We start from the raw sequence: 144179 nt of genomic DNA on the forward strand, positions 1-144179 counted from the left end.
AAAAGAAAAAAAAACTGTACAAAGCCAGTGTTTATGAATACAGGAGTAAAGCTTTAAAAATCACACAAAGTAAAGCCACAAATAAGCCGGGGTTACCACCCGCAGGCATCCTTACGGCAGCAGATCCAAGAGCCTGTTGTTAGTTAACGTCTCTGAGCTACACTGGGCTGTCGGTTCATCGGGGGGGAAGTGGATGCAAATATTCACGTCGTAACCCCCACTGTGAACTGTAAAATACTGCTCTAGTAATCAGTTCAACACAGCTGCCAGAACTATTTAACAAAAGAAGTCTATCATGCCTGTTGCTACTGTGTGAAAATGGGCTGAGAAGCTGGAAAGCTGAGTGGCAGAGTCGCAGAGAGCCACTTAGCGGCCGCGTTAAGCTAACCAGAGGTGAGAGGTCAGCGCCGATCTGTGTGTGCTTAACCCTCGCGCTTCCTGGAAAACTGTGCTCTCTGGAGGAGGACGACGAGACAACATGCGCACATTTTCCACAGCGAGGGAATCCCCAAACCTCCCAGGACTGGACAAAGTGGACTCTCTTGCCCTTCCATTTTTTTTAATTATCCTCTCCAAGTCTCCCTTTCTCCTCATCTCACCACTTTCAACGCGCTGCATCATTACCAGCAGATAAAGAGATGTGGAGCAGCATGGGTAGAAGTGAGGGACGCAGGCAGGGTTAAGGCAGGCATGTATGTGTCTGTTACGTGGTGGTGTCAGTAGGGAGAATGATTGGAGAAGAATTTCCTTGCCTGTCAAGGGAAAGGCCCTCTCAAAGGAGGGCTCAGACATCATAAATCCTCTGTGATTCTTTCCATGCTTCTCTCTCTCTGCGTCTTTCTCCCTCTGAGCCCAACTTCTAGGCGTAGTGTTGAAAATGATCTGATTCATAATTTCCCCTGAGTGGCTCTGTGAATTAGCCTCTCACACAGCTTTGCAGGCCTCTCTTTCACACGCTCTCTATTCATCAGTGTCTCTGTCCGCTCAGTCTAAACCTACATTAACCTTCTTCCAAGGTTCTCCAGCATATATTGCAACCACACTGGACTAACTCCACCGATACCTCATTAGACTCTAACAGTTCCATCTATCTCAGTGAGTATGTCATATATTATCATGTTAAGTATTATGCACAAGTACTATTTAATGGGGACTTTATTGTGAAATACCATGGACACCACTTAGACTCTTTCACACGCTCTCACTTGGCTCTCTATATATATTCTTCTGTCTGTAATCATTAACATTCTTACCCCGACTGGCAGTTTTATCACTTCGGCCACACAAAGCGGTTGCTCCCTTTGAAGCTGAGTTATAGTCAGCATAGGATTAACAAAAATAGTTGAATCTGCCAGTCTGATGGACAGAAAGCCACCATGTATCTACAGAGTATGTGACAGATGGATTTACACCATCACCTCTGGACCGGTTCACTTATCACGCCATTCACATTCCACAGATTCTTCGCAGTACATGCAAAACACGCTGCACCGAGCCCTTGCACGATAGATGTACAAATACCGTTCTTACATAGGGACAAAATGAGACACTAAACATAAAACTTTATCTGAAGGGATGCATGAGCTACCCAGTGCTCACTTGTTTTGCACATGACTGCCCTCTTCTGGTGAAGTCTAAAGTATATGACTTAACGAGTCACCAAAAGCTTTAATTTTAACATTTATCTATTGTAATGATTGTGAGAACTTCAGTCCTGATAACTAAATATTAGAGGACAGCGAATGGTAAATGTAGCTGTAAACTTTGTGTTATCAAGATCTACAGCAGATGGTCTACATTTCTGCTGATGAGGTGTCAGTCTCAAAAATGATGCCAGCTGTGCTCATCTTGGCCTGAAACTGCAGGCCAGAGGCTCCAAAAGACTGATCTTTCAGCTCTAACAAGGAATAACCAACTCAGTGTCATGAGAAGCTACTCTTGTGACTCCAAGGGTCAGACCAGACAAAACACAAAACACGGCAGCATATTTAAACTCTCTGTCCTTTGGTCTCCTTCTTAACCCCATCACTTGCCTTCCTCTCCTTTCAGGTGCTCACAGAAGCAGAAATGATCCCATGTGTTCACTCATCTATCCCCTGATACACATTCCTTAAACAAGCACTCTCCAATACAGCCCTGGTTGCCCTGGCCTGAGCAAATAACTGTGTCCTTAGATGAGGGAGAGTTAAGTTTGTGGGAAAAGTGTAATAGTGTGTGTGTGTGTGTGTGTGTGTGTGTGTGTGTGTGTGTGTGTGTGTGTGTGTGTGTGTGTGTGTGTGTGTGTGTGTGTGTGTGTGTGTGTGTGTGTGTGTGTGTGTGCGTGTGTGACATTACTGCACCCAAAGTAGTTCTACCTTGCAGAGTCATTGCATACTTTTCAAAGCCTCTGGCATCTGATATGTAATCAGGCTTGTCACACAGAAACATACATGCACACATGCATAAACATAAACACATGTACACAGTACATCTGCACGCATTTCATGTGAATCCACCGTAAATGGCCAGTTTGGGGGCGGGGTGTCGGTGTCCTGCACATGTTCACGAAGCTGAAACACATGTGCTGATTATTCTAATTGCATATTTCCTTATGTTTGTTTACAGAATTGCTACTTGTAGACATGACGTAAACCACATCTACTGTCTTTGACTGTAAACTCTGTTTAGTCTGAGACACACGTACAAACACACAGGTAAGGCCTGTTTAGTCTGGTTTATTATTTTCCCTTAAATTTCCTCTAAATGCCACATCACTTAAAATAAGTTTAGAGTATCCAGTTGCTGTAAACATGCAATGGGTCAGCATCAGGTAATGATTTATTACAAACAGTCCTGCAAAATCCTAGGACTTGGGGGAACCCTGGCACAACATGAATGGCATGAGGTTCCACAGCAACTGTTAGTTATCCTCTAAATGTATTCACATTTTTTAGGGTTAACTTTAGAGTGAGTTAATGGCTAAATAACAAGTAAAACCAGATCAAATTAAATGTAACTACTCATAGAAGAAAGCAAAAGACAAAAGACTTTCCTGACTTCTAAAGAAGTAAAATCTGCAACAAAATGGCAAAGAATAGAGAATAAAACTGCCCAGGCGTGGGCTAGCACTTGAAAGAGCAAGCTATTTACAAGACTGAATAAACACCAACATTTAACTGACAGCCGGATGGATGGAGATTGACAGAGGAAAGCCCACGGGTGCTAGGTGCCAGACTTTTAAACCACACGCTGCCAGACTTGAACCAATCAGCTTCCTATAACGCAATCATTCACTCAGCCTCCGAGCTGAGCTCAGCCGTGACACATTAAACAGCACATTCACTGCAGAAGCAGGGAGGGAAAACTAATAAGCTGCACAAGAAGTTGAAGCAAGACGTCATCGGGCCACCTCAGGGTCACGACACTGAATAAAGAAACACACAAGCATGCATGTCGATTGTCAGTGATGGACAGTCTCACTCTGATTTAATGATGTTTTAAAAGCAAATTAGAAGAACATTTTCAGGGACTCACATGGTGCACCGCCGTGTAAACACAGACACATTCATGTGTTTCCATTCAATAATATAAATCCGTAATACGTGTTGCATTCCGCATTAGGAATACTGTACCGTTACAGTTAGAACTGCCAAGAAACCTCATACTGAAGGTCCTGACAAAGATCAGCTTTAACAACCAGCCACCCTGGTCTCTTTCACATGCTTTATATGCAAACAAACAAACACAGCACCACTGATATAAGTAAATGTGAATAAGATTCTGATGAAAGCCAGCATCTAATGGAGGACTGCCCAACCAAACGTTAATGTCCTTAGTGATTTGTTACCCGCAGACCCCCCTGCAGCCGCTCATACCCCTTACTGTTGCACATGCCAACAGAAGGTCTGTTTATATATCCCTGTTTTAGTTGGCCCTGTTCTTTATGTATATATGCACATTAGGCTGCACTTGCACTCAAAAGTGTACTCTGTCCATCTGCGAGGAAAGGTGTTTGACTTGTGCGTTTAAGAGTAGGTATGAGCTCATGTGGCTATAACTATCTTTTTGAATTGCATGTGCAATGTAAACCATTGGTTAATGGAACTAAGTTTGACATATGAATATGTACTTAATAACTAAATAAAAAAATCTGGGACTTCATATAAAAAAAAATGGTAAGACTTTGAATTATTTCACCTTTCTTCTAAATAGGCCCACTTTTTAAACATTTTATTTTGGTTCTCCTTAATATAACAGTTATCCAAACCCAGCTGAGCTAAAACATACAAGAATATCATAAAAACTAACAATGCAAACTTCATCAAAGAACAGGAAAAGCCTAAAAGATTTAGAGATTTATAGCTTTTACTCTTCACATCAGCCTCCAGTGAAATTTTTTTTCCCATGTTAAATATTTTCAATGATTCAGATGCAATTATGACAAAGGAAAGTCTCCTAATGAAATTAACCAGTTCAATGGTAACCTCTAGATACTGTGAAAACACTGCATAAAACACACTTCAGTGCACTTTACAGAGACATAAAGCATGGCTGGAACACCCATCGGACTATTTCACTTGCATGGCAGAACTACCCATTGCATCATCAAAAAGCAATGACACCCTGTTCAGTCCAAGTCACACATATATGTTTGATGAATGACCCTGCACAGCCTTCACTTTTGGCCCACTGGGGACCCCTGGGCACGCACCGGCCAAGTTCAATTGGCCCTCCGTTATGTGCCTAAATATTAAGAGTTTCAAGACCGCATCTGGAACTAACCAAGCCTTTCGTGCCTTGAGCGAGCCAGGGTGCAGTTCATCATGGTCAACACATGCTGCAGAAGAGGGACCTGGCTTCTGGATACTGGAGCCTGAAGAATGCTCAAAGTGATGCTTCAATCAGAATCATAAAAACTCGAGCCAGGCTGCTAAAATTAATTTGCCTTCTGATGCTGCTATGGTATTTATGTGTAAAAAAAATAATATATATATATATATATATATATATATATATATATATATATATATATATATATATATATATATATATATATATATACATTTATTTTCACTGTCCTCGCTCTGTATGTTTATTTAGGCTGTGTTAGTGTTTAGTAGACAATGGCAAGGTCGTCATCTCTAAGCATACAGGAAAAATGTGCTTGTTTGGTCATTCTATATGATTGTGTGACAGCAATAAATTGACATTTGCTTGCATGTGTCCTGGGATGTACTTGGCTTTAAGTGTTTATGATTATCCTATTCTCTAAGCCTACATGGACAATTGCACCATGAGTAAGGCCTGTTTCAGTCAAGCACATCATAAATCTCATCTCCACCCGGTCCCTGGCTGACGACACATGTCTCTGTCGCACAAGACATCTCGATCCAAAACATCTTCTTGCTCCAAATGCCACGTCAGTGAGGATGATATTTTCATTAGCAGAACAGAAAGCACACAAACCAGCATAATGAACAGAAGAACACGTCCCCCCCAGCCAGTACAAGGAAGCAATGCATAATAGAAAACACACAAACAAAATAATAATAATAATAATTTTTCTTAAATCTCTCTTTCAGTAGCAACAGAGTTCGATGAACCTTAAGAGCGGACAGACAAACGAGATGTTCTGCCAAGTCATATAAAACACTGAAAGCAGGGGCAGATGTGAAACAACAGACCGCCTCACATCAGCCGAAGAAAGAGTGCTCATGCTGGTGTGGTCACCAGTCTGCTGCGTGATGGATCTCCATGTGCGACCGAGCAAACAGTTTTTTATCAGCGGCTGTGATGGATGTAGCGTCTGCTGCAACACGAAGACAAGCCTTTCCCCTAGACACCTTAAATCCATACAAATTTGAGACGTATCACTTAACGATAACACATACACAGAACTGGCATTACTGGTTTCTGTATCATCTGACCTTTTTCCCAGGAGGCTGCATGTACATACGGCTGAGAGAAATAAACCACTGACTTCGAGCCCATTGAATCAGGGCCAAATAGACAAACCCACATCCAAGTGAACCGTTTTGACATAGTTGTCAATCATGTTTTAGCAAAACACACGGGAAGTAGATCAGAAAAATGTAGGGAATGATGGAAACTGGACTGGGGAAATAGCACTTTTACTCTCTTGCAGAAGGGCGCAGTGAGGTTAGTGAAGCTCTCACTGGTAATTCTGTATGATGACTTTTAAAAGAACCACTTCCATTTCTCTGGGGTTGTCTGTTTAAACACTGAATTCTATGCGTGATCAGGCCAAACTGCCCATTTGGATATGTTTTAGGAACAAAGTAAGAAGTATACACTGGAGACTTCAAAATGAGATGATTGCTCCTCAGGAGCGAAAGTGTCATATTATTTTTGAGGAGAAATTTAAGTGTTTCTACTCACAATACCTTTCAAAATTTATCTATGTGAAACAGATTTGGGTCTGAGTAGAGAAAAAGCCTTTTTTACCAAAAATGAATGTGAGTGTAAAAGACATTCTGCATATTAAATTATAATATTCTGTTGCTTGAGGTAATGTCAAACATTACATGATCATGCAGGTTCAGGTTTAAAGAAAAACATGTCCCCGAAAATTAAAAGAAACTGCAATAAAATTGGTGTTTATGTCTGATAGATGTCAGAGGATTTAGATGAATATACTCTTTATTTTGTTTTCTTCATGCAGGAAAAATGCACAAACTTCTATTCACTTTTTTTAATGTTGAATAATTTCAGAAAACAGCACATTTGTTCCTTTAGTTCATTGGACCAAATGTGCCCAGCAATTTGAGTTTAGTCAAAAGTAAAACAAACAGACAGATTCAAAAATCATAAATGCGCTAAGTGCAGCTCAGCTTTCTGTGGTGTAAATTACTTGCTGGCCATTTTGGGGAGTATTCATCATCTCTTGGTTCAAGAAGAAGTATTGAGTATCGTTCATAACATAACAAAATACTTGAATGCAACCTGTCCCACGTGTGAACTTACCCTTACACACGCTCACCTGTAGTACAGAGATGTGGTTCCTGTGAATGTTTTCATTCTGTTTGAGCTATAAGAGCATAAGTTCAGACTTAGTAGCTCGAAAGTTAAGTCTCTTGTTTAGAAGAAAGAGAAAAGCGACTTGTTGGGCAGGGTTATCCTGCCTCACTTCCATGCAGCCGGATTTCTGGGGATTTAAAATAAAGCCATTTCAGGATCATGTCATTGTTTCACACAGCCTTGATACACGAGGATTGGAAATTCTCAGAGCTCAGTTGTGGTTCAAAATATTGGGAAATGATGGTGGAGAGATTACTGCATAAAGTCAAATCAGCTGTTTGCACAGGAGGGCATTCTCAAGAGGGTTTGAAGAAAAGTATGCCGTCAATGCAAAGCTTCTGGTCAAATACACCAAAAAGCTCAGACAAGATCTGCTTGAGCGAGTGGGGATGCAATGAAAGGAGTAATTTTGGGTGTAATTAGATTAGTTGGGATTTAGTGGATAGGGTGCCCCCATCTTTCAGGTAAACTCACTGTTAAGATTCACACATGGCTGAGAACATTTGTGACACTTGCAGAAGTATAATAAACTACTGTCATTCAGAAGAAAACATACCACAGTGAGCACAGAGGCTAAATACTTAAATGTTGAATAATGCAGATTTGCAAAAGGTATATCCTCTCTCAATTAAAATGTTTTTGTACCATGATAATAATAATGTACAAAGGACTCCATGGTAAACAACCATCACCCCTACGACTGTACTTAACGAATGTACAGCCACAAAACCTTTAGTTTTTCCTTCTGTCACCAGAGACTTGGGGGGGTTACAATTGTTTGTTTATAAAAATTGATTTTATTGAACAATAATTGCTAAACGGACTATATTCAATTTGTCTTTGTCTAATTTTCTTTCTGTAAAGCACCATGACATTGCTTTTGTTGCTAAATGATGCTATGTGAATAAGCTGAAATGAAAGTCTTCTAGTTGGTCCAGATATCGTACCCTCATGCTGCAGAGAGGATGTTTTCTTTTGTCTTGGCCTGGATGCCAAAAAACAGAGGAACTTGTTTCATGTTTTTCAAACTGTACTGTCATAAACTTTAACATTTGACACGCTAACTAAGGCTTGTCGAATCTCTTGGGTTTTTTCTTTTTTTTTCCAAGATTCTCAACTGTTCTTGAATGTTTTGTTTCCAACTTGTGAATAAACTTTTGCACTGAAAAACGATTAACTCTAAATTCCATTGAAAATATCCTGCAAACTTTCCCAAATTAATAGGAGATATCATTGCTGATGTATTTACATATTGGTGGTGTTATATTAACACTCATACTGAAGAGCAATTAGTCCATGCAGTTGTTTTTCAGAACCTGGTAATCCCTTCTAATTGTCATGAAAACAATAAGACTGGATTTCTTTTTTCACACACTACTTTTGCATTATGGTTTGGTTCTTGTTCAAACAGATAAGATCATTCTTTAATATGTCCAAAATTGTTGTTTATCTGAATTTGTATTTACCCAAATTTATGGTAAGGACCGGATGATTCTTTTAATAAACCTGATATGTGAAACGTTAGAATTTAAAGTAGGTGCATCTTCTTTTCCACATGACTGTAATTAAAACCTTTTGAGAAAACACACACGCACACTTCTAAGCACAGGCTTACATGTATATGCAATGCGATTTAAATTTAAATTCAAGGGGGACATCTGTAATGAGGACTGAATCATTTGGATCCAATTATAAGCAACCAAGTGGAAAAGGTGGAGTAAATTACCTCAAAGTGACTTCAGTAAAGGAAACTGTCCCGGTGCGCAAACTCAATTTGCCATAAATTTAATCAATGTTAATTTAAATGAAGTCACTCAGTCATAAAATGTTGCTGCAGTTTTGATGTGATACCTGCCATCATCCCTCCTCTATTTTTACCTCTGGTTGTCTTTCAACTGATGGAACTGAGAAAGCAACAGTCTTCTAGTGCCATCTTGTGTCTCCTAAATTATCATACAAGTGAGAGTCATCTCCTAGCAGAGGTTTAATCTGCAGTGAAAACTCTAAGAAAGTAAGTAAAGACTAAGCAGTACTCTCGTTTTACATTGTGTGTACATGTTTTCTTTTCTTTCTTTCTTTTTGTTTATAATAATTAGATTCCATCAACATTTTATTTAAAGCAGCACAACGTAACTTTCAGCTTTTCTGAGTTTGGCGGCATCTTTTGGACAAAAGCGGTAGTGTTTTACCAGAAAGAACACTACGTTTCCCATGAGCACCAGCGCGTACTGACGGAAAACTCCTGTCCCGTTGCTGCATTTGTTTTGATGAGAGGAGACTGGACACTTTTCTGTTTCACCAAGTGAACAGACAGAACGCAAAAAAAAAGATGTTAAACTGCTGGAAAGGAACTGGAATTTACCGGGATACCTTAAACAAGGAAGCCAGGGAGCGGTATATGGAGAAAATAATGATTATTAATTATTATTAATTATAATAATAATTAATCCCTACTGAAGAGCCATGTGTTTCAATAAATGTGTATAATAGTACAACATACAGTACATGTTTTGTATTACTCTTACTTCTCTTTTCTTTTTTTTGACTATATTATGGGCTCCGAGGCGTGAGCAATATTTTTGTTTTCCTCGTGAGATTATTTTTTTCCTCTGCAGCTACAAATAAGAGTTAATATTTTTTCCTCAACAAACTAGTTTTATCTGAAGATTGGGGTTAATTGCACCGCAGAGAGCTGGCCAGCAACTGCGTTTAGCTGGCGAAGTGGGGAATAAAACCTGTGTTTTGATCCGACCCCGGTCTGTGTGAGTGTTTGTGGTTTAAGGCTGTTTATGGTTCTGCGTTAAATCGACGCAGAGCCTACGGCGTAGGGTACGCGGCGACACGCACCGTACGTTGCGTGTCGCCACGTACCCTACGCCGTAGGTCTGCGTCGATCTAACGCAGAACCATAATTCAGGCTTTACTGTGTGGAAGCCGGTGTTTGGTCGTTACAGCCGCGATCCAAAGCGAGCCGACGACTCTTTCACTCTTTTACTTTGTTATATCAGATACTTGGCCTGCGTGGTTCTGCCTCCGAGCAGGAAACCGTTGAAAAGTTAAACCATTAGGATCTTTTCCCCACGTCTGTTATGTGGAGCTGCTGCAGCAGCAACGCAGCAACAGGTTCTGCGGAGCTGCGCCAGCCCCCGGGTCTGGCACTCAGAAGGCGCGCCGATTTTTTCCAGTGGCCAACCGCGGTACTGCAACCAAAAATCCCATGCGGCCCAGAAAGCTTTTTTCCCATAGACCGCAATAGTAAAAGAGAAGCCTCTAAAACTGTTCACAGGACACCTCCAGCTGTAATCCCCGGCAATTACTAATCTTTGTATTCTATATTTTTAAGTCATGGACTTTATATCCGTCAAAAATGTTTTATAACGGCCAGAAAAGTAAAAGAAAAGTCTCTTTCTGGGCATGACGTCACGGCTGACGTCACAGCTGTGTCCGTGCATTCCACGGATGTTTTATATTAATATATATTATGTAATTATATTATATTAATACATTAATAATATATGTAATGCTATACATGTAATAATATACATTAATTAAGATATTATATTAATACATATTATATTAATACTCGCGTCATTGCCCCGGGGCATGATGGGAGGCCCCAGAGCATCATGGGAGGTGACTCAACTGCGCATGCTCTATGGGCCGCTGTATGCGGAAGTAAACCCGGAAGTCAGAGATTTTTTCGGCTTATGCGCTGGCTGAGCAGAAGGCATTGAAATGAATGGGCGGCCATTTTTAGTCTCCGATCCAGTTTCTATAATACATCCATGAATACATCCATGAGCTGCGCTCCACGCCCCGCCCATTTTCGTCTCGACTGCGAATCGGGAAGCAGGGGGAAGTGACGTATGCCGTAAAGCAGTCAAAGTCGTAACGATTTGTAGTTTTTTAGTGTGGCAGGGTTCCTACCATGCTCCCCAAAGTTACATAGTGCCAGTGAAGGTGATACAGACCCCTCAGACCATGACAGAGGTTTCATTAAACCTGTTGGAAGTTGATGTACCATCACAATGACTCTGGAAATATGATATTAAGGTGGAAAAGTTACGTAGTGTCGCTTTAATGAATGACCAAATGCGATAACAGGATGATTCCATTCAAAAAGATGAAGTGATGCACATGCAGAAAGCCACACCAGTGAGAGCGACATGTAACGACATGTAACATCAGATTACTCCAGTGATCTCGTCTGCAGACTTTGCAACAGTCACACTAACAGAGGAAGAGCTCTGTGAGCCACAGTTTTCCACAGTTCATTTTTTCTATGGCGTATGAGAGGGCTGCACATAAATAGAATACCTGATCAGCAGAGGAGCTCTGCCAGGTAGGACCTTGTAGATGCTCAGAGTATCTCCTACTGCAAGAACGTTTTCTGCCCCACAAAGTTTCCTAGGGTCCACTTTGCAGGGCTGTTCCTGGTAATGGAGATGCACGTTAAAAATCCGGCCCCTAAAAACTACCCAGAACCCCTGCTAATGGGAACAAATGTTGACACAAATAGGGGAAACTGTTTTTATATTAATTCTCTTAAGAGCCATGAATATTATTTCTTTCCTGTATTTGTTTTCTTTCATTAAGTGGTGTTGGACACATGTGGGTCACTTGTAGACATGGGGAGCTGGTCCAATTTGTTTGAATCAATAATAGTTGCCAAGAAGTTTAGCTGACACTAGTATCTGGGTCGGCTGCAGGGAGGTTGAAGGCACATTTGGGTTTCAGCAGACGGCTTTGTGGAATTTGTTTGTTTACAGCTGCGTGTTTGATCTTTTGTCTCATGCCACAAGAACAGAAAAAGTTCCTTTTAAACATCATCCAGGCAGCCAGCCAGCCAGCTAGCCTGCTGGCCGGCCACCCATTATCTATACCTGCTTATTCCTGTCCAGGGTCACAGGGGTCGTCTGGAGTCTATCCCAGCTCTCTCTGGGTGAGAGCCAGGGTACACCCTGAACAGGCCAGAACACGGCCATACACAGACATGCAACCGCTCACACTCACTCCTATGGGAAATTTAGAATCACCAGTTAACCTAATCTTAGGGAGGTGGAGTACCTGCAGGAAACCCATACAAGTTAAGGGAGATCGTGCAAGCTCCACACAGAAAGGCCCGTGCATGGACTTGAACCAGTAACTTTCTTGCTGTGAGGCAACAGGGCTAACCACCATGCCACTGACCCTACTCGTTTTAATTTATTTACTTATTCACCTTTTCTATCTTAATGGGAAGAGTACAGTATATTACACTATATAGGTGTATAACCTGTAACAAAAGCTTTACAAGTGGATACAATACAAAATCATGAAAACTGCATTGTGTTTATTTCTCCTCTAGATGGCGAGAGCCACCAACTGCACACAAGAAGACAAATGTGTCGTGGCTGGTTTCATGAAAAATGCATAGAGGTCAAAAGCAGTCATCTCATTTCACAAGAAGAATCCTACTTATTGCAGTCTTGTGTATACTCAGACTTGAGTCTGACAAATGACAGTAGTATTTCATTTGAACTGTAACTGTAGAGTTTTGCAGACCTGTGCATGCAATGCATAAAAAATATTTTGCAGAACACAGTTGAATTTCGGTTGAAAAGATGTGTATTTGCCCTGCACTTGGAACTGGATATAAAACACATATGGCACAAATTTACAGTACATTCACAAGAGCCATATTGAGTTGTCTGAAACACAGCAAGCACATGACAGACTCTGAACCTTGCAGACGCCGCCTGTGCAAAGATACAACCCCAGACATCTGATGACAAGTATCATGTTTGAACAGTGGTGATGGCCCAGATCCATCTGTCAACTCAGTGTAAACCATTTTCACAGTTGGGCTCTCATAAGTTCTGTCTACACTTTCTTGATTTGTCAAAATGAAAAAAACAAAAACGTTAGCTGGAAGTAAAAACAAAACTTCAAAATGTGTATATTGTACCTACTTTGTAATTAAAGTAAGAGTAAAGCACATTTTTAGTTTTGATGCATTTAATAAGTGTTAGATTATAAAGAATAAGACGGTGAGTTATATTACCTAAATTAGATGACACTAGTTTTAGGCTGTGCCGCTGCTCTGACTATTTCTAGTCGACTGGCGTTCAGGGTGGTGACAAGTTCATGGTGAATTTGATTTAGCTCCGTCTCAGTGTCAGCTGTCCTCTATATATGGCTGTTTGTAACTGATCTAGCTGTAATAGTAAGAGCTGCTGATGCTCCAGACATTAAATCTCTCACTGGATTTCCACTCACCTGTTACCAATAAACACTTTATTGGTGAGAACATTAGATCCGTATTTGACAGTATCACAGTGGTTTAGACATTCACTTAGCTCCTTATATACAAATACCACTAACATGTTTGTGTCCTCACAGACAATGTGTTCCAGGCATATCAATTTTGTAAATACTTTGGGGACAATGATTCTTGGATCTGGCTTCTCTTCTTTTTTTCAACTATAATGGGTAATCCATCCTGCTTGGGCTTGTCACCAACTGGCAGCGCCAGCGGGCTGCCCCTGAACGTTGGATAAGCATCAAGCAGACCGGTCCAGTATCCCAGCAGCCAAAAACCAACAGATGCACCGTACTGAAGACAACATCACAAAATCAGGGGACTTACTTTAAAATTCTCTCTCCATACGCATAAACACACTCATATTCACATCTAAATTTAAACACCGCCTCGGCTGGGGAAATAGCAGATGAATGGAAATAGCATCTGGTGTATCAGTTTAATCTTTGCTGATTTCTTTTTGTCCTTGTGGTATCTATTTGTACGTGGCTTTATAAAACAAAGTTTTACTTGTGTGGATGAGGGCTGCCCCATTACTGTCAGTGTTGATATGAATCACTTACACTGAATTTTTTTTTAATGCTTATACTTTATGCTTGTTTTGAGCTTTGAGTTGTCTTAATAATTAAATATACCCTCAAGAAAATGAGTTTAAATTGTTACTCTAAGTTGTTTCTGCTGTCCCTCACTTAAGCTATTCATTAAAAACACATGAAATGTTTTTTTTCTTTTCTTTTCTTTTCATTTCTTTTCTTTTTTGTGTACTATGGTACTATGGTGTGCTTGTTCATTAAAAATAGATTTATTTATTTTTTATTTTTTAGTGGAGTAGACAAGTTTCTCATCAAGTAATTATAATCCAGATTTATCACCCACGGGATGGAAACACACGACAAGCTGGAAAATCGTAAAAAATTCCACAAAAATGACAATCCTCATTTAATAATGACAGATAAATAAATAAGTCAAGCAGAGGGAAAATGGATATAATGTCACAGGGAATAAGACACGTCCATCCTGTTACAACTGAATATTTCAGTGCTGGATAATATCAGCCTGCCAAACACAGCTGTTAAAATTCAGCTTCTTTAATGAATCATTTATCACTGTGCTTGTCTATTTCTCGGTATCCACTTGCCGTAACACAGGACAAAAAGTTTCAAATTAGAACAGCATCCCACAAACCATCAATTTGGTGTGGACATTTTCAGGTAGGAAGTCACAGTTTCTGGGTTAAAGTGTGCAGACTATTATGACTTTGCAGATGGGTATTCCGCTTCAATTACACCTCAAATAAGCCACATGTTGGTTGGTAATGTTGCCACATTCAAGACATGAGCATTGGTAGACACAACAGCAACTTCATGCCAATAGGAGGAGGAGCATCTGTGTATGCAAAAAAAATACAAAAACAAAAACATTAAAATGCCAAACTAAAAGAGAAACAGAAAAGTAAAAACACATATGTGCCCTTGATTAGTGAAAAATATATGATATGATAAAAATTTGGGCTAGGCAAGTCTAGTTATCCAACCTCTTTTAAAAAATGTATCAGGTAGTAAGTGGAAATACTAGTTCATCTTTACTAACATCTGCACAATATTCAACATCAATTAATAACCACTGGAATACCAAACTGCCACTGTATCCTGCAACTTTTTAACAGTTTAATTGCCAGCATTGCACTTGTACCAGAAGCTTGTCCCATATATGTGTGTGTGCTTATGATAATGATTTATATTTTTTTCAACCCTATTGAGGATATATCTATATGCACAAATGGGTTTGTAGTAATGTGTATGTATGTTTTAATATATGTCCTACTTAAGTGTTTGTTCATATATGTATCAATATTTATTCACTAAGTCATTGTCACGCATTGTACGTCACTCATAAGATATACACATACACATGCAAACATACATACAGACACTTACAGACACTTATTGAGGAACTAAGAAATAAAGTGGTCCTGTCCTTCTCTTTCTCTTCCTTCAATTTACTTTGTTTATATATATATATATATATATATATATATATATATATATATATATATATATATATATATATATATATATATATATATATATATATATATATATATATATATATATATATATATATATCTGTCTTATGTTGCATGTCTTTTTTGTATTAACCCACCACACATTCATTGACACACACCTAATAATCACCATACTGCACACACTGCACCCATCACTGTCTTGTTTCCTTATCTTTCCTGTCCTTTCATCTTTCACATAGGAGATTTCAGTCCTGACAGGATCAGGGTTTCATCTGTTAATAGGTTATGTTAGATCAGACTGTCAAAGAGGACTGATGGAGGATATATTCACTTTCAAACACACCTATGCAGAAAACTAACTTCTGCTGCAAGATTAAAATGCATATGACATGGTTTTGACAATCATGGTACTAATCATTAATACTGTATATATGCAGAGAGTTTCTAGAAGGAGTGCAGATATAAGATACAGCTGTTGAATTTTTTGCTTGAACACAACCTCTTTCTAACCTCCCCTCTGTCTTCTCTGCTGTGTAGCTCTCTGCTAGTGGATTACTTTGGACTTGTAAAGGCGAAAGCTCAGGGAATGACATCGATCCTGCAGCATAATGACAGACCCAAGTATCTCCCTGTTCATCTGTTGTGCTTTCCATCTCTTTTTAACACACTCATGTAAACACTTTCCTTCCTTTACAACACAGCATCTGATGGTGAACAGAGCAGTAAATCCTTCTCATGCACTCACCTTCAGTGGGTGATGCATTCAAAAATTTGCAAAAGGCACACATGCATCTTAAGTGAACCAACTTACGATTAGTCAAAAGAAAAAATAGAAAGTCAACCTAAGTTACACACACACACACACACACACACACACACACACACACACACACACACACACACACACACACACTGATATTCATACACAAGCACATCCGGCCCTCTTTCTCCAGACCCATGCTGGCACTGAACGTCCTCGGGTCTGCCTTGGCTGGTGGTTAGATAATAAACTGGCCTTTTCGTCAAGTCGATGTGCATTGTGTCAGTGTTTTTTTGTGCATTTAAATCTGTGAATGTGTGCTTGTGTGTATGTGTGAGTGCGTCTGGTTGGGTACATTGTCTGAGCTGTGAAGTGTCTGGCTTCCTCACTGAGGGCTGCTGTCACATCCTCTGAAAGCGTGTAATAGGCGCCCATTTTCTCAGAGCGAATACACATCCATATACTGTACAAGGGAAAGAATGTTGCTTTTCAGAAAGACTGGAAAATTGAAAAGAAAATGTATATATATATAAGGGCATGGCAATGTCAGTCTTTTCAGCTAAGCTCTAAATATAGTGCAGGACAGGTGATGTCTTTGGAAAGTGTTTGCAAGCCATAGTAAATGCATTTTTTAACAAATACAGGGTTATTGTTGGTTGTACAAAACATTCTGGCAGCAAACATGAGCTTTGAGTGAGATGGATTGGGATGTGTGGCTGTGTCTTAATTTGATTGGAATTACAAAGAAAAAGGTTATGTATTCTTCTACAAATATGGGTTCATTTGTAGCAATTAGGAGATAATCATGTAGAGTCTGTCAGTCTTAACAAAAGTGTTTCCATTCCACAACATCTTTAGAATTGGATGTAAAGCTAGAAAACCATGAATCATCACCATATTGTCTACTGTCTTTTGACAAACTGTCAGCATGCTTTCACAATGAGTACAAATGAGTAATAATGGCCTCTGAGCCCAGACGAGCAGGCTTATCACATTTTGTACAGAACTAACTGCAATCCTTTAACATAATGGCCAGAAGTGGTTTATTTCTCGTTAAAGCTGGAACACAAAGTAAAATGTAATTTCCACATCACAATATTTACTACATTTTCCATTGTCTGCAACCTTTTCATGTGCTGTGGTTTACTGCATAATTTATTCTCATGATGTTGATGTACTGGATATATTTGAAAAGCAAAATACAACAATATTGTGTTGCAGACACATTTTGGTTTGAAACCGCTTGAAAGAGAAGAGCCCAAAATATTGGATTACCCTATTTGTTGGATTCGCATCCACAAATGATAAAACTGTCACTAAAACGAAAGTTACGCCTGTAACTACGGTTCTATGAGTCCCGGATGACCGCCAGGCGGTGCTGTAAGCACTGGATATCTCCCCCTCGCGCATGCGCATGTCGAGTACAATACCAACAATGTCACGTCACCCGTGACCCCTGCATGACCCCCGGAAGGGTATATCTTCCGGCGTCAGCATGGGATCGGCTCCTAGAATCTTCTCGCGAGAGCACGAGGATTCGGAGTGACCGGCAGGCCTGGCGGTCATCCGGGACTCATAGAACCGTAGTTACAGGCGTAACTTTCGTTCTATTTCGTCCCTACTGACCGCCAGGCGGTGCTGTAAGCACTGGATGACGAATACCAACAATGTCACATAGAATCCCGGTCACATACCACACTGATCAGGGGCAGAAGGACCCGGGAGTAGAACCACGCCCAATGGTTGGGGAGTGGCGACATTGATCCGGTAAAACCTGGAGAACGTGTCTGGCGACGTCCACGAAGTCGCGGTGCAGATGTCCTCCAGAGGCACCCCCTGCAGGGCAGCCAAGAAGCTGCGACGCTTCTGGCCGAGTGGCACCTCACCCCCACTGGTAAGGGGCGGCCACTGGCCCTGTGGGCGCGCTCGACGGTGTCCACCACCCAGTGGGACGGCGCTGTCCAGAAACAGCACGCCCCCTGTTGGGGCCACCATGGCAGAGAACAAGCTGCTCCGACCGTCGCACAGGCGCGGTAGCATAAGCAGCAAGGGCCCGTACGGGGCACAAAGGGCCCGGCCCACTCTCTGCAGGACCTAGGGCAGGAACGCCACGTTCGGCCACAACATAGCCCCTGAGCTGACTGACAGGGCATGTAACTCATCGACTCGCCGATGTCATGGCGAGGAGAAAAGCTATCTCCGTAGAGAGCCACTTCAGGCCCACCCGGGCCAAGGGCCCAAAAGGGTGGAGAAGAGAGGGCACCTAGCACCATGGGCAGGTCCCACACTGCTCGGGGGTTTATATACATGTTTATGTTCAGGTTCTCTGGAAAGCGTCTAGAGACAACATCTGTTGTATTAGACGCTATATAAAAATCGAATGGAATCGAAAACTGGGGCCTTTGGGCTCCTCGGGGGGGGCAGCCTCAGAGCCCCCCTGAGAAAGAGAAACCAGCCCGTGGCACCCCACGGTGGCATTCTCAACCAGGGCATGTTGCGATGAAATGACCGCCACATACACCCTTAAAGTGGACTGAGCACGGCCACCATCCAGGAGGGACCGAAGGGACCCCAGGATCGTGGCCACGGGGCAAAGAACAGGGTCCTCTGCCCCGTCTGCACACCAGGCAGAGAATCTCCCCCACTCGCACTCATACCAGAGGCGGGTGGGAGGCAGTTGGGCATTCGAGATGCCAGCCCTGACGGGTTCAGGACAGCTTGACAACAATGGGTCGGGCGCCGCAGCGGCCAGACTCAGAGCCAAAAGCGACGGGGTCGGGGTGCAAAACCTGAATCCCCGGCTGGAAAAGACGGTCCCTCTGGGGGGCGTCATGTTGTGTCGCAGCAGAGCCCCCGCAGCAGTGGAAACTATGTTTCCCCGGTCGGAAGGGGGCCACCAAGAGGAGCCCGTGAGCCCTCTGGAGGACCCTCTGCAAAGGCGGCTTGCGCCGGGAGAGGAAGTCCGTCACCCGGTTCCCGTCTCCAGGCAGGAACATCGCCCGAAGGCCGGGCAGGCGAGAAGCTGTCCACGCTAGGAGGCCCCGGGACACCTGCAGCAGCTGTGCAGAGTCGGGGCCCCCTCTGGTGGCCGATCAAGGAACAGTGGACACACTGTCCGACCGACCCGGCACGTGCCTCCCCCACAGGAGTTGCAAAAAATGTTAGTGTGAAGTGCAGAGCCCAGAGCTCCAGCACGTTGATGTGGCCCGTGCGGACCCGGGAGGACTACTGATGACAGCCTCCCGGCAGGGAGGGGACAGCGCCTAAGGGCACACCCCTCAGCCGGAATGTCCCGCCTTTCCAGGGTGCAAGGGTATAGACACACACCCGCGAACCCTGACCAGCCTGCGCCCGTGCCTCTTGGCATCCAGGCGAGGCTGTCCAGCCACATTGCAGGGGGCGTAGCGACAGCAGGCCCAAAGGTATAAGAGGGGCAAGGGTTGCCATCACGCACCTGGTGAAAAAAATCCTCGGTGACAGGGAGAGCCCGCACAGGAGCACCCTGAACCGACAACGGTGGCCCCGGTAGGCTAGCCCCCGGAACCACCGGTGACGTGCCGCGACCGGCACGTGAAACAAGCGCCCTGTAGGTCCACAGTTGCAAACCACTTCCTCCTGACCTACGCAGAGCATCTGCTGTGGTCAAGCCTCCGGAAGGGCAGGACCTTCATGTATTCGTCGAGGTCCCTCAAGTCCAAGATGGGACGACGTCCGTCGCCTCTCTTGCTGATGAGAAAGTAGCTCAAGTAGAACCCCCAGGCCACGGCGGGGGGTCCACCGGCATGATGGCGCTCTTGGCCAGTAGGGCGGGCAACACCTGAGCCCAAGCCGGAATGTTTGCCGGGTCTCTGACGATGGTCATCTCAACCCGGCCGGAGATAGGAGGCCGGTGTCGGAACTGCAATACGTACCCCTGGGCTAGGGTGGAACCCACCCGGGCCCCAATGAGCAGGCAGCCCAGTAACCGAGCTGCTGCCGGAAAAGTAGCTGACGACCGGCTCCGTGGCCTTAGCGCCGTCTCCCCCGGGCTCCGGACGTCCCGGGGGGGCGACGGTCGGGATCAACGCCCCGACGCTGGTGGGACGGTCCGCGCACAGGGGGGGCGAAAGTCACCAGCAGGCTGACTCACAGACCGCTGAAAGCCGCGCCGGCCGCCGTGGGCAGGCGGCCGGGGGCGAGGCCCGGGGGCCGTTGAAGGGCCTCCCGGTGTACAGGAGGCGGCCGCACCCCTGTGAAGGTACACCAGCCGCTGCCTGGTCTCATCAGCCAGGGCGGTGCGGTTCAGAGCTTCCAGGGCAGTTGCCCCAAACAGCTCCCCCGGTTCTGCCGGTGCCTGACGAAGAACCCTACGAGCAGTCTCCGTCAGGGGTGACTGCGCCAGTCAGACATGACGGCGCGTGTGCACCAGGGTGGACATCAGCCGCCCCAGTTCCCTCGTTCGGGAGGCAAAAAGCCTGTAGGGATATGTCACACATGTCCTGTGTGGAATCACCCACCTGTGCATCCTGCAGGGAGGTGGAGAGAGCCAGTAGCAGATGAAAAAAGGGTGTTCCCCAGCCGGCCGATGCGTGCCGCTGTTTCATAAGCCTTACAAATATGCCCATCAGTAACCCTACTCTGGGTAGAGGGGCACTTGGGATCTGGCTTCAGAGCCTCATCAGGAGCCACTATCAGTGCTGCAATGGAGGGCTCGATGGGGGGGGGGGGGGGGCATGTGGTGGAGACCAGCCACAGCAGCGTCCTCCATCGCCGTCAGAGCACGGTCATCAGCCGGCTGTGACATCTCTCCAGCATGAGTGCAGCTCCCTCAAAAAAATCCGACGAAGACGGAATGTGAATTCCACCGGAGAAGGATTGCGCCTGTGGAAGGCGCTAGAGGCCACCTCCGCACGCGGTGCATTCGGCTGCAAGTGTGCCAGGGCTGCTCAGGGCCGAGGCACGACATGCAGAGGTCCTGGTCATCCGCAGGGTCCAGGGCGGCCATGCATCCTGGGCATGAACGCTCCATCACAGCGACCGGTGGGAGAGGGAGCGGGCACGCCGCCGTCGCCACGGATGTGCTGGCAGGAGAGAGGAGCGGACACGCTGCCGTTCACACTAATGTGTCGGTGGGAGCGGTCACGCTGCCGTCACCACGGATGTGCCGGTGGGAGAGGGGAGCGGACGCGCTGTAGTCACCACGTAGGTGTCGGTGGGAGAGGGGAGCGGAAACGCTGCCGTCACCACAGCGAGCACGCTGCCGTCACCACCAATATGAAGGCGGGAGAGGGGAGGGCCACGCTACCGTCAGCACGGATGTGTCAGTGGGAGAGGGGAGCGGAAACGCTGCCGTCACCACAGCGAGCACGCTGCCGTCACCACCAATATGCAGGTGGGAGAGGGGAGCAGCCACGCTCCCGTCAATACGGGTGTGTCAGTGGAAGAGGGGAGCGGAAACGCTGCCGTCACCACAGCGAGCACGCTGCCGTCACCACCGATATGCAGGTGGGAGAGGGGAGCAGCCACGCTACCGTCAATACGGGTGTGTCAGTGGGAGAGGGGAGCGGAAACGCTGCCGTCACCACAGCGAGCACGCTGCCGTCACCACCGATATGCAGGTGGGAGAGGGGAGCAGCCACGCTACCGTCAATACGGGTGTGTCAGTGGGAGAGGGGAGCGGAAATGCTGCCGTCACCACAGCGAGCACGCTGCCGTCACCGCCAATATGCAGGCGGGAGAGGGGAGGGCCACGCTGCCGTCACCACGGCTATGAGAAAAGGCAAAAATAGGCGTCTTTACTCAAAAAGAAGAGAACAATCCTCTTTCGTTTCTTTCCTTTTTTTTTTTTTTTTTTTCAAAAAAAGAAAAAAATAATCAGCAAGGAAAAAACAATGTCACATCAATAAAGTGGGAGAGGGAGCGAAACGCTGCCGTCACCACAAATGAGCCGGTGGGAGAGGGGCGTGGCCTTCACCACGGCTGTAAGAAAGACCAAAAAAGGTGTTTGTATTGTTTTTTCAAAAGAAGAAACTAATCAGCAAAGAAAAAACAATGTCACATTAATAAAGTGGGAGAGGGAGCGAAACGCTGCCGTCACCACAAATGAGCCGGTGGGAGAGGGGCGTGGCCTTCACCACGGCTGTAAGAAAGACCAAAAAAGGTGTTTGTATTGTTTTTTCAAAAGAAAAAAATAATCCTTTTCTGTCTTCTTTTTTTCCTTTTTTTTTTCTCAAAAGAAAAAAATAATCTGCAAGGAAAAAATAATGTTGTCACATTAATAAGTGGGGAGAGAAAGCGAAACGCTGTCTCCCTGCGCAGATTGTGATCAGGTGTCAGGCGCAGCTTGACAGCTTACCTTCTGTCAGCTGGGCAGGGGGGCGGGGCGGGGAGACGCCGCCGCAACCCGACACCATCAATACCGCGCCGGCCACAGCTCCTTGGAGGACGAAAAAAATCGTTACTCCTACCTGAATGGCACGAAGCTGCACAGGGCCGGCGGGTTTCTTAGGGAGGAAAGAAGAAGCTTCAAAAAGCTCCTATTTCCGTCCTGTACTTCAGACGCGCGATGCGAGAAGAAATAAGGAGCCGATCCCATGCTGACGCCGGAAGATATACCCTTCCGGGGGTCATGCAGGGGTCACGGGTGACGTGACATTGTTGGTATTGTACTCGACATGCGCATGCGCGAGGGGGAGATATCCAGTGCTTACAGCACCGCCTGGCGGTCAGTAGGGACGAAATAGAACTAAAATTATCTTTTAAAAGGACAACATTTTTTAAAGGCTAGAAAATTGTCATCAGAGGGTTATTGCATCAAAAGACATATTGAATTTTTTATTTTCTATTTCTTCTTAACAAATCCTCTCAACCTAGCCTGGTTGGCCCATTCATTCACTTCTCAAAAATGATCTCTTGTAAAAGGATTCTGGTACACTTCCCATTCACAGGCATTTCCACCAGTACAGAGCAATCAAAACCAATCATAACAGGGCAGGGACATTGGTGGGGCTTATTCAATGGCTTACGCAGGATGCTCCTGAAAGCCACTATTGAAAACACCTGGGATAGCTGCAGAATTGCTAATAATACCTTGGATCAACAGGTGCTGCAAAACTGACAGGATTGCTCGCTATTTATAATGCATTTAGTTGATATAAGTCTGAAATTCACTCTGCCTATCTCACAAACTTTGTTTCTCTGACTGGTTGTGTGTCTGTTGGTGTGTCTGTTGGTATTGTACACCAAAAAGGAACGTTCACCCCAGAGGAACCACATTAGTTCATTGTATCAAAGATGAAGATAATTTGGACGGCTGGCCATGCTATTTCCAATCTAACAATCAAGGCATAATTAACTAAGTAGTGCTCTAACAAAGTACTTAGATGTATACCATATGTATATCCTTATTCAAAAGCTTAATGAAAATACTAGAGCACAAATAATCAAGAACAGGAATTTCTGGTAACGTATATCCAGGACCCCCCTCTCTCTTCACTCAAAATCACGTGCTGAAAATGGTGCAAACCCCCATTGACATATCATCGCTTTCATATGCAAAGATGAAACTCCAATAATAGGCATTTACATTGGGATCCACACCAACCATCAGCTTGGGAAGCAATCAGACAGTTCTCACGAGTCATTTTACTTAGAAAAATGCCTTACAATCCCTAAGTAAACATATAATTATGGTTTTACATGTGGATGTGATACTTCTTCCCTCATAAAGCTTTGTCATACTTAAAAGGATCGGTGAATTATATGACTTTAAAATGAGCCCAGAAGGAATGCTGAGTAGAGGTGAACTTATGTGACTCGGAGAAGGAAGAACAGCAGGAACAGTTAGGAGGATTCATCCCGATTGTTTGACTGGCAGCACCATTGAGACCATTTTGCAGACCTACATGGAGCCGACTTCTGAGTTGTTATGCTGGGACGACATCCCCTCTGTTAAAAAGGAGTGCCCTCTGTGGGGTTTAAGCAGTATGACCAAAGAAGAGTTATAAGCACCTCCTGCTCTGTTCTCAGTTTTCAGAGTAGTCGTAAACCCCATGTTGGACTCCACGCTCCAAGTTGGCCAGTGTTTTAACATGCTGATGATCTGGAAATCAGATAGCCACATCCCAACTAAAATAACAGGTGAGTTTAATGCAGCTCAATTCAAAAAACACGATTGTGGCAAATTACAACAGAATAAATACTTAACTACGACAATTTTTTTTTCCATTATGCACTTTGAGAAAAAGTCGAAATGTCGAGAAAAAAGTCGAAATGTCGAGATTAATGTTGAAGTAAAATTTCGAGAAAAAAGTCAAAATATCATGAATAAAGTCAAAATTTCGTGAATAAAGTCGAAATTTCGAGAATAAAGTCGAAATTTCGAGAATAAAGTTGAAATACATTTAGACTTTTTTCTCAAAATTGTACTTCAACATTAATCTCGACATTTCAACTTTTTTCTCGTCATTTCGACTTTTTTCTCGTCATTTCAACTTTATTCTTGAAATTGTATTGTTCTGCCAATTTCTGCTGCTTTGCCAAAAAATGCTACCTAATGGTTTTCTACCTTTGTAGAGCTACAATTTTACTGTGTTTTACTCCCTAAACCACTGCTTTTTCCCCCCAAGTGGTCCTTGTCGCTTGCCAGGCCGTCATTGTAAATAAGAATGTGTTCTTAATGACCTGCCTGGTTAAATAAAGGTGAATGACTGAAGGAATATCAAATAGAGCGATAGAATTGTTTTTTCTCTTTATCGTATAATGTTCACAAAGTGTAATGCAATTCATGTCATGGGTAGTGTATTTTGAAGGATCAAATACTCAACATCCCATATTATCAATTTTACATCGTGCAAGAAATCATGGACGTGCCAATCAAACTCTGAAAATCCACTGTGCGCATGCGCAGAACCACAAAGTATCATTTTCTGGCAGGTAGCAAAGATTGGCAGAACAGTATTTCAACATTAATCTCGACATTTCGACTTTTTTCTCGACATTTCGACTTTTTTTTCGACATTTCGACTTTTTTCTCGAAGTGCATAATGAAAAAAAAAAAATCTTCCTCCTCTAAAATATTATTTTTCTAATACTCTTCCGTACTTAACAGAGATTTTAAGTATATGAAGAATAATCAGGACGCCTTATCTGCCCCTGCCCTTTTTTATGTAAAGTGTTATTCATGTGGGTACATCGTGCGGACACCCACTCACTCGACTACAGCTCCCACTCAAGGCTGATTTATGGTTCCGCGTTACACCGACGCAGACTCTACGGCGTAGGGTACGCGGCGACGCACACCGTACGGCATACCCTACGGCGTCGATTTAACGCGAAACCATAATTCAGGCTTCACTCGACTAGAGCTCCCACTCTCTCGCTGAACAAATTGAGCATTCACTGTTCGCTCCACGCGTCCTCCTCCTCTCTCCCTCCGACACATCCTCCGTCACGCTGGAACAGTTCACTTTGTGCGTGATTTTTGCTCCCCCCTCCCCACTCCGCCGTGCCTTTCGCGGAGAGTTGAGTGGATGGTATTACCAGAGCCCCGCGTCCTCTCACCTCTGCGCTGCTCCGGAGCGGAGCGCTGGCCGGAGGACACGCGCATCACGACAGAGAGCGGCGCGAGGAGCAGCAGGAGGAGGAGGAGGAGGAGGAAAGGGCTCTTACTTCTCGGAGGGGACGTCGCAGTTTAAAAACAAGAAAGGGGGATAAATATGTAGACGAAGCAACAGCGGCTCTTGTTGACTTTTGAAGGATTTTTTACAAAACTGCTGCGTTCAGGCGGATGGTTGTGGGGTTTGTGGAGAGGAGCCGCTGCGTCTGCTGCAAGGTGAGGGAATTTACCAAAGTGGAGTTTGACTAAGTGATACATTATTGACTGATGGCATCTTTGTTATTTATTGACTTCTAAACAGCCAATATTACATGGAATAAATTACTGAGGGTAGGAGATGTATTAGTCAGTGAGCTGCTTGCTCTCTTGAAAAGTGAGTGCAGCATATTCTTAGCGCAAACCAAAACTTTGTACATTTCTCCCCACTGAGGGCAGATCAGAGGTGAGGGATCTGTGCAGGCTACAGCAACTAGTAACTGTTCCAGGATATTAGCCTATATATACATATATATATATATATATATATATATATATATATATATATATATATATATATATATATATATACATATATATATATATATATATATATATATATATATATACATATATATATATATATATATATATATATATATATATATATATATATATATATATATATATATATATATATATATATATAAATCATTTGACTTTCTATGGTCACTGTAATAAAAAGAAAGAAAGAAAGAAAGAAAGAAAGAAAGAAAGAAAGAAAGAAAGAAAGAAAGAAAGAAAGAAAGAAAGAAAGAAAGAAAGAAAGAAAAGGCAGTGTTTTAATGTATACCAAAAACTGCAATATACAACCTCTTTTTATCATGTGTCAATTAATATGATTTCTCATTTGTTCGGGCCATTTGTGATGTTCTTCATTGGTTTCTGGTGTAAGCAGTTGCAAAAAACATATTCAGTGCACAAGGTCACAAAGACATGAGACTAGTTAAAATATCCACTGGAATGTATAACACAAGAAAATGTAAGGTATTTTAGATGGATAAATGATTGATTGATCTGGATATTTTATTAACCCGTTGGTATTCACATAATCTATGGCACACTTCACCTTTCTTTCACCTTTTCATGCACTTAGAAAGAGTTAGGGTCCTTCTTTGTCTCCAGCAGATGCTCGTGACTGAATAAGACTGAAGCAGTAAAAGATGATGGATGGATGGAGTCCTGCCTTTGTCTAAATTAGATGCAGGGGTTTCCCTTATACTGTAATTACCCAGAGCACTGCCCCAGCTAAACTACAACTATCTGTAGAATATGCAAATAAGAGCTTCCATTCATCCATCCATCAACCCAGCCATCCATTCTCTACACCTGCTTCCTCCTGTTCAGTGTTGCAAGGTGCTGAAGCGGTCATTAACGGCAGAGGCAGCATCCAACTGGATGGGTTGCCAGTCCATCACAAGGCTGGAATGACACATATGTCATATATATCATCTGGATTATTTCTGGTTCTGCACCAGCTCTAATAGTCCATATCCAAGCCATTCAGAGCCTTCTTATTGCTGGTGTCTGTCACTTTGGGAGGATTGTCCAGTCAGCCTCATGTTGGGTATCTGTTGCAGGATGATACCAGCTTATGTTCTTTTCAAAGCACTCGCCTGCCTGTCAGCAGGACTGACCCACAGATACAGCACTGTACTCTCAATATCACTCATTGACACACGCAGTAATGAAGTGTCATGAATTCAGACCATTGAATTTAATAATGCCATCACATGCAGTCATCATTTTATTTCCCAGGCTGGGACTTTTTCTTTTCTCCCTATGCTGCACTCACTGCATTTTTTTCCCACTTAATTTCCCCGACTCTCTTTTTCCACAAGTGTGAGCAGCAACAAACCTTAATGCTCCACATACATGGCGCTATCGATCGCAAGTCAGCACAAGTGTTGTCATCATGTGTTGCGGTCAAATCTGCCTTTGCTGACTTTCACTGTATTTCAGGTCACTGCAGCAGACAGGCCAGCAGGTTAGAAGAGAACAGAAACACACCCCGTATCTGTAAACAGCCTGCAGCATTTGACTTTTTCTTGTTATTCTGAAATTTGGGAGAAGAAGTGTCCAAAGCATAAGAAAGAAAATATAAAAAAAAAACAAGTTATTCATTTTCTGACACTGAAAAAAATCTTCAGAATTCTATTACATAACATTCTTTTCCCTGATATATAACTAGAGATTGCTAAATTTTTACAGCCCTACTACAAATTCACCACTGTGTTTCTGAAGGTTGTTAATGTCTGCTTCGTGGTATACACCAGCTTGGTATTAAGTGTCAAGCTGATTGCTGTCAGTAAAGAGTTGAGTTAACTGGCATATTCATAAAGTAAACAGGTGTAGCTCGTCCCATGTCTCTGACATCTCTAAGTACCGGAGCTCATTTTACGCTACGCTCTGTCACTCTGTCTCCGAGGCAGAATCTGAATACGGCTGCCATCATTTACTCAGTCCTGAAGGAACAATCGGAGACACGGTATTGTTCTTCTGAAGTACCTGCTTTACCTTTACACATGAACAATAAAGTTCCGACAGATCAAAAGAGAAAACAACCAACAATGACTTAGCAAGTAAACACAAAGCTGTAAATCTGTTATAAAGTTGCCACGGCTTCCTCTCTTTCTTTTGTAGGACAAGGTTTGATTGAGTATGCGCTCATGTTTCACAGACGTGATTGTTTCTTAAAGATTGATTGAGCATCGTGAGTAGGTGTGTGTCTTTGTGTGTGTGTGTGTGTGTGTGTGTGTGTGTGTTTTCTCATCAAGGAGGTGCCTCATAGCAACAGGCAGCATATCATCCTCAAATATCTTTTTTCTAACACGCAGTGTGCTCTGACCTTTCTGCTGACGGTGAGCTGTGTTTGCATAGGTGCATCAGCGTCTGTGTTAATGTGTGTGTGTCTGTGTGTATGTGTGTGTATACATCATGTACATCAGTAAATGGGCCATTTGACCTTTTACTGTGTACACTTATTAATAGCTGCATAATAACTAATTTGGAATTATTGAATGTCTTCATCATGAAGATAGATCTTTCTCGGTTCTGCATCGCTGTATTGTCAAACAGCTTTGTCATTTCTTCTCAAACAAAGTTGGTCTGACAATTGTGCCATTATTGATAATGATTAGATATGCTCTGAGCAAGTGACCATTCATCATTTTCAGCCTATTTCAGGTATCGGTATATTGCAGTGGGAACAAGAGGCCCATCTTTAAGATTTGTCTTGATACGGTTGACTTATTATGTTCGTATCATTGTTAGACTAATAACCGGTTGCATATTTCATATCCGGGCATAGCAGACAGAGCTCTTTAGAAATCAATTTTCTTTTGCTCTATCACCATGTTTGGAACTGGCCTGTTGCCAGATGGGAGGGAATAAGGGACGGAGGGTGGGATGTTGTGGATGCATTAGTAAATTGGGGAGCAGTGCGGTCCTTAACAGATGTATAACACGTTCTTTGTCTTGTGAATTTTCCTGTAAGTGATGTGTTTTGTCAAAAAATCACTGACAGTCAAAAACTGACATTAAAAGAAAAGATTAAAATTGAAGAGGCATATACAGACATTTTACACAGGCTACTTATATATACTACATCCTGATTAGGTCATGCCTCCGTGTATGTGAATGTGTGTGTGATGCAGGCTCATAGCTTTGATCTGTCTATCAAACTGCTTTTCGCCTTTTTTAAACCTTTTTTTATACAGAGCCCGTAAATGTGTGCAAATTTATGTAGCTACAAGTTATGTTTTGGAGGTAATAGTGTGAGCAGGTGGAAACATTGCATTAAAGATTTTCGGCTTAATGTGTAAAAACACAGCCTTTTGTTTATGTGAGTTTATGTGACTGAAACAGGCAGTAACTGTGGCTTCTATATGGGGAAGTCAGTAATGTAGAATGCTATTGTCTTAAATGTGTCAGATTTATTTATTTTGTTTAATCGCTATGAGCTGGTGTCGTTTTCATAAAATTTTTGTTTTCTCTTTTCATTGTATTTAATTTTCTAGGGTAGAAAATTCCCATATTTCACTTTTTCAAGTCTCTACCTTTCCTGGAAGTAACAACAGGAAAGGGTTTTGTATCCAATCTTTCACAGAGGTACTAGTGTATTGAGCTGTTGTCTCACAGCAACAACTGTTCAAATCCTGCCTGGGACCTTTCTGTGGGGTTTTCATGTTTGACAGATTTGTGATAAAATTGACTATATTAGTAAATGTGTGAGTCGTTGTTTATATGTGACCCTGTGATGGACTGGTGACCCGTCCAGCGTGACAGCTGTGACAGGCTGCTGCAGGTCCCCTTTTAATGATACAGATAATACCACATTCTAGATGTTGGATGGAGCTTTCACATAGAATTCAACTGTATACTGAACTTTGCTATATATAAATCTGCTGAGTGTAAGAGGGTGGGCATGGGACATCACACTGGTAAGGAAAGTTTTAACTGCAGAATAAGAACTGAACTTTGGGTACAGTCAATGCAGCACCAGTCACACAAAAAAATACAGACATTAGGACACTTATTAATAATGTATTTAAGTAGTCTACCGAGCAATGTTATAAAAGCAAAATAGTCTTATTACAATGACAAAGTTTTTGTTTCTTTTTTTTTGTCAAGGTGTGGTCATTTGGTTTTATAGTGTTAATTAAAGCCACCATCTGCTTCCTCGTTCTCTGAGCTCCAGCTCACAAAATGACCCGTCCTAACAGTGGGAGCCAAAAAAGTTTCAGAAGTTGATCCCAAAACCATAATATACATAGATTTTGTTTCTGTTTTATGATTTTTTGTCAGTTAAATTAAATTGCTTTTGAAAAGAGTATGCAATTATCTAGGGTCATAATTTATTATTAATATATGTACTTTAGGCACAGTAATACTAATTATCCTGCTACAGCTGGAGCTGACTATGCATCCAACAATCCACACATTTACTCAGCCACTCAACAGAAACGTAAACACACATACATAGAAACAGAACTACTGTACTGTAAATGGCAATTGATCCAACCATAACAATGTGCACATCTCCAGTGAGAGGCAAAATCCATAATTGTCACTCAGCTGCACTGCAATCAATTTACACACTTATTATGGTCAAACTGCAGATTTAAACATGTGGGCTTTTTCAGTTGAATTATGTGATTTGTGTTGGCTGTGTGGTTTGTGACACAGAGCAACCAGTTTATTTTAATGATTAGTAAGAAATAAAATGCAGTCATCTCAGAGAGACTAAGGAAGACCTGCAGACATAAATGAGGATATCTATTAGAACGCATTCTTTTTGGCAATTCAGTTGTTGATCCATAGCAATTATATGCCTGACTTAATTTACAAATCCCATTTACATTTACAATATCTTTTTGAATTTATCCTTTTATCTCTCAAGATTGGTCTCTAACAGCTGTGGTAGGTGTGCTTTGCTTCAGTGGGTGCAATGCGTCTGCATCGGCTCTGTTGTAAGCTGAATTTACAAGACTAACCTAGAATTTTTGCCTCACTGTAGCTGCGCTAATCCAAGTTTCTCACAGTGCTTACCCCAAGATGGTCTATTTCCATAAAGCTGTGTTTAACCCTGTATACCAAGACAGCCATTTACTCCATAAGCTAAAATCCTCAAACTTAAAGTTTCATCTTCAAGCTTTACTGCACTCCGGGGCTTATATTCTTGATTTTACGAGTCCTTTTTTAAAATACATTTGGTTCTCAATGTAAAAGTAAATAAATCCAGTGAACAATATTTTAAACCTTTCAGTTAGTTTAAGAAAGTACAAAAGTATGTACAGATTATTAAATGTAATGTAATGTAATACTAAAAACTCTACTTGGTGAAACCTCTCACAACTAATTAGAGTAATTGGCAACAGATCAGTAACTTTTGGGATATAAAAAGAGAATCTAATCGAGGCGGAGGCTTCCAGAAGTAATGAGGGGTTCACCACTCTGAGAGAGCATCACAAATGCAAGTTAAAACTCTAGCATGGAAAAACATGCAGCAGCCTTTACTGAAGCAGAAAACTGCCCTTTTGTGTAACGTTCATCCATCCATCCATTTTCTACCCGTTTTATCCTTTGCATGGGTCACAAGGGTCTGCTTGAGCCAATCCCAGCTCATTACAGGCGAGAGGCAGGGGTTCACCCTGGACAGGTCGCCAGTCTATCGCAGGGCCGCGTAACGTTCAATATTTCAAATGATCTCACAGCGTCATGCTGATTCTTCCAAACTAAAGAGGAGAGCAACTAACTTTTTTTTTTGTCAGTCTAGACTTCAAAATGTACCGTCCGTGATGGGCCGTGTATAGAGTAGCGCACACGTGTGAATTCTACAACTGCAGCGGAGGGCCGAGGGGCATGTAGAGCTTTTTCAGGAAAGGCATTTAACAAGACAGTGCCAAGAAATGATATGCACATTTTACAACGGCATGACTTCATATTAAAAGACATGCATGGCTGCAGTTTCAGTCTCTAGTTGTTGCTATTCAGACATCAAAGACAACTTGGTACTCAGGTTCTGCAGCATACGGAATAAATAACATTGGTGTCATAGCTAGAAAAAAAAAACCTGAACTTGGAATGTCAAGAAATGAAAATGCCCTGTGACTGACCTGGTGACCTGACCAGACTGTAACCCCCCTGCAGCAGATGGACCCCTGTACTCTGAAGAAGTGGGTGTAAAAAATGGATGGAGGGATGGATGGATGGATGGATAAAATGAAGACTTAATGGTAACAGTAATGGTAGCTCTTTATTTTCTGTCCATATTTTAGACAGGGAAATTGTATTGTAATTGGATGGTCAGAGTAAACTATCATCACTGCAGCATCTGGGTAAATCTGGGCATTGAGAGCACAAATTAACAGTCATTGTTCTAACCTTTTAATGGAGAAATATTAATAAAGATGCATGGCCTGAAAAGTCCCACAAAAGACTAGAATAACAATTGACCAAACTTTTCCTTGTACATAACAGCGCAATTAGTTGCTAATGAAACAGACCGTCCAAAATAGTTCTGTTGCCACCCCGCATAGCATTTCCCATATGTTACAGTAACATAAGAGCCATTAAAACTTTGGGGCTGCCTTTTGTCTCCCACCATTAACTCCGTTTGCCTAGAAGTCTGCTACTGATAGACACACTGAGGCGGAGATGTGCTCAGTTAAACTGGGAGACCCTAACTTTGCCCAAGATAATAGTCTTCTTTCACCCTCTAATAACTCCATATTGTGGCCTAAAGCGGTAGATCTTTTATTAATACCATTAACAACTAATGGTCCACAGAGACAGATTTTCCGAGATAAAACTACCAGTGTACCCTCATGAATATAAAGGTCTAAGAAAGGCAGAGAGGCTATAAAATATATATAAATGAGATGAATAGAGGTGATAGGTGATGCTTTGTTTTACAAACTGCTTTGGCCTTAATGCCTATTCACTTTAGAAGTGAGACATGAGCAGCACTTAAGCGCAACTGAAGCATTCAATCCAGATTGATCCGGTGGGTGTCTCTGCCTTCAAAACCATGTTTCTGCTTTCAGTAGCATCAAGAAGCCCCAAAGAAAGCAGCCAGACAAATTGTCTTTACTAGGCATGAACTACTATAGCATGAAGTCCAGGGATAAACATTGTTTTTTAAATTAGTTGCTGAAACGATTCCTCGAATAATTTGAGTAATTCGATTACAAAAAATGATCGAGGAATTTTCTCTGCCTCGAGGAATCGTTTAATTTATTTATTTATAATTTTTTTTCGTTTAATTTCACCAGCTCAAAGCCTCGTATTACGCCCGGACTACATTTAATGCGACACAACACGCTGACGCTGCGCCGTATCCATGCGCTGCGCACGTTAAAGGGGGGAGAAAGAGGCGGCCGCGGCGGGTATGTTTGGTTTTAGTAACATGCCGTGCTCAGGCGGTCTGCAATGGCCCAGACGGGAGACTAATGTAGTTCAGTGCTTAACTTTTATTTTTAATCCACGCTATATTCTTCTGATCCGTTCTCCTATGTTCCCCCTCTAAAGCCAAAATTATTGTTCCGCGGTAAATCGACGCAGAGCCTACGGTGCTCTCCGGCGAGGGCGGAGAGCGGCGGTCCGGCTGGCGGTGCCGCGCTGCCGTGCAGGCTCCGTTGCCACGGCTACGCCGTAGGGTACGCAGCGACGCGCAACATTCTGCGTTGTTGTAACACGGAACCATAAATCAGCATTCACCCGGTATATAAACCTCTGTTCCCGCTACAGTTTTAACTAAAAGAAAAGGCAGAAAATGTCAGAAAAATCAAAATGTAATAAAGCTAACTGGGTAGTTTTCATTTCATTTTATCTCTGTAGTCATTCATGGATAAAACAAGCAGCACTGGTGCCTAATGTGCTCCAATACAGCAGGTCTCATAATTTTATTTTGAACACTGCCAAAACTCTAACTTAAAACTTAAAGTTATTCTATGCAACTTCCTAGAGCTAGCAAGAATTTTGAAAGAGGCACCTCTAAGCCCCGCCCATTCGGTCCGAATGATACGGATTGGTCCAGGTCCAGGAAGGGAAAGAACTAATCAGATGCCTTCATTTTAAACCACGCCCCCCGCCCTGTTCCATGCGCGCACTCGCTTCCAGCCCCCCGTGTCCACTTCCCACGGGTCCTCCTGGGCTCACAGTGTCCCAGTGTAACCCCCCTCCCTCGGAGGGGCCACGGAGCCCAGTAGTTATTTCCAGAGCGGCTCGGTCCCGCTGTGTGAGAGCAGAGCGTCGGTCCGGGCGTCGGTCCTGCTGCTGCAGCAGCAGCAGCAGCAGCCCGCGGGGACACAAAGCCCGCTGGGACACGAAGCCCGACACGCGGAGACACGAAGCGGACACGAAGCCCGCGGGGACACGAAGCCGCAGCTCCGGCTCGGAAGCTGTATGGGGTCCGTGGGGATGTAGGCGTCTCCATCACGGCGAGAGCGGAGAGCGCCGGTGCACAGCACCGCAGCGGCTGGCGGAGCGCTGCGCCAGCCGGGGACACGGCGGGAGCACACACACACACACGTAGCCACGGCTACGCCGTAGGCTACGGCGTAGCCGTGGCTTTAGAGCCTGCAGCGCACTGCAACGCTGCCGTGCCGTGCACCGGCGCTCTCCGGGATGGAGACGCCGGTGGGCAGGATGCACGTTTGGGTGGGCACAGCCCCCCCCTTCCCCCCCTAAAACCGGCCTCGCTTAGGTGAATGAGACATGGGGTAGTTTTGCTGTAAATGAGCTGTCCAAAATGTTTAATAATCGTATGCGCGTTCGTGTTTGTGGGGGTGTGGCTTTGGACGGAGCGCTTGTGGGTGGGGACGGGGGGGGGCGGGGCTTAGAGGAAGCGCCACTTTCAAATCTTGCTAGCTCTAGGAAGTTGCATAGAATAACTTTAACTACAACTTAAAATTTGCTTGACACAAATGAAAGTTCAATTGAAACACGTGGGAAAACACCTAACATTTTAAGTTATGTCTGATATCAGGTGTAATGGCATTTTTAGGTCAGAAATAAGAACATTTCTTGGTAAGATCCTTAGTTTTTTGAGTGAAGGCAGTGAATTTGGTCAACTGGTGTAAGTTCAGGGTTTTTAAATTCACAGCCATGAACCTACTGTATTATATAATTTAGTCTTGATGTCAATTAACATCTAACATCTTATGTATATTTATAATTGCTCTTTAACTAAACAAATATATGTTTTATCCGATTATTCGATTAATCAATGGAATTTTCAGTAGAATACTCGATTACTAAAATATTCGATAGCTGCAGCCCTAGATTTTTCTTTCTTTCAAGTCAAAAGTCAAGGCTAACTATGTGATCGGGGCTGTTTTGTTTTGTGTCTGGCAGCAAGCAAAATTGGCCACAGTGAATTTTATTAAGCTTTCTGGCAGAGTTGAGCATCAGCGGCAGAATGCCCCATTAAATCCTGGAGGATTTGAGGAAGATAAATCTCTTAAAAACTGTGAAATCCTGTGAGTTTATGTAGAACTTATTCACCTTTTTGGGTTCGAAATTAAACAATAAATTAAATCTTTGAGTCATTACAGATACCATTAAAGGAGTTAATGACGTCTTCACAGTCTGTCATGTCAAAATGAGTGTGCATTAGAGTTACAGTTTGTCTAAAAATTGGTCCACTGGCCCATATTTAGTCTGACGCTCATAAAGTGTATGTAGTGTCTTTGTAGAAAATATTGAACCATACACTTGTCCTGGCGTTTTTCTTGTTTTGCAGGTAGTTTTCCAACCAACTTCCGAAGAATAGTAAAGTGACTCTGCCACAAATACTAATCATGTTCTTTGCATCAGAACCGCATGGATATTGCCACATACGTCACACTTACAGTTTCACCTCCTTGTTGGTTAATGGGGGGAAATAATCGACAGCTGAAAAAAAGAAAACCTTATTTACTAATTGTTTCAAAGCAGTTTGGTTCAAAAGCCCAAATATACATATTTTAACCACCACCCAACTCTGCATAGAGGAGCTACATCATTGGATTTCTTATGTAATTTCCGATCTCATAAGTGAGCCTCAATATACAGTATGTGTGCCCCGGGCAGCCAGACAGCAGAGTGCAGTGAGGGGGCAGCAATTTTAACTGATCTCTATAATCTTCCAGTTGCACACATGTAATGTGTGCAACTTGTATGGACTATTCACAGATCCAACCCAAAGGTTCCATACCAAAAGTATCCAATATAATATAGCAAAATAAGAAAATTCCTAGTAAGTTATGTTGTTGTGTCTTTATGGAAAAAACATGGTTGTGGTATATTTCTAGTGGTATGAAAACATACTTGAAAAATGTATGTCTATAAGTTTTCCTTTTGTTTGCCTTTAATGGGATTGTCCTTCTCACCTGAGCAGGTTTACATGTCCAGAATCCATGGGTTCTGACCCTAATTGAGTCTGAGTTTTAGACCAGATGTCACCCTGCTACTGATGATAATTTCCTGTACCATCTGTCTATCCTTATTTAGCAGTTCAGTTTTATTTAAGACCTACATCTCACAAATATGATTATCTCTTTGACAAGGGAAGGCAAATAATTCATGCAGGTTATTGTAAAGTATAAGCATCTAACCCTCAGAAAAATAAATGTGTCTAACCCATGGTCTAACCTGAAGTTGCATTTCAAATTTATTCCAGTAGTATAGTGTATGATACAGTAGTGATTCTGCTTTTTTCTTTCCCAAGAGTAGATAATCTATCCTTTACTACTGCTCATGAATAATACTTGCCCTAAAGGGCATATTTTAACCACTGAGAGAAAAAGGAGGTAAAGGAATGAAGAGAGGCAGAGAGATGACAAGCATAGTGTGACTGTGTGTCACTGGTTTTTGGCTGTCGGTGCCAAGATGCTCCAACTCTGAGAGACTAAGGTCAACAATAGAATTTGGGGCACAACAGTAATGAAAAAGTGAGTTATGGAAAAAACTCCTGGGGAGCGGTGCTTGACCATGGATTTTGTTGAAATGAGCAAAAGGGAACAGACAAGAATAACTACGCATTTATATCACAATTCTACAAACAAAGTGTTTTGCTTTTAGTTTTATATTCTGATGCAAGACTTGTGTACTGATACCCTGCTGTGTTTGAGGTTGCACATTCGGTCTGCAGTATTTAGCAAGAATAGCGCAAAGCAGAATGAATGAGGATTTGGATTCAGACTCTAGCTCTGGGTCCTTTGAAGACTTTGCTCCCACAGTCTCATACCTCTGATTGCAACTGGGATTGGGAGGGCTATGAATCTTGGAGCGAGAGTAGTGGAGAGGACATGGGGGTTCAGATAAAAAAAAAAAAAGACAGTGTTCGGAAAGACTTCATTACCAGGAGCAAAACAAGAAAAAAAAATGCAATGTAGTGCATCAAAGTGACACGGCAGAATGTATTTGCCATATAGAGTTCCATATTATTAACCCTGCTACCCTATCTGTTGTTATTCTCACCACTGACTCATTAGACAGGTCATTGGCTCACAGACTGATGTCAATATTTCATCGTCTGTATGCATAATTTGACAGCCAGATCAGAACTGCAATTTATTTCAAAAGAGAGAGAAGCCGTATAAAATGAGAGCAGAAAATGTGGAAGAGGGGAGCAGACAGTCCAGTTCACAGGAGCCCCCCTGCTGATTGAGCAGAAACGAATGCAGGGAAGGAAGGATGGAACTTAAAAGAGGTCCTGCTACCCCAACTGCTTGATGTTCTCTCTGTCTTCATCCGACAGTCTCTTCCTCTATAAAGTGGGGCATATTTTTCTGTACTGCTTTTTCTCATTCTCACAAGCTCATCGTCAGTCCTTTTTACCAGTGAAGTTGTGTTTTCAGTCCACAAGGGAACACTATATATTATATTATATTAGCAATTGGAGTAGTGTCTCTGAAGTTCCCCTCTGGATTAAAACATCACACTAGGAGTCTATCAATACAATGGGGCACTCATTTAGTTCAGCACTATATAGCTGCATTTAATACTACAACAAAATTAAAATTCTACGTTCAGGCAACAGAAACATATTCAGTAGTTGAGTTTAATGGAAGAGAACAAAAAGCTTCATTCAATTCACTACCAGTTCAGTAATGAATGGTGGGCCTGAGGCTCAGAGTTCACATCTGTGTTAAAAACTTGATGTGGTCTTAAAAGAGAATCCCCTTAAGGTTCATTCTGTGTTCAGATGCTTTGGACTTTCATGTGCGCAGTAAGACTCAACTGGTTTTTACAGGCCTGCGTTGAACAGCTTGTCTCTCAGCCTTGTTCTGTATTCTGATCCTCATTTGTATCACTGTCCACCCACCAGATGTCCTCAGTTTCTCTTGCTGCTCCCACTCACCTGATGGCCACACCCACCTCACCTTCTCCCACCCCTCTTCCTGACTTTTAGCATCATTTCTTCGCTTCTCCAGTCATTACTTATGCCAATCTGCAAGATTACCTCGTCATATCTTTTTAACTTTGTTCTTACTTTTTTCTGATTTATTCTGTTCCTCCTGTTTTTAACTAAACAGGTGAACTAGGGGAAGGTAATTGTGTAAAACAAAATGTTTAGGTTCCCACTAAAGAATAAGATCCAGTTTATTTCAGAGACTTTATTTGTATAGCTTACCCTTCAGCGGAAAAACAGTGGTTACATCAAGACTCAATAAGTTTATTTTCATGTACCCAGCAGCTTACACTGTTCAAACAACTCAAAGGAATAACTCAATCAAATCAAATATTTTCCATAGCATAGAAAAGCTGACTGTACAATAGAAAACCAAATCAATTAAAACGAGTATACTGTACAAAAAGATGGGGATATTCAGGGTAAAAGGTGAATAGAACAAAAATGTGCAATGTTCAGTTTCAAAAAATGGATGCGCACAACATTCAATTTTGTGCAAATTGAATGTTTCAAAATTGTAAACAGTCAGAGATGTAAGAGCGTGTTTGCCTGTGGAGAAGCTGTTTTTCAGTCTGCTTGTCCTCGCTTTTACACTCCTGTATCATCTTCCAGACAGCAGGTGAGTGTACGGTGTGTTTTGTGGGTGGGAATAGCCCTTGATGATTTTGTGTGCTCTCTTTGTGATCTGGGTGTTGTAGATATCTAATGTTTTCAGCCTGTGAATATCACTACCTATAGATCAATAAACATTATCTCTTATCCAAGTATACTACATTCATTTCACAGAATGTAGTCTGTAGGTCACAACTAAGTGCTGCAATTATTCATTTATTAATAAGTCCATCAACCAGATTAATAACCAAAATAAATACAATCAAACTGATTTATAAGTAAAAGCTTTTGACTAAATGTCTAAATATCAACTTGGCATTTTGGAGGTGGTGATGGATTTATTTGTACAGTATATATGTTATTGTTACTGAAGTAGTTCAAGACCAACTGTTAATCTAGTATCTGTGCCTGAAAAGCAAGTCTAAAGCAGGTGCTATTCACAGAGATACCCATATAAAATGAAAAGAAGTATATTTTAATAGGAGAAAGCAGGCTGCCAAAATATCCTTTACTTTGACTTTGAGGACTTCTACAGAAAAAGCTACCTGGAAGCTAACCATTAGCTTTTTAGACAGCCTGCAGGTAGACTAGAGCAAAACAGGTTTAGGATAAAGTAGGTACAGTAACTGTGTCTCAGATAGATTTCACCATTGACATTTGAATTGGTTTTAGTATGTCTTCACTGCAAAATAATGATAATTTGATAACCTCTCATATTAAAATTAAAATCTTTAGTTGAGCTGCACAACCAAGATAAATGAAAATAAAAAAAGGTAAACACAAGATTTTACAGCATCTTGTACAAAGCTTATATGAAGAGAGAGTTGTCTGATGATATCAGAAAGAACATTCTCAACAAGCGTGTTAAAGCTAAAGGTGATAACACCATATCCCAACAGCTTAATGTTCCTAGCCAACGTCCCTGGATGTGGACACAAGAGGAAAACTGATGACAATATGAAGAGACGGATAATGTGAATTATGCCTTTATTATAAAGACATTCAAGGTGACCTCCACAGTCAAGGAACATCAGTGTCAGATCACACCATCAATTCCCTGGACAACTGAAGAGGACTCCATTGTTGAAAGAACCATACTGATGAACTACAAAGCTTCCGGGAGAATGTCCTTTGGACAGATAAGACAAAAGTGTAGCACAAGTCACATCAGCTTTATGTTCACAGACGCAAAAATGAAGCCTTCAAAGAAAAGAAGACTGTAGTTAAAGGTGAAAGATGGAGGAGGCTCTATGTTCTGGAGCTGCTTTGTTGCATCGGGCTCGGAGTGTCTTGAATCTGTAGCCTAGAAATCTAGATGCACCGCTGGCAAATTTAAATTTACTTTCAGGTATATTTATTTATTTAGTCCTTTTGCAGACACTTTTATCCAAAGCAACTCACAGTAAAAGCAAAAAACAAGCAATGGAACTTAGAGGAAAGTTGCTCTTAGAACAGCTGTGTCTTCAGGAGCTTCTTAAAGGAAAACAGTGACATACTCGCTCTAATGTTATTTGGAAGGTTGTACCACCATTGGGGGACAAGGTAGGAGAAAAGTCTAGATTGGCGTGGCTGTACACTCATTTTTTGCCAGACGGATGTGTAGTGACATGGGTATAACTAACCACTATCCGTTGGAGCTCATTAGATACGTATGTCCGAAAGTCATGGGTATCCAATCAAATCAGTCTATCCTTGTAGAGAGAGTCTCTGGGGAAGCTTAACACAATAGCAGCAGAGTAGTGACGTAATATGGATATAACCAGTGTAGACGGCTGCTGTTGAGGAATAAAGGCCATTTGAATCAGCTTTGGCATCAACAGTTAAAGATTCCGACAATTTCTTTGAAAACAGACAAAAGCACTTAAATCATTCCTGAGGAAGGTACTGTAGATGTATTTGCTGTTTTGTTGACAGGCTACAGCAAAAGTTTAATTTACTACTAATGTAATTTACTCTTCTACACAACTCAGTCTCCCGTTGACTCTAACCAGCTACGTGCAAAGGCAGTTTCATAGGCAACCGTTGGTGTCACCACTTGGATTAGGAGGTTCTAGTGATCATTTTAGACCCTACATCTTTCCAGATTTGGGTCTGATCCATCAGACCCAGATCCATCAGGCTATTGAAACTCTGCAGGTACAATGAAATCAAGACGCAAGAATATCAAGACAAATATGCTGCCCAGTGTCAGATAGTTTGGTCTCAGTATCAGTTCACATGTCCTCCAAAATACATAATAACCCAAAACACACAATTAAAAACAGCCAAGAATAACTAAGAACAAATCATTGGACTATTCTGAAGTGTCCTTCTTTGAGTCCAGATCTAAAGCGATCAATCTACCGTAGCAACAGAGTGTCTCAAGCAGGGGCTAGAATGTTGGCAGATAATGACTACGTTTACATACAGTCAAAATTCGGGTTATTGCTAATATTCGGGTTTTAAAAGGGTTATTGACTGCACGTAAACGCAGTCAGTGTACCTCAAGAAAAAGTGAGGAAAAAAAACCTCCTTTGAGGCCATTTTGTTATCATATAGTATTTCTTCACACTTGAACATGCGCAGCACAGCTAATATAACCTGAAACACAAATGCCTACTTTGGATAAAAGCATCTTATTAAATGACAGTAGTAAGTAGTACTTTGTTTGCTTCTTTTTAAGAGCAAATACCTTCACCGAAGTATTGTGATTTTCATGATTAAATTCAGAAAACCCACCAACAATGATAAAGTTTACAGGAGCAAACATGGGAAAGAATACATTATAGCATACTAACATTCAAACTTTGAATTGAAACAATTATAAAACATGTTAACTGATTGAAGTCAAAGAGTGTGTCTACAAAAGAATATCATTAATGTTTACATATGTTTTTCTGTATCATCAGTTCAGTAATAAACCAGGGACCCCACAATCAGACAGCTTCTGTACATGGAGGTACCATCCAAGTATTTTATTTTCATATATAAATATTCTTAAACCTTTCTGACTTTTATAGAGAAGGATGTGTTCAGATAGGCACTATTACTCATTGTAAGAAATTCTATGAAGTGTTTTTTTCCAGGGTCTACTTTGTGATTGATGACACATCAACCTCAACCTGCACATAAACTTTGATTACAGAGCTGCATCATGAATGATTGTCATGTTTACAATGACCTCGGGATGCATCAAAGTGAAAAATAAGATGCAAATTAATACTTTCAAGACAGAATCAAAGGTTAACTAAGTTAAACTGTCTGCTGACACTAAACTGAGCTCATGCTTTAATATGCATGCCTAATTATCATTCATGTTTCAAAACTGATGCCACACTAGCAATAAATTAAATCTCAGAAAACATAAAAAGCCCACATAAAATCAACACATTATATTTAGTGAGTTTGTTTCAGATCCCCTCTTCCTCTTCATTAGGTCTTTTTTTCACTTTCCCTCCCTCTTTCATTAGTTTCTCCACTGTCTATTCGCTTTGTCAAGCATGCTATCTGCTAATCTCACCAACAGATTGCTTCTATTAATTAGTCTTCATCTCCCATCTTGCATGTAATAATCAGGGGTAATTGAAATATTAGGAAGATATGGATATTTCTGCAGTCATATTCACTTTTAATTAGCCTTAAGATTAAGAGATAGATTCCTTTCTGCTTGGCTGACGTCCATAGGCACTGTAAGGTATTTTCCTACCACAAAAATTCTGGCAGGCTGCGATTTCTCAGGCAAATTTACTGTGTCGGTTCTCAAACTATCAATTCAATCATGCCTCATAGGAAGCCTTATATAGTGGAGGTAATAATGCATTTAAGCGTCTAAAACACTTAGTCATCTAGGTTCTTTCAGCTTTAAAATCATACCTCACAGTCTTGAATGTAGTGTGCTGACAGAAAAATCTGTCTAAATCAAATACATTTTCTTTGTTTTTATTTCATGGTGTAAATATATTTCATTGTTGGTTAAATTAAATAACGGAGGAGGTGTCGATATATAACATGTTTGTAGGTCGATGTTGAAAGGTCGATGGTGAACCACATAGACAATAAGAGCAGACGGGAGTAATTCCAACTGCTGCATCAAAGCGTGTTCATGAAAGTGCGGGCAAATTCATTGGCTAAATGTAATTACATAGAAGACCTGAGTTGTTTTTTTGGAGGGGTCATTATTTTTTCCTGCTGACACATGAAATAGATTTCTGTCTGCTCTAATCACAAACTTTCAGATTCTGGAGATACCACACTGTAAGCGTCGGAGGCTGACCTCTGCAGGCTTCGTGCACCTTGTGCTATGAACGCTTTGCCCTTGCAAACCTACTATACTGCCACTTCCTCGTCAAATGGAACTCATCCAGTTTAACAGTCCGTGTTCCTGAACCAATCCCTGAAGACCAGTTTCTCACCCTGACCAAGCAAGAGTAATGCCTACGGGGTATAAATAATGACTGGAATAGGAAATTGAACACAAGACCCCAGAGCACATCATTAAACCATTCTCTATTACAGTACCCACTATAAACGCTCAAGAAAACACTGCCAGGCTGTTTAAAACTCCAAGCTGCAGGTCCAAGTGGATTGTTCAGGTCTCAGGGCTGGTTTATTGGTTGAGTATTCATGGTACTGATAAGGTTTAAGGACACTACACGCTTTTCACCAGGGAAGCTTTCTGGAATTATTAATTTATTATTTATTAATTCAGAGACAGTTACCTTTAACAACTTAAACAACAGAAATGTGTTATTTTAAAACTGAAAGCAGTCAACTGGTTCTACAAGCTATTGAATTATTGAGTAGACTTCATTTTTAACAGACTGCCACACAAGACAAGCTGTAATATGGCATGTCTTTTTTTTAATCTGAGGTATCATTTACCTCATTATAGGGACCTGGATTTTTTTTTTTTAAACCTTAATACATAAAACTTAGGGTGGACTTTCTTTATCACATGACTGTAAATCTAAAAAAACATGTCTGCTTTGCCTCTGTCTGATGAATGCCCAGGGGTCTAATGTGGTGATTCATTAATCTGTACATTTTTTTGCAAGCACTGGAGTGAGAAAGCAAACGTGGCTTCATTTATCTGAAATTACCACGGTTTAATTGGTTAATGTGTAATGCTCATAACTTTTGAATTAATGAAGCAAAGATGCTTGCTTTTTTGTAGAAACAGCCACAAACAATACAAACAGGCCACCCCACTGGGGTCAGTTGAACATTAAATGGATGCCGAGGCCTTGGTTAAAAAAAGACACATTTTTGTTTTGTCCAATTATCTTGTCAAGCAATATCAAAATTTTTAGATTACGAACTTAAAAAAGAATACTGGTGACGACTGATGAGCTGAGCTCAGTAAGGCTAAATTAGAGGTTAAATGTTATAACACAGTTCTGTCACTGTAACAACTGTTACATGTTAAACTTTGTCATATTTAGTCTCGTTTTATACTCACTAAAAAGGATATATAAATTAAAGATCCTTTTAAGGGTCAAACGCTCCTAGTTGATTAAAGCACATAATCTCTGATGACACTTTGAAGACTAATTCAATTTTATGATTTATATTTATGCTCTCAAACTGCTTCATAGCTTGGAAAATTGTATGTCAGAACTCATATATACTGTAGTTTGTGGCCGCCTCTGGCTAGGGTCTGAAACAATCACAAAAAAGTCCATGATTTTTGTTTTTATATAAATATGGAAAAAATAAAAAACTAAACCCATGACATACAAAAAGTAAACAGAGGACATTCTCTAGACAAGGATGACTGGCATGTTTTAGAGGCTAAAAGTTGAATTTATTGCTTTTTCAATCATTTTCAGTAGAGAATGTGATGGACAGACGGGACAGTTTGCAGGATATCACTCCATCACAATGTTATTCAGAGGGATTTTCCCAATAACATCATGTTTAAAAGTATTATAATTACACTTTATATTGCATTTTTGATGTACATACTACTGTAAATACTGTATAAACATATGAAACATCCATCCATCTATTATCTGTTTTATTTATTTTTATTCATATTTTTTCTACCTAAGTAGTTGTTGGCACTTGTAATGCCTTCAAATAACAACAAAGTAACACTGTAAAAGCACAGATCTTTACAGTGAGCACTTACTGCATAGGAGAGATACTGTGGGTAAATAATACTCTCAGGATTGGTGTAGGAGAACTCTAAATCTCTATCTCTAGAGGCTGGAGTTGACGAAAAAGTTAATTTTAAATGACTGAAAGCACTTCCAGAGCAGGATAATACAAGAAAAGAATGGAAACATCTGAGAACAATGGTGAGGCGAAGACTAATACAGGGCAGGACAGCAGATTATAGCAACATATGGACTAGCAGGGGAGGAACAAGCGACAGGCCATTATAAAAACAACATACTGTATAAACACAGAACAGGGGCTTCAAAGACAGGGACACAAGAACTACGACTAACAGAAATCACAAAAACATTTCACTTTTGAAACTGTTGATCTCCCTAGCCCTTACTTTATCAAAAGATTCTAAGCTGATTCTATAATTTTCCAGGCTTCATGTTCAGTGGTCCTACATGGTAACAAAATAAACAGTTTATTTCCAACTAAACTGTAGAAACTCTTGTCAGAGCTTCAGGCCACTGTTTCTAGGATCCCAGCCAAAAACATCCACGAGATAATGTTCTGACAAAGAGGATCAACATGTTTGCTCGTGAGCTGTCATTGTGAATTCTTCATTCAGAAGGAAAAAGTCCTTCTAAGTTGAGACGTTTGCATGCTCATATGCCCCTCACCAACAATGTAAGGTTCACCAACATCTAATCTGATGTGCATGTTAATCATATTCATGTTTGCATCTGTTGGTGGTGTGTGTTTGTGTAGCCTCAGATGAAGATGAAGTCTGCGAGCGTCGTGGATGGAGGCTTGTTCACAGAGAGCTATTGTAACATCTGCAATGCCCAGCTCATCTCCGAGTCCCAGCGCACCGCTCACTATGAGGTGAGTCTGTCTGTGTTCGGTTTTGGAGTTTATTTTTCAAGCTGGGACCAAACATTCATGGTGTAAAATGTCGCCACGATTGCTGCTTTCACTGGCAGATTCCCGCACAGCACTGTACACTTTGCATAAGCCTTATTTCTACCAATTTGTGCTTGTGCCGTTCAAAACAGAGCTCATCCATTATACATAGACATAATGCTGCATGGTAATGCAAGTTGCCCGCACACAAACAAACAAATCTGCACACACACACACACACACATACTTTGTTTTAATGTAGTCTACCTTTCAGCAGACTCTCTAAGTGTATGATAATGGATGGCCATTAAATAATCAGCCCTTGAATTATTTGACGAGAATCTATATACGTGTGTGTGTGTGTGTGTGTGTGTGTGTGTGTGTGTGTGTGTGTGTGTGTGTGTGTGTGTGTGTGTGTGTGTGTGTGTGTGTGTGTGTGTGTGTGTGTGCACGCACATGTGCATGTCCTTGATTACAAGACAAAATTGGGATTACCAAGCAGACTAATCAGGACATGGCTCTTATCGTGAAAAACATAAGACAGCAACAGTGTGTATGTGTCGCTGAACGTGTATCTTTGTGTTTCAAATGACATTAATTTATTTCTGTCCCTCATCCTTAAAGCCTGAGTAGAGAAGTAGAGAAGGCAAATAGGCAAGTAGAGTCACCGCATGTCATCAATATCACTCGTTATGAGAAATCCTTTGAAGGCCAAAGTTTTTTTTTTAAGTTAGATTCTTTTAAAATAAGTGACAGATCAGCTCCTTCTTGGAAAATTGTGTTTTTATCAGCTTAGAGATGTACATCTGTTATCAAACACCACCAAATATCATGATGGTAAGATCTGTGGAACATTAGCTTCATTACAAAACTGTATAACTAAAAGTTTAAACTTTCAAATATACTGCATTTCAACTGAATTAAAATATCTAATCTACATATCTGTTTTATAAGGTTTGTTGAGCACTGGTTGGTATAATCATGTTAATAGTCAGTGAAACCATGAATGGATTTTTGGGCACATTTGCAGGAGAGCGTCTGGCCTCGGACTGGTAATTGCTGTTTCGCCTGTGTAGGCAACGCTTTTGTGAAAGACAATCAGTACGTAACCTTGAGTTCAAGAGGCCTGTACTATATCTGGAAAAGAGGACCGTATTTAAAATGCAGCTCTCTCTCATTTGAGAGGTGTTTCACAGTGAGGGTGACTCATGAGCCTTCAGCGGTAGCCTTGCCTAAGAGGCACAACCCATCACTAGTCGTTGTTTCAGCTTTGGCACAACACATTTTGGATTTTGTTTCAATGGCAACACCTGAAATTAGGATGATTGGACAGATTTAATCATAATAAATTTAGAATAATATTAACTAGCAGCAGAGGTTAGAAAATGATAAGCCAGCAAAGATGTGACTGATATAAGGTGGGCAAAAAAGAAAAAAAGTCTTAGCAAAAGTAGCAAAAGCAACTTCCTTCATACTGATTCCAGATTAGTGCATTGCTTTTAAGGAATATTTTAAAGAATTGCCTCAATTTTGCTTTTCATTCATATGGAAACAGTTATTTTGAATGCTTCAGTCCAAAGAATCCAAGCTGATCCTGTTATAGTGAAAAATGAGACAGATTGGATGCAGCTCTACGGGAGGCTTTTATTCAGAATAAATGTCTGATTCAATCCAACCAACAAGCAATTCACAGACAACAATTCAGGTTTTGAGCTTGAATCCTACCCTCAAGTGAAAGAACATTTTTATGGTAGGGTTTCCATCACCATGGGAGCGGGAGCTGGGTAGCAACTGTTTCCCAGCTGCATAAAGATGTTAAATGAAGTAGGGACTTCATTTAACATCTTTATTATAAGAAACCATCATTACTTATTGTATTAAATTTCACTGGGTATTTTATTTCACACTCAGTTTTAACTCTTAAACAATGTGTTCTGGTAAGTCAATTACAGTAACATGTTCGTTTTCTTTGTTTATAATATGCAGGATTTCCTTCAATTTATCATGTCAAATCAAACATTCTTAAGAAAGAGCCTAAAAATATACTAAGATCAGTCTGTGGTGCCTGAACATTGTGAATATAAAGTGTTTTAGATTTAAAACAAAGGTTAACAAAATTAAAAAAACACCATTACTGTATAACAGAGAATACAGATTTTAAAATGGGGTTGGCTAAAATGAAAATGTGCATATTTACCTACACGTACACTTTGTCTATGTTGGCAAGCTGACATCTATGAATTCAGTCGTCACTTGTCCTCTGCTCGGCAGAATGAGGTGGCAGACATATTTATATAGCTGTCCTCTGCCCCGTCTATTTCCTTCAACTTGATTTGACACTCACAAAAACAGAGATAGAAGAGTAAGAGAAACACGCACAGTCCATTAGAGCAGGGCGGGGACTGCAGGTCAGTGATGGGTAACCATGGTGACACAAGGACCTGCTTTTAGTCCATATTCCAGCGCCATCAAATACATGACCATTTATACACCTATAAACACAATCATACGCGGAGACACTCAAGAACACACAAACCCACTGACAAAATACATTAACAGGAGTCTGACAAGTGAGGAGCCTTGGGGGGAGCAGGACCCAATATAGGCAGTGGAGCAGCAAATGCAGTGTTTGTCAAAGTTTCTCATTCATTTCCTTTCTGTGCTCTTCAGCCATGATTACCATTTATTATTATTGCATATTTTCATCTCAACAACAAACAACTTTTAATTAACTATATCCTTTTCTCATCAACACGTATTTCTTCATTTTTTTCTTCCCAGATTCTTTTCATTATCAAAAGCTTGACTTGTATCCTTGGACTCTGCTGTACATCAATCTGCATATAACAGCATTAAAGGTACAATTTACCTGAGGGTGTCAACACATGCATAGAGTTTATACAATAATAGACAGTAAAAAGGAGTCAAGGCAAAAGCATGGCAATGAAATTATGTTTTGAGCAACTTTCTAAGAACAAACACACAGAGCTGTCTGATCACATACACACTCAGTAAAATCTCCCCTGCAGTGGAACCAGTTGTTTCTGTTGTTCTGTATTAAAGTGACAGTTAGCAGCTTCAAGGACAGCTCACTGTCCTTTCATATAAACATGTCTGCCTATTACTGCTTAATATACTTTATTAATAGTCTATAGCCATGTAACACAGGCAAAAGCCCACTCAGGTGGGATTCAAAAAAACAACACACACAAAAAAGGATTATTGCTTTTATTCTTTTTTTAAATTTTTGAATTCAAAAAACCATTATAAGATTTTTTTTATTTATTTTTTATTTATAGTTTGCACAGCTTAAATAATTTCCTCACTTCCTTGAACACTTTTTTGTGTCACTGTCTGTACTACAAGCAAACCTAAACCCCCACCACCACCACTTGGTCTACTCAATATTTCAATCAGATCCGGGCTCCAAAAAGCTGAGGCAGGCTCAAACCAAACAGTCATCTAACCAGGGGCAAAACGTCTGCTAACATCGACAGCTCACAAACATAAAAGCATGGAGAGAGTTGCCAAGGAGGAGTGGTAGTCATTGATTATTTTATTTTTCCTCATTTGGCTCACTTCATAAAACAAAACTCATTTTTCTTGCTGACTTTCTCTCCGTCTGTTTCTGTCTCCCTCTTAGAGTAAGAAGCATGCCAACAAGGTGCGTCTGTTCTACATGCTTCACCCTGAAGATGGAGGACCTCCTTCCAAAAGACTAAGGCCAGACAACCCAGTATGCTCACACTCAAGGCGTGTGTGTCTCCATGTGTCTGTGTTACTGACATCACTTTCATTATCCCCACCAAAGCAGCATTTTCTGACAATTTAGCTTGTTCCGAACAGGAGCTCAAATTCAAACCGTGACACAAAATATGCACCATACCAGATGAACAGGAAAGCTTTACGGCTATAAAGAGAATTGTCTAAAAAAACAAAAACAGACAAAAGAAAAACAACAGAATTCCAATAAGAAGCAGCTGAATAAACACATCACTAAAAGAGATAATGCCACAGAAAATCTTCACTAGTGACTAGATGCTACATGACAAACTCCTCCACAACTGATTAAGGATCCGCAACAGCAGCTAACAGCCAACAAAGAGCAAAAAAACAACTTCACTTTCGAAAGAAAAACTCTGTATTCAGTCTTAGTTTTGATATCTTACCATCATAAATCATATTGCAGTGGAAAACTCTATGGATTCATAGAATTTCAAGTCTCTATAATAAGTAACAACATTTTTTCCTCTTTACGATAATTTTTTTCGTGGTAGAAGTGTATAAAAGCAGAACTACCAAGTACCACCACGAGGAAACATTCAGTCTTTTCTTTTTCTGACATAATGATACGGTTCTGTGAACTGCCCATCGATTTTATTCGGTATGAAGAGTCAATCATCCAAATCAGCCTCCTGGACAAACATCCACAGTGGCTGCTTCACATGGGAGAACATAGCACATACAGTGTACTATTACAAACAAATATAAAACCCTTAAATAAAACCAGTTTTATATTTTCAAATCTCAATAGCACAGTTATGGCCAGTTGGGAAGTGTGTCAAATTCATCTTTAAAAGCCTCTAAAAGCTCTGTCACACAATAAAGGAAATAAATGGTAAAAAAAAAAAAAAGAAAAAAAGAAATCACATATGTATCACCTTAATTTTGATACCAGTTTTTTTTGTAAATAAACTTGTTGCTGAAATAAACTCATTTTGATATGGTCTCGTTAGACCTCTGCAGGACGGGGTTAAAGATGTATTTGTTTTGCAGTCGGACCAACTGCCATGTTTATGATCATCTTTGAGCTAATTTGTCCTTTATCAAACAGTATGTAGATGGAAAAGAAAAAAAAAGATGACAAGCTATGTATGAATCTTTTTCAAAGTATGCCCACTTTCACCCTCGACCATTGTTGGAAAGCGCTCATGGGATTATTAGTTTGGTCTAGTTGTAAGCGAGAACTCCCCGAGGGGAGGTTATGCCTTTGCCTGGTACGATATAGTGGGATCAGATGCCATCCACTGCATCTGACTGTAAGTGTGGCTCTGTTTATTTCCTGCAAAAGCCCACTAAGGCTGTGGAGCCCGAGCATGTAGCTGACACGTGTTTTGAAAGTACATTTCCACAGTCCACACTCTTCGTTGGAAACGTTTTCTGAGAAACTTGCAGACTATTGCATTCTAAGGCAGTCACTGCTTGATAAATACATGGTTTCGGTCTGCATACATGTGCTGTTGTAGTGTCTGTGGCCATTTCTAGACTCTGCAACTGTAGCAAATGCTGACATTGCCGTTGCATCTGTAAAGAATTGTTGGACTTCAAACATTGGGCTCAACGGGTATTGCAGGTGCTGCTGATGTGTGTTTTTGTGTTGTGCCCTATTTATCTCCCTTCCTTATCTTCCTGTATCATCTATCATAAAGCACAAACACACACAGAATCCATACACACATAACACTGTACCATAGGGACACAGATGTTGGAAATAACAAAGCTCATCAAATTAACTGAGGGGAGAAAAGTGGTGGAATTTCTCCAAAAACTGTGTGCAGTGCCGGAGCCAAGAGCTCTCAGTGTCAGGCTGGTCACCTTGGAGCGGGCGATGGACCTGTCCTTCACGATCAGGAAATGCTCAGGAGGGGGAATATTTCCAAAATGTGTCCAATGCAATGTTTTGATTTGAAAATAAAAGTAGTTTTCAGAATATTTAATTTCCATAAATGATTATAAACTGCAAAGTAAAGCATAATGACGGATCTTGCTTTGTATCCAACTAATATAGTCTAAGAGTTTTTATACCAGAAAAAAACTAAATCAATCCTGAGTACAGAATACGAACATTATGATGGCTGGAGGTATGAGTGAAAGCAGATTTAATTTCTTTTGAGAGAAAAAAAAAGAAAGACCTTTAAGGACAGATATGGACTTCTAATAATTCTGGGAACAAGGTTGCTATGTGTGGAAAAAAATAAAGCTTCATCACAAATATTTTAATCAAACCACTCATAACAATGTAAAACTCCATTTTCTACCCCTCATAGGACATAGAGTGCACTAGTGGCGTTCCCGCTCATGAAAAAGTTCAATCTTTGATAACTTACTTCTAGGTTAAATTCATGTTCTGTAACAATAGGGTAAAATTGGTTCATGCGTCTACATGCGTGTTTCTAGAATTGATATCGTCACCAACATTTTGGCCAACAAGATGAAAACGTACATGAAATATCACAGCTTAATGTAACTGGCTGCCCTATTCAGAGGGCAGAATTGTTTATTTCCAAAACACTTAGGGGTGAAACAAAAGGACAGTGACAGCTATATTTTTAGACTAGCTTCTCCTGGCAGGAAGTTCACAGTTTTCCATTTTACACAAAATTGAAAGTGGCAAATCCTGCTTACTTTCTCACCTGCACATACCTGGAGAGTCGCTGTGTGAAGCCAGCGTGAAGGTCGTTTCCACGGAGCCACTGAAATTTACCAAGGAAGAAGCTTTCCAAAGCTGTTCAGTCATCTGAAGGGCAACTTCAGTCAAGCCGAAATGGCAGTTTGTGTGTCGCAAAAAGAAGCACAATAACCACATGTCTTGAGGAGTTAAGCTGAATAATTTTCCACAGGATCTAGACTATGACAAAATAAAAGGGGGAAACGCACAGATAAATCAAGAAATTGGAATCATTTTTTCCTATAAGACTCATTCTGATCTTCTATTAACACAAGCACAATACTGTAGTTTACTCTCATAAACTACTATGTCAGCTGGGCTAATCGGTTTACAGATACGCTTGGACATATTGTAGAAACACACGCACACCTGCGTCTCCATCTGTCTAGCTAAGTGACAAAGACATGACTCAGGCCATCCTGGCCTTCGACTCATACGGGACACTGAATTCACATAAACAGGTCATGTGCAAGCACTCAGACAAACACAATATCCTCCTCTTTCATACCACGGCACAGTGTGAGTGCTGCAGCTTGCACTTTGTTCATAACCTTTCTCACAGATAGGTGACATTGATAATAGGACAGTGCTGGAAAACTGATGTCACATGAGCAGAGATGGAATTAACATTCAGTTTAATACAGACCCTTTTTCTTTCATCATTGTCAGCTTTGTTCCTCCCACAGGAAGTTCTGCTTCATCTTCATGTTTTTTTGCCCATCTGTTTTCATACTGATTGAAATGGTGCAGTCCAGTGGGAACTATAGAAAAGGGTTTTTTTCCACAAAGTGAATGAAATACCAGAGTAAAATGCCATGCCTTCAGGTATTTGTGTTTGTGTGTAGGTGAAAGTGTTTGTCACAGAACAAACAGTGAAAAAGTAGGTCGTGAAGGTGCTTCCAGATGAAAGGGGAGGAGACGCTTGATCTATTTTTCCTCTCTATTGTTATCATCTGTGCAACTTTCTACCACACGAAGAGCGTGCGATAAAGTGCATTTTTTCCCTCTTTTACCTTTTATTCATCTTTTGATCTTATGTTTGCACTGTCACCTTTTTCTAACTGCACTTTTGGAGCTTCCTCAAATGGCAAATGAGTGCATCTGTTTTCTCTGTGCTGCTGCATATGTATATTTAGCAATGTTTCCCACAGTGTCTCAACACAGTGCAGTGGGAGAAGTGAGAAGGAAGTGAGAAAAAAAAACAAAATAGAGGGAAAAAAGATAAACACCACTAATTAGGAGTTTGTTGTTAGGTGCATGAGCAGAATGAAGTCACCCTAAACACGAAATATTAAGCAAAACAAACGTCACTGTCAGGCAGTGGATAAGCAGGAATACATGCAGAATCTGCTCGCACAAAGAAACAACACACAGAACAATGAGGTTGCATGCAAATCAGCCTCGACAGATGTGCAAGGTGCGACAGGTAGTGACAGCACGATATAATATTCAGAAAGAGGCTGAAGGGGGAAATTTAAAAATCAAAAATGGGGAGACAAATGCTGAAGACTTTTGGTAGAGACATGCAATAGAGAAAAACAATGAGTCAGGGATGATGTTTATTGTTTAAAGTGGTTCACTAATGGTAGCTGTAACAAGCTTGCAATTATTTACATGTCAGTAACCCAGCTTGAGACATCAAAGTTAGGTTTTTTCAAAACTTTCTCCACTCTGCCATTAAATCACAAGTGTGACATGTGGCATTGTTTTAAGTAGATACTTCTCTGTAAGCGCAATCAAATAGCCCCAAAAATGAATCTCTCATAGTCTTTTTTGAAACACTTTTTCTTGACTTCGTCGGAAAACATTCTGACGCTAAACAAGGATGGCAGGATACATTTTCAAGGTCTTGAAAAAAGACAAGATACATACATTCGGGCTGTGTTGTAGGATTTTTTTCGTCATTGAAGATTATGCTTCAACATGATCTCAACAGTTTGCAGAAAGATGGAGTAGACAATGGCAACGAGGGAAGATGAATTAAACGGGAAAATAAACAGTGAAGAAGATGAGAGGAGGTGCAGGGAGTGCAAATCAGAGAAGAGGTGGAGGAGAGACCGGGGAACAGGAGATGTGCGAGAGAAAAAACATGTTTCTAGTGACAAGGGAGGAGAGGAGTAATGTGACATCTCTTCATAGGTATTACATGATGTCTCCGATGCAACACTTATAAATAAAGATCATGACATCTACAATGGATAAGCTGTTTTTACTTTACATACAAATAAGCGCACACTTTTCTTTGCGCTCCATGAAAAAGTACAGAAAAAGAAATTCCTGAGCGTCTGAGAAAGAGACCCGGTGATAGAGGGGGGAGGTGTGGGAGAGTTTATAACAAACCTTTAACATGATCGCAGCGGGGACAGACACAGGGGAGGAGAGGAGGCAAGGAGGGGAGCGGGGGGCGGGGGTGGGGGCGGTGAGGGCCTGCCAATACAGATAAATATTTCATCCCACAACACACAGAGTCAGTGAGACTGGTGCCCAGAGGGGGAGGGACGAGGCAGGGAGGGAAGGAGAAAGAGTAAAAGGCCAATATCGGAAGCAAAGCTGAAAGACAAAAAGCAAGAGGAAGAAGGAGGCACTGAGAAGGAGAGAGCAGAGAGCTGAGAGACAAAGCTAAGCCTGGGAGGTAAAGGTGTCCTTAAGTCGTACATACCCTGTCCATGACGCTAACCAGGCCTGACAAAAGACACACACATACAAATGCATACACAGAGACACACACACATCCTCTGAGACGGGCAACATGCACCCACTCCTCCTGGAGTTTCAGACACTTTTCAACAAACACATTCAGGTTGAGGTGCCTCTTCTGAAAATTTGTCACCAGACAGAAAGAATGAAATAAAGAGACAGAAAGAAAGGAAGAAAAGCAAAAAGAACCCTCTCAGGGACACGGACAGCAGAAGTTGAAATAACACAAAGTGCACAAATTTGTTGTTGGTGTGTTGGTTTTTTCTTGCAGCTTGAAGGTTGCTGCACCTTTTTCAACATTCACAAATACACTAAAAAGCACAAACAGCAATGCAGTAAAGGTAAAATATGTTGCTCCAAATAATTTTAAACCAAACAAGAAAAGTTATTCTCTGTGCATTTGACCTAAAAGTGAATGCCTACGGACTCGGGGTGTAACGGTACACACAAGTCACGGTTCGATACAAAAAAAGCAACAAAAAGTGAGTCATGTGTGAGACTAGCACACACATATATAGTATTTTTCATAATGGCAATTGCTTCTCTGCTTTAAACAAATAAGTTGTTGCACACACATGTTTTTCCTCGTCGTTTTCAATTTATTCACGTAATTTAAACGAAGCCGGCGGCTTTCCTACACCCTCCATTCCTCTTCTTCTCCTGCTGCGGCTTCTTCTGTAATGTCGATTGTTGGCAGCTTCAGGCTCATTACCGCCACCTGGATTGACTTTTAAATACTCACTCAGACGTATTTGTCGTGTGACTGCGTGCACCGAACCATAACACCCGTACCGTGACGATACAGGACGAATACAAATACCGTTACACCTCTACAGACCATCTACGAATTGTGACACTGCTGACACCTTTCATGTTAAACGAAGTAGCAATTACTGCAATCAATGTGCAATCAGTATGCTATTGCTAAGTGGATGAGGCACATTTAACCTGGTGCAGTTATTTAATTAGTCTTAGGTTTTATGTTGAATATACAGTTAAATAGCAGAAGTAAGGCTCCACGCAGGCCAAGTGAACTCTTCCAATGAGATCATCTGAGATATCAGTTTCTCTGGCCTCATTTTGTTGCACTGAAACATAGAGAGACTTTCTCCACGTATGGATGAAGAACACAACCACGTTAAATCTGACTGTCCACATAAGATCTACATGTTCAGAAACAGCTCTTTCATGGAGAGTTGTCTGTGGTATTTGTGCTGTTTCCGTGAGCACATTTCACTTCTTGTATGTATTTTTTTGAAGGTCGTGTGAGGTTACACACCACTTACATGTGACTAATCGTCACAGCCTATCTCAGTTTTGTCAGGAATTATATTGTCTCTATCATAAGAAAGGTTTACAAGCAGTCGTCACCTTTGGCTCAATCACATGTGCCGTTTTTATGTCCCTTGTAGAAATGACTGGATTGCTGTATATTCCCTAACATGTAGCCTGCATAATATTTTTTTTATAAGTTTTATTTTCTCTTTAAATATAGCGAAAGAAGAGGTGGCATTTGGTTGTATTGTGTAGTGTACTGTACTGTATTTGAGCGCGTGTGTGTGTATGTGTGTGAGACCATGTGTTTGCACATCTGTGTCAATCATGTGGTTGGTCTTTTTGTTTGTATTCCCTCTCTCCCAAGGGAGCGACTCCCCCTCATCATTAGTAATGTACCAGTAGCGGTGAAAGGGCCAAGCCACAATCTCAGCCCAGAGAGACAGATGAATATTTGATCATCTCTGTGTGTGTGTATCTGTGTGTGTGTTTGCGTGAGTTCACTGCAAAGTTTGCATCTTGCCATTTGCCATTCCAGCTGGCTATTCTCTCACTTTCACCAACTTTTTTTTGCACTTGACTCCTTTTTTCACCTCCACCATTCACTTTCCCATTTCCCCTCCTTTACCCCCTTCTTACATGACATTTATCTTTGTTTCCCTATCTCTTCTCTTTCTTCTTCTTCTTCTTCTTCTTCTTCTTCCTTTTCCACTCTTGCTGCAGGACTGTGCAGAGACAGAAGTAGACAGGAACAAGTGTTGTACCTTGTGTAACATGTTCTTCACCTCCGCAATTGTGGCCCAGTCTCACTACCAGGGAAAAACCCATGCCAAGAGAGTCCGTCTGGTACTGGGGGAGCCACCCAACCTTCCCACAGCCATGGCCAGCCCCACAAACACAGGTATCCTGCATATTTTATCTGCTATCACTTATAATTAATCCATGCAAACATTGCCATCCCCAGGTTGAAATTCTTTGCCAAAAGAAAGTATTTAGACCGAATCAAGTTTTTCTACATACTGCAGCTTAATCTTAAGATAAAAGTAAATGAATTCCACTTACAAAAGTATTTGGACCGTTTACTTACAGAGACATTATTTAAAGTACCTTTGGCAACGATGGCACCCTTTTGGGAATACAAGCTTGGTACATCTTTCCTGTAAAAGTTTTTCCACTTGTACGTTCCACAATCACTCCAGCTCTGCTGGGTTATGTTGGGACAGTCCTTTCCGACTCTTCAGAGATGTTCTGTAATGGGTTTAGGTTCCGACACTAGAACTTTGTCTTTTTTTTGTCTTTATTTTGGTATTAACGGCATGACGTTCAGTCTTTTATCCCCCACACAAACTGAAATGTGGCCTATTAGTTCAATCTGCATTTGGAATCAGAGGGGTTTTCCTTTGCATTGTCATTCAGGCACATTTTGGAAACTTGAACATTTTTAGTTCAGAGGGTCCCTCTATAGGTCTGGAGGTCAAGTCACTTTTAAAATTGTGACCATGATTTCCTCTTATTCAGTAATGCTCTTTCTTGTTTTCATGCTTTTCCTTGTTTGTTCGTTCATCACCTGTGTTGGTGTGCACAGGTGATGCAGCTTACGTGCACCAAACGCTGCACCACAAGAAAGGTGACAGAGAGGTCAAAATCTTTAGTTAATATCACCAGCCCGAAGTGAACAGCTGAAAAGCATACCAACATAACAACTACATGCTTGGACCCAGAGTGGGCAATTTCTACGTTTATAACTCTAACAAATTAAACAGCTGGTAAATAAACTGCAGTTGGAATTCATTTATCTGCAACTGCTAGCTTTATTTCTTTTTGCCACGTTTGTTTATGTGCTCCTTCACAAACCACATTGCATTTCCCAGCCAACTAAGGACTTTTTAGCTCAAACCGTGGAGTGCTCCCGTTGCTTGGTTGAATCGAGGTCGTGGAGCTTTCGCATCACAAATGGGCACATCAGAGTTCACTGAGAGCCGTACCGAGACCACCTCGTCAGAGAAATCTCAGTATGCAGTTCGATGTGCACCATAGTGTGGCCGCTGTTTTAACACTGACCCAAGTGAATTGCGCGCATGCCCAGAGTTCCTTTGGGTCGACCTAAGTAGTGCCAGTGTGAAAATATCCTTAATCTGCTCTGCATAAAATCCACTGTAGCTCTGGGAGCTGAATCCATGCTGTCATACTGGCATAAAGCGATACACAGTTGTCATGAGACCAGGATGGCAGTTTAAAGTAATTTTGGGTTTAGCCTAAAGGAAGGTGGAAAACAAGAGTAAGATCACACAAAAAATAATCCTTCAAAGGAAATTACAACTGACATTTTAACATGAAAAAAAACATCCTTTTTGGCGTTGTTTTAAGCAGTTATTGGAGCCAACTATGTCTCAACTTAATTTTATTTGCCAGCCAGATCTAAGAAGTCCATACTTCTGCTGCAGCTTTACTGTTTAAGAATGATAGAGTCCAGTTGTCTCTTCTGTGCTTGAAATGCTACAGGAATATTCTTCTATCCTATTCCCAGACCTAAGTCTGTCTCCCAGATCTACTAAAGGTTTTCTCCAATGAGTGGGTTAGATTTTTTTCAACCGTCAACTGGGAGTTTATATAAAGAAGTTTGTGACTTCCTGATTACATTCTGTTAATCCATTTAGGTATTTTAGAGACACATGCTTAAATTTACAAGGAACCAAATGAGAAAATCATAGAGATACAGTAATTAAATATTGAAATACTGAAAGGGTCAGAAAATTGCAGATCTCTCTGTTTAGGTTAAACTTGAAAATAATCTATCTGACTATAAACTGGTACTTTGGTGATCAATTATTTCAACATATGTCAAAACTGAACCTGTCACTAAAGACAAACCTAACAGTTTAGTCAATATACATACTCTCACCTCTCTCTACACACATGTTAGTAACACATTTAATAAAGACGTCTGAGATCTATTTAAAGTTCAAAGTGTAGGGATTTATAAAGAAAAGCTTTAGGCATGGCTGAGTCAAAACTTCCAGCCTTTTAAAAAGAAAAGGGAGGGGAGAGGAAGGTTCTGCAGGGGGTCAAATGGGGTCGAACACTGTTTGTTTTATATATAAAGATGATAATTTAAACAGAATACATTAATTTAATACAAGCATCCACCAACACATTTTCAGTCATGCTCATGATTGTTTAAGAGTAGCTTTTTAAAGGGTCTTTGAAAGTGTCTGTTTCGTCTCCTAGGGGGCGTTACATAATGTGATTCAAACTGGATTGAAATGGAAAAATTCAAAGAACTATAAACACCCATTTGCTACAAAATGGAGTGTTATCATCAAGCCCCTGAGTGACTTTTCCTAAACTTCGGCCTACTTTGAAAAGCTGTCGCTTCTGTTCCTCCAGTGCCGTGAAGTTTCTGTGATTTTATGACAGTGGGACCTGGAGGAAAAGAACCGAGAACAAGTCGCAAGAGGAGATGCAGAGTGACCTGGGAGAGGAAAAAGAGGATTTCAGGAGAGATTAAAGTCAAAACTAGCCTTTGTGAGCACTCTGAGATGAGCGCTCCCACAGAAGATGCGCAGCAAAGCTGACAGGCTTGGTCGCACATGGACATGGAAACACACACATGCAGGGGGACTGATGCAGTCGCATGCATCCCAGACACATGGATATCAATGTATTTGCACGAGAAAGAAGAGAAGCACAGCCAAGGATGCTAAAGAAACACAGGAGGGGTAAAGAGCAGAGTCGGTACCTGTGCTTCCTCCCCACACACACTTCAAACCAGCAATTCCTCCTCCTCCAAAAACACACACACACATACACACACACTGTTATGCACACTCCCTGTGCCCCACTCCATGAAAAGCACTTACTTCTGCTCCAGTGTACAGATATCACAGTGAGGAGAAGGGAAATGGTGGGAAAACAAGGGATAGAGAAGAGAAATCCATTAGAGGATCTCTCCCTGTTGCCGCAAAGCACTTGCTGTTCCACAGAACTGTCAGAGCTGAGGAACCTCACTCATGCACAACCACACGCAAACACAAACAAAGCCAGCCAGAGATTTGGTGAACACCTTGTCTTTGATGTTAACAGTAAAGCACAAAAATGAAATAAAAAATGTTGTATTGTGTTTTTAAATGAAGTAAGATTGACATGGCAAAGATAAGCAAGGAGATTTTGAGTGGGTGTGGTGGGTAGATGAGCAGAGACACAGCCATAGCTACAGTAACTATGTGAACAGAGCTTGAAGACACAGCAAGGTGTAGCAGCCAATCAGCTCACAGGGCTTGAGTTAAGTCAATGCGGGCCAATACACAAAAGACCCACACAGCCGGCACACCTAATCATTCTTGGTTATTGGTCAACAACTCATACAAGCTGCTAATCTGTGAGCAGTGAGTTAATGGTGGCTGCAGAATGCGTGATATGATTGCCTGGGCCTCGAAAGCACGTGTGAGTGGGCTTTTGTTTGTGATTTAAAATGTGTAGCACTGTGGTTGTGTAGTCACAGTCACTATGACTCCAGAGTCATTGACACATAGTGGACGGTGAATCGGCACATTTGGACACACCATCTGGCATCATAAGCTTTCTCACACAATCTGGCTGTGGACCTACCTACCCTCCCAGGATAGTTCCTTTGGTGCACGTACTGTACCGTACACATGCAAGCAGCCTGTTCTGAGACTTTATTCACACGCACCCAAACACACACACTCAAAGGTGGATTGCATGTTCAGTCCGCCAACAACCCCATGACAACACAGACACGCACGTACTCGAGCGCACCTACTCAATCCTCGCTGCGAGAGCCACAACTATGTCCAGTGCACATGTCAGTGCCTGTAGGCTATTAATGGGCAATCACCATGGTAACCAGTGTCATGTCATGAGTAGCAGGTCACCTGGAAGTCTGCCATTTCTCTGTTTTTTTTTCATCCCATCAAAAGAGCCAGAAAACAAAGTAGGCTGGGGAAAAAAAGAACAAGAAGGTTCAGCATTATACTAGATGTGGGCAAAAAGCCAGCACTTGCAGACTGGACCCTGGAGTGCATGTGGCCTCTTTCCAACCCTCATCTAATTTCCACGGATATGGCCTACAGCGATCTATTTACTCGCAATTCATGAGCACAAACTAAAACTAGAGCTCTCAAATGTAAATGTGTATATGCACAGAATGAATTTGCATCTTGCTGTGAGCGTGAGTGTGAAGACCTGTGTGAATGTGGATACATTACGTTTATAAAATGCATTAAATTTTCATCTCAATGCATTTTTGTGAAGATATTTTCATTTTGGCATTACACTTCTATTTGAATTTGAATTAATGCTAATGTCCTCCCTCACTCTCCTTTAACTTTTCCTGACTTTACTTTCACTTTCTGCAATCCATCACACCTCATTCCTCTTCTCTCACTACTACGTTTTCTTTTTCAGATTCATCTCCTTCCACGCCACTGTCCACAGACCCCACTGCGTGCCCCCCTCCTCCCCCTGCCCTTCCCTGGCCCACGGGAGTGGTCGGTGGAAATGGCGGTAGAGAGGCGGGGAAGTATTGCTGCCTGTGCGGAGCCTGGTTCAACAACCCGCTGATGGCCCAGCAGCACTACGAGGGAAAGAAGCACCGCAGGAACGCAGCTAGGGCACGCCTCCTGGAGCAGCTAGCGGACAGTCTGGATGCCACGGAGAGCACAGGTCAGCCTCTTGAGCCGGAGCCAAACAGAGTGACAAGTGAAGGGCAGTGAGGGTGTTCTGACTCTGTAAGAGGAGAGGTAATAAGTGAACATGTATATAGTTATATGTGGCAGCATGGACAGTGAAACGTACATACTGTTTGCGTTTCAACTGACCTAAGCCACACCACTTATTCACAGATCAAATTAGACTATCAGCAGCAGATATTGTAAAAGTAACCATAGTGACCATACATTTGGATAAAAAATGTGTTTTACATGGAGACCACATTTTCTGGTGTATCTTTTAGCCATATGTGTCTCCATTAAGAGGTTAGATCAACCCCCTTTACAGTTCCATTTTTGAATGTTATGTAAAGGTTATTTATCCTACATGTGGCTTCAACACGTTCCGTGTAATGGTCTTTAAATCATCTAGGTGTAGAGTTATAAAGATTTATTGCCCTTCAGCGGGGTCACATGTTTTTTTAGTTACAGTGTGAATGGGGTCTTACGAGACAAGAGAGAGAGTGAGAGACTTCACTGGTCAAACTGCAAACAAATTATTATTTCTTGAATCGTGAGGTGCAGACAGCCAGTACAATCAATAAAATAGGAATACAGGTACATGGCATCATTGAACAAGTAAAAGCCATTGAAAAAGTAAAGCCTTCTTATTACAGAAGCAGATAAATATAAATGGTTTGTTTTAGTTGTTTTTAATTTATAGAAAATATTTTATTTTTTTCTGATTCAGTTTAGATCATCAAACTTTTTGGAACTATTTTTTTTTCTTTCAACCTATTTATCTTTTTTTATGTGTAATCACTACAACATCATCAAAAATATTCAAATTTTTTAAAGATGCTGATGTTTTGGCAATCTCCACAGAATCAGATTGAATGGGAGCGTAGACCTCCCCTTACTTCTGCATACCTCATATATAGATTATAATAATCAATCATGTATTAAATAATTATCAATACAGGTTATTTTTAATTAAAACATCACCTTATCCCTTTCTGGTGTCAAATGTTATATGGAGTCACTGAGCTCTATCCTGTGATTTGTTGCTTTGAGTGGGCTTAGTTAAGTCTGAGAAATACATTCTTCAAAATATTTTTCAAATACAAATGAGTTTTAGAAAACTTGAACTGGTGCGATGCTGTGCAGGTGAATGGAATTTGGATTTCGGTTCACTGCAGAGAAACAACTGAAACCTCTTTGAGCATTAAACTTTGTAGAAACGTATCATTATCTGTAGTGGTTACTGGGAGAGAATATTAAGTCATCATCGATTAACCCAAGTTAATATTTCTCTCTCGTTAATTAGCCACGATATTTTGGCACATCTAATTCATTCTAGTAGCTACAGTCTAACCTTCCATGCCAGCTTGTTCGGCTTCGCAGTCTGCTCATATTACAGCACAGCTTTCACACTTGTTCCTGATATATTTTCAGTGTGTAAAAGAATCAGACCTTTATCGGCATAGCACATCATGCAGTTAACGTTCAGTGCAATGCATAGTGGAGAGATGTAAGACAGCTACATAGCAGCACACTGATATATGCACAAGGAGTTAAAGCATGAATCCCCACACAAAATAACTCAAGAAAGGGTCAAATAGGAATAATTGATTTGTTATGGTTTCCTGGTAAGTCTGAGATCAAATACAGTTATTACAGCAATGTTGATTCCTTCATCTGTTTCACTCCTTTTATCTGTCTCCCATGCAAACACTTTTATACAGAAATCTAGGAGTAAAACAACAGGGATTTGCATCCTTGCACTTATCTTCGCCAGAGGGGTCATCTAGTGAAATAATGGATACTATTTGGCACAAAAACTCCTTCTTTTTCTCGATCCTATGGGTTGAGTAATTTAATCTAACGTCATTTTACTGCAGCACAGATCTACAAGTTTGACACACTCACAGCACACATCACACAGACCCTGTCAAGCACATGCAAATCCTCTGAGAGCTGAAGCCGTGTCGTTTGCTCCGTGCTCCAGGTGCCATGACACAAACCATCATCTCAAGAAGCCAATCATATTAAAAGCATGAGTCATGTTGCCGCCTACAGCGGCTCATAGGCTTTAAGTGGTGTCATGTTAGATATCGTCCTCCATCCACACACTGTGACCCAGATCCTTTTTTAAGTCTCTTTTTCCCCTTGTTTGCTGAATTTTGAGTAAAAATATTCCGGTGTGCAAATATAACATATATCGAAGGCATTTCTAAAGAAGTTTCCTTTTTTAATCTTCATGCAAAATGGTAAAGAGCCATGTTCCACTGCCAAATCTATTGCATGTCTTGGACGATGAACTGATCTAAGACTTCTGAGAGAGCGGACATGATCTGTTATATGTACCACTGATCAAGTGTTTTTCTCAGATGCTGTCAGTCTGATACACATCATAGAACTGCCGTACTGACAGCATGCATTTGTTTATCAGTTCAGACACATTTCCAATGGTGTAAGTTTCTCACATCTGATTGGCTTTTATCACCACTTCAGGTGTGAAGTTGCAGGTATGCGGAGTGAAATCTCAGAGGGAGGGTTGAATGCAAGGCATTCTGCTGAGCTGACACAAAGAGGAGGGGGTAGCATTGAGGAATTCAATCTCAGCCAAGTCCACATCCACATCTGTGCCTTTGTCCTCCTTTCTCTGCGGGGCTATATACTCGTCACAATCTGTGTTTCCACTCCCTTCTTACTGTTGTAGTCTATCTTTTCACTTTTTTGCTTGTTGCTGTTTGTTTTGTGTGAAAATGTGCTTGCCACAAGGGGATCTGACCTGTCATCATGTGTCATCCAACACCCTCATTAGCACCACACAATGTACAGGTGGATTACTTGTGCACAATTTTCCCCGTCTCTTTAAACTGCGGTAACGAAATCTGCATACTGGGTTTTTTGCTTGTCTTATTGACAATCTTGACCTTTACTTGTACTTGCATTATTGTATTCCCCACCCGCACGCTTCCACCCACACATGCATATACACACACCCCAAACGTATCACAAAACCCCCATGACATTTATATAGACACCATTTCTTACTCTTGGATTTCCCTGGTTTAATTGCACACCCAAGGCACAGGGCAGTAGGCCATGATTTTTCATAGCTGGTTACCAAATAAAACCCCTGTAGATGGATTACAGAGGAGGGCGAAGAAGTTACACTGGGGGTGGCTATTGGCAAGAAATGGAACCCGGCTGACTCGGCTGTGTCTTTACATAAATCACAACAGGGGTAGAAACCCCATAAGACAGGCCTGGCGCTTTGTCTCTGCTCTCCGGAGACCGAGAGAATTAGAAGCAGTGAGATAAGCGTCTAGGATCGGAGTGTGCTCCTGCGTGTGTGTGTGTGTGTGTGTGTGTGTGTGTGTGTGTGTGTGTGTGTGTGTGTGTGTGTGTGTGTGTGTGTGTGTGTGTGTGTGTGTGTGTGTGTACTAAAGCAAAGACATAACTGTGTAACTCATGAGTCTTGAGATGTTGGACAAAGATGACCTCCTACTCCATTCCCTCACCGTGACACAGCCGCACATAAAATGTACTTACTGTACATGCAACTTCAAGCAAGGTAAATAGTAAGGATAGGTATCACAGTTTTTGTGAAGAAGACGTAAGCCTTGCATCAAAATAAAAAATAAAAATGGGTTATATAATTTTTTCTCCAAGCTATGGACAAATATCTTAAATAATGCCTTTTATAGTTGATGTGCAAAGCTTTCTTCTCATTGAGCCCAGCTAGCAAACCATGTTTTTTATTTAGTTACACTTATCATTTAGCGGGCACATGCGACTTACTGTAGAAGTGAGGAACAAAAATCAAACAACAGTACAGTTAGACAACAAAAAAAAGTACAAACTGCAAGGTAGACGTGTATAGAAAGGAAGTGTAGAAAAGTGCAGTTAGATGTGAGGTAGCTGAGTTAGGATTTTAGAAAGGTTAAGAGAAGAGGAGGTGCTCTCGAAAGACAAGTGTCTTCAAGAGTTTCTGAAAAAGTAGAGAGGGATGCCCCTGCTCTGATGGAAACTGGCAGCTTATCCCACCACAAACGGGAATAGGATTGGCTTTTGTGTAGGGCGAGCAGTGCCGGACAGCGTTCCGTAGAGGAATTGTAATGATCGAGCAAGAGTATTATCCTTAATCATAATGTTTAAATAATTGGAGTCAGAGCCAGAAGACACTTTGTAGGCAGACAGTAGGTAATTGAACTTTATTCAAGCACCCAAAGGTAGCCAGTGGAGTTCAGCAAATAACGGTTTAACGTTTGTATGGTTGATCGAACATCAGGTGAACTACTGCATTTGCATGGCCTGAGCCAAGAGTTACATGACATATTGAGATAGATACAGCTTGATACAATGCAAGGCATAGAGTTCATGTTTGGAGGAGGACAACTGGTCATGGATTGTGACACCCAAGTTTCTTACAACTTTGACCGGACAGAGGGATGACGAAGCGATCCATATTTTTTAGATAGACTGGTTGGCACTAACACTTCAGTCTCAGAGAGGTTTAGCTAAGGGTGGTGTTCCTTCATCTGTGGATATCCTGTATATCCAAGAGACAAGTTGATATTAATACCGAGACCATGGGATCATTAAGCGTAAACAAAAGATATAGCTGAGTTTCATCTTTGCAGCAGTGAAATAAGAAAAACCATGTGAGGTCATAACCAGGTTCAAGGATGAGAAACATACACCTTAAATCATCCTTAAAAATGTTTAGGACCAGCTTGGTGGGGTCTTTTATATAGACAAAATTAACAGGCTTTTCGTACTGAAATGAAATTGCCATTTCATGGATATTTTTGTTTGGGTGTTTATTGTATTTTTCTTTGTTTCTTTTACCTTTTCTTTTCCTTTCTATTCTTTTTCTATTGATTGATTTGTTTTGGTGATTTTGTATTGAGGGGGAGGATTTTTTATAAGCCCCTCTGGCTTCTTTTCCTCTCCTGCACAAATTATTTGTCCTTGTATGATAAAAAAAAAATACTGTTGTCATTGTGCAAATAAATAAATACATTTAAAAAAATAAATAACACCTAAGAGAAGGAGCCCCAGCACCGAGCCTTGGGGGACTACTGTAAAGAGGCAATGAGGTATCAAAGTTCGCCCTTGCCATTGCATGCTGAGAGTGTCTTATGACATAAAATTCAAACTATAATTATGCTTTGCCCTAAATTCCCATTTTCAAGAGTACATAAAGCAGGATACTGTGGTCAAACGCATTGGATATGTCGAGTTGGATAAGAACCAAGGACCGAAAGGCAGCATTTGTCTTGAGGGCCTCTGTCACAGGCAAATGGGACATTTACGTATAATGATCACTTTCAAAGGTCAAAGCAAGTCATTTTGAGAGAAGAAGTTCGTCACCCTTTCAGTAGCTTTTGCCAGTAATGGAGGTAGTAAAAGACTGGCCTATAATTTTTAACTTGCTCATGGTTGAGAGAAGGATTTTAAACTGTCACCAGAGCTTTTTAAAAATCTAATGATAATGTTCTAGAGGTTAGGATTGCGATGTAAATCATAATTAGAAATACTTTATTGATCCCTGAGGGAAATTGCCTTTAGTCACAGTGGCTCCCATTCAAAAGTCTTAAAGAAGTAAAGTATAAAATATATCAATACATTTAAACCTAAGTACTAATATAAGATTTAAATCTAAAAAAATATATAAATACTAAAATATAAATGTACATGTTGGTTATGTGTGAGATAACATAACAGTTTATCAACAGTTGAGTATGGAATGTAGCGCGTATATGTAGTATTTGCACTGGATTATTGCACATCAAAGCAGTTAGTGCACATTAGAATTTCATTAGAATTTCAGTCCACAGTGAATCCATTGACTCAAAGTGTCTCACACACGAGGAGTTGTACAGTTTGATGGTTACAGGCTGGAATGATTTCCTGTGACGCTCTGTGGTGGATTTTGGTGTGATCAGCCTTGTACTGCATGTACCCCTGTAGCTGACCAGCACGTCATGGAGTGGGTGGGACAACTTGTCCAACATGATACGCAGCTTTGACAGCATCCTCCTCTCAGACATCTCCGTCAGACAGTCCAGCTTCACTCCCACAACATCACTGGCTTTACGGATCAGTCTGTTCAGTCTGTTGGCGTCATCTACCCTCAACCTGCTGCCCCGGCCAGCACAGCATAGAGGATAGCACTGATACCACCGTCTAGAACATCCTGAGCATAGTCTGACATTGAAGGAACTCAGCCAACCTCAGAAAATATTGTCACAATTGATCGAGCTATGGCTATGGCTTAGAAAAGGTGAGTAGGTATCTAGTCTAGCTGACAAGTAGTAGGACAGCTACAGGTCAGAGGTTTGATACCCTGTTCTCAGTGAGAGGGGGGATTTATTATTTTATCTGTACAAGAACATCTAGTTTAATAAACTGAAATATTGCACACTGATTTAGAATGAAATCAAACCTCAAATCAAACTAATCTCAGGCCCTGACAACTGCACATCAATAGATTAGTGAAACAACTGGTCTTTCCAGGTTCCATGTATGGCACTTATATCTTTTGCCTTAAAACAGATGGTCATCTAATTGCTATGAAATTGCCTGCAAAATTAATGAGGTTCTCAATAAGTTCTTCCACTCGGATCCAGTGTGACTTTGACTCAGTGCTCTACCCATCTCCTGGGAGACACACTGGCAAGCCTTGAAGACTGCTGGTTTTGATCACATCTCAGTGGTCTTCTTTTTGAATTCAGTTCAGTGTTACTCTTGCAGAGGATGTGACATACTTATGGTATACCCCAACGTAACAACTCAGGAGTAGTAAGAGCTCTGTTAATTATTATCTCACCAGAAACACTGACTAAAAAGTAAACTGAAATACATATGAGTTCTTTATGTTGTGATTTTGAAACGCAGTCCTTTGTTCTGTCCATAAAAAGGATAAGAGAGGAAACCACCATATAATTATCTATGTGTAACCTAATATTTATTGTCTCTACTGTGCTTATTACTGCTTTCCTCCCTCCATGAATTAAAAATTTAACCATTTAACCGATTTAACCGATAATACTCGTAAAACACAAGATTTTACCATTTTTACTGGTACCTGAAATCCCTAAGAGACTCGTACATAAATAGCACTGCAGTATGAGACAGGCAGTGTTTTCTAATAAATTTCACGGCCCAAATGGGTGCATTAATGCTTCGGTAGTTGAGTCAAAATATTGAACTCAAAATATATCTGCTACCCAAACTGTACAGGCTTGTTAAATTTTTCAGCTATAATGCTCTTGAAATGAGCTTATTTTTCTCAGTTTTGCGAGCACAAAATGTAGCTCATTACTTTTTTGACAAGCATTAAGGCGTCTACAAACAAGGGAGTGCCAGCAACGCTAGAAGGCTCTGTACATTAAACGACAGCCGCAAACAGTTCCACACCCACTGCCTTAGCTCATCTCTCCCTCTCTTTTCTCTCTCCCTGGCACATCTTCTTGTGTAATTAACAAGGCTTAAAACACCCTCACAAATACCACTCATGCTCACAAAGAACCCACAAGCCTGAGCTACGTTCTGCTACCGTTGCGTTGCACGGACAGTTTGCACACATGTAATTAAAATGAATTAGGGTATGAGGTGGTCTTATGCCAAAAAATATGCCAGGACCAACAAGACACAGTATCCACTCACATGTGGGTTCTTTTTCTTCTTTTTAGTGTGTGCGTGTGGCATGGACACAAACCTGCAACATATTGTGCATCAGTGCAGGCAGTGGGGAGTTGACATCAATCACTCCAAAAAATAGGGAAGCTTGCCTCATCTGAGCACAAGTAAACACACACACATACTATATAACACCCTTAATCATGTCTACAAAAAAGACCTCTTTGTGTAATACTTACAGCAGTATAGAGTTACAGGGAAAATAATAATAGGAAGAAATATATGATTCCTTTCTTTTTCAAATGAGCTCTTCTTTAATTAACAGAATTTTCATTTAGAAGGAACAGAAGTAATGACATTTTGGCAGATGATGTTTCATCTCTTTTTTTTTCTCTATCACACACAGACAGACTCGGTTATTAGCTTCTAATAGATGCAAAATATCAACATTTAAGCCAAGACAGTATTTAGTCCAGGCTGATAATTAAGTCATGCTTCTTTGTAAATAAATGACTGCTTGTCCTTAATCACCCCTGAAACAGACAGAGTGACTCTTGAGGCAACATGGAGTAGATATGGGGCATTATCATCTCTAGTCCAGTGTGAATGACCTCCCACCAGTCCTGACTGTGTTGCACCTTCATCTCCAAACTCGGTACTTTACCAATTATGGCCAACGTAGGTAAGAAGGTGTAGGAATATACAGAGCACTCATAAATCTCAAGCACAGTGACAGAAGAGAAAAGGGCACTCACATACAAGCACTTAGTCCACCCATTCTCACTTGCAACACACTCTGAAGATGACTTGCATCATCGGAAAATTACCCAAACCCAAACAAAGGAGCATGGACAGGCCCCGTCAAACATTCAAGAAATGTTTTTGGTTTTTTATCTTCATATTACCATGATGTGTTGAGGCAGTCATCTCTAATTTGAGCAAAGCCTTGCACTCATGGCTCTGCAACATGCAAAATGTTAGAAGACAGAAATAGCTTTTCATTGTATCACTGACCAATATTACATAGCCAATTATGTCACATTGCTGATCAAGCTGTCGACGCACAGAGCTTTCCCTCCATTCCCGCTGGCCTCATAAAAAAATATACTTTTTTTTTTTACTGCTACTCAAACAACTCATTATCCTTCTCCTTTTCTTTATCTCTTTATACAGATCTTGATTTCTCTGGTAATTTCCTTTTTCACTTGTTCTATTTAATCCCCACTTCCCACCTCCAACGCTCTCTGTCAGTATCGCAGCTCTCTTCTATCTATTTTTGGGTGTTCATTGCGACCACCTGCAAACCCTCTAATTAGTTAACATCTGTGTGTCTGAGCCACACTATCTAAGGCATGCATTCACAACCACAATACGAATGTGAAAGCACGCAGGCATTACCAACATGCACAACCAACTGCACTCTTCTTTTCCTATTCTTAGTGCCCCAATTCTTCTGTTGAACCCTGCTTGAGTTGGAGTTGCAAAAACACAGGGACAGAAACACAAGCGTACTCGTTTTAGGATCTAAAGCTGCAACTGGTTTTCTGCTAATGATAAGTCTAATCAAATCTCTTTCCAGCTCCTCTTTCCTCTAATTAGGAAAATTACCCTGCACCATTGAGTGTAAAAATAACTTACTTAGTGTCAGTTCAGATTATTGTTTGTGCTCCTGTTTTGTTTTTTTGTTGCCAATCCACTTGATAATGATGATGTTGACAGCTTTAAAGTATTTTTATTAATCTGAGATGTCAAAAGTGTCCTCACAGTAACCTCTCCACACGTGTGGCCATGTGTTTTTTGCTTTTCAGGGCTGCGCAGTAGTTACTCATGCAGTGTCTGCAGTGTAGTCCTTAACTCCATCGAGCAGTACCATGCACACCTCCAGGGCTCCAAGCACCAGAACAAGTAAGTGCAACAACTAATGCATGGACAAAAAGATGGTCAAGTCAAATACTGATTTGGTGCCTAAATCTAAGATAACAAATCTTTTTCTACAGGTTACAGCTGTTTTTGTTTCTAGAAGAGTAGCATTAACAGTATTTGTGACATCAGTTCACTATAGGGTGGCATTTTTTCTTGATGTTTCCCTATATTTTTGCTGTTTTGTCATAAATGATCACGTTGATTCTCACTAGTCCCTGGCTTCCCTCCACAAAGTGTAAAGTCTTAGAGTGTTGGACTTTGAGTAAAACATCAAGTGCATTGTGAGAACCTTTCTTGTCTTGATCTCCGGGGGCCTCCATCCGTGTGTGGTCAGGTTATCTTACCAGTGGGGATCTGATAGTTGACATAGTATATTTGATGAAGATTTCAGACTTCAGGTTTTCCCATCCAGCTGGCTCTTAAGGATCTGCTTTAGTCTTTGTAAGTACTTGACTGTAGCTGACTCCTTGACAGGCCCTTCGTAGTGGTTTCTGTTTGCTTGGGGTCATCTTAAAGTTATTCTATGCAACTTCCTAGAGCTAGCAAGATTTGAAAGTGGCGCTTCCTCTAAGCCCCGCCCCCCCCGCCACCCACGAGCGCTCCGTCCAAAGCCTCGCCCCCACAAACACGAACGCGCATACAATTATTAAACATTTTGGACAGCACATTTACAGCAAAACTACCCCATGTCTCATTCACCTGTAAGCGAGGCCGGTTTTAGGGTGGGCAGGGGGGGCTGTGCCCACCCAAACGTGCATCCTGCCCACCGGCGTCTCCATCCCAGAGAGCGCCGGTGCACGGCACGGCAGCGCTGCGGTGCGCTGCAGGCTCTAAAGCCACGGCTACGCCGTAGCCTACGGCGTACCCTACGGCGTACGCTACGGCGTCTACGCCGTAGGGTACGCCGTAGTGTGTGTGTGTGTGTGTGTGTGTGTGCTCCCGCCGCGTCCCCGGCTGGCGCAGCGCTCCGCCAGCCGCTGCGGTGCTGTGCCGTGCACCGGCGCTCTCTGCTCTCGCCGTGATGGAGACGCCTACATCCCCACGGACCCCCATACAGCTTCCGAGCCAGAGCTGCTGCGGCTCTTCGTGTCCCGGCGGGCTGCTGCTGCAGCAGCAGCCCGGACCGACGCTCTGCTCCCCGCTCTCACACAGCGGGACCGAGCCGCTCTGGAAATAACTACTGGGCTCCGTGGCCCCTCCGAGGGAGGGGGGTTACACTGGGACACTGTGAGCCCAGGAGGACCCGTGGGAAGTGGACACGGGGGGCTGGAAGCGAGTGCGCGCATGGGACAGGGCGGGGGGGCGTGGTTTAAAATGAAGGCATCTGATTGGTTCTTTCCCTTCCTGGACCTGGACCAATCCGTATCATTCGGACCGAATGGGCGGGGCTTAGAGGTGCCTCTTTCAAAATTCTTGCTAGCTCTAGGAAGTTGCATAGAATAACTTTAATGTATTTGTACCTCTTCTAAACTTCTGTTACGTTGACTTCCGGTAGTTCAATCCCTTCACTTGCAATCATCTGTGTGCTTTTAAAAGAAATTGAGACATGTTTTATTATGTTTTGCTGAGATCAATTTCTGGGTCACAGGCAGGAGGAGGAGAGAGGAGGCAGGGAAACACAAATAAACACAGCTCTCAAATGCATCAGCAATATGCAATGTGTCCAGTAATTTAGATTCACCGGTAGCGGGAGTGTGAGACATGGCACAGTTACATGCCATGCATTAACCATGAGAGAGCTGTGAATGTGGTTACAGGTGATGTTGTTTCACGTCTGTGTGCTTGTCTGCGTCTGTCTCAAATGGCAACTGAGAGTGTTGGTCCCCCTTTCACGAATCAAAGTTTGTCTAAGATATTATTGTGTAAGATTGATCTCATTTTATTTTCTGTCATTTTTTAAATTGTAACATCAAAACGTTCTGTATATACAGACATATATATATAACACCTTAGAGCATAACTAACAACCTAATTCATCAAAAGGGGTGGGTGTAGCGATAAAAATAAGAGCGATAAAAATAAGGACGTGAAGAGAAGCGTGAAGTAGGAGGTAATTCAAACAGAAAACAGTCACATCAATAAAACAATCTTTACGATTAAGGCAAAATCAGACTGCTAAAAATATATTAAAAAAATATTTACTTTTTGTCGTAGAAAATCTCATGCATTAGTGTCCCTTATCTGAACATGAGTTGAAATTGTCATGTTATAAGACGCAATCAGCAATCAAAGAGTTACTCTAAAGGAAATTAAGCCAAAATTGAAAATTGTTAACAAATCCAAAATGGGATATACCGGTATAGGCGTTAAATCTTTGACACAGACAGGAAAGAACTAATTTGAGATAAAGTTTACACCAATGCAAGCAGGGTTGTTTTTTTCTCTTTTTTGGAGTTATACCGTTCCATTTAGAGAGCTTCAGTGTGATTTGAGTTCAAAAACAAAACCGCATCACCTCACATCAGTAACACAGATTGAACAGAAAGACTCCTTGATGTACTAAGAAGAAGCTGGTCCGAAGCCATAAGCTTTTTTTTTGTTGTTGTCCTTTCCTTAACAGAGAGACAGAGTTTGACAACTTAGTTTGGTGGAAAGTTGTGAACCAAACTACAAAAGTTCATGAGGGCTTTGTGAATTACCAAGAGTTTTCAAGAGGAAATTACTTCCTGGACTGATACTCACACACACACATATATGTGTCACATATGTGTGTGTTATGCCAACAATGTCCAGTGTCCTCAGCTTTAGTGGAAATGCTGCTTATATATATTCTGAAATAGGTGGCTTTAAGAAGGAGCAAAATCTGTGTTTTATTTTGTTGTTGCATGAGACAAAAGGTCAGACACGTAGCTGCAAAAGTTAGTGCTCACAAACTGTCAAATTCCATCAAGGAGCCTTCTCAAACCCGAATAGGCCACCAACCTCCCTGCAACCTCCCCAGCCAACCCAGATAAAAGTGTCAGCTGAAACTCCTAGACAATAATTATTGAGTTGTTTTATACATTGGCACAGAAACAGTAAATCATGGGAAATTATAGCTCATAGCTCTCTTGTTCTGTCAGTTTGACTGTTGCAAAGTAGAAAAATGTGCAGACGAGCTGAAAAAGTCATGTTTATTGGAGGAAATGAGAGAGAAGTTAGAGCGATAAACAGCAGGCAACACGGAGACTGCATGCAGATAAACATCATGCATCATGTCATGTTGGAGACAAAAGCATTCAGAGGTGGCTTAAAGCTTAGATAGAATTCAAGAAAGGAGATGCACTGACGAGGAAAAAAATGTAGCATATTGCAGACAAAGTCAGGATGCATTTGAGAGAGAAATGTTCAACAATTAATAGAAGAACAGGATACAGTTACAGTTAAGATTGACTCTCGCTCCTAAAGTGGAGCCAGAGCTATAGAGCAGATTTGTGTGAGGTGGGATGGAGTGGATGGGATGGTGGGATGGATTCACAAGGTATCAACAGATAAAAGGCTGTTGGTGAGGTAGCAGGAAGATTTATAGGGGAAGCACTGATGGGTCATCGAAGAGAAGGAGAGAAAGGTCATCACCCTCTTTATTACACTTACAGAGGGTAATATGAAACAAAAGCAGACTGGTGGAAATGTATTTTTATAATGTCTGAACACTAAATTGAAAAAGTATTATTATTGCAATATTAATATACCGGTAGACAATATCAGTATCACAAAATAAAAGAAAAATCCCATTAAATGGTAGTTTGTTTTTTAGGAACGTGCTAGGTATTCACACTCAGAGATAGATGTGGCCAATCAGATGAAACCTCACTGCTCAACGTGCTAAATTTGGAGCTAATTTATATGATTGTTGTAGTTGTTATTGCTATAGGGTGAAGGTTTTTCATTGTTTTATTTTCAATAAAACCATTGCGACGGAATACGAATAATGCATGTACATTTATTATTTTATTTATTGTGTTAAATTTTAGAGCAAACTTCCTATCGCTCTCATTTCCATCAGAGAAATAAAATTCCAAGTGACATCAATGATGTGTGGTTTTACTTATTTATATGTAGTTTATTAGTTGAATGGTAATTTCGTCTGTGCCATCGTGGTTAAAAATATAATTAGGTCAAATTGCATTTTTGTACAACACGTCTAATTTTTTAAAGTACAATGGATATGTCATCAAAATCAGGTCAATTTAAAGTGACATCTCTGAGCCCAGTGAACGCTGGTACTAAAAATAAGTCTGACCGCTTCTATTGACCTGCTGCATCGATCCCCTGGGAAACAGAGGACAAGACCAAAGGTTCCACCTCATCAAACCCACTTCCTGTCATCACCAAGTCACTAGAGTGAAACAAAATATTGGTCCTTGGAAGTATGTTTGAAATCTGTGGACACTGTGTCTTGGCCTCGCAAATCTCACCAGTTTTGTCCCCACATGCATCACATTTAAGTCTTTATGAACATTGTGCAGAACAAGTGAATGATATGACAAGAAAATCATTGTCCTTCATGCATTCTTTTGTGCTGCAAGTTGTGTATAATAAAACACTCATATGCAGAAACCCAGCACATAAGAAGTCCACCTCTGAGGCATAAACGCCCATGAATGAGGGCTGTGTGTGTGTGTGTGTGTGTGTGCGTGTGCGTGTGCGTGTGCGTGTGCGTGTGCGTGTGTGTGTGTGTGTGTGTGTGTGTGTGTGTGTGTGTGTGTGTGTGTGTGTGTGTGCGTGTGCGTGTGCGTGTGTGTGTGTGTGTGTGTGTGTTTCAGTTTTCTTGTTTGACTGGCACATGGCCTGAGTGCAAATGTATTTTTCAAAAGTCTAAAAATACACAAATATGGGAGTAAATATGGGAGCGGCTGTATAGATGGTTTCATCCATATCACGGTGCTGTTTACAAGGTGGACATTACTTTGAAAAGGTTGTGCGCATGTTTCCACCTTAAGTTTGGGTGAGTGTGTGTATTTGTATCGTGTACAGTATGTGTCATTTCACACTCAGGATGAGCACTGACTTGTGTAAGGAGCTTTTCGGATGAGGCGAAAGCACGGCAGACGGCGACAGCGGATTAGCTCTCACGGCACAAAAATCTGAAAGTGTGAAAAAGTGTGCATGTTTCATCGTCATTTCTTGGGGTTTTTGTTGTATGTTTGATGGTAGCCATGAGGAATGTGTCACCGTAATACTCCATATTATCCTATTCTTTAAACAACTGGATGTAACCATTTACCAGCTCCTCTTGTCCACAGAGAACATCTGCTTCCCAGGCAGCTGCAGGTCATTTGAAATGCTGCAAAATCCGTGCAGTAATTGGACCTGTTCAGGATGACAACAGCAGAGATACACAGAGATTAACTGGCAAAACATTTTCACAGTTTACAGTGTGTTGTGATTAAGCCAATGTGATTAGCTGGCAACCAGACATGGACACGAGTGGGAGGCACACAGAGCTGAAGCAGATAGATGAACACTAAATCCCCATGTAAATCTCTATCTCATATACTTTGAAAAACTTGTGGGCAAGTTACAAGAAGTGAAAGTTAAAGAATGAATATAAAGCCATCAGCCAACAGGAGATTAACTGCTCCTTCCAGCCTTAGAATAAATAAATAAATAGAAAACCTTGAAAAATTGACAGATTTTTTTGATAAAGGCATGCTGTTCCCAGCAGTGACTCAAGGCATCCACTTATAGTACAGCTAGTTTGAGATAAAATGATCTATAAGTCCAAATAACAGTGTTGAAGTCAGCATTCAGCAGTCCTACAGTCATTGGCCGGGTTTCCCAGATCCAACCTCTCTTAAGGATTTAAGAGAGGTTCAAAGAAGGTTTGAACTAAGAGAGAACCCTAAGATACGGGTGTTTCCCAGATGACTTCTTAACACCGTTCTTTAGTTTCGCTCTTTCAGAAGCTCTTTGGAGCAGCTGTCCGGTTCTGAAACCAAATGAATCGATGCCAGGCAAATCGATCACCGATCACTATCAGCGCATTTTCACACGCAGCACTGCTACCTCACGCACTAATTCCCTGCTGCTTGTGCGTTATAATGAAAAATTAAGATGATAAATATAATTCAATGACCCTTTTTCATCCAAACGGTGCGTTACTCCGTTATTTCTGGCTACAGTGAGGCTTTTTTTCCCCACACGCAGAAACCGGGAGGAAACGTGGTGGGCGTGTGTGTGCATTCAAAAACATGAGCCAAGAGAAGGCGAGTTTCGCAAATCGCAACGTGGAATTACAGCAATCCCTGGTTTTTCGCAGGGGTTATGTTCCAAAAAGAACCCGTGATAAGTGAAATTCTTTTTACAATTATAGAGGGCTTCAGATTGCAGAGATCATCCCCGCCACGCACGTATTCCTGCTCTTCTGATGCTGCTGCATCCCGCAGGTGGGTTTTTTCAAGAGAAGAAAATAGTTATGGGTCGTTGTCTTCGCTCTTTTTTCTTCTGGGCAAAAAAAGATTCTTTAATATAAACCGACACCATTGATTATATTTGAGACTGTAATGAACGATTCATCAAAGGATCCCGTTGATCAGCTGCTGCTTCCCTGTCATCACATAGATGCGCTCGGGCGCGGCGCAGGAGGATCGGTGTCCCGGCTGCCTGGACAGCACGGTCCGACAGCGAATGCGTTCATAAAAACAGTTCTGCTTCGCGCACGGTGACGCGGTTGATTTGCAGCGAGAACATGCTGTATAGCAGCCAAATCATCAAATAAATGATATTCATGATGATCGTTTTATTTGTGCGTAATGCATAAAGCATATACAGGAACACACTTGTTATTCCTTATTTTTCTTTTTTTTCCCCCCTTTGCTGTCACCAATAAATGCTAAACAATATAAATCTAAAGTATAAAATAGATCAAAACTTGTGCGGGGTGCATTGTTTTAATATCTCATTGCTTGGTGTGATATTGATTTGCCTGACGCGGCTGGATCTGTGAGTCTTTGTTCACTAAGATGGTTGTAAAGACTGGGTCAGCAGCATCTTTCATTTCCTTCTTAATGAAAGAGATACTTAAGCTAAGAGCGACTCTGGGAAACGCGATTTTCTTTCACAGGCTCCTTAAGAAGGTTTGAAAGAAGTCTTTCGCTGTTAAGAACTACTTAACTGATCTGGGAAACCCGGCCATTATTGTTCCGTAGTTTGTTGGAGAGACCCATTTAGAGAGCTCACAGTCATCAAACAGACTGTCCTCGGGGTTACAATCCTCTGATACCATAACCAGCAAATTTACACTGCCTGAGAACCCTTTGTCCACGTACATCAAAGAGAATACCCCCCCCCCCCCCCCCACAGTTATATGCCTCCAACAACCTGTCAAAATGCATTATGCATTCGTGTGCCACTTTGTTCCCAATTTATGGCACCATTGAAGTCTAGTTGGACAGAACATTGTGTATTATAGAACAATTCACTTTTAACCTTTTGCATATAAAATGTCATCTTTTATGTCCAAGTAAACATGTGTGCAAATGTTAAAGAATCTCCCCTGGGGCGTTTTTGAAATATAATGTTCACAAGAGTAGAAGGTCGGGGTGAGCTTGAATTTATAATTGTTATCACAAAGTTCTTATAACTTCATGTTCCTTAACAACGTTTGAAATCTGTAAATATTTGCTTATTTAGACAGGAGACTATTTTACAAAACAGAGTGAACTATACACAAAAACAATAGTTGCCATGAAAGTGTACTTTGCATGATGTGAGCCGTACACTCGGTTATCAGGAAGTCCAGAGATGCTGCTGCTGCTTTAACTACTCACATAATATGTAGGAGTAGATCATCTTTCCTTCCTGGGGAGCTTCATCATTGTTTAATATTTGTAATGACCTGCCTTTATAGAGGTGTTCATTTGTGTGGCGTTTACCTGTGTATGATGATGTTGATGCCAATGTTGACACAGGTTTCAGTTGTTGAGATCTGCAGCAATGCTTTTAGTAAACTCACCCTAGGGCTGGGCGATATGGACCAAAAGTCATATCTCGATATTTTCTAGCTAAATGGCGATACTCGATATATATCTCGATATTTTTTCTGTGCCTTAATTGGGGTTTCCCCCAAAGCATTATAGCATAGCATCTCTGTTAGCTTCATTTTTTCTGAGAGAAAACCCTCAGTTTTAATACAAAGCCTCGTGCCAAATGTCACACAGGTACCTTTGTTAACAGAGGTCTGCACAATATCAAAATGTATAAAACAAATGAGATAAAAATAAACTGCCTGCATATATAGAATAAAAATGCTTCTTGAATAAAATAAAACAAATATCCCTTTCCTGCATAACAATTAAATTAAAATACACTGTGCAATTAATACAATGTAGACAGTAACAGGCAGACTTTTCCACTGAGGTTGACAGTTGTGCAAATAACAAAACATTTGTGCAAATCTCAAATAAAACATTCAAGTCCATTTGTCACAAAATAAGCTATATCAAAATCATTAAAAAAAAAAGATTTTTTTTTTTTTTTAAATCGATATAAACGATATTGTCTCGTACCATATTGTGTTTGAAAATATATCGATATATATATTAAAATCTCGATATATCGCCCAGCCCTAACTCACCCTCACAATAACTTATCATCAGAAAGACAGAGAACATAAACTTCAAAACAAATGAAGGCACATTTAAGAGAGAAAAGCAGAGAGAGAGTGTGAGGCTGCATAAGTGAAAAGTTACTGAATGAAAAGAGTTGAGCTACCAACCAGCTAGTCGACCGGGTTTGCAGGATATGTGTGTGTCATGGGCCAAGCGTGAGTGTGAATGTGCATCCTCTCTCTGCTGAAGGCAAGGTGAAAGGCAAATTCAGGACTGTTGCTGGTTAGCTCTCCTCTAACGTGCTTCCTCTGTCACACTTAAACACAAACACACACAGGCTCACACCTCAGGCTTTCATCAACTCCCCCCAAGGCCCCTGTCCTTGTCTTCCCTCCTACTTCACAAAAATTCCACTTACACAAGAGGCTTCATTTACACGTACATATACGCTGTGTTAAACGCTGCTGTGATGTTTCTGACTCATTTCTCTGCTCTTCAAGCTGCTGTCACTTCACCTGGCACACGCACAATTATAGTCTATATATCGCATTAACAGGCTACTACGAATACCACTGTCGCTAAAATTTAAATTTAAAAGCCCAGCAGCAGAAACAGGACAAGACTCAACTAGAGGACGGGCACTACAACAAGGACTCAGCTATCGTCAGTGTCATTGGCAACAAATCTTGGCCATGTCTATCTTTGGATCGTGGATGATTTATATCGAGCAGTTAGAAAGGAACTGAAGTCTGTTACAACCAAATTCCTCTTGTTTGGGTATTTATAGGATCCTTATGCTGATGGGAAGTAGAAAAACCAAATCAGAGGCCCCCCTCCAAGCTGCTGTTATCAGCTCTGTCTGCACTTTAGTCAACATTTCTCTTTGTAATAGATGTGAGATCCATTACAAGAGTTACCGTGTTTTGACGACCATTAGGCGCATATAAACGTCTTTTTTTTCTTTTTAAATGTGCCACGCGCCCAATGACGCAATGCACCCATTGTATTATTGTAAGGCGGACGTAATTGAGACCACCATGAGAAGTTAAAGGGGGGCGGGTGAATCACCCGTGGTTTGCGGACGTGTTAGAGACCATCATCAGAAGTTAAAGGGGGAAGGGGGCGCATGAATTGCCCGTGATTTGCGGACGTGTTAGAGACCATCATCATTAGAGACCAGCTGACTTTCGACATCCCGGTGAATCACACGGTGGAGAGGAAGGGGACCAGCATGGTCGCGATCCGCACAACGGGGTATGAGAAGTCAGCGTTCACTGTTGTGCTTGGTTGCCACGGTGATGGACAGAAACTATGGTGATTTTTAAAAGAAAGACTTTGCCTAAAGAGACTTTTCCAGCCTGAGTCATTATAAAGGCAAATGAAAAGGGCTGGATGGATGAAGAGATGATGATTGAGTGGCTGAGACAGGTCTATGTGCGGCGACTCAGTGGTTTTTTCCACACATCACCATCGCTGCTGATCTGTGACTCTATGCGCGCCCATCTCATAGACAATGTAAAAAAAGCAGTGAAAAATATGAACGCTGTGCTTGCTGTTATTCCGGGAGGTCTGACGAAGGAATTCCAACCACTGGACGTCGGTGTGAACCGGCCGTTCAAAGTGAAGCCTGAATTAGGGTTCTGTGTTAAATCGACGCAGAGCCTACGCCGTTGGGGACACCGTAGGGGACGGCCTAGCCTACGCCGGAGGGTACGGGCGACGCGCAACATACGTGCCGTAACCTGTGACGTAGGCTCTGCGTTGGTGTAACGCAGAACCATAAATCAGCCTTAAGGCTTAAGGCTGCGAGTGCCGTGAGAGTGATGGATGACTCAGGGGGAACACAGTTTTACCAAGAGTGGAAGGCAGCGCCGGGCAAGTTATGCCACAGTTTGCAGATGGGTTGTTGATGTGTGGACTAATGTGTCTGCTGGGACTATTTTGCGAGCTTTCACAAAAGCCGGCATTTCCGAGGCACCACACGGCACGGAAAGTGACTGACAGCGAGGAAATTCGGACTAGCACAGCTGATTTAGCGGAGCACTTTAATGCAGAAACAGAGGATGAGGACTTTGATGGGTTTGATCATGTAAAAACTGAAATAAAGTACAATCAAACTAACTTTTGCTCCCGCTCTATTTTTAAATATGCACACTTGTGTGGTTGTGTGTGTGTTCTGTGGCGCGCGCGTGTGTGTTGTTGTGCGGAGTGTGTGTGTGTTGTAAGGCGCCGTGTGTTTTAAATCCAGAAATGACACACAAAACTGAGGGTGCGCCTTTCCACACAGCGCGCCGAATGGTCGCAAAAATACGGTAATCAGGCAAAAACTCTGCCCTTATTAAATAAGATTTAATGATTTTGGAAATATCTAATTGTGCACCTTCATCAACTAAAGGCACACATTTTGTGGCTTCACTGCTTTTAGGAATGTGTTTTGGTGCTGTTATCAAGCCCATGATAAGGATTTGCAGTCATTTGTCCATTTATGACTTGGGGAGGAAAATGTTTTGCAGTGGATGTGCATCATGTCCTTGGGTTGTAGATAAGTGGAGTGTTTCGATATAGCTCCAAAAGTGAGAATTGAAATCATAAGGTGCGATGCATTACTAAACCTGCAATCATCTGAGATATGCCTGTTTTCCAAAACTGTGGTATTTTCATCCCTCCACGCTGGTTGGAACCATGTTGGTTTCAATGATGTTTTCATAATGTTTCTAGATGTGTTCGGTCTGATTCGTCCCAAAAGGAGCTTATAAAAACTGTTATACTATAATATAATATATGAATATAAATATATGAATCTTTTTTCATTCATTACTTGTCTGGTAATAACAATAGAAATTGTGTGGAGTGAACGAGACACGCGTAACCAACATCCATCACCACAGTCACTGAAATGTGTTGAACTGGTGATCTTGGCTATGGGTTATAATCACTTATCACGTGGTTCAAAGCACATTCTAAGTGCAAGTTAAGTTGTGTCAGTACCATAATGCGTGGTTCATGCTTTTTTGTTGAACCACTGACGTATATCCCCTGTAGTAGGGAACCCTATACTGCAAACTCTGTTGTGTACTGACCTGCACCCGACTGGAAATTTCAAACTGGGTCGACCCAGAATGCAACAAATGTGATTGGCCCATTTGATATTTCCTTTTACGTATTACCTGCTACTACAGTATTTTTCTTCATCATTTTGAAGCCAGGTAGAACACTTGAATGCTACAATGCCAGTAAACATTTCTATTGATTGACATTCATCAGCTCCAACCAATTAACTTTAGGACTGAGGATTGGAAGGTTTAACATTGCGGCTAAAGTTAAAGCACCTCCTGGCTTTAGCCTTAAATCTTGATTTGTATAATCAAGGTAGAAAGGCCATCTGTTGAGAAGAGAAGGTTGAAATCCCTTAAAATATTGGCCTTTTTTTTTACTGTCACAGACAGGTAGGGTGTGGTGAATGCAGTTCTACAAGGAAAACCACGTAGACATGGGTTGGTGTCCTGCAAAGGATGTCAGTTTTTAACAAAATCAAGAATACTCGGTATTTGTTGTAACAGGTCTAAAAAAAAAAAAGGATAGTGCAGTGGACTCAGTTCAATTGGCCGGGGAATGCTGAAAGTTTTGGTTAAACAGCTGCTCGTCTGGGGGCAGTATTGCATAAAACAAGCGCTGGCCAAGGCACTTCTTTGGGTTATTCGGTGGCCCAGCAACCTTCCAACAAACCATAGAGCAGATGCTACACCCACACATTGCATAAACTGATGCTTACTTGATGTAATAATCCATAGCAACCCGTGGCTGGAGCATTTGTGGCAGGTGTCCCCAGTTCTGGACTCCCTGAAGTAGATTGGGCTCACAGCCAACTCAAAGAAATAACCACAACACCAATGTTTTGGGAAACTATAGCCATTAAGTGACACGGGTGTTACCATTTGTATTGGAATCAATAAAATTACAGGGGAAAAATAATAATAATAATTGGACACAGTACACAAAAAATACGTAATAAAAAGTAATTATCACATCTGTGCACTCATAAAATGTGTCTGACTTTTATTTTTTCAAGCCTTCCCATCCCATACTGGGTTTATTCAGAGTTGTTTTTTGTGCACACCGAAATACATAGGTTTCAATGGCGAGGGGCGCCGGCCAAATGAGTGTGTATTGCATGTTCTTAAACTTTTCTTCCATGTGACTTCATGCTGGTCTCTAATAGTTTACTCAAAGACTGTCCTCCGGGCGCAGCTCTCTGCGCCCGTGGCCAATCAGCGTGTTTTCTGTCATTCTTCATCCAATCTGATTGATTCATGAGCTGTCAATCAAAGTCACACCCCTGACAGTGTAGACGCGCGACTGCATCTGTCACTCGCATACAAACGGAGTCACAACCATAGCATCGAGTGGTTTTGCCCGCTGCTGCGATACGTCAACGACGCCGCCATATTGGATGTGGCAAGACTGCGCTGTTAAACTAATGGACTAATGGACTTATTTTCATAAAGCGCCTTTCTACAAATAAATTTAAGTTTTACGTCTCATTTATTCATTCACACATGCACTAATATACTTGGCAAACAGTTAAGGCTGAATTATGGTTCTGCGTCAAATCGACGCCGTGCCTACGCCGTCACCGTGACACCATCGTGAACCCTTCGGACTTCTCCGTTACTCCATTTCGCCGCGGTGCAGTACCCCCCGCGACCGCTAGTTCGCGATCTTATCCTGAATGGTTTATCCGACTTTTCCGGTCACAGTGAATCAAAGAGATAAGGACAACTATTGTGCAAAAAAACAAAACAAAAAAAAAATTACACATACACGAAGGAAAGATCGCTGAAAGTTCCCGACTGCTTCAAACCGGAAACCGGAAATGCGTTGCTACCAAGCGAACCAATCACAGCCTTCTCCGTCTGCGTTTGGTCTGCGTTGCCATAGACGCGTAGTTACAATTTTTGGGAGGTACATGTCAGTGACGGCGTGTGCTACGCGTCGACACGTACCCTACGGCGTAGACACGGCGTCGTTTTGACGCAGAACCATAACTCAGCCTTTAGGCACCAAATATAATATATTTAATTTTCTGAGATGGCAAAAATAAGAACTGTATTGATCCCACATAGGAGTAATTCATGTTATATCAGCTATAGAGAACAAAGTAGTGCTGTATCCCCCCTCACAAAAATAAGAAAAATAGAGAAACATATTTTCTCACCAACAAAACTAATTTAAAATTTTTCAAATAACAAAATAACATATTTGAAAAATTTTTCAGACAATATCTGTCAATATATCTATATAATAACTGAAAAAATCTGAAAAATTGTTCAAATATGTTATTTTGTTACTTTAAAAATTTTAAATATGTTTATGTAAAATATGCTAAATTTACAGTATATGTAGTATATGTATATGTAGTAATATGTAATAAAAAATAACATAAAAAAATTTATGTTCAAGTAGAGTTTATAGTTGTGTTGTAACCTCCACTCGCCCCGCCCCCCCAACATTTTTTATCACCAGCCGACACTGATTGGAATATGTTCAAATTAGAATAACACAGAGTTGGGACTATAGGGCTTTTCGAATGACTTCACAGCTACACAGTTCAGATCAAATAAGTTGCTAATGTGTTCAGCAACAATGCTATTGGGAAGCGCATTCTAGAGCTACAGTTTGGGCATCACTTCTGGCTGCAAAACCCAAGATAGATATAGGCAAATGCTGAATTCAAATCATCTAAACAGCAGTCCAAAAAGTCAATTGATCTATTATCTGTACCGCTTATTCCTATTTAGGGTCTGTGATAGAAACGTCCAGTCACTCTGTGGGGTCATTATGAGTACTCTCACGTCAGACCAGTATGTGTATGTGTGTTTGTGTAGTTTGGGTTCAGCTGTCTGACACAGCTGCAAAGGTGTTGTTTTGAGAACTGCCTGTTATTTTGCCTAAAGAGCACTGTTCTGTAAAACTGCTGTAATGAGGACTGTCTGTGTCACTCCTGCAATGAAACTTGAGATCTATGTTTTGACCCTACCAAAAGATAATTAGATAATTCACTAATTCGAGCCATATTGCCAAGTCTGTATTTAAGAGTGCTATTATATTATTTCAGTCTTATTCAGGTATCGCAGTCACCATCAGTGGTTAAAATGTGTTTCTACAGAGATATTAGATACTTTTTCACCACAACAGGATCCGGTGCACCTGATCCCAGCTCTCATCAGTGGAAAGGCAGGGGTACACCCTGGTAAGGTCCCCAGTCCATCCCAGGGCCAAATACAGATAAACAACCATTTACCCTAACATATATGTTTATCGATTGTGAGGGGAACCCAGAGTACTAGCAGAAAACCCACGCGAGCACAGGCAGAACATACAAACTCCATACAGAAAGAGCTCCGCCAGGATACAAACCTTACAGGAACCTTCTTGCTGTCTGGCAATAGTGCCACCGTGGTACTTTTTCCCCTTTGTTTTCTGGGGGAAAAATGCTGTATAACATCTTTTTGTTTTTAATAAAGATAAGGCTTTGAAGCTTCCTTATTTGGAGTGTGTGATTCTAAACTTGATCTCACATGTAAACACAGACCTCCACAAAAATGAAAACTGTTTTTTATGTGTTTAATTTGCTGATTCTTTTTGTCGGACAAGAATATTTAGGTTTTTGAAATACCTGACATGTTTTGGCGATTACTTCCGCCTTCATCAGTCACAAGATGGTGTGTGTGGCGCACAAATTAATCAGCTGATGTTAAAAGGAGGCGTGACTCACCTGTCAGATTTGACAGGTGAGTCACGCCCTCTGCTATCTGTTCGCCCCCCCAGGATGCTGCTCCAGGTGGGAGGGAGCATGTAGGCTCCCTCGTCCCTGTTGATGATCCTCGGGCCCCGCTTCCTGATCTCTATGGCCTCCCTGATCCAGCGTTGGTGTTTGCTGTCTTTGGTGTGGATGACTGGCCTTTTCCCAGTCCATGATGTGGTTTTTGCAGTGATCGGTGATGGCTGACTTGTAGTGTTCCTGTTGTGCCTTTCTTTTGTTGCTCGTTTGTCTTGTTGCTGTCTCCTTCTCGCATTCCTTTTTATGTTCTTTCTTCCTTGTAATAAAGCTCCTCCCTGTCTCCCCGATGTATGTTTTATTGCATGAGTGGCATGGTATTTCATGTTATTTATGTGTGTTGAGTTTTTCCAGAAAAAGACTCAGAATCAGGGTTAGGACACACAAACAGAGGTTCAACTCTTGTTAGGGCCCGAGCACTTACAGTGCAAAGGCCCTATTGTGTCTGTATGAATTCTTTTTCTTTCTTTCTTCCGACGAAATGAGGGCCTTTTTGCCCCCCTAAACGTGCCCCAAAAGCCACCAATTTTTGCAGGCAAGCCAAGCCTGGTGAAAAATTGTATATTTAATAGTTTGCATTAATGGGCGTGAAAAAATGGCTCAACAGCGCCCCCTAGAAAACTTTGTGCCTCAAGCCCCACAATATGGTTTGACGTACATGCACACCTGTATCATGTCGCAACTTAAAGAAAAGTGTCTTGGCGCCATGGCCGAAACCGAACAAGAAGTCGGCCATTTTGAATTAATTGTGTAATTTTGGCGCAATTTATGCCATTCCTTCGGCCGCCTCTTCGCCCGAACCGTAACGTGCACCCAGGTGTGTTATACATCACAATGTGCTTCTCCATCCTGCGACGGTGCGCATTACTTTTCTCATTCAAAAGCGTTACCATGGCGACGCTAGATGCTAAAAAGCGTGCCCCCCCTTCATCTGATTGGTCCATATTTGATCGTTCCTACTTTCTGCCATAACCTTTGAATGGTTTGACATAAAGACTCGTGGATGGTGTCATCGGACTCGGTTTTGAGTCCTTGAACATAATTGGTGCAAATTAGCCCCGTCCCTTCTTCTGATTGGTCGATATCTGATAGTTCCTACTTTCTGCCATAACTTTTGAATGGTTTGATATAGAGAGTCGTGGCTGGTGTCATCCGCTAAATGTCCAGGCCTGAAGAATCTACATGCAAGTCATACAAGCTTCCACTGCAGCACGCCTGAACGTGCACAAGGGTGCGAGGGCCCGTTCATCACTGCTTGCAGCTTTAATTGTTGTTTTTTTTCATTGGTGTTTGACTCTTATTGCAACGTATGGATGAACTGTTTTCATCAATTTCCTATTTAACACAATCCACATTTAACATATTATAAAAAATAAACATAATAATAACCTATTTAATTACAGTATACAAACACATTTGTTTGTATATTGCTTGGCTGAAGTAATTTATCACACGTAAATACACAGATATCAAGTAACCTATTACATTGATGTATTTTATATATGATTCTTTGTCCTCTCATTCTCCCTCTCTCACGCTCCCTCACACACACACACACACACACACACACACACACACACACACACACACACACACACACACACACACACACACACACACACACACACACACAGCATGCAAAGGTGACCTTCACATCCCTAGAAACACATCCCTTAGTTATAGAGCCAGATGAACTCCTGCTGCCCTTTCTGTCACACGTGCGCTTCCTGATATATCTTACACCCCACGTATGTGACCCTGGGAAAGATTATTGGATTAGTCTATTAACAACCGCATTCACTCTCAGACCATGACATTTTTTCTGGCCCCCTTCCCCGCTTCACTTTGAACATTCCTGCTACTTCCTTTGCCTCTGACATGTTTTTGTGCCCTTGTCCTATTTCTTACCATACACCTTATTTATCTTCCACCTGCTTTGGTCCTAATGAATTGTAACACATTTATGTGTTGTTGTGTCACAGACAGATTTAACTTTAGCTTAAAAAAACAAAACAGAAGTTAATAAAAACCATGAATAAATTGAACTTATTATAACAGTTAATACATTTCAGATCTGAACAATAAGAGCTATGCTCTTTTTTCTGAAGACTTTTAGGTTCTCTACACCTAAATGAAAATAAAAACTGCGGGATTTTTCTTTTCAAGCCACTGTGCCTCGATTGTGGGAAGCACTTCACATATTCTTCAGCTCCATTGAGGGGATCCTTTAAAAAACAACGGAAGAGTTTGTATCTAAATCTATAGTTCATGAGGACTTGTATGGTATGTCTTTATGTTTTTATTCCTATTACTGTATTTTATTGTGAAGCACTTTAGGATTTCTATTTACCAATATACTATAAATAATAACTTTACTTACTTACTTTCTTACTAAAATTGCTACATATCTTAAAAGATAAAGCTCTGTCAAAACTGCTGTAACCCTGAATACTGAAGAAGTTCACCTGAATGAATAACATCCCGATCATAAAATGACATGTTAGCAGTTCTAAACCTGCTCATTTTAATCTTTGCACATTTTGTATCTGCATAAAAATTACCAACTGGAAAATCTGATCGAGTCACCACAAAATGGAAAAAGACACAGAAGGATCAGAAAACTACCGCCACTTTATTGGGTTTAACAGGTGTACCTAATAAGTGGCCAATGACAGGAGACGTGCTAATAATCATGAAGTGTAGATCAGTATGTAAAAGTGTCAGTCAGAGCTGCAGTTTTATCAAAGTTTCCTAGCCTATGAGCAAAAAATGTCTCTTGCGTCTCTGAATGCAACAGTAATTCAGGTAGCTCACAGAGGTACAGAGGACATCACAGCAGAGACAACTAAGAGATTTGAGAAAGTAATAATGGAAGAGAAAAATGAGACCAAACAAGTAAATCTCACAGTGTCATAAAGTAACTAAACCTCCCCAACTACAGGGGACACATTGAGCTAAAAATTGCATAGGTTTTAGAGTTTGCTCCAGACCATGAAAAACGTATATTGAATACTTTAAAGCACACTATTCGGTTAGATGAAAATCAGTCTTTCTTTTCGATACTTTTCTTCTTTTTTCTTTTTAGCTCCGATGGTTTTCTTGCTTGTTTGTCGTGAAGATGACCAAATTAACCACTGAACATAGTCACAACTGTGGGGGGTCGGCTACAGGTGGGAGTGTGATGATAAGTGGGTGCTTCACAGCAGACGGTGCTGGGGAGGTGGCGGCAAGTATATGACTGCATGTAAATACTTAAAAAGAAAAAAAATGCTTTGTGATGGGAAAAAAGTGTTTTCCATACTTGATGAAAACAAAACTGCGGAGAGCCTCAAAATATAGCCTTGGCTGACTACAGGTGCAGACTAGTACTCTGCCCAAACAAATATTTAGTGGTGGGAATACCAATGTTTTATCTACTAGAATGTATCATCCTCTATGCTTTAAAATCAGTATGCTCCTCTGTTTCATTGTCATTCTGCATCGAGACGCCTGATGTATGTTCTGACCCTTTTGCATTCAACTTTAATTAAATCTACCAAAATCTGAATCATCACTCAAGTCTTATTCTTGGTAACTTAGACACTCAGTTTTCAGTCCAGTTAATCACTTAGTTGGAAAGAACATGTTAAAGAGGTTTAGCAGGTTTTTCCACAACACACTTCACCGACAAAAAGACTCCCAGTCTCCAGCAGCTGCAGTGAAATGATCCATTTAGGTTTATACTTTAAATTAAACACAAAAGAAAGGAAAGTAGAAACTTTGATCCAGTAAAACAATACCAGGGTAATACTACTTCTGGTAGTTTTGAGTTTTGTCAAAGAGTAAGTGCTCATTGAGAAGGCATAAGGAGGAGACACAATTGTAGCTTTTATTTATGCATAAATTGCTACATAAATGTATTGAGGGTTATTAAAAGGAAAGGTGATGTAACAAAGTGGTAAACATGCCCTTTCCCAACTTCTACTGCACGTGTTGCAGCCATGAAATTCTAAGTTAATTATTATTTGAAAAATAAAATAAAGTTTGAGTTTGAGCATTAAATATGTTGTCTTTGTAGTGTATTCAATTGAAAATGGGTTGAAAAGTATTGTCAAATCATTGTATTTTGTTTTTATTTACATTTACACAATTTCCCAACTTCAACCGAATCCGGTTTGTACATTTGTGAAACCACGAGATGACTGAAAGAACTTGTAACAATTTGAAACTTCCATCAACTTAGTTGATTTTGTCAGGCAAACACAGGAACCATTTGCTGCTGATAACTCTCTTTGTTCAGTCCTATCAGAGTTTAAATGGTCCTCAGAAGGGAAAGGGAGAGAAAAGAGAGCCATTCGTACATGTCTTTTATGTTTGCTCTTTACCTTGTCAAATACCAAGTACGTTTGAATCAAAACAGAAAATGCCCATCCTTAGTTAATTTCACTAATCAACTGAAAATGGATTATCAAAAATGACAACATGCATTTTATTTTACGTGTTTCAGGTATGTGGAGTTTACTGTAGAATGTCCCACTTCCTGTCCCCTCCCAGGGAACAATGCAGGCCACCAGAATCCTGCCCTCCCACTCCACTGAGAGTCCCGCTCGCTAGATGAGTCCTGACAGAGCAGACAGGGTGTAGAGGCCACTGTTTTAACAGCCATTACCGGGATAGGTGTTGACAGTTAGGTTGCCCGTGCATCCTTCCTGCTTCTTCCACTCCCTCTCAGTGTGTGTGTGTGTGTGTGTGTGTGTGTGTGTGTGTGTGTGCGGGGTATGTAGGGGTGAACGGTGCAATGCTCTAATTAGGCCACAATAAAGGGTTGGGCTTTCACCAACGACTGTGATGTAAATGGTGGAATCAGTTCTGCATGGGGTATGTGCTTTCATTTCAGTCTCAAATTGACAGATGCATATGGTGGAAAACATCTTATTTATGATTTGTGTGTCTGATGTGCTTTGCCTCTCTCAACTGAGATACGACAAGAAAGCGCTTAGCTCGACTCAAGGCAAAAACATTTCAGCACGTCATAAAAGTAAGAACAGCATCTAAAGCTGGCACAAGTCACACACACACAAAATAAGAGGCTTCAGAGATGAAAGAGGTTTGGTGCATTGTAACTGGGACTCCTGTTGTGACATTTCAGCATCTGAATAAGCACCTGTGATACGATAAGCCTCACCGGTAATTTATCATTGTCAGAATCAGAATGATCCTTCGCAGAGATCGCCTGCAGAATCTCTCAATGTTTTAGTCCACTAAAAGATCCCTGTTCCCATAAAAAAAGGCTTTGTCAGTGTGTGTCACTTTGTATGATCTTCATTCCAACTTATCTCTTTGTTTTAATTGGATGTGGCTTCTTTGCCTCTGCCGTGACTTTGTTGCATGGGGACAAAGCTGGAGAATGCAGCGCCTGTCATTGTGAAAAACAATCAGTAGTTCACGATAAAGGCCAAATTCACAGTGAATACTGCGCTTTAAACAGGGGGGTTTATGCACCGATCTATCTCCTTTGTTTCATATTGGGGCACAGCCAGATAGCAGGCGTAACAGACGGCTGTAATTATGAGAAGGCCTTGAAACAAGAGTATTGCCTAATTCTACTCACATAATAGAGCTGTACATTACAGTAAAGGGGAATTCTTTTTTAGATCTTTTCTTTGCACGCAGAAAAAGAAAATAACAGCAATGCAATGTTACAGTGTATATCTGCACATTTGTTTTGCTGCATTACCAATGAGGACTCATTGTGCTATCTACTGTATATTTAATATGGCATGAAACATGGACTTGCAGGTAAATTAGATTACATCCGAGGGACTAAACACGGCAGAAACTGAATATATTGCTCCCCAGTGGGCTCGCCATTCCCTCTAGATAAAGACTGATGTCCTGTCATATCTACGCAGACATAACAAGACTAACAAATTGTTTCCTTTCTTTTATTTTCAGCCTAAAGCAGCACCAGCAGTAAGCCCCTGAAACAGAGCACTCTGGGAAGAAGAAAAGATGAAGACGGAGGTTATTGTGATAAACAGCCTGAAAAAAGAGGACTTGTCAGAAAGTAGTGCAGACTGATTTCAGTGTGTGTGTCTGTGTGTGTGTGTGTGTATAGACGGGGGTTACTGACAGCTATGCACACAGGTAAAGTTTGAGTAATTGAAAGTGTGTTAATCTTCAAGATTTGTTAAGCACCTTGTGTTTGATACGTATGACACCAACAACAGCCAGAGGACCTGTGGCTACTTATTGTAACTCTTGTGTGAACCACAATACTAAAATTAAAATGATGTCAGCTCATTGCCGAGAACGGTAATAATCATTACAATGATCGTCATATAATAGAAGTAATAAAAACTGTAACTCTCAGTCCCCAAGTGCTCTGATGGTGATCCGAGTCTGTATGTGGTCTTGGGTTTCTTTATGTCTGTAATAAGCTGTGATACCGACGGTGATACTAACATGGCTCACTTTCAGACCACTTGAGACATACTCAGGCCCAGAGTTTCAAATCCAAGGATAAGAAAACTTGCAGTGACCTCAGCCATTACTGACTTTATTAATTTCCATAACTCAAAAAGAAGGTATTTTGGTTTAAGTTTAGTGTTATTAATCTGTGCAGTGGATCGGTCTGTTTTTCAAATTAAGTTATTTTGAAACCCATCTTCACATATTCCACGTAATCAAGACCTGGAGATTAAAGGGAAGAGAGCTGAAAGACTTTCATACCTTTGCTCCATGGAGGGTCTGTGCATTTCTACTGTAAAAAACCTTTCCCACAGTACCGCTGATGTCAGAGGCAGTCTGGAGGTCACAGAAGCTCTCTCAGATGTAAACAAGATTTATTTATTCCTCCGTTGCTTTGGCCAGAGAGAGAGAGAGAGAGAAAAAAACAAAACTTCTTCTTGACCCATGTAGCAGCCAACATACAATACAAGTGGTATGTAATTCAATGCATGCAAATGTTGCATTCACTTGCCTTTTTGAAGCCTATTTATTGTGCATTTTGGCAACAGCGCTGCTTTCCAGTGACAGCTTTGTAATGCATTACAACACTTGCTTGTAACTGAACAAAGATGCCACGTTTTTGAGCTGGCTCATACATGAAAAAAGGGAAAACGGTTTCATAAGTAGACATTAGACCTGCCACTGCAGCCTCATATGTAGTGTCTTCAGAGTGTCTGTAAAGTGAGTTTCAACAATGGTTCGTAGCAGTTTACGATATAGCCCATTCTTACTCCCAATTTGTCAAATACTGACGCTCGTTTGAGGAGCCCGCAGCATTTCTTAGCTGTTATTCTGAGAAGGAAACAGTTGCAGTACCCATTGCCGAAGCAGCGTAGAAAATAATATGTATTAAGTTGTGTATTTTATGGTTAAACCATGATGTTTTCCAAGCATTTTTACTGCATAACTGAACAGATGAAGAGAATTGGAGCAAATGAAAAACAGTCTCCAGGGGGAGTTTCCTGCCTGGGAATCGTGTGACAAACAAACGTCTCACATGATCCATGTTGGACCACTAAAGCAACGACTGTACAGTTGATGTTTGAGATGTTTATTGATGAGCGGGTCACTGTTTATTCAAATCTGATGGCATCCAGTGCTTTGAAAACTATGACAAGAAGCACTCCAAACCAAGTGTCAGTATGAGATGAGTTGGGAAGGAGAATTGTTGTAAAATTAACTAAATCAAGGATCTGATTCCTGTGCTGGCATTGAGAACTGCTTTGAGTGCATTTATCTTCAACCTGGGAGAAAGACTGAACAACATCCAGTGCTGAGCTCTCCTCTATTATTTACTGTTGGTGAAACCTTCTTTTTTAATATTGTAAACACATTCAAATATTTTATTTTCTGCATCATTCATGTCACAAAGAGAGTAAATTGCTCTGTACCTGATTAGAAGCTCTTTTTCTTCAGCAGACATATGGATGAGCAATGATTTTTATGCAATTGTGTTGTAATATTAACCACCAAACAAAGGTGGTGAGAATGAGATGAAATACTTTCACAAAGCAAAAACAGTGATATATGTGTAAATATGCAGTAGCTGCAGAAAAAGTGTGTGTTTTAAGAAGAATAAGGTGTTTTTTTTGTTGTTGTTTTTTATCCATGGTGTTCACTGCACTAAGCCACAGGTGATGAATTTTCATAGGAATATGAGAGAAAAATATAAATATGCAGGTACTGCAATGAGAATAAACTGTCTTCTGGTGAGTTTTGTTTTAAATGGATAGAATTCAGTGAAAATAAAAAAATCCTGAACTTAAAAACAATAAAAATATATATATATATAATATATAGATATCTACAGAAGAGTATTAGGGCCACTTAAAAAAAAAAAAAGAATTCTGAGAAAAAAGTCAGAATTCTGACTTTTTTCTCAGAATTCTGACTTTTTTCTCAGAATTCTGACTCTTTTCTCAGAATTCTGAGAAAAAAGTCAGAATTCTGACTTTAGTAGACTTTATTTTTTTTAAGTGGCCCTAATACTCTTCCGTAGATATCTATAATTGGATAGTTGGATAATCATCATAATTATGTCTATCTATCTATCTATCTATCTATCTATCTATCTATCTATCTATATATATATATATATATATATATATATATATATATATATATACACATATATATATATACATATCTATCTATATATCTATATATTTATATATATATATATATATATATATATATATATATATATATATATATATATATATATATATATATATATATACACATATATATATATACATATATAGATATTTATAATGATGACAGTGGACCAAAATCCAACGCACATGTGACAGTGAACTATTCACAGAAAAAGGTGATCACAAAACTGCCAAAACAGAAATGCAGGAATACAAACTGCCTGATGTCTCTTTCTTTATTTTTTCCTTTCTTGTTTTTATGCTGTAACAAAACCTTAAAAGCAAGTCATTTGGTGTTTTTGATGTGAATCATGATTGTTTGGATGACCATCGCTGACTTCATCCTCTCCTGTACTGCTATTTTCACAATAGAAACTATGTCTGTGTGTGTTGATATAGCAGCCTGTGCAAAGGATGAGTCACATATTTTAGCAGATGTTACATAATATATGACAGAGTTGTGTCTATGGGTAGGAACTGCGTGATAAGATGCTTGCCGGTGGGTGTCTGTATGTGAAGCTGTTAACCGCGCTGGCAATGGGAGACTGCGGGTTAGCTGTGTACTGTGAGCACATTTGTAAACACACCTGATAATGAATACAGTGAATGACAACTATTTTCTCTTTTAAAATCTAAAATCTTGTTTTTCATTCTCTGTCTTTTTGCACCATTATGGGGATATGTAAAATGTTATATTACAGACATGCACAGCCTCAGGTTTGCAGTATTTGACAATAATGTACTTGAACTTCATTTTCATAGTAACTCAGCCAAAGTAAAAGGAATGTATTGATATTCTTCAATATTTGTCACCGTGAATTAGGTCTAATTTTGTTGGCAAACACTGGACTCTAGATTTATACCCACACTGGTGTGCTAAATTTAACCCTTGCTAATCATTATGGTTAGGCAAGCCCTCTAAGGGAACTGAGGGCCTTTACTCTGGTTTGGGTAATTTTGACTTGGGCCTTAGTGCCTTGCAACAGTTTAAAAAATATCTACTGATCTTTTTAATCTGACCAATGATTTTTATCCGCTTTAGTTTTTATAATTTCTTACAAGTTAAAAAGTACCAAAGAATTGACTCATATTATACCCCTTTTTAACTTGTCAATGTGTAAAATGCTCAACAAATCATTCTACCAGGCATCTGTTCCCTACTTACAGCATGTCAACGGCTGTCTTGGATCCCAAAAATCACAACTAATGTATAACTAACGTGTAAGTGGCATCTCTGGCATCTCAGTTTGTGTCCTCCTAGCAGCAAATGTCCCCATGCTTGTGTATGCTGGTTTAAGTCGCCACTGGAAATAAAAAAACAAGAACTAATATATACATTTATGCTTTAAACTTTTCCAGTTTAACAATTTATCTATGAAAAAAAAAAAAATTTAATGTTGGAAGGTTTAAAAAAAGGTATATAATGCCCTTTATTCGTACCAGCTGGCAGAATTTCCTGACGTGTTTGTAAGATTTTCTTTTGACGTGCTTAGTTCAAAATACTTTAGAAACAAAGTACCAAGCTCCCTTTTCAACAATGAATTCACAGCAGTGTTAACAGCAGCTATTTTATAGGGTGGAGGAGCCACTCGATCCCAATCTTCCCACTCTTCTCTCTTATATGTAAGATCTAACCCACAGCTTGAAGCAACCACACAAGTGCAAATTTAGACACAAACTGCACTCAATAACCCTTGAAGCATGTTATTACTGAATGAGACAGTATACATTATGTATTCTGACAGCTCACATGTGCACACAACGAAATCTGAGCTCACACTACCACACACGGAACTGAAAAATACTTGAATGGTAATTCAATTATAAGATACTTAAATTTCTCTCGTCTGCAGCTCGGCCACAGATAGTTGGTATGGTAATGATCCCTCTTCCAGACACAATCAGTACATTCACATGACATTAGAAATAATTTAATTATTACATAAGTTCGACTGAAATCGTAGCAGAAAGTTTTAAAATGCATGTAAACATTTTAATCCAGCTGAAATTTAACCAGACCAAACTGCTCATTGTCAGACTATCACAGCGAGATAAAGAGGTTGAAGTTGAGCCCATCCGTGCATATGAGCATTCCAGCAGGGCTGGATCTGGACTATGTGCTAGCTTCATATGCTCCATAATTCCCTTCTGCTGTAACCGGGATTTAATGGAAGACACTGAGTGAAATAGGGAGGGAAATAAAACTACAGCATTAAGGATGTACAAAATGTACAGAGATGTATGTATGATCAACTTGCCAGTTTGGTGCCACCAGCTAAACCAAAGATTGAGCCATTGCTTTGGCGTGTGGCAGCAAAATAAGTCATGTAGAAAAGCCCAGTGCTATCAAGCTAAAAGCGGATACTATCGACACCTATCCTGGCAGAGTGAAACATACTGTGACATATTTCAGGTTGGTAAATCAGTTCCCTTTGCCATGCTTGTATGTGGGGATAAAGGGTCCAATTTGATAGTCTGGTGGAACCAGAGTGGTAGTTGACTGAACTGTGTATGTAAACACACTCACCGTAACAAGTTCTGCAGTGAAGCGGCTCATGCTGTTAAAAAAGCGTTATACATATAACGATGCTGAAGCAATGTGACAGCTAGCTACTGGGTAAGATACAACTCAAGATTCCTCCATTACATATACACTCACCGGCCGCTTGATTAGGTACACCTGTACAACTGCTCAAATTTACCTGTACAACTGCTCAGCAAATTTCTTTTTTTTTTTTTTTTACTTGTCTGCACACATATTAATGGTTAATACCATGCTGGTAAGAACCTAAGGCATATATGTGCATTGTTAATATATTTATCTCATTAATATATATATATATATATATATATATATATATATATATATATATATATATATATATATATATATATATATATATATATATATATATATATATATATATATATATGCATACACATACATATATATACACATACAAACCCAGTTTTTTGTTGTTTTTTTTGTGGAAGGGGGGGGGGGATTAACATCCGCTGCTAATCCAGGACGCGAGAACTCACATGGAGGCGCACATCGAGCACTGGAAATCTGCAAAAAGAAAAGAAAAAAACAGAACAGACACGAAACCGGCAGGGAACTGGCAGAAACAAAACTACAGAGTAAGCATGCAGGTGAACGAGCCGGTATATCTGTCTATATGTGTGTGTGTGTGTGTGTGTGTGTGTGTGTGTGTGTGTGTGTGTGTGTGTGTGTGTGTGTGTGTGTGTGTGTGTGTGTGTGTGTGTGTGTGTGTGTGTGTGTGTGTGTGTGTGTGTGTATATGTCTGTGTGGCTATGTGTGTTTATATGTGTGTGTGTGTGTGTGTGTGTGTGTGTGTGTGTGTGTGTGTTTGTGTGTGTGTGTGTCTGTGTGGCTGTGTGTGTGTATATATATATCTATGTGGCTATGTGTGTGTGTATGTGTATGAGTATGTATGTTTGTATGTGTGTGTGTATATGTCTGTGTGGATATGTGTGTGTGTGTGTGTGTGTGTGTGTGTGTGTGTGTGTGTGTGTGTGTGTGTGTGTGTGTGTGTGTGTGTGTGTGTGTGTGTGTGTGTGTGTGTGTGTGTGTGTAGTAGTCCTATCAATGCTCCACCTGAAGTGTATCTATAGTGGAGGAGGGTGGGGCGCAACCCCGCCACCCGAGAGACCAGAGGCCAACAAGGTAGAACCCGGAACCCAGGCCACCTACAACCCCACAGAGGGCGAGAAGAGGGCAGGAGGAAACCCACCGCCAGCGAGGCCCCCCCCAAGCGGCAGCCGAGGGGACCCGCGGGCGGGGCCCCTACGACCATGGGAAGAGGCAGCCAGGGAACCCACGTCGGCGGACCGGGATCCAGGCGAACCCCGACCACCCAGCGCGGCCCGGACATGCGGCCAGGAGGCCCACACCCCCCAGGCCAACGACCCCCACCTGGCGAGAGGTCAGCCTGCCCGGAGAGACAGAGCCGCCCCGGGGGCACCCGCCCCCACGAAAGTGGCCCTCCAGGACCAAAGGAGCACCCCGCCGCAGAGGCAGAGGGGGAGATTAAAGCAAATTTCTAATCAGCCAATCACATGGCAGCAACTCAATCCATTCAGGCATGTAGACATGGTAAAGACGATCTGCTGCAGTTCAAACCGAGCATCAGAATAGGGAAGAAAGGGGATTTAAGTGACTTTGAATGTGGCATGGATGGTAGTGCCAGACGGGCCGGTCTGAGTATTTCAGAAATTGCTGATCTACTGGGATTTTCACCCACAATCATCTCTAGGGTTTACAGAGAACGGACCAAAAAAGAGAAAATATCCAGTGAGCAGCAGTTCTGTGGGCGCAAATGCCTTGTTGATGCCAGAGGTCAGAGGAGAATGGGCCAGCTGATTGGAGCGGATAGAAAGGCAACAGTAACCCCTTGTTACAACCGAGGTATACAGAAGAGCATCTTTGAACACACAACACGTCGGACCTTGAGACGGATGGGCTACGGCAGCAGAAGACCACACTGGGTGCCGCTCCTGTCAGCTATGAACAGGAAACTGAGGCTACAATTCACACAGGCTCATCAAAGTTGGTCAACAAAAGATGGAAAAACGTTGCCTGGTCTGATGAGTCTCAATTTTTGTTGCAACATTTGGATGGTAGGGTCAGAATTTGGCGTCAACAACATAAACGCATGGATCCATCCTGCCTTGTATCAATGTTTCAGGCTGGTGGTGGTAGTGTAATGGTGTGGGGGATATTTTCCTGGCACACTTTGGGCCCGTTAGTACCAATCGTGTCAACACCACAGCCTACCTGAGTATTGTTACTGATCTTGTTCATCCCTTTATGAGTGTACCCATCTTCTGGTGGCTACTTCCAGCAGGATAACACGGCTGTCATGAAGCACAAATCATCTCAAACTGGTTCCTTGAACATGACAATGAGTTCTCTGTACTCAAATGGCCTCCACAGTCACCAGATCTCAATCCAATACAGCACCTTGGGGATGTGGTGGAACGGGAGATTTGCATCATGGATGTGCAGCCCACAAATCTGCAGCAACTGCGTGACGCTATCATGTCAATATGGACCAAACTCTGAGGCATATTTCCAATACCTTGTTGAATCTATGCCACGAAGGATTAAGGCAGTTCTGAAGGCAAAAGGGGGTCCAACTCAGTAATAGCCAGGTGTACTTAATCAAGTGGGCTTTGTGTGTAACTTCCATAAACCTTGGGTATGGTTGTCAGTGCATTCCCTGGATTTTGTTTGAATTTTTATTGGGTTTAAGAATGATTACTTATGGTCAATATTTACATAAGTACAGCAGATGCAGCAAATGCAACATGAGTTAAAGTTGGAGACAAGTGAAGGCAAAGATAAGCAGGTTGGATAATTCACTTTTGTGACGTATAAATCTGTTGCAAATCTAAACACTTCGTTTAATTTTGAAACCAAGGTGTCTTTAGATTGCCGTTTAAATTTTAAGAGGGTTTTTTTTTACTTTTAATGACTTCAAAGACCAAAATATTGCTCCCAAGTAAAGAGAACAGTGTTTTGTATTGTGTAGTTTGTTTGTTCCTCTCCCCTCCATACTACATTCCCCTTTAAAGAAAGATATAAAGCTACTTACACAATCACAGTGTCTTCAAGGCTCTGCTTTGAACAGAGTTTCCACTATTGAAGTGCTGGTTCGGCTCCAACGCTCATTTAAATAAATGAGGAAAACAGCTCTTTAGATGAGCACAGTCAGATAGAGCTGAAAGAAATGTCTTCAATGGAACAAAATGTTTATCATATTTTCTTGCAATTCCATTTATTGTGAACCAACGTGGTATTTACAAAGAACAGCATGGTTATGGCATATAAAACCAAGTGCAAGCCAGGAAGGAAGGAAGGCAGCCAGAGGGTGAAGGAATCGGCCCAAACAGGAGATGCTGTGCACCCTTAATGGCCCGTTGTAGTCAACAGGAGATGAGCTGAATAAAATATTAAGCTGGTATTATGCCGTTTCCAATGCACCACCAAACCTCTGTGCACAAGAAGTCAGTGGGTGTGAGAATACAAGGCCACCACCCCACTTAGCCCACGGTAGGGCATGCTATCTTGACTCATCCATATTCATGACCTACCGGCACATCCCTGTGCTCCGCTGGGATGTATTCATGAAAAGGTAATCTTCTTACTCAAGGTACACTTCAGAGCATGATGTTTTTATCTTTTTCTTTTTTTTTGTACCCCTTCATTTGAAACATTATCTGTTTCGCTGTAGATTTAGCACTGAATTAACTTTGGTATTTACAAATGTGTAATCAGCTCAAAAAGGCATGAAAGAGTATCAGTGAGGTATGTAATGAAGCAGATTGGATGTTACTGTTTCCTCCGTATGACCCTGTACCAATGAATTCTTTATGGGAGGCATTTGCAGAAAATGTCAAGACAGATATGTCTTTGGGTGGCATTTTAAAGAACAGTGGTAGTGCAGGGGTCACTCACAGCCTAGCCTCTGGTAAAAGAAATAATCGAGTGATGGTTTTCAGGTCCACACAAAGCGGTTTTAACGTTTTTAAAATCTTAACCGTCCTCACACCCCCAACAAATAGACGGGAGATAAAATGTTTGAGGTTCTGTTGGATTTGATCAACTTTATATTTTAAATACCAAAAAGATGCCTGGCTGATGATAGTCATACCAATATTGGGTGTAGAGATAGTAGCATTTAATATTGGAAAGTCTTTGATTAATCACAATTTAAGAACAGGGAGTGAGCAAATCAATATTTTTATTCGTTTTGTTTCAAAAATACATCAGTATAACATCCTACCTCTTTTTTAAATGCAACCCAACTGATCAAAAACCTCTTCACTATGTCACATGCTGATCTGTATGCCCAAATGCCGCTGCCAGCTATGGTGATGTGACCCCCATACAGCTCAGTAGGGAGAGATTTCCACTCTGCTGCTCTCCTCCACTGAGCAAGCTGCTCATTGTTAGAGTCTGTCAGTTTCCCTGTCAAAAATCATTGTTGTCGTCACAATATTGACCCCACAACTTCTACTGTTATCTCAAACAGTGCATCACAGCCTGGTGGTCAGAGACCGCTTATGTTGCAGCGGTGAGCACTAACAGCACCTGCGTGCGTCTAGATTAACACTAAAGCACTAATGATATTGCAATAATTACTGGGGACAGATGGAAGGTTATAAAATTGAAATCTAACATATCTCCAGAGACTTTCCTGTCCAATTAGACCAATTCATTCTTGGAAAGCAGCTGAATCAGGTAAAAAGGGTAAATCATACACGCAGAGAAAAAGTGTGCAGGTTTGGATGAGTGACAGATTAAGTCTTCTTAAATCACTATAGACTGAATGCTCTCACACCTACCAACATAAATCATGTATATATCATGATATATCATATATATCATGACCCAGGAAGAGCAGTTGGGTCAGAGTGACGCATCCAAGCCGCCAAATATCTAACTAAGTTACCTACTGTCACAAGAACATGCAGGGGTTTTCAAGTAGTTGGGAGACTGGCAACAAGCTTTTTCACACCTTTTTATGTTCTCTGCTCCTTTTTTCTTCGATACTCTTTGAAGACACTTTGAACGACAGCAAATTACAGTTATAGCTTCATAGTATAGGTATATTTTTTAAGTATATGGACAGTGATACATGTCAGTATAAGTGGTCACTGTAGGCCTGCATGAAACTTTAGTCAGTTATAATAATAGTTGGATCTTCTCATGTAGTATCTTTATCTTTAAGCTGCAAGTGCAATATTGGATTAAACTTTATTGCTTTAGGTTTGGCTTCTTATATGGCCAAAGATAATTGCTTTATGAAGAAGGAAGGATGATGATAGATCAGCAAATGTAGGCTACTTGTTTTTATCAGAAATGATATTTTTAGCTACTGTTTCAGTTGCTGTAATCAGAGTTTGCCTTGTTCTGTGTTTTTGTCAAACAAGGAAACTTTGCTTAATACCACATACTCTTTCAGTAACATGTTTTTGTTTGTGTTCTATAGCTAGCCATAGAAGCGTTAATTAGACATCTTATCTGATACATTCACTAGTTCAATCACTTAATGCACAAGCATGCACTCGAGGGCTTATATGTGAACACCAGCACTCCCAAGCATATGTCTGTGTGTGAGCAGATTAACTGTGCTATTTTTCTCCTAATTTTTTTGCATATTTATGAACACATGTAAATGAGCCTGTGCGACAGATTTTTGTGAGTGTTTTTGCAAATAGCATATGCCGAGTGCAATCACGCTAAAAAAATCATTACAAGATGCCTGCTCCTCCTAAAATATAGTTCTCTATATGTTAGACTTTTATGGCCAATCGCAGCTGTTTCTTAAAAGGAAAAGTTATTACATTTCATATAAAGCAGAATCTCTTTAGAAACTTTATAAAAGCTGACCAAAAAGAAGTCATATTTCACCAAGATGTGTTTACTTCATACCAAGATGTGTTTACTTGGTTGTTTGTAACACGTTGTTTGTTTTAAACCTTGAGGACTGAGGATAAATACAGCGATGCCCCTCAATATCTAAATACTTCCAAACTAGGCTGTGCATAAACTGGGCCAGTGAGGCAGCCTTTGGCCTAATATTGTATGTATCTGGGCCTCAACTCAGGAGGGGGAAAGCCGGTGTGATAAGTCTGTCTGCCAGCTGACAGCCTCATCTGATGGTCCCTCCCCCCTTGTGACTGCTGTCATATCAGCATCCTGCTCCCAGCCTGCAGAGCTCACCCCATCCAGGAATCTAAATCTGTTATCAGCATGCACACACATATACAAACACACAGACACGTAAACATGCACAGGTAGCCTGTCTGCACCTAAAGAACTGGGGTTTCAAAGCTAACAGGCACCTAGCTTTGTGTCCCCCATCAAGCAAATATCCTCTCACATCCGTATGAAATAAAGGAAAAATCCATATGCCTGTGTGTTGGAATTTTTTTTTGAATGACAGGCAGGGGTTAAATTTGGGATATATTATCAGAGTGGGGGTTAGTTCTCTGATTTCAGGGTTGCACTTTGTGTGTTGTGTGTGCATTGACCACATCATCTGACTGCCATCATTTTACATGAAACAAGGCAACACATCCAATTGATGTCCACATTACAGTTTTTCTCAATTGGTTTGGTACATTTCTCACATCAGAATTGAAATTCTCAAAAGTTCTTGTTCAGTTTTCACATCATCATGCCATTTGTGCAGATGAAAAAGGCAGTTTCTCATTGCATTGAACAAATTGCAAATGCTTTTGTCCATCCATGCAAATGATTGTGTACAATTCTCAGTTTTTTCGTACATTATCAATTGCTTTTGTCATGCTAATCAAAATGCTTTGTTATAGGAATCTATCAAATAGTCTCTTTCCCCAAAACATTTAGGCTATAGTTCATCATATAAGTCTTCACATGCAAAATGATTTACCAAGCCATCATAACATGTCAAGCATATATACATTTCCATAAGACATTTGTCTGTAAATATGATCTAAATTGGTAAATTCCTCCCAGGTGAATCTAGACTTTCTCTAATGAAAAGAGTTGATCAACCAATGATCGACAGTTTTCTGAATGAGCTCAAGGGAGCATCTCATGAACAATCTACTGGGGAGTATATAGGTAACCAGAGCACAATAGAAAGTTACAATGTCTGACAATGGAAGGACAACAGCCAAGAAGAAGGAGAGGAAGAGGGGTGAGGCTGCGTGGTGGAGGAGTAGGAAGAGGAAGAGGCAGAAGAGGCGGACACATGCGTGTTCCTGATGAAATCAGAGCAACACTTGTAGACCCTGTTTTGAATCATGGGCTGACTATGGCTGAAGCGGGGAGAAGGGTGCAGCCAAATGTTGGCAGAACAACTGTGTCCTCAATTATTCAAACTTTCCGCAGAGAGAACAGGTGTGTAATCTAACAGTATGTGCTGAATTACATGGAGTTTACTGTATTTACATGTCAATACAGTAATGCCCCATACAAAATTACAGTAGCCTATTCCACTGATGCTCTATACAATACCATTGTGTCTTCCTCAAATTTGTTTTGGTTTACATTTCTATTTCCCACATAGGACTGCAAGACAAGTACACAGGGGTGGTAGAGGGCGGGTTTTCACACCACACCAGGAGATGGCTATCTGCAACATTGTTGTTGAAAACAACGCCATTACACTGAGAGAGATACAGACTACTATTTTGCAGGACAATGACACATTTGCAAACATCCAAACAGTCAGTATCTCTACCATTGACAGAGTGCTAAAAAAACAACACATGCGCATGAAACAGCTATACACTGTCCCATTTGAAAGAAATGGTGAGAGGGTGAAGGAGCTGCGCTACCACTTTGTCCAGGTACAACTTTTATTCCAAAACCATATATAGATATGTCCTCGTTTGTAAGTCGCTTTGGGTTTACAGTAAAAGGTGTCTGCCAAATGCAATGTAATGTAAAGATGTACACTACACTACTGTAAGTGTGGCATTGCTGCAATGGATGCAGCATGCCAAGACATTACTGCAGATTCCTGCAGAGCATGGATTAGGCATGCAAGAAGATACTATCCACGCTGCCTTGCACGGGAGGACATCAGGTGTGACGTGGATGAGAATTTGTGGCCTAACAGACAGGAACGGGAAGAAGCTGAACATCAGGATTGAGATTAGAATTTGGGGAGTTGTTCATATTTTTTTGTTTACCTACTGTATGACCTATGTTTATATTTTTGACCTATGTTTACACTTACGTATTGTATTTCACCTTTGTTATGTGCAGTGCTGTCTTTTTTTTTTCTTTACGGACTGCAATGTCAATGTTTGCCAATGAAGAAGTCATTCTGTAAATGTGAATCTTGTCTTTTCCAATCAATCTTACACGTATACATTATATGAGGTAAAATGTACAACACTTGTCATCACACCTAAACCACATTTTACATCAACATGTCCCTTCAAAGTGCCTTCAATTGCCAACATGACTAATGAATTTGACTGTCTTATCTGTACACAATGACACAATGATTAAACATTCTGATGGCACTGACAAGTATATTGACACAAAAACTTGCTTTTGAGGGATGGACTAAGGATTTTGAGCAAGAGACTGGCTTTTGCAGGTGATCCACAGTGTTTTGCTATTTGTTCAAACTGTTTTGAGAAATGCACTTGATCTTCTGCAAATTGCAAGAATGATTGGAAAAATGTACCAAAGTGATTGAGAAAAACTGTAATCAGTGTCAATCTACTGACATAATGAAAATCTGATGACAGACAAATGTGTTTTAATAGTTACATGAAACAACAATATTGTCTATGAAATTTCAATCAACACTGCAAAAGCTAGTCCCACCTGTTTTATTCCTGTCTTTTCTATGGAAGCATCATTTTAAAAACAAATCATCTGATTGTAATTATTTCCAAAAGCAGGCAAAAATAACTTCCGGTACACAACAACCTATCGCTTTTTTCACAATGCCATTATTTATTCAACAAAAATGAAGAAAACACTCATGAGGGCAATAATAAGTACCCCTTAATATAGCTTCCATAGGATTTAAGAGGGTCAGTTGGAGCATGGTGCTGCCAAGTTGCGTGGACCTTTATAAAAGCAGACAGACTGCCAGTTTTCTGGTCTGGAGCATTCAAGTGCATGTTAATACAATGCCAAGAGGCAATGACCTAAGCACTGCTCTTACTGTAAAGAAGCATCTGTTGCTGCAGATCAGTTTGGAAAGGGTTAAAGACTCGTTTTTGAGCAATTTGGAAGAAACATTTTTGAAAATGAAAAAGATATTCACAAATAGAAAACATTATAAACAGCTGCCAATCTTCAGGGTAGCAGATCTTTCAACAGAATTACCCAAGAGCAGACTGATCTGCTGTAGGCTAATACTTTTCCTCCCTACCTTTCTGTTCAGCTGTCACTCACCTATCTGTCTGTCATCTGTGACTGAGTGACAAGTTACTGATATACCTGACCTGCTCAGGAAAACATTAACAGAAAGAATGATTGTGTGTAGATGTGTTCTTCGTTGCTTAGGAATGGTACTAAGTCATGAAGCGGTCTTGATTAAAAATCTTTCCCTAAATTATTGTTATATTCTCCTGTTTTTTTTCTTGCTTCATAAGGCCTCTTGTAAACACACAGCTTTGACACAGCCGTGGGCAGACTCAAGAGGAAAGGCCAAACATGAGTGTTGCTGTTTGCAAGCAGTCACATAAAATTGCATCCTTGCATGCCTTTAAGCCTAAAAAAAGCTTCAAAACACATTGAAAATTTGCAATGTTAAGCATCCCATGATGAACCCAGAAATCTCAGGACAAATTTAACCCCTGCTGACAGGTGATTGCTTAAAAAATGTATTAAATCCACATTCACATTAACAGTCAGGATGACCATTGTAGTCTGTAGTAGTCTCTAGTAGAAATTAGATCACCCTACCAATTTACTCATCTACAACAACTTAGATGTGCAAGTATGTAACAGCCAATATGGCTCTGTAAGGGTGTTGTGAATGGATTTAGAGAACATGCTGATATTTCTCTGATGGCGTGAACTCTCTGGAGACATTTATTTATCTTAATCTTAAGGCTAACAGTATTTCCAGTTTTAAATTCATCTCCAGAGTCAAATGAAAATCACTACATTCAGGAATCCTTCAAAAGTAATGAACCTTCAATATATATATATATATATATATATATATATATATATATATATATATATATTTTTTTTTTTTTTTTGGGGGGGGGGGGGTTCTACTTGCAGCTAGATACATTGTGATAATGACATCTGTTCGCACCTGTTTGGGGTATCGTAAGGTGTAAAATGTGACGCAAGTCAAACAAACCCCCATCATAACAAGAAATCCAAAGTTTCAATTAAGAGTTTCAGTTAAGCAGAAAATTACCTTACAATGCTGAACACAAATCAAATCGAAGGCGTGTGGAGGAACAGAACAAGGCACTTTTGAATGTATCAGCATTATGTGAGCAAAAGGGAGAAAAACCAGAGTTGGTCATGCAGAGAAAAAAAAAGGATATTGCTGCATAAAGCTTAGACACTTATTGTTTTGTTTGTTTTTCAAAAGCCCCTGAGAGTGCTGAACAGCAGTCAGTAAGTAGCAGAGCAGTCAAACATTTCCTACAGTTTTGTTTGAGATTCAAAATTACGAAATAACTTTAAGGCAAAGTGCTGACATTTATTCCGGGGTTAAAAATTATATTTCTATGAACTTTTATACTATTTCTGCATTGTTTTGTTGATTTAGTAGGCCATTGTCTTAAACGTGCCTGAGCTATGAATTTTTTATAAAAAAAAAATAACCCAACATGAAAAAAAGTGAGCGTGTGTTTGCAGATGACCAGAGTGAATTAAAAAATCCTGACATTAAACTAACTTTAGCAGTGCATTTTGTTTTGGATTTAGATGATAGAGACACACATCTGACCTCTCGACGTCTGTTATTCACGAGTTCCTCTATAGTTTATGCAAACAAGAAAAACAAGGAACAAATTGTGTTGCGTGTTCTGAGACAGTAACTAAGTTAAATGATCACAAGACTCAAATGGACTTTACATAAATAAATAAATACAATTTCTCACTTCCAATGTCAGTTCTCTCCTCTTCAGTCATTCGCTGCTTGGGTGTGTTTGATCTCCAAGGTTGTGTAGCTCCACTTTGCAGTGTCTTGACTCCTCAACTCCCCCTTGTGTGGGTTTTTGTGTGGCATAAAAAACACTGTGATTCAAAAGCTGCTCAGTTTGTCAGCACACTGTGGGTTTTTCTTTTTTTTTTTTTGGTTTTCTATGGTGGGGGGGGGGGCGGTGGTTCTGTTCCATAGCTGTGACCGTGACCGGAGCCACTCGGTGTCCTCCACGTTGGTCCGACCAAGCGGACACAAAGCGAGAACTGGAGCCACAAGGAGCGCAAACACTGAGGGAAAAGAGCAGAAAACAGCTGAAGACAGATTCACACTCCTAGAATTATATGAGCCTTTGACTTGGTGATAGCACACACAGCCAATAGCGTATGGCTTACGCAGACACTGATTTAAACTTATTAGCTTTTCAGAGATTTTTCCAGATGAAGCACTGGCTTAATCCATAATCTTAAAACTGTATGTGTCATCTTCTATCTGTGCTACAGACACAAGATGGAAATGCTCAGCCATGCTCTTGACTGCATGTTTAACTCACGATAGCACCCAGATGTCACATGGAGTTGTCAACATGATGCTAAAAATTATTTATATAAGAATAGTGAGCATGAAAGCACACACAGTGCAAGAGTGGGCATATGGAGATTGGACATATGAGGTTTCATATGAAGTATTGTAAATAAGTTGAATCCATGCAAGGAGGAAAAGCAATTATTTTTGTCAACAGTGATTGCTCCATAAAAAAGTAGAACCATACTGATGCATTTTACAATATTGTTCACATATCTAAGTGCTTAAATGTAGAATGAAGTGAATAATTAACATCTGAAATGAATCAACTGCTCTCACGCTTACAATGCACATCCGCTCTCTTCTGTTAAGTAGAATATCTACGAGCCTCAGCCTTAATCAGGTATTGTTGTATAAGTGAACCGGATGAGATGAGGTGTAATGCAAAGTCACTTGAACACTAAAACTCACTTAGCCTTCATTACAGGAGGAGAAGCAACTAAACAGAAACTGACTCATCTTTTGGGCTGTTAGTGTAAAATGCTGGAGAGCTAACGGGCTCCAACTCTTTATGGTGAGAGATAAATGATCTTTTAGGTCACAAACCAGAGGGGGCTGTCATCACATTAACTGTGGGATGAAAAACACTGAAAGGTTTTGAATAGGCTACTAATGCATCGTAGGAATGGATGATTTATCTCATGATCTCTCTGAAGCTGGTCTGACGTCGATGCGAAGGCAGTTGACAGTTTGCCCATGTGAGTCACACACTTTACTTCTCCACAAGAAACCACAACAAGAGCCATGGTGATATTCAGCTTTAAATGGAATTCAAATGAAAATAGTGTGAAGATGGTAAACTTACAAAATATATTAAAAGATGTCACACTTTCACTTAAAATGAAGCCTGCTGAATGTCAAATATGTTCCTTGTGGATGAGCATTCATAGTACTGTTGCCTGGAAATGAGCACACACATTCACTCTCTGCCAGTTGTGATCATTTTAAGCTGAAAGATCCTCTAGATATCAAGTAGTCAGAATCTGCATATGTCAGCTTGGAGACAAAGACTTTTTTTCCGCACAAAGATGGAAAAAAGTCCCAGTGACCTTGAAGAGTAGCCGCAGTAACATCAGATCTCCTTGCAAATCTCCTGCAAAACAGCATTACTGTTGTCATTTTTACCATAATATTTGTGAAACAGTTCATCAGGGACGACACTTACATGATTGTCTCTTTCCAGAACATAAACTGCTAATTGCAAACATCTATTTCCAATCAGGCATCTCATTCAAAGATAACTCTTTGCCAACAAGCAATAAAAATATACATTTATCTAAAAAGCAAGATGAGATGCCCGTTGCTTTGAATTTGGAAATAGAGCTATTTGACAGTTTGCATTTCAATGACTCTAAATTGAATTCTTTATGTCAGCATACTTAAGACGAAGATCACTCAGATGTGGCAAAATTGTATATGTGATAGTTGACGGAGCGGCACAGAGCAGACATGCAGGCAGGTGGATGGATGAGGACGGCAGTGATTGGACCGGTTACCCTTTAGGTACAAATGACAGCAGAGCGTGAGCATGAGATGGAAAAGCAAATTGTGTTTTTTGCATTTCAGTCTCAGCCACACACAGGTTTTCTATTAGATGACAGATGACACGCTTCATACCCTGCACTCTGCAGATATCACTCAGCACTCAGCGCCCCTCCACCTCCCTCCCTTCTCACTCCCCTCTCCATCTGGCTACTGCCTCATCCTAATTTTACCACCTTCTCAGCACCACCTCCACCCCCTACGTACAGCCATACATTGTCTGTTTCTCTGTCAGCGTGCGCCTTCCTTTTCCAACACTAAAGCTCGAGCCAGGTATGTTAATGAAGTTAATCGGATTGTCGCCTGAGGGGGAAGCAGCAGAACTTTCACAAACTTCTCGATTAATTTTACCTTAATTCAATCAGCAGTTTTCCCACCTCTTGCTTTCTGTGTGTGTGAATGGCTCCAGCGGGCTGTGTTACTGTCTGTGTATATGCATTTAGACTTTTTTTCTTTTTTTCAGCCACATTGGCTCCAGTCTGCTCTCTTTGCTGCGAGGGGCCTCCCTGGGGATCATGTGGTCCAGACAGAAAAAAAAAAAAAGCCACTGACATACACTATGTTGTCTCCCCATGGTCCTTCACCCTGTGGCCTGAATGTGCATGTGTGTGTGTGTGTGTGTGTGTGTGTGTGTGTGTGTGTGTGTGTGTGTGTGTGTGTGTGTGTGTGTGTGTGTGTGTGTGTGTGTGTGTGTGTGTGTGTGTGTGTGTGTGTGTGTGTGGTTATGACTGAAGTAGTTCACTATGTGTCACAAGTTTCGTACATACTACTGGTTCTCCCCATGCGTGTTCTCCCCCACCAACGACCTTGCTGCTCTCCACACGGTCTCCTCCTATGTCTAAATGCCAGCGCTGTCAGTCAAACAACCTCACCTCCCGCTGGTGACACCGCAGGATCTCTTCTAATGAGGGGCACATCAGCATTGTGGCACAAAAGGCAGCATCTGAGACCAACTAATACGAGGTCAGCACTTCCTGCATCAATGTAGAGAAATAAAAAGTGATCATTTTTATTTCATTCTGATATATTTGATATTGTCAAAGTTCAACCATCAGCTTGTGGAATTGCTCGCTTAAAATCTGCTCGTGATGGAAAGTTTCTGCTCCACATGGTTCTGGGAAGTCCTCCATCCATTACGTCAGGTGCCAGTCCTAGTGGATGTCATTTTAAATCTGGTCTAATAATATCTTAAATTTGAGTTTTTTGAGTCTCTACCTTATTTTGTGTAATATGACTGTTGAATGACAGGCTGGAGCCTGGATTTTTGAAGGGCTTAGAGCATATGCATCAGAATCTGTATCTGTATCATCATGGTGATACAGATACAGGACGCATGTCTTTCATGTGGCCATTTTTCGCACATGAAAAAGTACAGAGTATCTAAAGATAGTACAGTAATTTGTGGTTAAGTGAAAACAAGCAATGGAGGATGAACGACCAAATTGTGTGGAATACGTAACCTGTCAGGGGCTTATTATAGTTCCACCCCACTGAGCATGCCCAGTGCTATGAAGCTATCAAAAGCTCAGACTATGTTCCATATTGCACACTTATGACCTCACATGACTTATGACTATTTTGAGGGGCATAAGTGTGTTGACGCTGTATCAATCACCATCAGCTTGTCGACGGGGTCTGCACCAGCGTTGCAATGACCCGTTCATTTGAATCAGGTGTGCTGAGCAGGGAAGCTTCTACAACATGCAGGGCAGCGGCCCCTTGAGGCCTGGAATTGATGTAGTAGAAGTGACGGGACATTTGAAACATTTTCAGTCAAAAAGAGGTTGGCTGGAAACCTTTAATCCGTCCTAAAAAAAATTCTAATTATACATTAAACGTTAGAAATGAGACACATGACAAAGGGGTTCATCTTATCTGGAATTTATGACGAAAATTATAATCTTGGTGTTAACGTGGCGATAACTTGGGCAAAGCAGCGAAGGAATAATGTTTTCTGTGGCCATATAGTGCACAGTGACGGTTATAAATTGGGACAGCATTAATTTGCACTTTGCCATTTAAGAACACTGTGTACATAATGTGCTGTTTTAAAATGTGCTCATGAATGTACTCCCTCTGGAATATGTCAGATTCTAAAAATAAAGCTAGTCAAGCACACAGCCTTTCTTGTCTGTCACTGGCTTATTATGTTACTCTTATCAGTTAATTATCATTCTTAGAGGATAAATCTAAATCTGTTAATGATGCAAAAAGCATCTGAAACCTGTAAGAATTTCAGAAATCACCCAAAAAAGTCTTAACCAGCTCATCTCTGGCAATGAAAATATTTGTCCAGTCCTGCACACAAGGTAAATCTATTCATTTTCACTTTTTAAATGTTATAATCTGTAAGACTCAGTAGCTGCTGCCAAAACGTATTGGGCAGGATTTGATCGGGAATAAGGTGGTAGGCATGTGCATTCCTCACAAAAAAAACAAGGTTTCAGAAAATGAGTTTTGACTGTGGCATGTCTGCACACACACACACACACACACACACACACACACACACACACACACACACACACACACACACACACACACACACACACACACACACACAATAAAAGAGGATTTACTGTTGCATTGTCAAACCTGACTTCCATTATTTTTACCCCGATCCTCAGTCACACGTAAACGGGTAGGGAGACGGGGCTCTCATGCATGCTCACACACATATGAACATTTTACTGTGGTCAATGAAACATTTAATTTTCCTCCAGTGCTGACAAAGGCCTCTCACCACTCACCAGCGAGCAGAGTAGAGCCGTTTTTTTATCGACTGGTGTCCAGAGGGCCTCAGCTGCTATAATAGCGGCAATAAGTGAGTGGCCCAGTCAATAGACTTTCTATTAGTGGACTGCTCCCTCAGCTCCACACCAGCATGCTCAAGAAGCTTGAGAGAGAAAGGGAAGGGGCGACTTGGGAACTCTTCGAAGGTCGAGAAGAAGCAAATCCCTGCAGGAAATGTGTTAGCGAGAGTGAGTGTGTGGCAAAGAGGAAGGACAAGGAGTAGATCAATAAGAAGAATAAATAGGCACTGACACCAGGCTTGTTATCAAAGACATGTTCCAAGGAGCTGCTAAATAGATGAGCAAGGTTTTTGCTCTTCACACATGCATGTTAAACACAGATTACTGTGATAATGATAAAGTAGATGATAAACATTGTACACCCACACAGCCCCGTTTACACACTAACACAGTAACACGCGACCCTTGCTGATCTATATATAAATATCTTTCACAGTATATGAACATGGTGGTAAGGTTTCCGTGACCTTGGACTTGTCTGCCTTGAGCAAATTTAGTCTGATCTAAATGAGCTGCGAGGTACTCGTGCTGCTTCACTCTAACAGAGGGAGTAATAGTCCAGGCAAACAGCCTCATCCATCTTTCAGCATCTCACATAATACCACCTATCATTAAATTAATAATGCCGCTCTGCTTAAAGAGACAAAGATTAATTTGACAGCTCAGGAGAGAGTAAATCAAACAGAAAAGCAGCAATGAGTACTCAGACTTTAACTTTTGCTCTGTAAAAGAGTCTGAGGTGTGTCTCAAAAAAAAAAGGATGACATTCCAGCAATGAACATTTAGCAAATTCATCAACAAATTAGTCGAGGTTAGTTGCACAAATAACCAAGAGGTTATGAATACAGACTAGACAATTTCAGGAAATTTTGATATGGGCATGCCCTACTGCCCATTCATCCCCTCTTGCTGCTTTGGTTTGGGGCTGTAGTGTTTGTGTTCGGGGTGGTTCTATGTCAGTTTGAGGTGTTTATGGTTGTATTGCATTCATTCCTGTGCTCCCCGCAGGGGGTGTGGTTTAGGGTTGTTAATAAACCACACCCCCTGCTTCAGGGTTGTGTGGTTTAGGGTGATTAATAATGGCCAAGAAGTAGTTTAGGGTTGTTTGTTTATAAACCGTTAAAGGTTGTTGATAAACCTTTGGGGATGGGGCCATTAGGCAGGCATTTTGACTTCAAATTTATGTAAATTACAGCTTCATGAAATTTGAATATGTTGTAGTCCGCAGCGAGGCGAGTTTTGATACATTCATGTCCCTACGATATTCTGTTGCCTAGCAACAAGCGTCCAAAGTCAAATGGACATTTTTTTTTAATTGAACATTTAATATCTCAAGAACTGTAATAATTGGCATAATGAGGTTGAAAGATCTTTGCTCCGAAGTGAACCGAGTCGGGAAACATTTGAATGATGTCGCTATGACAAAGTTCGGCCGAGCAATAAGCATCCGAATTTTCACCTTTTTTTCCGCTCCTTGGCATGTAGCGTTGCCACGGTAACACTTTTGACTGAGAAAAGTATTGCCCTTCGAGGCATGATGGACCCACATGTGTTGAGGTATGCTATGTGTGGCTGCATGTTCCGGTTCAGGCTACGTTTTTTTTTCACCATGGTAAAAAACCCCATCCAAATGAATGGGGCCATTTGGCATGGATTTTGACATAAAATTTCCTTAAATCACAGCTTCATGAAATTTGAATATGTTGAAGTCCACAGCGTGCTGAGTCGGGGAACATTTGTACGATGTCTCTACGATAACCTGTTGTCTAGCAACAAGCGTCCAAAGTCAAATGGAAATGATTTTTTAATTGAAAGTCAAATATCGCAAAAAACCTAATAATTAGCATGATGAGGTTGTACAGTCCTTTAGTGCCAATTGGGCTGAGTGTTTGTAAATTTGAACGATGTCTGTACGATAAAGTTCGGCCGAGCAATAAGCGTCCGAATTTTCGCCCTTTTTTTTTGCTTTTTGGCATCTAGTGTTGCCACGGTAACACTTTTGACTGAGAAAAGTAATGCCCATCGAGGCACGATCCACCGATTTATGCCATGCAAGGGTGCACGTTGCGGTTCGGGCCGTATTAAAGGTTGAAAAAAGCGTGCGGAATAATAATAAGAAGAAGAAGTAGGAGAAAAAAAAGGAAAACCTTTCTAGATACTATTATATGGCCTTAATTTTTCAGGTTTTCTCGGGCGTGTTTTATTTTTTGGGGATTTTTTTTCCCTCATCAGAGCGGGGTCATGCTGTACACCCGCTGGTGCGCAGTGGGACTTTTGCAACTTTAGCTTGTTAGCAAAATGCTAGCAACATTGCCCTTTGGGCCATTCTGGACGATTGCAATATGGTCGTGCCACTACTTGGCATACCCATAATATTCAGAGGTCATGAGTACATGTTAGTTATCACAAGCCCATCTTCTAGAAACTAATGCAGCTATACACGATTCAGCGATCCTTTATTTGACTACCTCTGTTTGAGAGTAGTATGGGATGTCAGGGAGGGATTAATATCTCTGATGCAGCGAGTGGGGGGGTATATAACAGCCTTAACGGGATGGTTTCATCTTCTTTGGACTCCTCTTGACACTCAGTTCTCACCTGAGGGTTCTTGAAGCTGTTTGCATGGGACAGCAGCCACTTTCTGGGCAACAGCTTTGACTGGGTGAATACACCAGATGAAGGTAGTCAACCGGCTTTAAGTATCCTTGGTGAGTCAGGGTTTGCCTACGTTGCATGTAAAGACTGGATGCTGGCGTCCATCAGCATACTTAGCCGAAGAAACCTAACAAGGAGGAATGTTGTTAGAGAAACGAGATCTGACATGTTCACGGAAAGATGAGGGCATCTTGGTCATCCTCTGCATCCATCTTAATCTGCGATCATCTTGAACTGGTCTTGCCTCAGGACTCAGATGGTCTTAAAAGCAAGTCATTATTACTTTGTGGTGGAGGTCTCTGATCACTGCCATTTGACTTTTAGGTCTAACAAGATTACTGTGCAAAAAACCCCGGCAAATTCATTACACTTGGTCAAGACTGAGGAAGAGTTGAAAGGACTCCAAATACATCAATGGCTTCCATGTTGTCACGGTTTGTTACTTCCTGTTTTATTTTGAAGCCCATCGGTGTGTCCGAAATGCCATACTAATGTACTAAAAAGTATACTTAAGTTCGGCACACTTTTGAGTAAATATCAGTAGTGTGCATTAATTCGGACGTACTATTAAGAGCGCACACGTCACTTCCTGCTGTTGGGAGGAAGTGACGTGTCACAGCAGCAGTAGTAATACTGCATTGCAGCGTTTTTAGTTTAAATAAATCCTCATTTTTGGAACTCCTGCCTTCTGGTTTCCTGCATCTGGTTTCCTGCATCAGTTTTGCCAGTTTTACTGTGGCAAGTTAAAACATCTTCTGTTAAACATATACACTTTAGATTGAAAACAGTTGTAATAGTTAAGAACCTGTTATTTTGCATAATATCTAAAGTGAATAAATGATTCACACAAATAAATTTACAGTTACTTACAGCATAAAAAAATTGACAGGAAAGACAGGAAATATAACAAAAAAAGCCACAAAATTGGAGAAGGCAAAGTAGCCACGTATAAATGTGCCAAAGTTGAAAAAGTACCCTCAGAGAAGTATATGTGAATCCAACATTGTGATGTGCAGTCTAAAGTGAGACTCAAATAAAATAGCTAAATAGAGAAGAACAAAGAAAGTGACTTGCAAGCTCAACTAAATAAAGCTGGTGATACAAATAGATGCAAGCATTTGGAGAAGCAGTGATAGGCTGCATGTATCATTATGAAGCCGCTGTCTCTATGTGGCCTCTTGATCTCAAAGTGTTCCAGATAAATGACCAAAGTCTGGCCAGCAAATTCAGTCAGCAGCTATAAAATGTCATGGGAACTGAATTACAAAGAAACCGAGTGTTGCATTTCAGCATCAGTCGGTATTCCTGATCTTCTGATGTAATGATTCTCTGCCTACAAAGCGATGAGCACACTCAGATGTGTCACTAAAAGCAGTCTGGCAAAAGCCCAGTTTTTTCTACTGCTCATACTTAGAAACTCCTCATTCTTGACATTATTACAATGAATATGCATTCTTTTAGAAGCTATTTATGTTCATTTTACTCAAACTGAGGCAGTACGAGCACAGCTGAACACCAGCAGAAACTAAAAATGGGCAAAATTAGGGCAAACAAAAAGAATAGTGCTTTCACTTTTGGTTAAATTTACGGAGACAATCACCAGGAGCTCAGATGCTGTATACAAAGAGCTGCAGCGAGGACTTTCTCTAAAATAATAGCTCTTCCAAAAATAAACTGCAGCCATCTGGACTGCATCTCATACCCCAATGCTCAATTAAAAGCCAGCTGAAATCCAATAATGCTGCAAAATCCTCAATTGCTAAAATATAAAGGAATATGAGAAATTAATTGACAAATGATGTCAAAAAGTGAAGAATATAAAGAATATTTATCATCCCACTCTGAAAATGACTCAGACAATAGGTAAGAAATGTGGAAAATTAAAGACATGCGGGTCAGCAGCTGTAGATTTCTGTCACTTCGAAAACTGGAGCCTGACATTTGTGCAGTGCCTGAGGAACTGAAGTGGGGAATATAGGAACAAAAGATTTATATTGCTACTGTCACTCAAGTTGAATACAAATGAAATGTGTTATTTAACATGACACTTTTTAAAATTGCAATGAAAAAAAAGACAGAAAAAAGGTGAATTCTGCAAACAATGTCTGAATGGGGATGTTGATTTCAAAATCTTATGTTAATAAGAGCTACATGAGACACATGGGTGTCTCATGTAGCTCAGGTCGTAATGCCACTGCGGTAATCTGTTGGCAAAATACAATCAGCCAGTCAACATCAACACTTGGAGCTCTTGAATTCAACGAATTCTTGAGCTGTATGTGTCACGACTGGTGTGGTGAGGACCCAGATGCAGGAGAGCGAAAGGCAGGAGTTCAACAAAAAAGGGTTTATTTACAAAAACCAAAAACACTGCTTGGCAGGATCAAAAAACAGGGTTCAAAAAAATTAAGCAAAAACTTGGAGGGAAGCGCAGTACGGAACCACAAGGAGCAAGGGAAGACAAGACCAGATAAACACAGGGGATAACGAGACGCAGGTGCAGACAATCAGGGCATATGGGACACAGGCGTGGAAAAACAGAAACAAACTGGGGGAAATGTCAACCACTGACATAACCCCCCCCTGAAGGGACAGATCCCAGATGTCCCTCATGGACATATCCACCAGAGCGGGTGGGGGGGGCCTGTAGGAGGGCCCAGGCCCACACACGGCCAAAGTTCCGGGGGCCGTCCTCGGGACCGGGTAGACCGGCGAGACAGTTCCGGGGGTCGCCCATGTGGCCGGGCAGACCGACGAGAAAGCTCGGGGGGTCCTCTTCGAGGCCGGGCAGGCCGGCGAGACAGCTCAGGGAGTCGTCCTCGAGGCCTAGGCCTGGGCCTTGGCGTGGGGCCTGGACGACTTGTCGTGGGGCCTAGACGACTTGGCGGGGGGCTTGGAAGACTTGGCGGGGGGCTTGGAAGACTTGGCGGGGGGCTTGGAAGGCTTGGCGGGGGGCTTGGAAGGCTTGGCGTGGGGCTTGGAAGGCTTGGCGTGGGGCTTGGACGGCTTGGCGTGGGGCTTGGACGGTTTGGCGTGGGGCTTGGATGGCTTGGCGGGGAACCTTGACTTGGCGGGGAACCTTGACTTGGCGGGGAACCTTGACTTGGCGGAGAACCTTGACTTGGCGGGAAACTCAGGATACGAGGAGCCGGCTGAGGGGGAGCATGGGTCCGGGGCGCTGGCTGCGGGGGAGCCCGGGTCCGGGGCGCTGGCTGCGGGGGAGCCCGGGTCCGGGGCGCTGGCTGCGGGGGAGCCCGGGTCCGGGGCGCTGGCTGCGGGGGAGCCCGGGTCCGGGGCGCTGGCTGCGGGGGAGCCCAGGTCCGGGACGCTGGCTGCGGGGGGTCCGGGACCATCACCGGAGCTGGGGCTGATGCGTCCGGGACCACCACCGACGACGCGCCCAAGACCACCGCCGGAACAGCGGCTAGCTGGGGCTGGCGTCAACGCCGTCGTCGGCGTCGTTCCAGAGCCTGGATGCTCCTGGGCCCACCCCGAGCCAGGCGTGTTCCCCGGAAGGGGGATTCAAGCACATCCGGGGAGTCCAGCTCATCCGGGTGCCGCCAACCAGGAATAGTGAGTTCCACCTCCCGGTACACGATGTCCCAGAAGGCGGAACTCTCTCCCGCTGGGTCCATATTGGTGGTTCCGTTCTGTCACGACTGGTGTGGTGAGGACCCAGATGCAGGAGAGCGAAAGGCAGGAGTTCAACAAAAAAGGGTTTATTTACAAAAACCAAAAACCAAAAGCGCTGCTTGGCAGGATCAAAAACAGGGATCAAAAAACTTAAGCAAAAACTTGACAGGACACATGGAGCACAGTACGGAACCACAAGGAGCAAGGGAATGACAAGACCAGATATACACAGGGGATAATGAGACACAGGTGCAGACAATCAGGGCAGACGGGACAACTGAGGCTGTCACTCTGACTGGCAATTACAATTACATTTACAGTGTGTATTAACATTATTAGGATTTAGGAAAATCAATTCAAACCTATTATATATGTTCTTAATTAGGGATTAATAAATAAATCACTTATAAACTATTAATAAACTCTTCTGTCCAGAAGACAATACTTCCCACCTAAACATAACTTTAAAGGAAAATACATTCTGATGAGAGCACAGATGGCCATGCTTTTTGCCAGCACCTCAACACAACCTGCATTAGTGGATCTGTGAGGAGTTGAGGGTGCGAAAGGAGTTTAATTATTCCACATCCACATCCACCCTGATCTCTACACTGGTCATTGGACATTGGTCATCAGGCTAAGAGTACAAATCTTTTTAATGTAAAATAGTTTTACACATGTCGGTATGACACAAATTGTTGTTTGCATTTGTAAATTGTGGAATACACAGTGTTGACAGTTATGATGCAATCACTGCAGCGTATTTGACTACATTGCAGCTACACAATTAGTGTAGCTGCAAATGCAGCCAGTCTGGTTCAAAAACTGTTTTGGTCTAAGTTATTTGATTTCCCATCCATGACAACTCTGAAGTGAAGTGAATATCTTTTGGATACGATGTCAGGAGAATCTATGTAAAGCATTATATTTAATTTTAATATGAGGGGTTGATTGACAGTTGGCTCAGCCATGATCATTTATACTAACCTATTGCTGGCTAAAGGCAGCAAGAATATTTTATTTCACCATCAAAAACAACACATGAAACTGGAAAGTCCGCTGTAAACGTCTGCCGACAGCATTCCAGCTGTTTTGGCGGGGATCACCCGAAGGGAGCTGGTAGCCAAAGCTAACTTTGATTGACATACGGTGGCAGTGATCTCGTCGGTTTCCTGGGTAACATGGCTGCATACTGTACAAAGAAAAATAAACTGTTCTTCAAAACCTCTGGGTCATGTGGCTAATGCTACATCCATTGTTTTTACAGTGCATGGTACTAACCAGAGACGGTATCAGGAGGAAGGCTCTTTCACTTCTAAGATTTTAGGTTTGAAAATATAAATCAAATTCAATTCAAAAATACTTCAATAATCCCCAGAGGGAAATGAATTGTTACTGGAATTTTTGTGATATAAGTTTCTTCAAGGATAATGGTCTGAAATTGAATGGCAATTTTGGCTCGACAGACGTGGAAACTGTTTATGATTTACAACCACACGCTAATGTATCAGGTTTAGTAAATCTGGACCTCTATTGTTTTGTTGTTCTTACATTTATTAGTGGGTGAAATCTTTCTTTCCGAAATAGACTTGTAGCATTCAGCCTTTTACTCGCTCAGAGTAATTTTTATTTGTGTGTTTTTTCACAGAGAAAGAGATGAGTAGAATCCTTGTGGCAGTTTAACCATGCATTCAGAAATACAATCGACTCAAATTAAGGGACGAGTCAAGAACACTAAATTCACAGGATTTTCGACATGTCAGTTCTTTACAGTTCACTTACAGACATTTTCAGGCACTTAGAGCCCAACATGTGTCATGTGTCTTGTCATTTCATGGGTGTTTGACTACAATCCTCTCAACTCAAGGGGTTTCAGAAAATGTTATGTGGTTTAGCATTTTTATCAGAGTAACTTGCTTTGGCACAAAGATGTCTCACATACCACGACTATTGTGTCATGAAATGAACATATTTGGACAGCTTTGAATAAAATTACAAGATAAAGGATAATAAGATTCCTGTCATAGACACCGTGGGTAAAAGCTTGCGATAATATTTCTGGCATTTTCTGGTCTTTTTCTAGCACAGTTCAACGCTCTCTATTTTCACTTGAAGCCCCAAGTTCTTCTTTGTCATCATTTCAGGTGCATAGTCAGCTCATGGAAATAAGGAAGAGCAGAATGGTTTGACAATCAAATTCTGTGATCTAAATTTGGTGCTGTCTGGCTCTGTGTTGAAATAATATCCAGCCACTGCAGACGGTGCAGTGCAGTACTACTGTTTTTAACATGTCAAAACAGGTGGCTTCTTGGCATGGTGACAACATAATATTCCTCCTCACGCGTTCAAAGAGAACCATGTAACAACTTTTTAAGGACAAGCACACTTGTGCTTTTAAAATAAATACTAACGTGGATGTGTTCTTTGTTTCTTGAGCGTTAGTATTCTGAAATCTGAATTTGAAAAGTGCACTGACACCCACATTAGCAATGATTAGTAATTTAGCTGCAGGTAGGGATGGGAATTGATAAGATTTTTCCGATTCCGATTCCATTTTCGATTCTGTTTAACGTTTCGATTCTTTATCGATTCTCTTGTCGATTCTCATTTGGAAAAAAGGTGAACAAACAGGTCAATTAGCATCAACTTTGTTTTATGTCTTTGAACAAAAAAATACAAGTGAGGTCTTAAGACGCCCCCAGCCTTGGGCTCCTCGATGGTGTGCCAGGGGGTCCCCACAAAATGATTTGTAATATCAGGGGCCCTGGGTGGTGGTCGGGGGCAGGTGTGGGAGAACCTCATCTCTCTCACTCTCAAAAAAAAGGGGGGGGGGGGGACAAATAAATAAATAAATAATTAAATAAAATAAATGAATAATGAAAAATTGGAAAGCTTCTCCCCAGCGGGCAGACCCCCTCCTCAGGGTCTGGGAGTTGCCCGGACTAGGAGAAGCACAGGAGGTCGATCCACAACGGGCCAGCAGCCTCCTCTGGGTCTGGTTGCGGTCCAAGATGTGATCCCTCCTGACTCTAAATCACATTACACAGAATTAAAAAAAATGTATCAGGAGGGGAGGCGGGGGAAGGGGAATAGGGGGAAAATATATATATATATATATATATATATATATATATATATATATATATATATATATATATATATATATATATATATATATATATATATATATATATATATATATATATATATATATATATATATATACACATATATATACAAAATTAAAAATGGTTGAAATCAAAAAGGGAGGGGTGCTTTCCTTTCACTGCCGTCCTACCTGCCTCTTGCTGGGACTCCCGGTCGGGCAACTGAAGTCTGGTGGGGACCTGCTGCTCGCTTCCCTGACGCCCCGGTCTGACCTCACCCCTCATTGCAATACCTAAATTACCAATTCTAACTCTAATAAGTATTCCTGGCATTACCATGATATATTGTTTCATAGTGTATTATTATATTAAGTTATGAAATCTCATGGGATGTTAAACTATAGTATTATTATATTGTTATATATTATAGTATGGTGATATCATTTTGTTATATGTTATATTATAAAAATTATTATGTTATATTAGGATATTAATATATTATTATGCTATATTTATATTATATCGTGCTACACCACTCCATATGATAATTATTTATTTGTTTACTTATTTATTCTCGAATTAATATTCTTAATTTATTTATCTACTTTCATCATCTTATTTACACGCACGCACACACGCACACACACACACACACCTAGATACATATCATTGTAACTGATGTCGTCTTTTGCTGTTTGCACTGTATGTTAATAAAAAAAATAAAAAAAATAATAATTATATAAAATATGTATTTAATATAAAATAATCATAATAAAATAAATATTCTTCTGTAGAAATTAACTAAATACAACAAAGTTTTATGTGGCAATTACACAAGAATGTCCAGTAACATGTTGAACACCACAAACTTAGTCACTGCTTGGTGACATTCATCTATTCTGGCCTGGGTCATACTCTTCCCTGCCTTGATGAAAGGAGAAGCTAGCGGTAGATTGGTCTCTAAGGCCCAGTCCCAATACACCCACTACCCCTACTTTTCAGCCCTACCCCTAAATTTTGCGCGTTCCCGTGAGGGTAGTGGTGTCCCAATTCCTCTTTTCACCTAGGGGTAGTGGCTTAAACGAGGGCTAGGGGGCATCAATCTAGCCCTACAGAGCGAGGGTTTTCAGATGCACACTTGCTGACCGAGGGCCAGAAAAATTTCCCAGAATGCTTTTCGTCGTCATTTGCGGACTGAATAAAAAAAACAACATGGCGGACATTTCTTATTTTTTAGTGAATAAAATCAATATCTTGAGTTAGTTTCTGCATAAAAATGGGTTTTCTAGCGAGAAATATATATTTTACTTTCATAATATTCACTCAATGTATATGTATATAATGTATGTATATAATCACTCGCTTGCCCGTTGTTGCGAAGTCTTTTTCAAACCACGCCAGAATAAAGGCTGATTTATGGTTCCGCGTTACACCAACGCAGAGCCTGCAACGTAGGTTACATGGCGACGCGCGCCGTACCCTACGCCGTACCCTACGCCGTACCCTACGCCGTACCCTACGCCGTACCCTACGCCGTACCCTACGCCGTACCCTACACCGTAGGCTCTGCTTCGATTTAACGCGGAACCATAAATCAGCTCCCGAGCCGGCAGGCAGTTCTCACCTCGAAATTTTCAGAGCAAATTTCTTAACAGGCGTGGCTACAACTGTTAGATTTCATCTATTAAACCAACATTTATCTTCCTAAATGATTTATTTCAGCCAGCGGTAATTCTCCACAGAGCTGCAGGTTTCTCACCGGGAGGACGGCGCAGGTTGACCCGGCGATCACGTCTGTACTCCGGCCGTGAGCTGCTGCTGCTGCGCAGCGGGCTGGCGGCTCTTCTCATCTCCGAAAACATCAGATCAAATTTCTTAACAGGCATTATTTCGATAATCTGAGCCCAGGTTGGGGATCTTAACGGTTACTTTTACGCCTGAAAAAATATTAAAACTTCGCTTACGTACCCGAACGTAAACCACGCAGTGACGTAACAAGCAAAATTTAGGGGTAGTGCTGAAAAGTAGGGTTAGTGGGTGTATTGGGACTGGGCCCTGGGAAGATTTCAAGGGCCCTAAAATTTGTGGCTGTCCGCCAGAGCGCCCGGCTAGTCCTCGTGGCCGAGCGCGCGGCTCTTCCTGCCCAACTCCGCGCTCCCAGCGCGACTGGGTTGCAGAGGAAAGCACCAGCCCTAACAGTTTCCTCCCTTCGTTGAAATATCCACATTGCAAGTATTGTTGCCCTGTTGTCATCCTTGTTGGTAAAATGTAATCAAACTTTCAAGCGTTTATGCCACTTTGTCCCCATGTTTTCCTGCTGGGCGCGAATGCGCACCTTGCGTAACTACGCAAGTGTGTACGCAAGTGTGTAACCCCTGCCTCTCACCTGAAATGAGCTGGGATAGGCTCCAGCAGACCCCTGTGACCCTGCAAAGGATAAAGCGGGTATAGATAATGGATGGATGGATTCCAAGGAATGAATTGATTCCCATCCCTAGCTGCAGGTGTATCTCATTTGCCTCATAGGCACTAGTGTTGTATCCTAACAGAGAGCAGTAACGTATTAAAAACCAGAACCCGATCTTAGTGGTGTTATTATGCCAGTCCAGAAGGGGAAATTAGCAGATAAAAATAATGATAACTTTCTTGATTTGCACAGGACTTGAAAGACTCTCATTTTTCATGACTTATCTACACAACCATTCATTATGATGATAATAATCTCAAACAAATATCTAAAAAAAGTTTGAACTTTTCTGTTTGAATAAACTCTTATTTTATTGTCAAAAACCCACAATGGTCCATTTCATCATATAACACAAGAAGCTCTGAATCTCCTAACGAACAGGGCTCAGTCAGAAAAATGGCAGTAGTATTGCAGTTCTACACTAATTAAAAGTATTATGCTTTAAATTGGTGTTATTTGCTAAATCAGTAGACAATTCCTGTGATCTTTCATGTTAGTTTATTTTTCTGAAAATGTTTTCAGTGTTTTCAATATCCTCTAAGACTATTTGATGATGTTGATCTTTTTTAAACAAATTCTAAATTATACCTTGTGGCATTTCATGTTTATGAAGCCAAACAGCCCAAGAGCTCTCATTTTGGCACAGTGGGGAACTATAAAACAACAAGTGTGTATTTTATCCCCCAAAAAAACTAAAACTGTCTTGATGATTCAATCAAACCAAAATATGTGCAAAAGTGAAGAAAACACAAACCCGAGCTAATAACTTACTTCAGGCTTAACACATCAATGTAATAAAACTCATAGTTACCCATAATCAGTGGAGAGTTCGGAGTCTGCTTTAAACATTTAAAGTTGTGCACATGCCACACTGGCATCACACTAAAAACCTTTTTCTCTGGTGACCAGGTAGGTTGGTCAGAGTATAAGAATCTAAGATCGGGTTAACCTGTGAGATTTACAATTCAAACCTGTTCAAATATTCATACTGTCACCTCTAGACTCCTGCGATGTCACATTCATATGACTCAAGATGTAGTGGGGTGTGAATGTCGATCTGAATGTCAATTTATAATGCTAAAATTTAGCATTACAATAATATTAGATTACTTTCTGCATTACTTTATATGTAGATATGTTTGATTGATTTTTTGTTGTTTTATTTTGTTATTTTTTGTGAATCCATATATTTCAGAAAACTGGATGGATATAAAGTGTAATTAAAGCTGCAAGCAGCGATGAACGGGCCCTCGCACCCTTGTGCACGTTCAGACATGCTGCAGTGTAAGCGCTTGTATGACTTGCATGTAGATTCTTCCGGCTTGGACGTTTAGCGGATGACACCACCCACGACTCTCTATGTTAAACCATTCAAAAGTTATGGCAGAAAATAGGGACTATCAAATATCGACCAATCAGAAGAAGGGGCGGGGCTAATTTCCACCAATTATGTTCAAGGACTCAAAACCGAGTCCGCTGACACCACACACCAGTCTTTATGTCAAACCATTCAAAAGTTATGGCAGAAAGTAGGAACTATCAAATATAGACCAATCAGATGAAGGGGCGGCGCGCTTTTTGGGGTCTAGCGTCGCCACGGTAACACTTTTGAATGAGAAAAGTAAAGCGCATCGTCGCAGGATCGAGACTCACGTTTTGATGTATAACACACCTGGGAGCACATTACGGTTCGGGCGAAGAAGCGACCGAAGAAATGGCATAAATTGCACCAAAATTACATGATTAATTCAAAATGGCCGACTTCCTGTTCGGTTTCGGCCATGGCGCCAAGAGACATTTCTTTATGTTGCGACATGATACAGGTGTGTACCGATTTTCATGCATGTACGTCAAACCGTATTGTGGGGCTTGAGGCACAAAGTTTTCTAGGGGGAGCTGTTGAGCCATTTTGACACGCCCATTAATGCAAACCATTAAATATCAAATTTCTCGCCAGGCCTGGCTTGCGTACAAAATTTGGTGACTTTTGGGGCACGTTTAGGGGGGCAAAAAGGCCCTCATTTCGTCGGAAAAATAAAAACGAGAAAAAAAAAATTCCTACAGATACAATAGGGCCTTCGCACTGTAAGTGCTTGGGCCCTAATTATGGAATATTGGAGAAGCAGTAGGATTGAATAAGTTTGACTTCTTCCTAACCCCTTTCAGACATGTTCAACAGGATTTGTGTGTATTGTTATGCGTGTCCATGTATATAGGTATGTATGTATAGATAGGTGTGTGCACATTGGGTAAAGATCTATTTTTATAGATTTATTTATTTTGTGTACATTCAGTTAAAATAGATTAATTTATTTATATAAATGTATTTACGAGAGATTCTGTATGTTCAAAATGTGTGCATGTGTGCCTGTATGTATATGTATATCTATTTGTATATATTTGTATATAGATGCATAGATTCATAGTAGAGTTAACGTTGTTATACAATGATTTTGACATATCTGGAATGAATGAATGAATGAATGAATGAATGAATGAATGAATGAATGAATGAATGAATGAATGAATGAATGAATGAATGAATGAATGAATGAATGAATGACAGGTCAGTCTGTGTCAATGAAACAGCTGCGGCCAACCACTGGTTGAGATCCTTATTAGTCTCTTTTTCATTGCCTAATAGCATGTGCTTATTACCCCGGTGTGGCCTGTCATTACAGGAACTGACATGGGGTGGGATGTTGGGCCGGCCCTCTCAGCAACCTGCCTCTAAGGGTGCAATTAAACACGGGTCAGGTCTGATGTAAATTGAATGATGTGGGATGGTGGGACCTGGCTGGGATTTGAGATGAAGAGGTCCACAAGCTCCTCAACCTCGGAGCTGAGGACGCCATAAATCTGTTAACAATTAACAGATTGAAGTGCGTTAGAAGTTACATCAACAATCACAACAGCAAAACTGGCAGAGAAAGACTGGGCTGGTCATATTTTGATTCGTGCTACATGATTTAGGGGGAAAACCACTCTGAAAATCCTGTTGCTATGTAGGGTAGCATGGATCTGGCACCCGCTCCATCTCCTGCACCAGTGCTGCATCAGCCAGCTCTTAAACACGAGTTCCTAATCCAAGGAAAGTAATGTGGTCTAATCTTAAAATGCCTATAGCTACTAGTGAGCAAATACAATAACAATAGAATTACCTTAAAGACAACGCAACAAGCAAAGCCTGAAGTGTGTCAGAAACAGTCTTCACAAGAATTCAAAGACAAAGTACTGTGCATATTTACCAACAGACCATACAACCGAAGAGCTCTTTCCTGAGCTCAAATACATCTATGGCAGAGTCAGCAACACTGACAATGGGTGCATGTGCTGGTCGGAGAGGCAGAGTCCACCATCACTAATCGTAAATCCACCTCAGTTTATTATGAGACATCGGCAGCTGTTCTGCCCTGAACAGGAAAGTTGGTGGGGGGGCTGATGTAGGCCTTAGGGTAATCCTTATGGGTTTTAACCAATTTTCAAAACCAGATTGTCTTGGCAAATAGATGGAGACCCTGTGAGCAGCAGGGATTGTGCAGGATGCTGAAAGTGAGGGTGAGAGGGTGGGAGAAGAAGAACGATGGGAGGTTGGAATGCAGATGAAGCATAGTGCTGCAGATGTGAGATGGAATAATGGAAGGATGAGGCATGAACCACATGGATGGCAAACAAAAATAAATGAAGGTATGAACAGAAAAAGCATAATGAGGTGTTTGTGTATCTATGTGTTTGTGTGTGTGTGTGTGTGTGAGTGTGTCCGTGTACCAGACTGGTTAAGCCTCCCTTTATTTTCTGTAAGGATTAAGCGGACGTCTCCAACACATGCACATTCTCGGGCTTAACGCGGTGCCAGACTCTGAGGCACACTCACAGGGGAGTGCGTGAAAAAGCTGTGATAACAAGCACACGGCTGCAGAAATGATGAGCACATTCAACAACTCTTATTGAAGGCTCTGCCGCAGGATAAGACAAGAAGAAAACAACAGTTTATTATTCAGTATAGGAAATTCTGAGGGCTCAGACATACTATTGACACTTAAACATAGCTACCATGTGATTAAAATTGATGTGCTGCAGGAAAATCCATATCTTTAAGTTTAAAACGGAGGACAGTTGAGTCTCTTCCATCATGTCTGGTAATTTTTGTGTTTCCTTGAGGCAGAGCTGTGTTCTGGCGCTGCACGAGGAAGCTTAGTCTACTGAAGTCATACGGGTCGCACACTATCATACAATTCCAGAGGTTTTAGCAGCTGCTAATCTCAGCTGGCTCAGGAGTGGATCATCCAATTACAAAACTCTGACCCCTCAAATGACCCAATCAGTACCAAGAACCGAGGTGCATGCAACTGTCGCTACAAGCGATAAAAGCACCAAGATTGGCTTTTTGGGTACCAGAAGGATCGTCAGCACTTTGTTTCTACCGCATCCCAGTTCTCTCAGTTTTCAGCTGAAGGAAGTTAAAACAGTTAAAAACAATCCTAGGTCTATTATTAGATGGTAAGGAGTTTAAGAAGCAGTCTTGAATGAGAACAGAATAAGTGTTTGCAGCAAAATTAACGTTAGCACTTGGGGCAATCAAACTGTGTCACACTAAATTGCTATTTTAAGCTCGCTGACAAGTCGTCTCGCTGTCGTCATCTTCAGCCAAAGTAACTTTGAACTCCTGTCATAGTTGTCTTTTGAGACAGAGGTATATTTCTTTATGCCGCTACGTCACAGATCAACAACCATGAAACCAGCTCACAGAGCCACAGCTGAGGAGATTGAGCAACTCGAGAAACTACAGACCGAAGAAAAATAGGTGCCACAGTTCATTAAAACTAAGACGTCTGACTTAGATATTAAATTGACATCTGATGTGCAAATGTCATTAGCAACATTCACTGCTGCTTTGGGACTTTCTTTGTGACATGAAATTAAATTTAAACACTGCAAACCTATCCAACCTCTTGGACAGACTCACAAATTAGTTGGCAGTTTGATCTGTTGTCAAAGGAATTGGTTTGTTGAAATGATGTGTGGACCAGGGCTTCTTCATCGCTACCATATTAAGGTCTGAATGAAGACAAGGGCTGCGATAGAGTGGTGATCTGTCCAGGGTGGACCCCTGCCTCTCGCCTGAAATTAGCTCAGATAGGCTCCAGCAGACCCCCGTCACCCTGCAAAAGATAAATCGGGTACAGAAACTTGATGGATGGTTGGATAGATGGATGGATGGATGGATGGATGAAGCCAAGAGGAACATCAGGGAAAAAGTACCACTGACGTCTGAATGAGTGGATACTGTGATTTCTTGAAGTTGTTTCCTAAAAAAATTCACGCACATTAATATTAACCAGTCCATGATCACATAATCCTCAGGCATTTAAGCAATGTAAGATATCGGCAAAAGTTTGCTCAGTTGATTTATTTCTCCAATTTTTGCATTCCCTCTGGTCTTGGTTGTAATCTCGTGACTTTAAGCAGACGGCATCAGCCACTTCTGCACTCGCTGATTTGATGAACTTGCTTCAATTTTAATAACCAGAACAATTTCAGAGACTTACGTTTCGGCTGCTGGGCTTTTACAAAATACTGACGTTTGTTTACCACGCTCTCTTCAGAGTGAAAGAGATTCACTCTGTAAAACTCTGACAGACACAAACAAACACATCATCTCCACATAAACACAAATTCTTGTCCCCGACCTATATATGAGTAATTTGGCAGCGCTGCTCGGCTATCTTAAGAGTCCAAACAGAGTCTGCCTCTTTTCTGTCTCTTGGAGCAAACAATGTTTCCGTTTGTAACATCCTGTCTGAGGTTGCCATCAGAGAAATCCACTCAGAAATACACAAGAGAGGAGAGCAGATTTCATTTAGGCAATGATGGGCTCTGTCTTTGTATGGGCTACCCGAAAAGGCAATGCTCTTCTAGAACACATATACTGTAAAACAAAGTTGAATGTTTTGAAAATACAACATTACATGCAAGCGCAGTCATTGTTAGTCCTCTAGCTGCAAGCAGAATAGCCTCCAGCATCTGTACCACTGTCATTGGATTTTGGTTTTAAAAAGAACACCTAATATTTTATGCTGACTGTCAGATATTTGGAGTCACCAATTTAACTTTTATCACACTCTTAAAAATATAAGAATGTATTTAATAAGTGCAGATACACTTGCTAAAACAAGGTCATTAAACCATTTCCTATTAGCAGTAGCAGCACTCAGTGTGCCGAGGGCTACACGCGTCCAGGGTAACAAGCCCGGGAGCTAATACGAATTCGGTCCAACACAGCAGCACTGACAGAGGCTTGCTGCGTGTTACACAATATTTTAAAGTTCATCAATTGCAGGTCTGGATTTTTTTTTCCAAACGCAAATTAAGAGTGTGGTAGCGTAAAGGTTGAATGCTTCCCACTTTTATAAGCCTACGATATACTACGATCGGGTAAAGTGCTCTGGAGGAAGTCAGGAAGAATACAAATGCATGTACAACTTTAGAAAAGATTCCCATTAACACTGCCAAAGGAATAAGTTAAATGTTTGCACAAGAACTGTGATGCAAGCAGGATGCAAGCAGAGCTGTGATGTATCCTTTGACTCAAAGTAGGTTACTGGCTTTCTGTTTCACACCTTTTTTCATCAAAATAAGAACAAATCCTTAAACGAATAGGAACCAGGGCCGAGCTGCACGAAAAACAAGGAAGTGGAAGAGAAGCGCATGCATCACTTTCATGCGATGAATAGCGTGACTTGCTGCCTAATCTAGAAACGGACAGTGCAAATGCAGTTTTGCGTTATCTTCTGAATTAAAGTTATAGCATGTCAGCATTTTGGAAACAAAGACTTTCAAATTCATCATAAAGTGGGTTTTTTAAGTGCAGCTCACACAGCATAATCTCAGGGGAGAAAAACAATCCATTTTTATAACACAAAATCTTCTGATAAGACAGCAGATCAAAACATGTACAACTCCTTAACATTTGTCGGCTTCTTTCTTTTCAGTCACCGTTGTGTTTGCCACGGAACTACATTACACTGATTATTACCTTGTGGCATGCTTTTTGCAAAGAGGTATATTTTCAGTTATTATAAAATTTCAAAACATGCAGCAGAATGACATGTTTCCATTCTTGTTTATCCTGTTCTTCACTACATCAACTATAGTCAAATGGAATTTACTTGGTGAAGAATTGCTGCAGTAATGCGTCAATATGAGTTCCAACTCTGATGGACCGAAACCTTTGCTAAGAAACAGTTTGCTAAGATGGTACTATTTTTCACAAGATAAGACGTTGATAAAAACTCTTAGAGTTGCCAAATGTAGTCAACAATAGCACTTGAATCAAAACGCTGCACACACTTTTGCTGCATCAGTTTCCTGTTATTTTGTGGCAGCCATTAATATACCTGGTTGACAGCAGGAGCATGAGCTTTGTATGGGACACCATACTATATTGAAAAAAGCAAAACAGTTGCCCTCATGCCCCGGTCAAAGCTGGAGAACTCCTTTTTTTGCTGCAACAACAGACTTTTGCTGAAGGTCACATGATGGGAAATGAAATTCCGCTGACTGACAAAGCTCCCAGATAAAGACACAAGTTATGATTTCTCAATTTTTCGGGTCACCAGTTTTATGGGCGCAGGTTTTTGGCCTGGAAAGTAAGAATAATATAGTTGAACAGGGACAAAGGAATAGGAAAAAGGAATGAATAGAGGTGCTAAATAATTTATTTTGCAGAGCACAAATGTCATCTCATTTAGACCAGTGGATGGGCTCAACACCTTAAACACGTGAACGTACACATGCCGCGTGGTGTGTTGTGGGACATGACACACAACACAAACACAAAATGAGAAGAAAGAGGGAGATGGAGAGAGCCATCTGCCTCTTGCATTAGTGCATTAGGAGTAGACAAGCTCCAAGAGAGCAGTTTTTGAGGCAAGAACAAAGCTCACACACTTGTGCCTTTCAACCAAGGCTTCTGTCCAGATCAACAGACACACACACCAGCCACAAGCTTGTCCTGCCTTTTAGTAATACATTTCTATTCACAGCTAAAAAAAAAAAGCCACACATTTACACCATGCATCATTTTACCTTTTCCATGTTTTCAGAGCTCAGAGAAGTATATTTAGTCAGCGTGATGGAAAAAACAGCAGAGGATGAATATTCTTATTAAAGCAGCTCTCATCCCCTACTCTAATCCCTGCTTCAAGTACCTGTCAAAACAGGAGCTTCCACTTGCACTTGTAAAAACCTCCACTTAAATCATACACTGGAGGTGCATGAAGGCCATGGCAGCCAAGCTACAGGGTTCGACAATAAAGACATAGGTCTAAGATTACAGGCTTTGTCGTGTAAAGAGAAATTACATGGACTCCCATCAAGGGGCCACAGAGTTGAACTCATCTGTCCTCAAAAGTCGTTTGTTTCGTCACCGACCTTTCAACACGTTGTAGGCCTTTTATCCCTGTATGACATGTTGTGGGTTCTCGGTTTATAAATAAATATTGACACATTTATTTCCAATTGCTCATACCTTGTGTGGATCAAGCAGAACAAACCCCTGTGTAAGCGTGGGGCAAAGCCCAGGCTCTGGGGCAGATTAGTTGCAGGTTACTTTGGCACCTCGATGTAAAGCTCAGTAAATGTGAAGCATTCTAAACCAAGCTGGCACATGTTTGCAAATAACATCAGCTTCAGCCTAGCACAAGATCTATTCTGTCAGACCCATATCACTCATAGCCCAGCATCCCAACGGCAGAGGTTACTGCTAACACCAAGCTTTGTTGCCCTCCCGAGCAACGCTGGAAATTTGGCAGCCAGCCAGGTGTAGAGTTAAGGCATGCATCAGGCAACAGGGTCTTTGTCACAAGTAGTGCGCATGGCCTTATTAAAGTTTTAATTGAATCCTGAACTGAATGGTTATGTTTTAAATGAGAAAAAATCTCTCATTAAAAAAGATAAAGAAAACTTGTATAAAACTTCCAAATAACAGTTCCAGGAGCTTCAGGGGTCCATTATTAACAAGGACAAACAATTCAACTGGCCTTAACAAGTTTTAAACAGGTTCTGTCTCCGGAAGACAACATTTTTATAATGATGCGACATACTCCCACAGTAGGTCTAGAAAACGTGTGTTTCTAAGGCAGAGGACTAAAAGTGTGTCATTAATGACCTGCCCAAGTTGTATCTGTAGCCTAGACAACAATTCATTGCTAACTTGGTATGTTGTGCACATTTCGCTTTAATAAAATATGACTTTTTTATACCACAAGAAGCTATATTTGTTAAGCTGTAAGCCGTTCCATAACCACGGACAGGTTTCTGTGGTTTAAGAGAGGAGTATAAAGAACATGTTGCCTAACAATAAACCAACAGTTCTCAAATCCTAATACCGAATTGGTAAACAGTGTTGCATAAGTTAAAGTTACAAGTATACTACAATATGTGACTGGTATTGGCAGAGAAACATCCCAGGCATCAGTGATCGGTACCAAAAATCCTGATTGAATCATATTTGCTTATCTGCATGACTTGGCGAATGAAGCCTAAAGCTCCACATATCTACAACATATGCATGAGCTGCACTTAAAACACAACTGACAAGGCTTCACACTGTTCTTGTGTCTGTGAACATTGCAGGCAGCTCATTACCTTTTAAATATTTTGCAACATCCCTCCGGTCCACACACTGTCCTGACTACTTCTATTGCAAAGTCTTCAATAAATAAAAAGGAAAACCATATGAAAATGCAGTTCCCATAAACACTTTGTGGGATTTTTCTGTCTTGCTTGGTCCAGTATGTAAAGGCCAATGTGGTAAATTTGGTGGCCCAACATTACAAATTGTCAGTGTGCGAGCACCTTCAGACTAATTATTTTCTAATCATGAATACAGTAAAACGTTTATAAATTGCCTGGTTTTGTATGGTAAAAGTAGCATAACATATTCATTCAATTTACTTTATTTTGGAACTTGTGCAAGAATGAGAAGTGCATTTAAGAACCATGTAAATCTTACATAATAAAATGTGAGAATGCAATTACTATTACATACTTGGTTTCACTCATTTAGCTGAAAACCCATGCTGTTTGCTTTATTTGCACCTTTAAGAGGTAAAAATTATGATAATGCAGCTGTTTTCTCACAATATGAGACATTATTACATTATGAGCTGTTATTACTTTATGAGCGGCGCCAGTAAGGCTCATAATGTAATAAGTTATTACGTTATTACATTATGCGCAAAGCCGTTATGCGCTCATGATTTTATTACATTATGAGCCGATTTGTCAGGGTTTGACATTCCCCCCAGTCTTTCAGTTTCTGTTTTGCCCCGCCTGTGTCCCATCTGCCCTGATTGTCTGCACCTGTGTCTCGTTGTGTCTTGTTATCCCTGTGTATATCTGGTCTTGTCATTCCCTAGCTCCCTGTCGGTCCGTACTGTTTTCCTTCCTCCATGTTTCCTGCCACGTTTTTCCTGCGCAAGTTTTTTCACCAATCGTGACAGAACGGACCGACCAAAAATGGACCTAGCGGGAGAGCTCATTCCCCTCTGGGAGTTTCTCCGCCGGGAGGCGGAGAAAAACATGAGGTGGTTCGAGGAGGAGGAGTCCCCCTTCCGGGGAACACGCCTGGCTTGGGGTGGGCCCAGGAGCCTTCAGGCTCAGGGGAGACGACGACGACGACGGCAGCCTCAGCTAGCCGCTGTTCCGGCGGTGGTCTTGGGTGCATCGTCGGCGGTGGTCCCGGACGCATCAGCCCCTGCTCCGGTGATGGTCCCGGACCCCCCGCAGCCAGCTCCCCAGACCCAGGTACCCCCGCAGCCAGCGCCACGGACCCGGGTTCCCCCGCAGCCAGCGCCACGGACCCGGGTTCCCCCGTAGCCAGCTCCCCGGACCCGGGTACCCCCGCAGCCAGCTCCCCGGACCCGGGTTCCCCCGCAGCCAGCCCCACGTATCCTGAGTTCCCCATCAAGTCAAAGTCCCCCATCAAGTCAAAGTCCCCCGTCAAGTCAAGGTCCCCTGCCAAGCCCCACACCAAGTCGTCCAGGTCCCACGCCAAGACCCAGGCCTAGGCCTCGGGGACGTCCCCCCGAGCTGTCTCGCCGGTCTGCCCAGTCCCGAGGTCGGCCCCCGGAACGTTGGCCATGTGTTGGCCTGGGCCCTCCTCCAGGGGGGGGTGGGGGGGTACTATCAGGGTTTGACATTCCCCCCAGTCTTTCAGTTTCGGTTTTGCCCCGCCTGTGTCCCATCTGCCCTGATTGTCTGCACCTGTGTCTCGTTGTGTCTCGTTATCCCCTGTGTATATCTGGTCTTGTCATTCCCTTGCTCCCTGTTGGTCCGTACTGTTTTCCTTCCTCCATGTTTCCTGCCACGTTTTTCCTGCTCAAGTTTTTTTATCCCTGTTTTGATCCTGCCAAGCAGCGCTTTGTTTTTTGGTTTTGTGGAATCAATTCTGGTTTTTGCAACTCTGCCTCCTGCTCTTCTGCGTTTGGGTCCACATCAAACACCAGTCGTGACACGATTATTACATTATGAACTTTTATTACATTTAAGTTATTACATTATGAGCCGTTATTACATTATGAGTTGCTACAGCTTATGTAGGTGTTATATGGAAAGTAGTGGCAGTGGCATAACTGGGGGGAAATGAGTGCTGTGCGATTTAACATTGTAACAGGGGTGCAAGGATCACTGCAACATACAGAGGATGAAATCAGGCCATCACAGGGACGGTGAGAGACTGGTGGGGGAACGAATGCCTAGCCAAGTGAAACTGAGGATGCAGCTAAAAAGAACAAAATAAAAACACCTGCAGGTTTTTGATCACTGTGGTCAGAGAGACCTTCTGGACTGTTTTGCAAACTTTGGGGGGACTGAGGCCAGGACTGCTGTTTCCCACGGGCACAATCAGGTAGAAACTTTTTTTTATTGGGTTTAGTCAGCTCCATGTTTTATTCAGCACCAACTAAATAAAGCAGCCAGTAACCAGAGACATTAGGCTGACAAAGTAGAGGAAGGGGACCATCTTCAGAAAGCTTTGTGAAAGCACCCACTGGGGAGGAATATTGCACTCTGGTTTGAATGCACAGCTGGAGACCGGGAGCAGAATGAAGAGAAGGTCTCCAGTGAAAGATCTGTGTGAAAGTGGCTAATGTGTTCAAACCACAGACCAACAGGTAGCCCTTTCCCTAGAGCCATACTAGTAAAGACAACTAGACAGTAAGCAGTTACAGCAGCTGCGGAGAGAAAATAAAAGCTGACAGTTAGTCATAAAAAGAGCTGCAGTTTTTTTTCAGCCAACATGATAGCAGAGAGAAGTCACTAATGATTGTTAAAGTACAGAAGTCAGATTAAGAGAATACTTTCAAGGTCCAGCAAAAGTAAGATATACTTACTGGAAGAGAAATGCATGACAAAGTAATATTTCTAAGACTCCTGCTTCGTGTGTGCGTGTTTGTTTTCCTCCAGCTGTTGCATTTCCTGTGCGGATGTTCAGCCATATATGTAGTGTTTCTTAGGGACAGAGATGATGAATAGTGAAGGGTTGATTCATGACTAAAACACGCCCAGAGGCTACTCCAGATGCCTCATCTGAATAAATGAGTCTTTTTAATCAATAAGTCATCCCCCCTCTGTGTAGTGTACTGGGGCTTCACAACCTTCCAAGATAAATACGTACATTCATGTAGTAAATATTCCTTCTCATAAACATATTTACATTCATGAAAAAGCAAAAAGAAGAAATACAGACTGCCTAAAACAACCTTTTTTTTCCAGTTAAAATGCATTATACAGCATCCCTCCATTCATGTGATGGAAAACTGTTTCTGTAAGACTATTTTTACAGAAAGAATATCTTATTTTCATGAATTCATAATCAAATTTGGATATAAATGACAATAAATTAAATCAATCACTCCTCAAAGTAGATTCTGCACAGAGGCAGTTGTGTATACATATGATATGATGGGGAAAATCATGGAGTTTTACCTGCTCACAACAGCCTGCTACAACATGATCCATCTATATGAGAAAGAAAAACCAGACAACTTCCACAACCAGGTAGTGTTGTCTCATACATTTATTTACCTTCCGATACAACAAATGTGAACCTGCACATCGCTGCCTCTACATCTTTCAGAGGAAGAATGTGGTGGTCTTTTACTACCAAAGTGTCGCCAGACACAAGAAACCCATATTTGAAAAATCAGAGATGGACTCATATATCCTTTATCCTCATGACTCTGGTCATGTCCACTGCTGTGATGGTCCCAAACGGTTTTGTTCCTGTTCCTCAACATCTTATGTGTACCTGGTTGTACACACTAAGAAATAAAAGTAAATCCCTGTCATTTTCAGTATTAAATGTTGTGCATTATCATTTACAGAGCAGATATTATTTATGCAGCATGTATTAGTTTGTTTTAATTTAAACGACGCTTAAATATGGGTAAATGTTTTCTTTTTGTTGATAAGCTTAACCTGCTTAACCTGGGAGGTTTAAGGCATGGATTTACCAGCATGGCGTCCTACCCCGGGTTCTCTGGCCCCTGTTGGTGTATGAAGTGCCCTTGTCTACAGTGGAGACTCTAGAGAGGAAGATCAGCAGCCACCTCCGTCGTTGGATGGGCTTTCCACGGAGCCTATGTAGTGCAGCTCTGTATGGAAAGACCAACAAACTCCAGCTCCCTTTCAGCAGCCTTGAAGAGGAGTTCAGGGTCTCTCGCACAAGAGAGGCTTTGCTCTACCGGGACTCCAAAGACTCGAAAGTGGCATCAGCGGGCATTGTGGTGCGAACCGGTAGGAAGTGGAGGGCTCAGGAAGGCTTGGAGGTAGCTGAGTCTCGACTGAGACATAGGGCTCTGGTGGGCACCGTTGCAACAGGCCGTGCAGGACTGGGAGCCATTCCTCAACCTCACTATGAGAAGGTTCGAGGTAAGGACAAACGCCAGCTAGTCCTGAAGGAGGTGCGAGCAGGGGTTGAGGAGGAACGAACTAGCAGGATGGTGGGCATGCAGCAGCAAGGAGCATGGACAAGATGGGAGGGAGCGCTGGAGAGGAAGGTGACCTGGTCTGAGTTCAGGCAGGCTGAACCCCAGCGCATCAAGTTCATGGTCCAAGCTGTCTACGATGTCCTACCCAGCCCAGCCAATCTCCATCTCTGGGGCATGGTTGACTCTCCTGCCTGTGCGCTGTGTTCCAGGAAAGGCTCTCTGGAACACATCTTAAGCAGCTGCTCTAAAGCCCTGGGGGAGGGCCGCTACCGTTGGCGGCACGACCAAGTGCTGAAGACAGTTGCTGAAGCCATCTCCACCATCGTGGCCAAACGCAACAGCAGCAAGCAACAACCTGGAAATAGGAACATTGCCTTTATCAGGGCTGGAGAGCAGCCGCAGTCACAGCCCAAACCAGCAGCCGGCCTCCTCACCTCAGCAGTTGACTGGGATCTACGAGTGGACTTGGGCAAGCAGCTCAAGTTTCCAGATTACATCACTACAACATCTTTGAGGCCAGACATCGTGCTTTCATCAGTTTCTTCAAGGCAGGTGCTACTGATAGAACTGACAGTTCCCTGGGAGGACCAGATAGAGGAGGCAAACGAGCGGAAGCGGTCGAAGTACCAGGAGCTGGCCGAGCAATGCCAAAGAAGAGGCTGGAAGGCACGCTGTGAGCCCATTGAAGTAGGCTGTAGAGGGTTTGCTGGCCGCTCCCTCTGCAAGGTGTTCACGCTGCTTGGCATTACGGGGGCTGCAAAAAGGAAAGCCATCAAGTCCACCATGGAGGCAGCAGAGAGAGCCTCGAGATGGCTTTGGATCAGGAGGAGCGATCTGTGGGCCAATGCTACTGGGACACAAGTCGGGGCTTGATCAACCCCGGCTGGGTCACCTGAAGGAGGGGGTATGATTGTTGAAAGACCCGAAACCCCCGATGATCTCAGGCACATCACTGATGATGTGTCCCAGTGCATCCTAGGATGTATCTTTAATCATCAACAGTTCTGGTGCTCTTGAGATTGAATGGTTACAAGTAATCATCAACTAATGATAATGATCATTCATATATATATATATATATATATATATATATATATATAAATAATACATATATATATATATATATATATATATATATATATATATATATATATATATATATATATATATATATATAATAATACATATATATATATATATATATTTATATATATATATTTAAGATGTAGTGAAAACAATAAAATATAATATTATAAGTTAAACCAGATTGTATTTCACCAACAACAGAGTTGTAAATAAAAGTAAACAACAACCCTAACCCAAACAGCACATGAACCATCAAAAGCTGTGTTCTTCAGTTCAGGTTGTCAGATGATTCCATCCTCCAATACACCTGGCTCACATTCGGGTCATTAGCAGAATTGTACAGACCGTGATGGCAAGTTGATTGTGATCCATTGATTTGAATCATGTGTGTTAGACAGAGATGCATCTAAAATATGCAGAGCGGTGGATCCTGACAACCTAAATTGAAGAAACACACTTGCATTCTTTCCTTTGCATTTTAAAATCTTTATTTTTTAGTAATATATCAGCAAATTAAATATGAAATATTTGACTTTTAAAAGAAGGAAACTTTACAAAGCTCTCTGTAGAATCACCTCACAGCAGCTCTGCGACTTCCAAGTTGTCATGCAGTTTATTTTCTAATGTAGCCTAGTTTTGGATACTTCTAGATATCACCGATCAATGTAGGAGGAGAGAACTGACAAACAGTGTGAAAGGGAGAGGCATTCAATGGGCAGGTTTTGTTTGTGTTCCTCGAGTTCAGAGAGTCAACAGGTAGAAAATGAGTGCAGCTGTCTGGAACGACAGGGATACCATGGAAATTTGAAAAATGACAACTGTTCTCTTCTCCACCCTTCCACTCTCACACACTCACTCCCTCTGTCCCTCTTTTACTTAAAGATGGCTCTCTGTAGTCATGAATATTTCATTTTCGTACTTCTGAAAAGGAAGCGTTCTGTTTGTACTTCGACTGCTCTGAATGCTAATGAGGAGCTCTTCCGCTTTTCAGAAAAAAAAAATGTCTTGTGAATTTAAGATTCATGATGGAGAATGAAGATGATGGGATAGATGAAGTCAGGGAAGGAAGACAGAGAAGCCTTTTCAGCTAAATCTAATTTCGTCTTTGAACCACCGATGGAACAACTTTACAGCAATAACATTGCGTCATTATACTGCTGCCCTGAGAGACATACTTCTCTGCTTAGCAGAGTTTAACATTTTTTCCTAAGTAAATCTGAGCCTCATGAATCTCAGAGGCTGCTTGTTTTTGGCTGAGGTCATGCATAAGAACACTGACATAATAATTAGAACAGTCGTTTAACGTCCATATTTTTTTATTGCTATGCCTAACTAAAAGCAGTGCATCTCCAACAACTGAACAGATCAAGAACACCTTTGACTTTGAAAAGTATTTCAGTCTAAAATGCAATAAAAATAATTTAATGTCAGGATTTCTGTGTCATGATCTGCGATTTAGCTTTACTTCCTGTCATTACAGCGAGCTGTTCTTCTGTTGTGCATTTCTGTTGAAGTGTTTCCTGTTCTGACATTTTATTGGATGTCTGATGGAATTTAGCTTAACTGAAAAGGTTTATTTGGACTCTGAGACTATCTCAGTCTCAGATCTATGACTGAAGGCTCTTAAGCAATAATGGCTTCATTCAGACCATCATGTCTCTTAGATGCCATCCCATTCAGACTGTCCTTTATGTGCCTTAGGCTTTTAAGGTCACTGTAATTAAACCCCTATTTAAAAAAGCCAGTCTTTAGGAGTGGTAGGAAATTTTAGACCTATATCTATTCTTCATGCCAGATTTAAGATCACGTCACAGTACAGAAACAGCACTGGTGAAAGTTACCAACAACCTCCTCTTGGAGACAGTCGATTTGTGCTTTTTCTTGTCTTATTAAATCTCAGAGCTGCACTTGATACCAGTGATCACAATATTCTGTGACAGGGGTTTGAACATAGTATTACAGATTCCAGTTTGTTCGAGTGAATGTGAAGTCCTCATACACCAGAGTTGGTCATGATGTTCCACAGCAACACCATGTAGGACACCATTTGTACATACCCCTCCACAGCATATTTAAGTTTCATTTGAATATTTCTTGATAAAAAAAGATGTACTTTTGCATCCAAAACTGGCCTCACACAGGCAGCTTCAATTGTAAAAATGTAACAACAATGCAGATTGCCAGAGTTAGCAACAGTAACTAAGGGGAAGATTTACTGATAAGTCAACTGGTTATAATTGATAATTATGTTATTTAGTTCTTCAATCAATACGTTAATTATTAAGGCTCTAAAAAATTTCAAGAAGCTCAATCCCCAAATAAGTTTGCTTTTTCTGCTAGTTACACGGTCTATCTGCTTTTGAATAATATAATAATAAACATTTTTGTTGTTGTTGATTTAATTCACTACAGTCAATTACGAGAAAAAACTTCTCTAATGCATGATTGTGCTGACAGAGAGCAAAAGTCTTAATTTTCAAGTTTTCCTCAAACCTGCCTTTTTCCTCTTTTGTCAGTTTGCCTTATGTGGATATTTTGATTGATGTCTGAGCTGACTGAAGGAACACCAAGCTAATGTTCACTTCACAGCAGTCACATTCTTCCTCACAGACCATAAAGAATGTGCAAAGATTTGTTTTTATTGCCAAGGTGATTTGATTTGGATTTAAAGCACTGTATCATAGATGCAGCAAAAATTGCTATAGTTTTATGGAAGTTCTTGACA

The 144179-nt window shown here is 41.2% G+C and overlaps 1 protein-coding gene across 3 annotated transcripts; it reads left to right on the forward strand.

Annotated features, from left to right (window-relative positions):
• The first annotated feature begins 25495 nt into the window (after positions 1-25495).
• Positions 25496-94130, forward strand: zgc:171482 (zinc finger protein). Of its 3 annotated transcripts, none has more exons than XM_061745605.1 (7): positions 25496-25915; positions 46098-46214; positions 49876-49968; positions 57373-57553; positions 62080-62337; positions 71786-71882; positions 93204-94130. In XM_061745605.1, the coding sequence occupies exons 1-7, from the start codon at positions 25871-25873 to the stop codon at positions 93223-93225; spliced, it is 813 nt and encodes a 270-aa protein (XP_061601589.1). In that variant the 5' UTR covers positions 25496-25870; the 3' UTR covers positions 93226-94130. The 3 variants fall into 3 exon arrangements, with proteins under 3 accessions (XP_061601589.1, XP_061601591.1, XP_061601590.1); XM_061745606.1 differs by having other exon boundaries at positions 25500-25915; positions 57376-57553; XM_061745607.1 differs by lacking the exon at positions 49876-49968 and having other exon boundaries at positions 25497-25915; positions 57376-57553.
• The last annotated feature ends 50049 nt before the right edge of the window (positions 94131-144179 follow it).

The sequence above is a fragment of the Cololabis saira genome, chromosome 17 (assembly GCF_033807715.1).
Source record: "Cololabis saira isolate AMF1-May2022 chromosome 17, fColSai1.1, whole genome shotgun sequence".
In the NCBI taxonomy this organism is placed as follows: Eukaryota; Metazoa; Chordata; class Actinopteri; order Beloniformes; family Belonidae; genus Cololabis; species Cololabis saira.

Coding starts and splice junctions, on each gene's coding strand:
- zgc:171482 (XM_061745605.1), top strand. CDS start 25,871: ATGGTTGTGGGGTTTGTGGAGAGGAGCCGCTGCGTCTGCTGCAAG. Junction 46,215..49,875: donor AGCGCACCGCTCACTATGAG/GTGAGTCTGTCT, acceptor TCTCCCTCTTAG/AGTAAGAAGCATGCCAACAA. Junction 71,883..93,203: donor GGCTCCAAGCACCAGAACAA/GTAAGTGCAACA, acceptor TTTTATTTTCAG/CCTAAAGCAGCACCAGCAGT.